At 40.9% G+C, this 120,836-nt stretch overlaps 2 protein-coding genes and 3 non-coding genes across 8 annotated transcripts; all 5 read left to right on the plus strand.

Moving 5' to 3' along the window:
- Positions 1-15,860: 15,860 nt before the first annotated feature.
- Positions 15,861-15,933, plus strand: trnar-ucu (transfer RNA arginine (anticodon UCU)). Its single transcript has one exon. It is a non-coding gene; the product is annotated as a tRNA-Arg (tRNA).
- Positions 15,934-16,726: 793 nt separating this feature from the next.
- trnar-ucu (transfer RNA arginine (anticodon UCU)) lies at positions 16,727-16,799 on the plus strand. The gene has a single exon. It is a non-coding gene; the product is annotated as a tRNA-Arg (tRNA).
- A 3,229-nt stretch (positions 16,800-20,028) lies between these two features.
- Positions 20,029-20,101, plus strand: trnar-ucu (transfer RNA arginine (anticodon UCU)). Its single transcript has one exon. It is a non-coding gene; the product is annotated as a tRNA-Arg (tRNA).
- A 13,207-nt stretch (positions 20,102-33,308) lies between these two features.
- LOC146642059 (SH3 domain-binding protein 4-A-like) lies at positions 33,309-83,720 on the plus strand. 4 transcript variants are annotated; one of them, XM_085398620.1, is made up of 6 exons: positions 33,309-33,364; positions 33,464-33,589; positions 42,906-43,073; positions 43,709-46,062; positions 79,730-79,918; positions 80,798-83,720. In XM_085398620.1, exons 3-6 carry the CDS (start codon positions 42,950-42,952, stop codon positions 81,020-81,022), a joined length of 2,892 nt encoding a protein of 963 aa, XP_085254746.1. In that variant the 5' UTR covers positions 33,309-33,364; positions 33,464-33,589; positions 42,906-42,949; the 3' UTR covers positions 81,023-83,720. The 4 variants fall into 4 exon arrangements, 3 of the variants coding, with proteins under 3 accessions (XP_085254746.1, XP_085254745.1, XP_085254747.1); XR_014909646.1 differs by adding an exon at positions 63,961-64,087 and having other exon boundaries at positions 33,322-33,589; positions 80,798-80,937; XM_085398619.1 differs by having other exon boundaries at positions 33,322-33,589.
- A 12,667-nt stretch (positions 83,721-96,387) lies between these two features.
- Positions 96,388-100,948, plus strand: LOC146642060 (ADP-ribosylation factor-like protein 4C). Its single transcript, XM_085398686.1, has 2 exons — positions 96,388-98,926; positions 99,844-100,948. The coding sequence occupies exon 1, from the start codon at positions 96,854-96,856 to the stop codon at positions 97,436-97,438; it is 585 nt and encodes a 194-aa protein (XP_085254812.1). The 5' UTR covers positions 96,388-96,853; the 3' UTR covers positions 97,439-98,926; positions 99,844-100,948.
- The last annotated feature ends 19,888 nt before the right edge of the window (positions 100,949-120,836 follow it).

A 120,836-nucleotide genomic window follows, 5' to 3' on the forward strand; every position in this document is an offset into this window, starting at 1 on the left:
GGATGATGTGGCACCTGGGTTCAACTGGTGGTGGATAGCAAACTGAATCTTCCAGTAAGCTTGTCCAATGGTTCCTCTTCTTTCTGTTCACACACCCTTTGCAGACAATTTTATCAGGTTCTTTCAACCTCACCAAGTCTCTCATCCACTTCTGTTTGTCTTTGTTTAATCTGATTTCCAGAAGAATTCAATTCAACCAATTATAGATAATCATTGTATATAATTTACATGCCCCTCGTATGTGGAGTTTCTCAGGCCTCATTCCTTGGTCCTCTTCAGTTTTCATTATACATGCCACTCTTGGTTCATCTACTAAAAACATCTGCCTCTTCTACCTGAGTGAATGATTCACTACCAACAATAATTGATTGGTTGTCTTCCAGTTTTCTTCCTCTCAGCACTGGCAAAAGTGAAATTCTGGCGTTCCACCCTGAAAACCTCTCTACTTAGGTCAGTCATTACATCAGCACCCTCCACAGCAAAATGAAATTATAACTGAGCAGCATTTGAAGTTTGAATCTCTCATCTCATCTCTCAAATTTGCTTGGCAGAATGCAGAAGCTAGGCTCCTAGTGCCAGTGCTGACACGTCATGCCTATTCATAATTCCCTTCACTGGCTTCTGGTGAAATTCATAATTCATTTAAAAACATTTAGTAACATATAAAGGACGACCTTTTCAGGCTCCAGACATTATAACAGGAAGCTCAGGGTCCTCTAAAGTGAGGTGATCACGCCTGCAATCCAAAGCAAAGGTTCCTATGAAAACTTAATTTTTACATGGCTCGTAATGCCAGACAAATATTAGTCTTTAGGACCAAAGTTCTTAAAGGCACTGTTATGATGTCTATTTCAACTGAGCTCTCCCTTAGAAACACAAGGGTTTACTTCACTTTCTCCAGAGGCTCCCTAATTCTGCCTAATTCTTCCTGTGGCCGTCCCCGGTCAACTTATTTAGTAATCCATCTATGCTTTTAGTGCAGTCCTATATGATGTAAACTTCCACTCATAAAAACCCCCCCTGTTATTTAACTAATACAGAAGCTGTGGAAGTCATGCCTATCAAAACATTGTTATTATGGAAATTTAATAATATTTTGCTCATGTGCGCAATTATAATCACATAATGCTGTGCTACTTTAAATGTCAGTTAATCATTTGAATCAGATGTGAAGAAGGACTCTGAAGCCAACACTCGATGAAGCCAACAGAACCACATCATCCGCGAAAATCAGAGATGAGATTCTGAGGCCACCTAAGTGAAAACCCTCCGCCACTTGGCTGCGCCTAGAAATCCTGTCCATAAAAATTCTGAACAGAATCGGTGACAAAGGGCAGCCCTGGCGGAGCCCATCACCCACCGGGAATGAGTCCGACTTATTGCCGGCCATGCGGACCAAGCTCTTGCAACGGTTGTATAGGGATCGAATGGCCCGTAGCAATGGGCCAGACACCCCAAATTCCCGCAGCACCTCCCACAGGACACCCCGAGGGACACGGTCGAATGCCTTCTCCAAGTCCACAAAACACATGTAGACTGGTTGGGCAAACTCCCATGCACCCGCAAGTATCCTTGAGAGGATAAAGAGCTGGTCCAGTGTTCCTCGACCAGGACAAAAACCACATTGTTCCTCCTGTATCTGAGGTTCGACTAACGGACAAACTCTCCTTTCCAGCAGTGTGATCCCCTTGTAGTTGGAACACACCCTCCGGTCCCCCTTCTTTGGTTCTTTGTTTTATATTTCTAGGGAAAAAAGCAATTTGGTATTTCTTACAGAGAAAAACTAAGAGCAATTAACTGGCTTTGTCTATCTGGATTACTTGATGAAAAATGGGTGTTTATAGGAAAATTTTGATTTCCAGAAATTTCATTCAGTGAAACTTGACATCTTTTTGGAAAAGTCACCAAAGTGAACTGAGGTGTTCACATGGTGTGATTACTTTCAAAGTCCATGCAGTGAATTGTACTGATATGAATTTGCATAATAGAAGTGTTTCCAATGGCAACCAGAACAGTGGGACAAACCTACTGAGGACACCTATAGCAGTACCAAAGAACTTTAGTTTCAGATAAATTAGTTCTATATACGGCTGTGGCTGTGGTAGACTGTGTCGACTACCGACTAAAAGGTTGGTGGCTCAATCCTTGACTCCTCCAGTCTGTAGGTCAAAGTATCCTTGGTCAAGGCACTGAATCCCAAGTTGCCCCCAGTGAATCAGTGTGTATGTGCAAATGTTAAAAAGTGCATAGGTATAAAAAAAAAAAAAAAAAACCAACCAAACAAAAACGTGCTGAATGAGTATGAGTGTGATTAAGTGGATGAAACTTGCTGCACTTTGAGTGGACAACTGAAGAGAAATGCAGTATGAGTACGCATCCATTCACCACTAAACGGTTTCATCTATTCAAACTAACTTCTGGCTTGACAAACCAACATGGTTGCCAAGATACTGCTGTTCAAGTTTTAAAATGCAGAGTCCAAGATCAGTGAGTATCACGGTGGCTACATCCATTTTTTATGTTGTCTTTGGTATTTACAGTACCGTGCAAAAATCTTGAGCCCCCTCATTTTTTTATATTTTGCTTCATGGAAACTAGAGTTTCTTTTCATTTTTAAAGTGTTCTAGAGCTGTAGTTCTCCAGGCTGATCTTTCAAAGATCTTCCTCACTCATTTTCAGCCCAGTACTTGCATCTGACCATTTTCAGAGGAATGTTTTTTGTTTGTAGTCACTGACATATGAATCATTCAAGCATAAAAAAGCTCCTCAAAGAATGAGCCAGACAACAACACATAACAGACAACTTAGCAAAGAACCAAATTTAAATTGTATCTTTAGGTACTTTGTTACTAGCAGCCTGCCACAAAAACACATTATTTGTTCCCATATCTTTACTTGAATCTATGAAAAATACCAAAGATAACACCATTTTAGAGACAAAATATTGTATTTTTGCACTAACAAGGTGATTCGGAAAGAACTTGTCAGATATTATAATGGTGTACAGCTAGCTTTGAGAAAACTGGACAAGTTTCTACCATGCTATATAATCTGGAAAGAATTTGACTGGCAGTAGCTTCATCTTTCAGATCTCAAACTGTTAAAAGCAAACTGGGTGAATTATTCTCATTGCCCATCTTTTGTTTTCTAATAAAGTACGGATGTACTGTTTTTTTATTACATGTATTTGCTTGTGTGAGATTATGAAAAGGATGTAAAAGGCTTTACAGATGGCATTATGGTAAAAGGCCTGTATTTGTATAGTGCTTTACTAGTCCCTATGGACCCCAAAGCGCTTTACACTGCATTCAGTCATCCACACATTCACACACTGGTGATGGCAGCTACATTGTAGCCACAGCTACCCTGGGTCGCATTGACAGAGGTGAGGCTGCCGGACACTGGCGCCACCGGGCCCTCTGACCACCACCAGCAGGCAACGGGTGAAGTGTCTTGCCCAAGGACACAACGACCAAGACTGTCAGAGCCGGGGCTCAAACCGGCAACCTTCCGATTACAAACTGGCAGCTCTTGGCAACTCAGCCATGATCGCCACAATTGATTATATTACACATAAGTGAAAAACACACATTTGAAGTTCATTAGAATCACCTCAGCTGACTGAAGGTCATTTTTTTCTTTGCTGTGAGACAATATGCAGGACTTGAACCCTTTTTGCCACCATGGTGACTTCAAACGCGCCAGCCTGCTGGGGTGCAGCTGCAGAGTGGCCATCTCATGTCGCATCTTCTCCTCTCTAATCCCATAATCCCCTCCCCCCCCAAACGCCGATCGGATTAGAGGCTCCTGGATCAGAGTGGTGTATCCAACACACACACACACACACACACACACACACACACACACACACACACACACACACACACACACACACACACACCTACCTGCTGGCCTACATATTTACTTCCTTCCCGTTTGGGATAATTGAGCAGTTGACAACAATAAACAGGCTTCCAAGCCGAACATGGCAGACTCTGGACTGAATAGAAGTGCAGTTGGGAGCAGCAGCACATCCATTGTAAGCTGTTTAGTCTCACAGTGATCCGTTAAATCGTATTTTTCTCAGAAAATCTGATGAAAGGAAGCACTGTCATCATCCCCAAGATCATATCTTCATTACTAAGTCCAAAAACGCTTTAAAAAAAAAGCCTGATAGTGGAACATAAAGTGTTCTGGTTTAAAAATGTAGAACATTTCAGAGAAATTGTGGTTACTTTTTATTGCAATTTGAATTTTTAATTAGATAAAATAGGTGTAGAAACACAACGGATGCCTTGTATTGCAAGTGTGGAGCGTCTAATATATTTCGAATGAGTGCTGTTCAATTTGTTTGTACAAAATATCTGACACTAAATCACATATAAGGAGGTATTTTGGAGTTTCTAACAGACTTTGGCATCGTTGTACTTTATCATATTTATTTATCACCTGTGCAAGAACATTAATCTCCTAAGAGCAGAAATCCACTGTACCAGATTTAGGTACTAGCTAATTTCTATCTGCAGTCCCTGAGCAATCAAACAGGCGTCAGATTATTTATTAGTCCATTACTTTGTACTAAATCACCGCTCTCTATATCTGTGCATTGTACCTGTAGAGTTTACGAACTAAGTTTGCTAACCAGGGTTGCTAGCATTAAGTGATAATTTGCACTCCACTTGAGTCGTATAACGTAGCTTCTTCTTTACACAGCAGTGGCCAAAATGCTAACAATGTACCTCCAACCGGGTAATAATAAACCAGTTGGTGACATCATGGTAAATAGACATTAATTTAAAGCTAAATCTCCCCTTAATTTTAATGCTTATATTGCCAGGTAAACCTCTATATATCAGAGTTATTTAGGGGGAGGATTGATATAATTGGTTTACTTCAACTAGAATAGTTTGCCAGAGCTCAAGGCTATAGATGAACAGATGGAGATGTCAGGCTGTTAAATTAAATTAAATGAAACGCTGGCTTTTTTTTCTTGAATACATTTATTAATTAAGCTACATTTTATGAAGTGTTGTTTCATTTTGCTTAGTAGGCTCCAGTCAGTTACTTAAGTCACGTAGTAACTTATTCTATGGCTCGAAGAACTCCAACTCCAAGCAGTCGAGTCATCCCACAACTCTTCAGAAAAAGGCACAAAATGATGCCAGGTTGTTTATTTAAATCTGTCCTGTTGATATTTTTTTCTTTCATCACTGGTCATTTGTTGTTTAGAAAATGATACATGGCTGGATTAACATACTTTGAGGACCGGGGGCAAAATGTTGCCACACAGGCCCCAGTCCCACCCCACTTAAAAGCACCGTGCACGTTCTACAATTTGTTTTGCATTTTTGGGAAACCTTTCCTTTTTACAAAGACAAATAAAAGCATATCATTTAAATAAACAAACTGATGAAGGATATGGGTTTAACTGATGTAAAAGAAAAGAATTTCTGTCGAACCCTGGCGGGGTCATCAGAGCCATTTTTAGCTCGTTAGTTAATTAACTGAATCAGGTCACACAGCTGGTGGAAGTCCTGCCGCAGTCTGGAGAAAAGCTTCGCCCTCCCCGGCCTGGTTTTCCCGTTTCAATTCCAGACAAGGTTTCTGACCCCAGACAACTGTGTCAAAAAAAACAACCTCATGAAACTCACGTGGTTATTTCTCTAATGAGTGTTTTCTACCTTCTCGACCTTTAGCTATTCTCTAAATTCTTAGGTTTTTATTCAAACTTCCCTGAAAACATCAATATAATGAAACAGATCCCTGTACTGGGACAAGGCTGTATCTGATATAGTTCTGCTTTTGGGAAGCTTCAGAGCGTGGCACATTACGCTGCTGTGACTAAAATGGATGCAGCATTGTTGTGCTTTGCTTCTTTTGCATGAAATTTGATATATTTGAAGTTATGAGTTTATAGAATAGATTCAAAAACACTGTTCTCACACAGTTTTGATTAGATGGAGGTAAAATCTCTTTTCTGCTGGGGTTTTTCAGATTTACTTGTACTGGGGGATACATCTTCTGTAACTAATTTTCAATGATCCACAGAGCCCAAGGTTGCGTCATAAGGGAAAAACTCTTTCCAGCATGTAAAAGCTGTACATATCCACTAGGGCTGCCACGATTTGTCGACTAGTCACAATTACTATCAAAATAGTCGACGACTGATTTAATAGTCGACGCGTCGTTTGAAGCTTTGTAAGATCACAAAAGATGCAGGAATGAGTAGTAGGATTTAAGAGTGTAATAACGGACTGAAACAGAAGATGGCAGCACTGCATGTACAAGGATGCCAGCTGCCGTTAAACCCCGAAGAAGAAGTTGTGTCCCAGAATTCATAGCGCGGCCCAGCTCAGTTTCCAACAATGGCGGCAGCTAGTTAGTTTTAATATTACTCTTATTACTCTTTCTGTGTCACAAAATAAACGTTTAACATATTTTCAGGCGAGAATGTAGCTGTGTAAACCTCAAATATTTGCTCAGTTTATCAGGACACCACATATTTTCAAAACTGCTCCGATGTTTTCAGAGACGTCTGTTACCCACTAGCTCGATAGCTAGCCGGGGGCAAGGCTCACTAGAGCCGTGAGAAAACCGGACTCCTGGCAAATCGTTTTCAAACCCACCGCTGTCTTTCGCTACTCAGGTTAAACATGATATATAAGTCACTTAGATAACTTAAAAATGTTATTGTTTGGCTTTTTTTTTGTATTTTATTTGTTCCTGAGTAAATCGGTTTGGCTGAGATTAAAGTTATAGTTCTTACACAGCTGAATAGTCAAGCAGACAACTGATTATCAGAAGTGTGAGATGCTCGAGAATATACTCCTGTGTCCTGTTATATTTTAGATAGCAAGGAGTTTATTAAACTTCACCGAAACAATCTGCAAATTTCATTAAAATTTAATAAACTATCATCTTGTCTTTATTTTTAGTTAGCACATACCTTACACACTTAAAGCTGTAAGCTAATGATAGTTATATAAGAGCAGATGCTGCTGGTGCAATAAGCTGTACGTTTTACTCCAATGGATGATGATCTGATTAGTCGACTAATCAAAATAATCGTTTGTGGCAGCCCTAATATCCACCAAGACTGCATGCAGTGTTTGGTAAAATTTCATCTTGAAACCTTAAACTAAATTTGACTGACACAGACAAAGACAAGTGACATGTCAGTCACAAGGTGGGGTTTCCCTAAAGCATAGCCTGCCTTATTTTCTGTTTCACTCTGACGGTGTCACAATTTTCTAAATTAATGTGGTATATTGTAATTAGAAAGACTAGTGATATCACAACCTCTGCAGAAAAGTGTTTACCGAGTTCAAAAATCAAGCAAGAGGGGTCATTTTCTCATGGATGTTTAGTAATCCAAAGAGGGCAATAGAAGAAACACATGTTTATGGCACTTAAGCTTTTCTTAAGCAGCTGTGGCTACAATGTAGCTTGCCATCACCAGTGTGTGAATGTGTGTTTGAATGGGTGCATGACTGAATGTAGTGTAAAGCGCTTTAGGGTCCATAGGGACTAAGTAAAGTGCTATACAAATACAAGCCATTTACCATTTTTATCATTTTATTGTAATGGGGTTATATCCATTTAAGTAGGTACCGTATTTCCCGGACTACAAAGCGCACCTGAATATTAGCCGCACAAGCTAAAATCAGGGGAAAATCCTGTTTTGTACATACATTAGCCGCACCTGACTAAAAGCCGCAGGTGTTTCAATGTTGACTTGTCATATGTAAGAGAATATGCACAAAGCGAATTGTCAGGAAAGAGATGGCTGTTTGGAGACACACCCCTTTTATTAATATTTTGAAAAACAAGTTATGGGTACATATTTGCATAACTTTTTAGGGTATATGTACAAGTAGCGGTAATTACAAGTATGAAACAGGTACTGTGCTTCATAAATGAGTAACAAATGTAGTACATAACAATAACCTACAGCACACCAGAAAAATAGATTCAGACTACCTTTTAGGCTCAGGTGCAGTGACATGGCTTCAACAAGAAGAAAAGTCAGTCATTCACCATCATCTTCCTCTTCTTCCTGCGCACTAAAACCAAAGTCCTCTTCTCCAGTGTCGGAAACGAACAGGCTCAGGATGGCTTCGTCATCCACTCTCCGCTTCTCTCCTTCGTTGTCACTTTCAAAACCAAAGATAATCCTCATTGTCATTGTCAGTGTCGGAGTCGAACACCCTCTGAAGGGCCGTGGCGGTGTCCTCCTCTTCATCATGCAGCAGTCCAGCCCTTCGAAATCCGTTGGTGATCGTGGATGTTTTCACACTTTTCCACGCTGTCAGATTCCACCGGTGGAGTTGGGCATAACTTGCTTTTCGCAAGTTTATCGCCGCTCATCATCCACGACTCTAGCTGAACGCGTAGCGCTACTTTGAAGTTTGTTTTTCGCGCTACTTCGTATGGCACTACGTTGCCTGGCGGACGGACATGTGACCAACATACCACTCTTGAACCCCGATCCTTTCGCCAGGCAACGTAGCGCCGTACAACAGCGGAACAAACAAAACAAATCGTCTTACGATATGACAAAAATCATGGACAATCCATAGAAAAGCCGCACCTGACTAAAAGCCGCAGGGTTCAAAGCTTGTGCAAAAAGTAGCGGCTTATAGCCCGACAATTACGGTATTTAGCCTGCAGAGACTAGATTTTTAAATCTTAATATAAAATGAGTAACAGTAGGATGGACATTAGGTAAGGCTGCACTTTTTGCAGCAATCTCGTATAGAAAACTATTCTGCGCATATATAAAACAGGTCTGCAGCTCCGAACCGTAGTAAAGGGACCTCTGGCTAATACGTCGGGTTCTGTGTCGGGCTCGTAGCCGAAAAATAGCTTTACTTTGTTGTCTGGGTCAACTTTGCTAGCGAGAGACAGCGAGAGAGGCGTTGAAAGACCGTTTCAACAGAACTTATTGTTTCAGAGGAAAACACGAACACGGTGTGCAGTCAAGTCTTAATAGCTTACTTACAGCTGGGCTCGTCAGGCACTCTCTGTGGCTGCAGTGGTTATTTTTATAATCTGCTCAGTGACAGCTCTTACTTTTCAACTCTACTTTTTCTCCCTCCCTCCATTCTCCCTGCAGCACAGACTACACTGCCCATGAGGCTACATTCTGTAGGGCTATGCCTGTAACACTCTGCCTATTGCCTTCATATTAGATAATTTTTTGAACAATAATTTTTTTAAATATTTCGTCACGTCATTATGCAGGCCGCAAGTAGGGGTGACATGGGCCACGAGATTGAGATACAGACATTTGAGCCTCTTAATGCGTGTTTTGTTTGGGTTTCCTCCAGCGTGGATACCCAAAATAGAGAGACCATAGCCTAAGATATGAAACAGGAAAGTACCGCAGTGTAATCCATTTATTTCAACAAAGTAACTGTATTCTGAATACCACCTTTTTAAACGGTAACTGTAACGGTACGGTGGCACGGTGGTTAGCACTGTTGCCGCACAGCAAGAAGGTCCTGAGTTCAATTCCAACACCAGGCCGGGGTCTTTCTGTGTGGAGTTTGCATGTTCTCCCCGTGTTTGCGTGGGTTCCCTCCGGTTACTCCGGCTTCCTCCCACTGTCCAAAGACATGCAGCTTGTGGGGATAGGTTAATTGGATAATCCAAATTGTCACTAGGTATGAATGTGAGTGCAAATGGTTGTCTGTCCCTGCGACAGACTGGCGACCTGTCCAGGGTGTACCCTGCCTCTCGCCCTATGACAGCTGGGATAGGCTCCAGTGCCCCCCGCAACCCTGAAAAGGATAAGCGGAAGCGAATGGATGGATGTAACGGAATACAGTTACTCATATTTTGTATTTTAAATACGTAGGTGTATACTGATTGGTTCCCTTTCTCTGCTCCACATTAGGTTTAGATGCTCAAGTTGTTCGGCGCTTAGAGCTTAATTCACTCTTTTGCCTTGAATCTATGTAGAGCCTATGATGTACCCTATGCAAGAGTCCAGCAATTATCTGCAATTTCTCCACAATAACACACATTTAGTGGGGTTTCACTCTTCAGTTGATCCACTTTCACCCACTCAGTGAAATCAATGGTGGCAGAAGGAGTAGTGGCAATGGGCTGCCTCAGTGTGATGGGTAGCTACATTTCTGAGGGGGTTCACATCAGGTTACGGCACAGGGTTTCAGATGGTTTTGCAGCTTTGATGTACCTAGAGTTAACTTTATTCAAAAGGATGTATCCACAATGTTGGAAATGAAATCTAGGGCATAAACATAAGCTGTGAATCTGGAGGTAGAGTTCGTCATCTACTAACCTTGCAGTAAGGTGGGCTGAAGAGTCATTGGGCAAGATACTGAACCCATAATTGCCAAAGATGCATCTTTTTGAGCGTGGGTGTGTGCAGGATAGTAAATATGCATGTGTGAGTGGAGGATGAGTGCATGTCAAAGTGAAAAAAGCACTATGAGTACTTGAGTAACAATCCATTTACTGTCACCAGGGGACAGTATCAAAATATGTGAAACAACCATGTGGGCTCTAACTGTGAAGAGAAGACAGGAGTCACAATAGAGAAGGAACTTATTTGTAGTGAAAATTGTCCACTGCTGTCCAGAACTCTGCTTATTGCCCTGCTTTGTAGGATCTAGTTTTTTGTTTGTTTGTTTTTTACCCTCTTTTTTGCTTACTTTACTTTACTTTACTTTACTTTACTTTACTTTTACTTACTTTTCATGGGCACGTTTGCTGTTTTCCCTTTGCTGGTCAAGCCACAGACAGTAGCAGTTTTTGATATGGGCGAGATGGGCGGTTGCCCAGGGCGGCATCGTGCGGGGGGCGGCATCACAGGCATTGGCAAAAAATAAAAATAAAAAATAAAAATTGTTCATACTCATGCATTTTGGGGATGGCCGATCGGTTTTCTATCGCCCATTTGCTGGGAGTAAGGGCGCCCTCCGTTTGCGAGGTGCGCCTGCTGCTTGCGGTGCAGGGAGGAGAGGGCGGGGCAGCGGGGGATTCACTGGCTGGCTGGAGCAGCATCTAATAACCAACTCGCAAATAAAACAAAATAAAAACAAACCAACAAACATGAAAACACCAGACATGATACAGACTTATAATTTGCACCAATGTTTTTTTCGAAATTCTATAAAGTGAGCGCGAGAGCCCTCGGTGCACCTGCTTGCTGCTGAAGTCAAAGTAAACTTTAGCGTCATCTCCGCTACATACAGTCCAGTATTTAGAGAGATGAGACGATGAGGCTCCAGTTACAGCAGTGCAAGTAAACAAACAATAAATATAAGAAGAGTAAGACAATAAATATACACTTTAGGACTCGGGGTAAAGGGATCAATAACAATTTAAAATTTACAATTTACAGTTTGATAATTTAAAGTCTTGTTGTAAATCCAAGCCCATTATGTATTCATAATTTGAATCCTGGGTTGGTTCGATCCCAGATTATGGAAATATGGGATTGCTACTGGTTGCAGAATCTTTTCTACAGTCAATAGTGAAAACTTCTGTTTACGTTTGTCACTTGGCTATGATAGTAAACAGTAGACACTGATGTAGCTTACTGAATCTTTTGGACTGTGTTCAGCACAATATTAATTAGTCAGTGTCAATTGTTGATTTGTCCTGTTCTCATTGTATGACGAATTATGATGGCTGTTTGGTAGCCGTTTGCATAGTATGCATACTCTCTCTCTCTTCATGTGTGTGTGTGTGTGTGTGTGTGTGTGTGTGTGATAGATATCAATCCCGGTCCATAAATCCTGCATTATAAACACATTGGTTTTCCCTTTTCAAATTTGGAGGTCAAACAGTCCAAAATTTTTCTGTTTAACAATTTCTATTTTTGTTTATCAGAGTATATCACTGGCAGGATGTAGTAAACCGGATCAAAAGCATAACCTTTCAATTCTGGGTTAAGTTTGGAAGAACTAAAAGAGAGAATTGGATGAACTTTAACTTTCAGTTTTGCTGAATTTTTAAGAAAGATGGATCATGTCAAGTGATGGTAGTCAGTCAACTGAATTTCTTTTAGTTTCTTGAAGATAGTTGATGAGAAGCTGATGGGAAGTCTCATGTATTTAAACTCTAGCCCAGGGCTCCCTGTCAAGTTTTGTAACCGGATGAGTGAAAAGTCTTCAAGAACCTGAAAAGTTTGGAGCTGAGGGGTAATTTGAACTGTGTTGGTAGATAAGCAAATAAGAAGCCACAGGGAACTTCCTTAAAAGACATAAAACACAAACAGCTTAATGAGATCGGAGTTTAATCAGTCTGAGGTGGAATCTCCGCTGTCATTCTAATGAATATAAACCTGCATTGTCTGTTTCCTTTTCGTGCCCTCTCAGTGCAGATATCTGCGGAGTGACAACGACCACATGCAGCTAATCTTCCCTCCTCCGCGCACACACAAAAACAGCTCCTGACAACCACAACAACATATGGTGAGCGCTAAGCTGCCGTCGGGTCACAACAGCAGAGCTCGAAACTCTGAGAGCGGCGCATACGTCGCTGCCCCGGGTTCTCTGCGGCCGTCAGAGGGGATTACCAAGGAGCTGCACTTCATCGAGCTGAGACTTCTAAGTCAATACAATGACTGACACAATGCAAAGAAGTAATCCTGTTTTTGGAAGGTTTGCGGGTGCTCTTACGTGGCTGGTTTGAAAAATAGGAGGCTTAAGAAACTGTATATTGCAACCTTTGAAGGAAAGACAGTTTAAGCAGTTTGAGGTCAAAGCCAAAACTTTGTCTGGAATAAGTTTGAAGTTCAATGAATCTCTTCATGTTTCCAGCAGCTGAGCACATTTTGACTGAATAGAGAGAAAGCAACAATTTCACCCTTTGGAGAAGCTGGAAACAGTGAATGCTGGCTGAGTGACCACAGGGACCTCCCCCAGCTTTATTTTCATGTCCATGCAACAACGGACAGAAATGACGCTGTCCTGATCCCCTGTAGTAAAAACTGTGTTGCCAGTGTAAATATAGCTATATACAGCTAAATAATATATTCATAGGTACAGAAACAATTTTGTGCTAAAAGAACAAGAAAAAAGAAGGAAAAGAAAAGAAAGAAAATGCACCGAGTGGTTTGGTCCACTGCCTGTTATCCCCTAACTTCTTTACAAATGATGTTTGTTAATAATGGCTTCTTGACAGCCATCCGTCCCACTGAGACCATTTCAGATGAGACTTCAGCGAACAGCAGACGGATCAACTTAAGGTCCAAATGCATCTCTCAGGTCGTGTGTCAGAGAGCTCGATCCCAGACTATGGAAATATGGGATTGCTACTGGTTGCAGAATCTCATCTCGATATTTGATGAAGTCTTTTGCCCAAAACTCAAGCCACTGTGCAGTTTCATTTTACTGTGTACCTTTAATCCGTGTGGTTATTTATATTTCTTGGACAGTAGTCGGGTGGAGCACACAGCATTTACTTGTATATGTACAATGGCAGTAAAGAGCTATTCTATTCTATTCTGTCTGCACTGAGATTGTCTCCAGTGATGGCAAGCATTGGTTTTCCAGTGAGGGAGATGTGGCAAACACCATCATACTGCCTCCACCAAAAGCTTTCCGCATCTTTACTGCACTTTGACCCTACGATCTAACTGCTGTAGGCAGAAGTTCCTCCACATGTTCAGGTTCCAGCATATGTGTTGCAGATGCCAGTGCCACTGGGCCTGACAATGAATAGCAGTCATAACATTCTTAAGGGCCCTCAAATGTAGAAACATTATAAACATGAAGTATGACCAACTACACCTGTGCAACATGCATGTTTGCTGACAGTCTTCATATAAGGGATACAGAAGTGTCCATTGCAATTAAGCACAAACATATGTTAGGAGATTTTTGTACTTTGCAAGCTACTGTTTGAGGATGCAGAAAAGTGCTTCTTTTCACACTTCTATATCTATGTTTTGTGGTGGTAAGTCGTGCCAACAAACATGTAATAGTAGAAGTAGAATAAAGAGTGTTAAGTGATCTAAAAAAGATGTATTTGTGATAGATTGTAGAGTGACTTTTAGTGTCTGTTAAGTCAGCATGTAGAAGAACAGCCGGCGTTTTAAAACTGTTAATGTTAAACACTTCTCATCATATCCAGGAGGAGATTTGTTCATCGTGTTTTTATCCGAAGATACTTTGACTCGAGTTTCGCTCAGAGTAGCTTACAGCAGATGCCGTGTGACTGACAGGCGGGTTAATCAAGTTGTTTTTAATCTTGCTGAAAATCTCCCCGGCCTTTTCCTATTATCATAATGAGCTCTCGTGTTTGTCTCAAGTCCTCACTGCGGCAGCTGTTAGAGCGTTCACATTGGCGCAGCGAGGGATGGAGTGCACTTCCTGTCGCTGAAAGGCCACAGGGTCAATCTGGGGAAAACAGTTGCTGCTGCAGGCTGCTAATCAAATTTTAATTTCAGCTTCAAATCAGTGAATCTGACAGCGTTTTTGGCTGGTTGCAGTGAGTTTGTATTTAAAGTCTTCAGGTTTGTTACATTGAGAAGATCTGCCGGTAACAGTGTACAGGTGAGAAAATATAACATGACTTAAACCTGCCACAACAATGACAAACACCATTTGTCAATCAGGTGCTGCAGTTTGAATGTTTTATCCAAGTGTTCGAGATTTCTGTTTAAATGAGGTGCAGAAAGCCGATGTGTGCCAATGTGAATTCACATAAATGGTCGCAAATAACCATTAAAGACATACTTTAACTCAAATGATCCTCTTTATCGTACATTTTTATCTGTTTTGATGTGAAACGAGTCCTCAGTTACCCACACTAGCATAAAAACTAATTAATCCACCTTGCTGAAAACCCGCAGATGGTGTGAGTGCACAGAAGGAATCGACCCTATAAACGTGCTTCTCTCAGCTCAGTGAAGCTAAGACATTCAAGAAGGGGCTTTTTTTAATAAGGCTGGAAAGTTATTAGCAATATGGCACAATTAATTTAGGTGTTTTGACTCAAAGTGGAACATTAAACTTTGCTCCAATGGAACAAGGAAATTAGAAATAAGGAAATTAGCTCCTGTATTGATTTCTTTGTGCTTTTTACTGAGGCTTAGACCCAGTGGTTCAAGTAACCTGAGGGCTACGACTGCAGAAAACGGGGTATGTGGACATGTACCTTACCCGGTTGATCTGATATCCTCGTGTTGGTGTTGTTCCCAGATCATCATACTAAATGTTGTTCCAGGATCAACATTGCAAGTGACCAATCAGAATGTTGTGACGTCATACTTTTGCGACTTCGGGAAAAACCGGCGTAAAACCAAAAACTGTACTAAAGCTGCGTGAAACCGCCTCTGTCCGCCGATCAACAGACCCTGACCCTGACCCTAACCCTAACCGTAACCCTTTAATAAACAGTAAGCAGAATTGATATTGTCCTTGCAACATTGGAATTTCATAAATGCACGAATGGCTTGGCGCGCAAAGGAATAACGTCACAACAATGTGATTGGTCACTTGCAATGTTGAACCTGGAACAACATTTTCATGATGGTCTGGGAACAACACCAACACGAGGATATCAGATCATCCTACCTTACCCAGTTACTTTGCTAGTGTCCATTTGGACCTTTCCCTTCAGGACTCCTTTAACTCTTGGCACAGAATCAACAGGTATTGTTCATGTTGACATGACAGCCTCACACACTTGTTGCAGATTTGTCTGCTGAACATCTATGATGTGAATCTCCTGTTCCACCAAATCCCAAATGTGCTGTGTTGGATTAAGTTCTAGTGATTGAGGAGGCCATTTGAGTACAGTGAACTCAGTGTCATGTTCAAGAAACCAATCATAATCACTGATTATTGACTGTTGACTGTAACCTGCGCTCTTTAAGTACAGCCCCAGTGGCCTAATGGTTAGGGCACTGGCCTTCTGAGTCAGGGATTGTGGGTTCGAGTCCCACCTGGGGTGTCCCAATGCATTACAGCCACTATCTGTTAGATCTTTTAGATAGCCACTTGTAATTGCAGGTTAAGAGTTTAAATTTCAGCTTGTCCAGCTAGCTTTAAAGCACTGCTCCAGTATGTGAGGAGTTCGCACAGGTCTAGAATCTGGTTGGTGACAAATGTGTTTTCAGGTGCTGGTTGTGAAAGTAGTTGTAGAAAGTTGCTTGCTGTGGATATTTGAAACTAGTTACAAAGAAACATATAGTGCTGCACCAAAAACATCCTTGCAAGTGATTCGGTCACTAGCAGAGTGGGTCACAGTTGACTGTAGTTTCTACAGAAAGCACCAAGTTTTTGCAAACTCTTACCGATCACTTGCTAAACAATTGTGAAGCTATGATGGAGGCAAACAAAACCAGAAATGGAAACCATTCACCTTCAGTTTAAAAGCTGCAGCTTTTCAAATGTGTTGGTTTCAATGGTAAGGCAAAACTTTTACTTTGAAGTGTAGAATGACATCAGTTTCAGTCAAACATTGCTATACCACCATTTGTCACTCTGTGATCCTATAATTTAATATTGGCATTTAGATGTCTTCAGACCAGGACTGAGCAGATTGGACAATGTTTTTTCGTGTCACATCAAAACACTGATGATGTGAATCTCCTGTTCCACCAAATCCCAAATGTGCTGTGTTGGATTAAGTTCTAGTGACTGAGGAGGCCATTTGAGTACAGTGAACTCAGTGTCATGTTCAAGAAACCAATCATAATCACTGATTATTGACTGTTGACTGTAACCTGCGCTGTTTAAGTGCAGCCCCAGTGGCCTAATGGTTAGGGCACTGGCCTTCTGAGTCAGGGATTGTGGGTTCGAGTCCCACCTGGGGTGATTTCAAATATGGTCAGAAACAGGCTTAGACCATGATCCAGTGGCCAATGGAGTCACTCTCTCCTAGAATAGCCAGCTTTCTGTTCTTGTTGGAATGGAAATTGTTCACATATACACTCACTGTACATGTCATTGCTAATACCTGCTTGGGTACCATTTAGGCTTCAAATCTCCCTTAATTTCACCAAATCCTAAAGGTACTCTATTGGATTTAGAGCTGGTGACTGCGGAGGCCGTTTGAGTACAGTGAACTCTGAGCTTTGTGACATGGTGTGTTACCAGAAGATGGTACACTGTGGTCATAAAGGGATGAACATGGTCAGCAAAAACACTCAGGTAGACTATGCTGTTTAAATGATGCTCAGTTGGTGTTAAGGCCCCAAAAGCGGGCAAAGAAAACACCTTCTACACCACTGCACTGCCAGCACCAGCCTGAGCTGTTACACATACTAGACAGAGCATGTGGAAATAGTACACATGACACACGCGATTTGTTTGGTGCCGTTTTGGTCTGCATAGCATATTAAGCTGGATAACTGAAGCCTGTATTTACAGGATTTGATTTAATTTATTTTTTTTGCTCATTTTTTCAAAGGAAATGCCCATGTGATTACCAAGCTTGATTATTTTTTTCAGACCCAAATAAACAGATCTGACCAATCAGATCAAAGCATTTGTACCTCAAAATGTGCACCAGCTTAAATATACAATGATATGGAAATAGTAAAATATTACTACATTACCTCAGACACACAGATAGATGCATCTCTGAAATGATTTCTCTGCCTCCTCAGATGTGATTCCAACTCTGCCAACACACGTCAAACTGCCCCACTGACATCCTGAAAATTGATCACGATAAAGCTTCAACACCGGGATCAAATCAAATTTTCCCTGCTCCTGGTTTCTACTGAGAATTGGATGAACCAGAATCTCAGTTTCTTTTCTTTTTGTTTAGAAACATCAGGATAAGCTAATCATCGCTTGATTTTGTCTTCATTTTGTTCATTGTGCGTCTTTGAGAGGGAATTTTCAACAAAAACACACCACGTGTGTGTGTTAGTCCCCATAGGGAAATAGTTCCTTTGCATTTAACCCATTCACCCAGTGGGCAGCCACCAATACAGCGCCCAGGGAGCAGTGTGTAGAGACAGTACCTTGCTCAGGGGCACCTCAGAGTAGCCGTTCAGTGGAGTCGAACCCCCAACCTTCGATCATGGGGCCACCACTCTACCTACTGAGCTATCCCTGCCCACCACGTTAGATGTGCACCTACAGTACACGGCAAGTTTGAATCCGTGCTGGCCTGAAATGGTAACACAGCCATAGGTGGGAGGGTCTCAAACCAATGTACTCCTACTGTTGGTGCCAAGCCAGGATAAAAGGGAAGGGTTGTGTCAGGAACCGCAGCCGGTGTAAAAATCTTTGCCATGATTGAATTGCTAAATTGCCAAGAATTTCCATACCAGATGCGGGATAGGGTGAGATGGAGTCAGACTCATAAAGGGGCCATCCAAAAGAAGAAGTAGAGGAAGAGTTGAATTAAACAGTTCAATGTAAGAGTTGGCACCTAATTTTAAAATGAGTGCAGATGATCACATTCAAACTACAGCAATGTTGATGAACGTGATCTCTTTGATGGGCCTTTGGATAAAATATCAGATAAACACAGTTGAGAAACGTTCTCTGTGAGGAGATCCTTCCTATTCGAACACACTGCTATCCCACTTTGTTCTACGCAATGGGATTCAAACCAGCAACCTTGACAGTGTGAGTGCCATCAGTTAATTAGCTATAACTCCTAGATTCAGACTCATAAATCATGTCATGCTGCTCACTCTGCCCGAGTATGTGGCGTTTGGCCCAGAGGTGAAACAGCCATTTAACCTTTATATTGAGCTTTAATTCTCACTTGGCCTTCCCGTCGTTTTCTGTGGTTCACCAGCTTAGCCAATTAAATGAGATTTACACCAGTCCAAACTCATGCTTTAACACACAAACACAAACTTCTGATGAAATTAAAGCCAAGTTCTGACAGTTATGCTCAAAGTCATCGACCTCGTAAAGCGCTACGTCTCGCTTCCTTGACGGCTTCATCAATCATGGCTGATAATTGTGATTGATGGGGGAGGAGCTCGGGCAAATGAAGGCCAGAAAACATTTAGCCAAGTGCAGCCGGGAGGAGTGAGATTAATGGTGATAAAAGTGACTGAGCGAGGGTGAAGGTGCACCGCGCGGCATTTTAACACCAGTAAATCATTGGTACATTAATGCAGAGATGTCGGTGTAAGTACTGTAAACAAACAAGCAGCCTGTCGGCCTCTGCTGCCCCTGCTTTCCATCTTTTTCTGGGCTGGATTCAAAGGGAAACCTGTTGGTTATTTTCAGAGCAATAAACATAACAAAGAATAATGTTGCTCAGGAACATGCACAGCTGGATGTTTAAGACTTTCTACTATTAAAAAATAAATAAGGATCCTTTAGAGCAAATGTCTCTTTTTCTAATTATGTTTTAGTTGCTCATGATTGCAAAAAGAAGTGATTCAAACAGGAGATGTTAACAAGAAGTTAGTAAATGAAATTATTTAATGTCCAAATTTGTGGCAACCTGTGTGCTCATTACTGGGAGGTTTAAAAGGATTAATTTGATAATATTGGTTAATTAGAGAAAAAAAACATGACATCATGATTATTTGTTTCTGTAGATCTTTTAGTTTTCTTCAGAGAAATAACAACAGTGAATAACTTTTAAATATTCCAGAATCATCCATTAGGATCCAGACTCATAAAAATGTAACTGTAACATAACTTTATATCAACACTCACAGATGTTTAATTAGGTGCACCTTGGTAGTATCAGGTTGGACCCCCTCTTTCCGTCAGATCTGCTTTAATTCTTCATGACACAGATTCAACTAGTGCTGGAAACATTCCTCAGAGATTTTGGTCGATGCTGATGTGACAACATCACACAAATGTTGCAGATTTGTCGGCTGCACATCCATCTGTTCCACCAAATCCTAGAGGTGCTCTATTGGATTGAGATCTGGTGACTGTGGAGGCCATTTGAGTACAGTGAACTCTTTGCCATGTTGAAGAAACCAGTTTGAGATGACATGGTGAGTTATCCTGCTGCAAGCAGCCATCAGATAATGCCATCAGATATTGGTACACTGTGGTCATAAAGGAATGGACATGGCCGGTGAAAACAGAGAACTGCTCAAACGCAGCCCCAGTGGCCTAATGGATAAGGCACTGGCCTTCTAAGCCAGGGATTGTGGGTTCGAGTCCCACCTGGGGTGTCCCAATGCATTACAGCCACTATCTTTTAGATAGCCACTTGTAATTGCAGGTTAAGAGTTTAAATTTCAGCTTGTCCAGCTAGCTTTAAAGCACTGCTCCAGTATGTGAGGAGTTCGCACAGGTCTAGAATCTGGTTGGTGACAAATGTGTTTTCAGGTGCTGGTTGTGAAAGTAGTTGTAGAAAGTTGCTTGCTGTGGATATTTGAAACTAGTTACAAAGAAACATATAGTGCTGCACCAAAAACATCCTTGCAAGTGATTCGGTCACTAGCAGAGTGGGTCACAGTTGACTGTAGTTTCTACAGAAAGCACCAAGTTTTTGCAAACTCTTACCGATCACTTGCTAAACAATTGTGAAGCTATGATGGAGGCAAACAAAACCAGAAATGGAAACCATTCGCCTTCAGTTTAAAAGCTGCAGCTTTTCAAATGTGTTGGTTTCAATGGTAAGGCAAAACTTTTACTTTGAAGTGTAGAATGACATCAGTTTCAGTCAAACATTGCTATACCACCATTTGTCACTCTGTGATCCTATAATTTAATATTGGCATTTAGATGTCTTCAGACCAGGACTGTTATCAAATAGAGGTTGGAGCAGATTGGACAATGTTTTTTCGTGTCACATCAAAACACTGAAGTTGGCTTTGGCACCACCATCGTGTTGTTCAATGAAAACTCAAACTTTCAGAATACTTTGGTCACCCAGACTAAATGAGATGTTTTGATGATGGCATGAATTACAATAGAACTTGAAGAGAAGAACTTAGCAAAAAACTGATTAAATCCAAAGTGCCAGTACCACTGACAAATATGTATTAAATTTTGGTATCACCAACATAAGTAAGCAGCTTTTTTTTTTTAAACTGACACCATCTAAACAATTTGTTCAAATTAATCCAGTTAATTAATAAAGTTTGCAGAAGTCGTAAGAGTTCATTTAACTCACAGTTTTAATGTGGTTCAGGAACTTTTGAGTGTTTATTAGCTCCTTCTTGGCTTCTTTTGTGATTAGTTTGTGCCCTTTCTGCAGTCACGTTGTTAAAGTCAGCTCTTCTACTGCATCAAACTCCCACTGCTGAGTCACCAACTGACAGCTTTCAAGTCGGACTGTCACTGGGATTTAAACCATGTTCGTACTAATCCGGGTAATCCATGAATCTTCTTCTCTCTGTTTTGACCCTCCGCCTCTTTCATAACAGCATCTCTTTCCACTTTTTAAGTTCATAAATCTGAAAAGGGATGGTTTGACAGGCAATTTAGCTCTTCTGGGGTAACAGGGAGATGCTTGTAGACACTCATTCATATCATTGAGAAAAACAATTGTACCATATTTTAGTGTTTTGTTTTTGTTCTTTTTACTGTAAATGATTTTAAATACTGTTTTCATTGTTCCGTGATATTGTTAGTGAGGAACATGTTGCAAAATTTCCTCAACTACAAATGAATTAATTTTAGTCTGGACCACTACAGTCAACATTCATTCCTATTAATGGGTTGCAAAGTGGCTTGCAGAGGCAGCAGCAATCATGGGGAGACTAAAGCAGCCTAAATAACCAGTCTTAAATTAGACCTGCACATTGGATGTGTAGAAGGGTGTCAGTGGAGCTTTCAGATAAGATGATCTGCCACGACTGTCTTGAGCTGGACTTCACAGCCTGACTGAACTAACATTGTAGTGTGAGAGCAGATGTTGATTACATGATGATCTCACGCACAGAAGCTCTGGCTCCGAGCACAGAAGCCACACCCACTTAGTGTTCCAACCTTTAGAGATGCAACCAATCAGAAGAAAGTTGGCTTCAGGGACGTGTGGGTTTGTAGGGGGAGGAGCTACAATGACTTTAAATAGACAGTAGATGACTGATGACTGAGGGTAAAGGCCCAGTATAAGATTTTTTTAAAAGGGTCATTTTAAACTGTGAACCATCCAAACCTGCTCTAGCATACGATTTGATCCCAAGTGACTTGAATACCTTTGTCACTCTTCCAAGGTAGAAGCATTATTTCATGTGAACATTAAATTTCATGACCTTTATCAACTTCTCGGACTTTGTCAGGGTAGCTCATGGTTTGGAAAACTTTCTCGGCATATGCTGAGCAGCGTTCAAATCAGGTGCCAACATGTATATCAACATCCACGGGGCCTCTTGTCCTTAATGCATCCGTGGCATTTTAACGTAGTCAGTGATATTTACAGAAACAAGTTCAAACATCTGCTGCGGACGCGTACAAACAGGATTTTAATGCCAGCTGTGATTTATACCTGCACAATATCAACAGAATTAAAATGTCACAGGTGCTGAAACCAACAGAGGTCACTGACGTACATTCCTGTCTCACGTTCAGCTGGAAACTATCAGGTACTGAAGCCTTCAAATCACATTTACTTTCTGTGCAGTTTGAACGGCTGAATTGATCTAAAATTAACTGACTCATAAGCTTGGCTGACTCAGATTAATTCCCACCTTACACTAATGGAGTAAAGAACTGTGTGGTTATGAACATAAATTATGGATTACAATTAGGAGCTCATCACTCCCCCATTAACTCTTTTATCTTTACTTCTTCCCAGCCTCTTAAACTCTCAAGTGATACAGTTGGAAAGCTTTGGTTGCCATGGGAAGCCTGTGGACAGAGAGGGTTGTGGGTAATTGGTGTTGAACTCAAGTGGACACCGCTGAGGTTTCGGAGATAATGAGTTTACAAAGGAGGCCCCACAGAGAGGAGATGTGAGCGGGTCCAGCTCTATAGTGCTGATTTACATTACCGAGGTGGACTCTCTGGCCGAGCTCTGATTGATCGCAGAGTGAAGCCCCACATGAGATTTAGCCCCCAGCTGTAAAGTGTTTGCTTTTGCACTGAGGTAAGCGCCTCAGACCGCAGAGGAGCACACAGTCGAAGACAAATATTACCTTTTAAAAAGAAATGCAATCTTTAAAGCTGCAGTCATTTTCCCTTTGACATTTTTCAGCCCAGAATCTTCACATAAAGACTCACAAATCAATTTGAAACTTCATTTGGCGGCTGCTGGTAAAGAGAGTTTTATGTCTGTATTAAGTTAAACATGTATTTCATCTTTGAAAGCTAAAAGCAGAAATATTTGCTGGGTTATTATTTTGATCTGAATAGATGGGTAACTGTTTTTAATACTTGGATTAAGTCCTTGATTGCCTGAAGTCGAGAACCCATGAACATCACCACACCTCTCTTTAGATCCTCATCCATTCCTTTACCACAGCTGCCTTCAGTTGCTATTAACCCTCTATATTTCTATTCATGAAGCCGTCTCTTGTAGACCTTGGCAATGATACTCTTTTCTCGTCCAGAGTGGCTTGGTTAGATGGGAAGTTCTCAATCATGGAGATAATTCTGTCATCATCAATTTTAGGTTTCTTCTCCGGACTTTCCTTCATTTTGCACCAACATGTGAGAGTTCCAGTGAAAAACTATGAAATGCATATTCAACACTTGGAATGAACTCCTGAATCAACCAAGATTAATTTAACAAATAAATCTAAAATGTTAGCAGTTATATAACGAGGTTCATTGACTATCCACTTGTTAAGTGATGACATATAAACCGTGCATCCGGTTCCAAATTACACTGTGTTCATTAAGGCTGTTGCCTTTTTAACATGTTTAATGCTTTGATTTGAACAAGCCCCTAAAAATAGTATATTTTACTACATATACACTATATATACAGTATATTAATGACTAACCTCATGTCGGGGATGGATTATCTCAGGTGTTCTCCTCACTGAAGTTATGTTTGTTTTCAGCATCTTGTTCCTGCCATGCAATTGCATGTGTCCCTGACCATTGGGAACCCTCATGTTAACTTTTATTGCAGGTGGGAAAAGTTAGTATTCATCCTCCAACTTTACTATGCTAATGTAAGTATATGTTTTTTTAATATACTTTAATATACTTTAATGTACTTATATACTTATAATATAGTTATATTTCATGTAACTCTAGAGTAAGCATATAACACAAGTAGTCAATATGAAAGTATTTTTCTATTAATGGAATCAGTTATATCCATGCAGTCCTTACTCTCTGTGACGAGATTCAGTCCCATGTGTCTTTAAGATTAGATTACAAAAATAAATGGATTTATTGGAACTTGTTAGGAACATGTAGCACTGGCAAAGGAAAAAGAAAGTAGGAAATACGTCTAGTGTAAGTGCATGTACTTATAAAGTTATGGCCTTTCTGAGCTAAAGTGATAGGACATGTAAAGGTTGATTTAGCATCCAAATAATCAGCAGCACCTAATGAATTGATTAAAATGAAAGACAGGAACAGTTTTTATCCTTGAAACATTGAAAAGGTTGTTTATAAAGCATAAATAGCACCTCACCAGTCTGAGCCACAGTCTGTGTAAACCTCATCACACACGGACTCTATTCAGACCTATTTAAACTTTAAAATATCAAAATAGACACATTTTCTTCGGTTTTACAGAAATCTGCTAGTGTTATTTTGTCGGTCAGCTGATATGAAGAAAGGTGTTTCTTGAGCCCAAACAACTTTAGCAAGCCTTTCTTACAGCCTCTTAACCTTTAAATGAAACAAACAGGAATTAATCTGAATCTTCACTCGACTGCAGGAACATTGATAAATCTGTCAAACAAATACTTAAACATAGCTCTCTCTTATAAATGGGCATTTACAAGGTTATTCTATCTATTTACAGGGGATGCTTCAAAATGAATGGTGAGCTTTAGCTTGAACTGAGCAAGCTGCAAATGATCTGACACATTCAATAACAGCCATCCCTCATTTTCATTTTCCGAGATGAATCTGCATCTCTTGAAGCTGCTGCCAAAGGAGTATGCATCCATTTATGTGGGAAAAACATCATTACCCTCTGTTGCTCATGTTGCATCTTGACTGAGTGTCCTTGAGCGAAAATCCAAATCCCTTCCTGCTCGCTCTCTTTGTAAGTTCCTCTGCATAACAGCACCACAAAATGTGAAACGTGGTTGATGCAGAGGATCTAGGGAGAGAAATGGTAATCATTTACTAACCAGGGATTTGTGGATTTAAAGATTCAAAGGCTTCCCTTTCAACGTGGCATCATTTCATCATGTTGACAGAGTGGGTTTTGTCTGTATTTAAAATTGCAGATGGAGCTTTCAGTTTGCAATTGGATCAAAAGCAGGAGCACTTAAAAAAACTGAAAAACAATAGATATTTGTGGGGGGAGGAGGGGTTTCCAAATCTGGGTAGTGTCCAAACCTCAAAGGGATTGTTGAAATGCTTTATGGTTTGCTTAAATGCAAATTTACTACCGAGGAATTATTAGTAAATCCTGAAAAATGCTGCCTAAGGACAGAAGAAGCTACATCCACATTTCAGGTGTGTATTTGTGTGTTTGCCTGAAGATACAGGCCTTTAATCCACGGCCTTTCCATAGCTTCAACGGAGGAAATGATGAATAAGTAATTTCCTGTGAACAGGTTGTGCAGCCTCAAGTGTGGAGTCATCGTAAACGGACAGCTGGAAGCAAGAGAAACAGAAATGGGTTGTGAAAAAGAAGAAAGGAAGGGAACGTAATAGAACGAAGACAGCCGGAAGATGAATTATCTTGATGTCTCTGCAAAAAGTTTTATACAGCTGTAAAGAATTCCAGTGCATTTACAAGGCATCTGTTTGCATAGATAATAGAGTTTACTTTGTCTTTATTGTACCATGTGTCTACTATCGCCTCCTCTCAGGAATAATTAAACAACTTCTACAAACTAAACAAGGAAGCTTAACTGACCTCCAGACCTTATTTTTTCAAATGGCAATAGTTAACTTTATCATGAAGGGAAATTAGTTGGGATTGAATATTTCATATAAAAACTGTGAATTTTGCAGACCAATCTATCAACCAAGATCTCCTCCAAGAGATGTTGAGTCTTTTCCATTCAGAGATCTGAGTATAATTGTAGGGAGCACAGAGATCTGCACAATATGAGGAAACCCAGCCAACACACAGTGGAGAGCTAAGAGAGGAAGTGAGGAACACAAAGACGTGACTCCGGCCACGAGCTAAAACGTAGCTAAAACGTAGCTAAAACGTAGCTAAAATGTAGCTAATGTGCAAGTTCAAAAAAGAAAACCAGTAATCAGTCATCTGCCTGTTTTTCTGTTCTCTTCCTCACTACCTTTTCCTCACGCTGTCAATCTCAATACTGTCATCATTACTCTAGTCCAACTATCTTCTTGCCTGCCTTCTTTAGACAAATCAGCCTCCACTTTGCATCGTTTAAATCTGTGGTCTCTCTCCCTTTCAGACTCTCCTTTGTGCAACCCACCTCCTCCCCATCTCCACCTCACAGACACCTCAGTCAGAGCTACATCTTTAGTGTCTAGATTCTGGGGGGGCTGTCCTAAATCCTATCTGGTTCCATTTAGCTAAAAAGGGTCATCAGAGTCTAATCACCAAATACCAAATACATTAATTTCTCTATCTTATTCTCAAGGAATAAGACTGGATATTTCAATGTCCATGATGGAAAGTCACAAATTCATTAGTTTTGTACCAAAATGACCTGCAGTGCAAAAGCACTAAGATTAAATTTTTTTATAACAACTGATAAACCCTGCTTATTAACTACCTAAATAACAAATAAACATCCACCGCAGACTGTTTTGTGGTTTTATGTTTATTATGTAGTTTATTCGCGCACCGGGAACTGTTGAGTCATATTAGTGAACCGACACAAAGTGAGTCCAGACACTCCATTTACATTTAACCAAACCACAAGACTTCGTTACAATAACCAAAGCAGTGCTTGCTGCCTAAAACAGAAGCAGGAGCTTGGTTCTGTGAGCCCTCCATCGACCCCGACCACCAAGTCCAATGCAGTTCATAGATGTTGAACTTAGCAATTATGTAATTGCGTAAAGGAAATGCAAAAAAAATATTTTAGCTGGATGTCCATTAAAGAGAGCTAAAGTCGTGGAACAACATCTTGCATGTACTCTTTTCCACGAGCTTCTGTAGCTTGATTTAATCACTAATTCAGTGATTGTTATTTGTCATGCTGTGGGAAAAGTAAGCCTGTGTCCAGGGGTTTTCCACAGTCCATTCATTTTCATGACCCTATATATGCTCATTCATTCATAAAATTAGCTAGGTATATTTCCCTATGATTCTAATGTTGTAGTATTTTTTCATCCATCAGAGTATGAATGAATTTGAATGTTAGATAGGAAGCATGTAGAAAAAAAAGTGCTGGCTTGAATGTATAAAGTGCTTTGAGTGCTCAGAGTAGGAAAGAACCAGCTATATAAGAACCAGTCCATTTTACATTTTAAAAATTTTCAGTAATTAAAAAAAAAAAACTATTTTTCTATATTTATACATACAGAATTACAACATCTCTGACTATTTGGGAACACAACTAATCTTAAGAGAAGCTCTGCTGCCTTTTCTTTTTCTACTTTAAGCTCCTGCTTACTACATTTTTTCCAGGCATTCCTGTTTTTGCATGTGGCATGTGAAAAAACCAAATTCCTGGTGTTCCTTCCCATAACCAACCTGGCTGACAAGCAAACGCTCAGTTATTCTGATGCAAAGTGAGCCATGCTGATAGTGAAGCTCCTCGATAAAGCCATGAATAGAAGCCTCCTTTTCACGTCCCACAGTTCCCATTCAACCCACATGAATAGACGCGTCCAATCCAGCCTCGGTCTCTAATAAGTGCTGAACTACAGGGCAGCAACGGCTGCTCTGAGCGTGTCGTGTCCAGAAAACATTTACCTCTTCATGCAACTCCCAGCGTTCAGGGCCAGATTTCTCAGGGGTCGTCTCCTGTGTGGGAAAAAAACCCTCAGTGTTTAATTTTTGCCTTTAATGTTCTTGAAATGTGCAAAACAAACTGCGCTTTTAAAATTCCATTAAATAATATCTTGCACTGCAATCAGCAACCTTTGCAGAAAAACATGAGGTGCTTTTACTGCCTCCCAAGACAGAAAATAATCTTCAAGAGAAATATTTACCCTGCTGCAATATATTTATACAAATTAAACGATAGACATCAGCAGACCTCATGGTTGCCTGTTGTTTTTTGTTTTGCTTTTTATTTTTGCTGAGGAGTTTTACCTTTATCTATATTTAACATCCCTGCTGGAAAAATTTGCTTCTAGTCATGACTACAATGATTGCAAAGGTAGATTATCCATCCATCCATCCATCCATCCATCCATCCATCTATTCTTATCCAGTTCAGGGTCACGGATCCTCTAGTGCAAGGGTGGGGAACTCCAGGCCTCAAGAGCTGGTGTCCTGCAGGATTTAGATCAGGAGTGGGCAACTCCAGGCCTCGAGGGCCGGTGTCCCTGCAGGTTTTAGATGTGTCCTTGAACCAACACAGCTGATTTAAATGGCTAAATTACCTCCTCAACGGCTGTGTCCCAATTCAGGGTCTGCAGCCTTAAAGGCCGCATTTTAAGGCCGATTACGTCACCGCGACGCGACGAAGGCTGTCCCAATTCGAAGGCTGCTCGAAATGCGGCCCTCAAATGCGTCCTTAATTCCCCTGAATTTTAAGAACGTGGCGGTGTAGACTTCATGGCCCAACATATCCCAGAATGCATAGCGCGGCGGTGGGTGTGGATAATTTTGCCGAAAAAAAACGGCAGATGAGGGGCGCCCGAAGAGTAAACTTTAAATACTGAATATTATGTCACTTATTTATGTGCAAATGTTTAATAACGAAGAACATTAAAACATTACTGTTGGCCACATGTCGGCAAAGTTATGTGACATTAGTGACGTTTGTACTAACTTGGTTTTAAAGCCTTTACTTTAAAATATACGCCGTTCAATAGCTGAGCTTAATCTTACAGAGAATGATCAAAGCTCATGTAGAAAGAAACCAACAAATGAACAAAAGATTTTCTCCTTCATTTCTGTCAAACAAAGCTGTACGACACGTTTCCAGCTGTTAGTATCATGGTTGCTAGGCAACCTTTGCAGCGCAACGGAGGCTAGACCGTCCCATTTCACAAGCCTCGCACTTCCAGCCTTAGCGGTCTTTAAGTACGCGGCCCTTGAGGATCGTTGAGGCTGCGTACTTTAAGGCTGAAGACCCTGAATTGGGATACAGCCAACATGTCTTGAGGTTCTCCAGAGGCCTGGTAATGAACTAATCATTTGATTCAGGTGTGTTGACCCATGGTTATATGTAAAACCTGCAGGAAACTGGCCCTTGAGACCTGGAGTTCCCCAGAGCATCTCCCAGTTTTCACAGGGTGAGAAGCGACATATACCTTGGGCAGGTCAAAAGTCTATCACAGGGCTAAAACAGAGAGACAGAAAATCATTAAGATCTACAACCAATTTAAAATCACCATTTGACCTAACGTGAATGGTTTGGATGATAGCAGGAAGCCGCAGTACCCGGAGAGAACCCAGATAGACACAGGGAGAACACAGAATTCCACACAGAAAGGTCCCAGTCTGTATTCAAACCCAGATTACAGCGTTTTATTGGTAGAGGCTTCTACTTAAGTGAAGCAAATTACTATCATTTATTTTTTAAAGTTTTTCTACTGTAATTTTTCCCCAGGAAAATACTGTAAAAATCTCATGATGTTGTTTTTATTTTTACAGTATTTTTACAGTAATAGTGCAATTTTCCTCTATATAACCAGTAATTTGTGTAGTTTCTTTTGTGAAGAAAAATACTTCATCATATCTAAGAGATGACTGCCAATTGCACGAAACACTTCTAGTTAGCTGAAATCCTACAATGCATTGGTAAATTTGACATTTACACTATAGTACATTTGATCTAATTAGCTGATGTGGGCTCCCAGAATAAATTGCTGTTAAAAGAACTTGCAAAGAATATACAACCAACACCATGTGATTTTTACAGCGATGAGTTACAGCACATGCATGTTGGTAAAACGGCCATAGGTCTGAATAGTTGCTGTCTCTCTCTCTCTTTGTCTTAGCCCTGCAACAGAGACTGTCTGCAGGGTGTACCCTCTCCCCTCTTGCTCGAACAAGCTCCATTACCACCACATGGCCTGTTCTCATGCTGTCCTACCATGGAAGCATAGCATGAGTTGGGGTCTCTTTTTTTCCTCTTGTACTTTCCCCATTGTAGTGTACATTTCAATGTTTTTTCTCTGATTCTACCAATCTCCGACCTGTATCCCCATGTAATGTTTGTGCTATATGTGTAAGGGGGGGGGGGGGTCCCGTTTCACTGCAGGGCAACCTGCATGTGACGAATAAAGCTTTGATTGGTATTGGTATTGATTGGATGGATGGTCCTTGGTGCTTCCTTGATGACATGCAATTCAATGAAACACCAAAAGCTATGATTGGCCAAGGAGTTTGTCCAAGTCACTGCAAAAATCTTAGGAATCCAATCCAACATCTCTTACTGTACAAAAACTCTGTGTAGTTCAACTTCTATGTATGTTAGGACCCAAAAGAAACAAGCAACCAAAATAAGATCAATGTCGATCTGATTTATTCCATGTAAATAGCTAAAGTGTGTTTGCTTTGAAATAGATAGATCTGTGCCGCCATTTAAAGTGTTTCCCAAGGTGATGCACATGGAGAAAGTTTGCCTGGTCAATGTCAAAACTAGTACATAAAAAGAAACAAAACAGAAACATAACTCTAAATTCAAGGTCATCTTTCAATGCAAATTTCTCACTTTCTAAATCTTTTGGAGCATACATTTAAATAAAAAAGAAAACACACACACAAACAAAGATAAATGTGAATAATTCATTGTTCAAAAAACAGTTCAGATTCAGTTTCCTGTAGTGCATCATGTGTTTTGTCATGTGGAAAAAAATGAAAACTTCAGCCTGTATGATTTAACTGCAGTTATTCACAGTCTGAGACACTGAAAATGTTTTTTAGAAATGCTTTTTGAAATGTGAGGGTCCAAGGTGACTTCAGCCCGCTTTATGGATATCAGCATTGCATTGATCTCCAGTCACTTCATAGCTCGCCTTACAGATATCCATCGCACCCCCGTCGGCCCCTGACAGAGCAGAGTGAGAAAGCATGCGATGTTTGGTCAGATAAATCACAGCGCTTTCATGTTTCTGAAGCTGCTGCAGCATTCATCATGCACAGAGCGATGCTTTCTAAAGTCCTGCCGGTTGTTTCTTTTTCTTTTTTGGGGGGATGTGACCAAACTGTGAAATAAGACGTGAATGCGAGAACTGAATAAGATAAAGAACTCGTGAATAAAACGCAATGATTCATCCTATCTTCGTGTTCACATGTGAAATGGATTCACACAATTAGCATGGCGTGCAAAGGTACAAATATGACGCTTTGAGGTTTGAGTGATAAACTGAAGGCAGTGGATACAAATCTGATGGGGTTTTTTTCTGAGATTAATTGGGGCATTGCATTTTAATTTCCTCCCTTTCTCCTTCTCCAGCTGTTGATCTAATTAGCGGGCTTGTTGGAGACTTTGGGTTCTGCCTTTAAAAGCTCCCTCAGGCATGACTGCAGGGGGAGCAGAGAGGCAACAGGATACCTCACTGCAGCATGTGGGCGTTTATCTCTTCCACTCATCTCCTCTGTTCATAAAGAGCTCTGAGAGTCCAGTTTGCTCAGCTTTTTGATCAAAGTCAGATCTTTTTGTGTTTTTTTCCTCAGTCCACTTTATATTCAGACTGGTAAAGGTGTTTGATTTGATCTTTTGTGTGTGATGGTGGACTTAGTCTTAAAAGTAGTCAGTCAGTGGGCTTTGGAATAGTTTAATTTATGACTGGTATTTTGCTTGCTGGCTGACTAGCTGACAGTATCTCAATTACTGAGGTTTGGGATACAGAATAAATGCTATATCACTATATAGCATTTATTCTGAACTAACTAAAGCACAGTTAATTTTTTTCTGACTTTTCTGAATGTTGATCGCAATGTCACCCAGACCCCAGCAGCCACAGAGGGATTTTAGCTCGCTTACAATATTCAGTCACCAAACCATCTATGAATCGCGGCTCATTAGCAGAGGACCATCCTGCTCTATGAGTCATTAACCCATCAGCTTTATTTATAGACAGCCTCAGTCAGTGCTGATCATTACTGACTCCTGGGACAGTTTTATTGTGTTTATTGACATTTTATTCTCTATTTATGGAAATAACAACAGGTTCATTTTGTTTACTGAAAATTGAAACATGTGTTGGAACTAAATAGATGAAACTTGGCTTCCTTTTATGTCACATGTATCATGGACATGGTAAGGGTTAGTCAAGTGGCATGCCACATTTATTTATATATTTATATTTAATAATTCTGATTCATTTCATGATTATATTTATTATACTTTTTTTTTAAATTTTTTAAAATTTTATTCATTTTATTACTAATTTTCTTTTTTGCATTTTCTTTGGAATTTCTGTTTAATAAGATAAACTTTTTATTTATTATTTTTTAAAACATATTATGTTTTATTTTCTTTGTGCTTTATCATTTCTCTTCATCAGTTCTGTTTATCTTCTATTTTTTACAATTTAGAATTCATTTTACTACATTTAAGCTTTTTGAGGGTTTTATTATCACAAATTTGCCTCTTTTTCTTTTGATTCATTTTATCTAATAATTTATGTGTTTTGTTCCTTTTTACCTCTTAATTTTTTACTTTTGCCTAATTTTGATTAATTTCATTTTATGTTTAGTATACACTCTGCACATTCTAACTTGAAAGTTAAATGTAACTTTTTATTTAATAATATTTACTTTTTTAATTTCTAAATGTAATATTTATTTGTAGTTTATAGTTTATAATTTATAATTATTTATAAATATTAGCTTTTATTTAAGATTTTTCCATTATATTTAAGTTTTTACTTTGTATTTTATTATTTTACTTTTTTTATTTTTAACTATTATTGATACTTTGATTACTTTATTCTATTTCTTCTACTATTGTTTGACAGTTGTTATTTTCATAATCTATTTTTTAATTCAATTTCTTAATTTTTGTTTCAAACTTTTACCTTGTATTTTTTATTCCATTTTTAATTTCATTTTAGTTGTGAACTTTACATTTCTGTTTGAATATGTGACAAATCAGACGAAAACAATTTTCATTAGACTGCTTCAGTAAAGTAATAGATTACTTTAGTGTAGCCATCCAATGTGCGCATGTATGTGCATGTGTTATGGCCCCGCCCCTCGTCCTGACGTCACCACTCCTCTCCAGCGTCTGTCCCCAGTCCTCCGGCAGAGCGGAGCAGAGACGGACGGTTCAAGGGAGTTGAGATCGCCTGTAATCGTTAAAAACTTCTCGGACTAGAAACAAGCTCTTACTTTTTCTTCTCACTAATTTACCGTTTATAAAAACAAAAAATTGTTGTTTTTTTTTAAGGCAAATGTCGCTGGAAAAAAGGGGGAAAAGCAGAAGAAGAACCGTCGCGCGGCTCTCCATCAGCTCCACTCTTCACCTTCACTCGGACCGTTCTCTGAGCGCACGGGAATTCCAGCCAGCCGGGAGGTCAGTTCACATTACAACCAATTTTAGAATTACAGCCTCTGACTCTGTTTCAAAGTACTTAACCGCTCAGTTTAGTGGCTACCTCAGCAGAACTGTGCATGGAGACAAATTCGGCTTTACTCACATGATGATACACGTTATATTAATTTATTCAGTTGCGTTGCTTCACACTGACTTTTTATCCCCCATAATGACTTTCTATAGTGTTTTACTAATATTTAATAGCATTTTCTCTGATAAGTTGTTTTAATGGTGTATAGTGTATATTGTTATTTTATTTCCTCCAACATTTTCATGTTTTCCTTCGTGACCTTTTTGTCTTATTATTTTATATACTGTCTTTAAAGCGGTGGTTCAAAAGGAGAAGTTCAGCAGCAGCACAGTAAAAAGTGACTGGAAATGGCAATTTGGCGATTAGAGCTTATTGTCACGCGTGCACACGCTGTTATGCGCGTGCACGGCCCTCTCCAGCACCTCTTTAGCCCTGCAAGTAAGGTCATCTGATAAGCTCAAAATCCTCTCCCTCTCAGCTTCAAGGTTTAACAGGAGTGTTTTCCATGTTAAACACTTCTGCAAGAGACCTTTTGTCCTGTTTTCACCTATTCCTCTTCATCTGCTTGTCCTCCTCCTCTCTTTTTGCCTCAGCATCCTCCTGACACATCTTCCTCCTTTTGCACTTTTTCCCTGACTCTTCTCTTGCTGCATTCTCCCTTTTCCCCCTTTCTTTTCCCTCTGGTATTCTCCCCCTCCTGTTCCTTCCCAGCCCTGCTGCATCCTTTTTCCCTGCTCTCTTCTCCCACTTGATTTTGACTGCCTACTCTTGATCCATCTCTTTACTCCCTCAAGTCCTCTTTCTCTTCTCCTCCCTATCCTCTTTTGTCCTTTTATTCACCTCTGTCTTATAAACCTTCACTCCCCCTTTGTATCCTCCTCCTCTGTCCTTTCCCTTTCCTTCATTATTTCCTGTCTTTTCCTCCCTCTCATTTTCCTCCTCTTCCCAGCCTCCTCCACTGAATCTCAGTTAACACACCTTGCCACATGAACCAATCACAATTAAACTGACATCACGTTCATGCTTCCCACACCATAAAACATGGCATACTTAGTTTTTATAGTCTGCAAATTGGTCATCATGACCTCGTGGAACGGGTTGCTGCCTTGAAGTTAGATAATCGCGTTTTTACACCTGAAGCTCTTCGGGTTGGTGAGGAAAAAAGTCCAAAAGCAACCAATTATATTCTCATTATCTCCTTCCTTTTAAAAATGGAGCTCTGTCACATTAGCACATCCTCTATTATCACTTTAAAATGAGCTAAACTCCTTCATGGAATTATAAATGCTGCTAATGTCACCATTAGCTCCTTTTGCATTTTCCCTGAATAATCACTTTTCCCCATCACTCAACTCTTAATGCTTTGTAAAGCACCGCTTGGCTGTTTTCCTGCTGGAAATCGAGACATCGGAAGTGAGTTATAGCAATCAAAACACAAATTTAAGCGATTTGCCGCCCCGAAGCTGACCGGTTGACGTGTGCAAAGTGCCACTTCTTCTTAAACAGCCGTTTGCTGAAGAACCTCCTTCAGCGCGGAGGAGGAAGTGACACTAAAACTGAGCACTTAGCGAGCCTCGTTTACCTGGAAATTCATCCCGAGGGGGCGAGAGAGTGGCGATTGTAATATTTTATGGATGAATTTCTCCGGTGATGAACGGCGGCATTTGAGGGCAGAGCATTTCTGCAGACTAATGTACTTGACCACATGCCAAGAGGAAGGCTTTTTTATTTATTACTTTATTTCTGCGGGGCAGAAATGAGCAGGTTGGCAGAACGTGGTGCTTCTCTGTGTGCAGACTTAAAGAAAAGACGTTTTAAATGTTTTCTACAAAACAGAAGAAGTCCTAGTATTATGGTTGCCCATAATACTCCTTTATTTGCCTCGTCATCATATTATTTGGAGATTTTTCAATAAAGAGTTGAGCCTTTAATTTGATCATTGATGTTGTGCTGGCTCATTTTAAGCTAAGAGAAGATTAATTTAGGTAAATAAAAGATCCCTTTAATGTATTTAGCACACCGTGATATAACAATCAACTGTAGCCTTCGGTCTCATTGGTAGTTCAATCACTCGCCTTGAAGTTCAGAAAAGCTTACATTGGGATCCGCCCACTTTGCTTAAGGTTGCTGAAGATCATTGACTTCTTTTCCTGTGTGGATGCCCCCTGATCCATCTAGGGTTAGGGGTAGATTTAGCATTGTCATGTTTGGGAAAAAATTGATTATTTAAAATGTGGTTAAATTACAAGATAATCCTACTCTTAAACAGGTGGTTAGAAGTGACTCAGGTAGATGGACAGGTAGGTAAGAAGACTGTTTGGCAGACAGGCTGATAGACCGATAGGTGGGTAGATAGTCAGATGGATAGGCAGGTAGGTATGCAGAAAGAGTGATAAACAGGTAACTAGGCAGTTAGGTAGACAGATGAACATACAGATAGGTTTGCATATAGGTAGGTAGGTTGGTCGACAGATTGATAGATGGGTAGGTAGGTAGAAAAATCACACACATACCATAAAAAGTAAACAGATTAAATACGCAATTAGTTGCATATATATATATATATATATATATATATATATATATATATATATATATATATACAGGATCGAGGGATTACTGTAAATGGACTGACAGGGACATTTCCACTTACACTGGTGGATCAACAACTCAGCATCCAGAGTATCTTAATTATTCCCAGTAATAGAATCAGAATCAGTAAAAACAGAAAATAAATGGATGCCTTGCAAGTGTGATTCACTTCCACATTGGCTTCACTTTATACAGTCTTTACGATCAGCATTTTTTGGGGGCAGTTTAATTCCCTGTCCTTTCAGGCTCCTAGAAACATCTACGGTGGCCCACAGAGACCAATCATTAAACTCCTGTCCAATCAAACCAACTGAAAGAGAAGGTGAAACCACTAATTAGTGGTGACCGTTATCCTCATTCATTTTTAATTTCATTTGGCAGCATGCAAACTTCCAAGGACATCTTTGCCCCGGAGTTCTTGCTTCATTTCGACCACATCGCAGGTGTAAACACACGTCCCCTGGTGCATGCTGGGGGCAAAGCTGCATCGCCTCGGGCAGGCCTGGTCGCCACTTGACTCAACTCGACCTAATGTGTTTGCGTCTCGAGGTTGGCACTGAATTAAACCCGAGAGCCTGTTCTCAGTTTCCTGCAGAACAGATGAAAGAGCTGACATTTAGTGGAGCTTAAAGTCGAATCAGACTGGCTTTTTGATGGCTCCAGCTTCACTCTTTTGCCGAAAGAGGTGTTTATTTTTCACATTAATGGAATGTGGAGGTTTTATCTCATGTTTACTGTTTGAAGATTTAGCTAACAAGCCTATAAAGGTGTTTTTATTTCATCTTACTAAACTGATCTCCGAGAATTACAGCACAAGAGGAAGTGAGGAGCTTTCTTTGGGGTGCTTGATCTTGATTTAGGAGACTTTTAGTCCTGCATTGATCTGACATTGCTGCCTACAATAGATATTGTAGGTTAAGTTTAAGGCTTTGTTTTCCTGCCAGCAGATGTGTGCTGCCCATCAGAAACACCGATGATGGAAAAATGATAAAGTCTCCATGAGCATATGGCTGCTGGAAATAGTCATTACAGTTACATTCATCCACAGGGATTTGGACCGGCCCACTCTCGGCTAATTAAACTTTCGACTCCCCGATGTGCTCGCCGCTCCTGCGCTCCATCAGCCTGACCGAAATGTGTGGATAACTCGTAAACATTTTGACAACTCGCATGTGAATGCAATGCAAAGGCTGGCCAAGAAGCGCGCCGGCAGCTCACTGCAAAGCCTCTAAAAGATGCTGTTTTGGCATTTTCACTGCCTCTGAATTGGAAATTTATCTGCAAACATGAAGTAGAACACAAGTGGGAGAGATCATTTTGCTCTCTGTAGTTGGAGTTATTATTTCTGTATCTCCTCGGTTCTCAGAGGCGATCAAACAAGCTTGTTTCTCTCTTGTCCTTTTAATGACTTGTGTCATTTTCCTCATCAGATCCTAGATGGGGGTTTTTCTTCCCTGACAAAAGTTTGAGCTTCTAGCACTCCATTTTTCTCAGAGCTGAACCTCCTGCAGTGAACTCCCCCTCCCTCACCTGTATCTGTCAGAGCCATCCTCACCTCCCGCAGCATTTAGCACTGATCGTCGTGGCATTATATCAAAGAGAGGACACGGTATTTTTGTCTGCTGGCTTGTTATTGATAGCAGCCGAGCCGGCTCGCTGAGTGCTCATTTTTGAACAGGAAGGAGGGGTTTTATTGATGAGCCGCACGCTCAGGAAAATTAAATGTCACCTCAAAGGAGTTTGACCGGCTTTCAGCGGGAGCTTCCAGGTGAACATTTGCAGCATTAAGCAATTCCCCCACTTTCTCTTCCCTGCACACTCCACATCTGAGAGTCCACCTCCGCTGCAGTTTTGTTTAATCTCCAGAGAGGCAGATGTGAAAATATCAGCAGGTTTGCAACGGAGCAGCTGAAAAACTCAAGGATAATAAACACACGCATGAACCAAAAGACTAGAGGAAGTTTTGGGGTTTTTTTTTTCAGCTTTAATGGAGATAAAATGATTGTTCATTAAGGTAGAGTACTTAGTGTTTGAGCCACTGTAGTAGAGCTGAGCACAAAAAGAATAACCAGAGAACATTTCAACCTTGACAGTGGCGAGGATGCAAGAAGCCCTGCTGCTCAATATGCTACTGCCCAGATAGATAGGAGACAATATGCACCCCCCTCCCTCCATCACCACCTTCAGAAACCATGGTGGGTATTGGCAGCCTCAAAGAATACAATAGGACGATCAGACTATTGAAATCACCCAACCCTACACTGCAATATCTTTTGTTCGCTCGTTCCTCTCCTTACATTCATCCTTCTTACTGGCACTAATCACTGACTTGGTTTCATCAGTTTATACTGTACTCTAGTATTCAATTGGGTTTTTGTCCCTTATTCCCAGTGAAATGCTGGCGTGTCTTAGTCCACCCCAAGAGTTTAGCTTTGTTTTCTCTCCTGAGAATCAGGCTAGAGATGCTTTTTTATCCTCTGAGATTACTAGGCAGTCTTCTTCTTGTTATAGTTTTGCTTTTCTGTCTTAGTGCAGAGTTTTTAAAACTTTTTTGTGCCTAAGGCCCATTTTCACAATTTCAAGACTTGCTTGTATTCATATCTGCACAAAATATCCTCAGATCACATCAGGTTTCAGGGAGAATACTGGAGCCTCTTTTTCACTGGAACCTATTCAGTTCGGCTCAACTCGACTTGGTTTCAGTCGTTTTCCATTACAATTGTGTGTGATGTTTGATGATTGAGAGTCTGGCAGATCCTATGTGAAAAAGGTAGGTTATTCAAAACATTAGGAGCCGCACCTGTAAAACCTCTGTCATCTCTGCTTTTGAGCCTGGATCTTCTGTTGTCTTATGAAGGCATCTTTGACTGCCCTTTTGCCAGATCTGGATCCAGCAAGATGCCTTGTCGCCAGTCTACTAGCATTTACCTTGCCTCCATCACCTTATCCAACACTTTCACACTGTTCGCAAATGGCATATCTGCCTCTGGAGTGGGATCTAGCGCTCTTTAAAATACATTTTTCCACACGGGGATTTTTACTTTGCAAGTGCCTTTTCAGCTTGTTTGGCGACTTCCTCCATGGTCTGAGAGCTGCTGATGTCACGAGACAGAAGTTGCATCGCCCTCTGCTACCAGTTTTTCTCCTTGCTTTAGGTGGTGGGACTTGTGCACTGGTGGTTAGTCGTGGTTTACTCCACAGAAGTGTTCATTACTCCTCACTGTCAATCAGCGGCATTGATGTGTCACACTTTAATAAGTCCTACCATGCTGTAACTGCAAACAGTCTGGGTTTAGCTGGACTTCCCCTAGAAAGGATTTTTAAAATACTAGAAACTGGTTGCTTCCTTGCCTTTTTTTGCAGTGTTATATCAAAATTGGTTGAGGCAGGACACTCAGACACAGCTGCATTTGGCTCAAAGCACACCATTTGGGAGATCCTTATCATAGGGTGTAGTTGGTAATGGCTGGTTCCCCCCTTGTGCTTTAGAGCGCCTCACAGTCCCTGATTTAGAAACTAGTCATAATCTGAGGCTGAAAACACCCCTCTTTGCTTAGAATAATATTCTGAATTCTGACTCATTCTCTTAATTCTGATGCTTCCTGCTATCAAATTACTGCTTAGTCAGCAGTGTTCGGCGAAAAACTGACACACAGCCATGTTTCTGACAGGTGAACAATGGCTGTAGGTTGATTTAGTCGAACAAGCCCCTGATGAGTCCATCAAATCCACCTCAGCTTCATCTGAATACTTCCTCAGTGGAAGGTTATACAATAACGGCATGTAACAATAATCGTCAATGCCAGACATTGTTCAAAGAGAGCTGAGATTTTCACATAGTTGAAAATACAATAATTTCAAAAGGAGTAGGGACCTTAGACAAAGTACTCAGTGTGCACAGATACACTGAAGTTGTGAATATCACAATTTTACACTGAGGATTAACCTCCAACCCAGATGAAGCTCAGTTTTTGATGCTTTGCTTTTGGTTTTCTTTCAGTTTGCAAGCTTTGATGCTGCGTGATGAGAGGGAAGACAGTTTTTAGAAGAAGTTTTATGTTTTAAACCAACAATTTTGTCCTCCAAAACTAGTATTGAGCCCTCTCAGGAACCTCTTCCAATAGTCTTTTTGGTTGAGCAGCTGCTCAGAGGAAGCAAAAAGCTGGTGTACTCTCAATAATGCATGTCAGTAGCTACTAATAATACTGCAGCTAATTTGCTGTGTTGTCTTTAGTTGTGCGTGAAAGCTGCAAAGCATTACTTTATGAAAATGAGCTGCATGGAAATCCACCTGCACACATTACAGCTCTAATAATGACAATCAGTGAAAGGCATTTTCATGGCGCCTCCTGCAGTCTGTGTTGCTTTAATCAGATTAAAATGGCATCATTAGTGTGCAAATGCAAATGTCCCCACTGTCGCCGCTCGCCACATCCTGCCGGAATAATAAAGTCTCGTGGGACGTTTTTGCTGCAAAACAATTTCTTGCCGCCCCTCTAATCAGATTATAGTCCTCTGTTGCCTGTGTGTTTTTCAAATTTAATCACAGCTCATTTCTGACAAGGAAGTTGGTAACTTGCTTGATGTGGTCTGAGATATAAAATAAGCACTGTGTGCAAACAGCCTCTGAGATTGGCCCGCAATTTTTTGCATTTCTGTATGTGTATGTTCAAAAATGCTACATGTCCTGAAGTATGTGAACAGAACTGTCCAAATATTTGATAATTAAATCAGTCTTTGTAGTTTTTCTGCATTTTTGTGGTTTTGTCTCAGAACAGGATTGAATGCAGGTATATTTTAGATATTCTCAATACTAAATGATGCCACCAGTACATAACAGACGCTTCAGTTTACAATTTTGTTTTGTTATCATCCATCCATTCTGTACCGCTTATGCATTTAAAGGTCGCGGGGGGTCGCATCGATTTAATCAGAGGTTTTGTAATATTGGATTGCAATGTGAATATGGACCTGAAGCTGCATTAGTTTGGTGTAGAAAAACTCAACCACTACCTTTAGCCCACTCACACAACATAAGCTGTAGTTTCTGGCTAGTGTGATGACTACAGTTTCTTGGACGCTGAGTACTAGCTAGTTGTGAAACTCTTCCATCCATATTCTACCACTTATTGATGTCCAGGTCACGTGGGTAGCTGTCTAAGCAAAGAGGCCCAGCCTTTCCTCTCCCTGGCCTCCTTTAGTTCTTCTGAAGGGGAATTGAGGCAATCCCAAGCTGGTCAAGGGCTCACCTCAACTCAGGAAGCACTCAGGATTCATTTAGTCAGATACTCAAACCGACTCCAATACACTTTTTAGTGTATTGGAGTAAGGACTCTACTCTGAGCCCTCTCAAACGGTTGAGCTCCTCACCGTATCTCTGAGGGAAAGCTTGAAGGAAGCTAATATTGCCACTTATATCTGTGAAGTATCATTGAGCTCATTCTTTTGATTGTGGCTGTATGACCGGTCAGCAAGACTCCTGATATACAGTAACAGATCGATTTAATTTTTTTCCGTAAATCCTACGTCTAAAGGACTCCAGATGAAATTATACACATGCACACTTGGTATTAGTATTCTCTATAGTCATTTCAATTGTATAAATGTGCATTACACCATTTCAGTTTTTTAGATTACTTGTTCTTTTTGTGCGTGTGTTATTTTTAAGAGACTCCTTATTTCTTTAAATGTATTTAACTCTCTGTTAAATGAATATGTTACAACACTACAACGCTTCATGAAGCACTTCAGTCAGTCCACACTAAGTTTCCTCTTTTACCAGCTCACTGAGCTCATCCATGTTATTGTCCAAACACCTCCCATTCCGCATGATGATCGCTGGAACAGCTCCAACTCTGAAACCTTGTTGTTTCCTTCTTAGCTTTTGAGGATTGTGTCTCATTTCATTTAATAAAGATGGGCAGGGGAAACATATCTCCAAGCTAGTCAGTGAGCCTGTTGAGTTAGTTGCTAAGGGGACAATAAGTTTGCAGTGTCTTTTCAAAATGTTGCGCCATCTGTTTGTGTCTTGTAAAGGGTCTAGATTTAAATCTGGGTTGGAAAAGGTTTTTACATCCATGGTTTTGAGCAATCAGCTATCACATAAAGGATATCTAAATACTCTTTGTCTTTGGATTTGTGTGTTCTTTTTGTAGTTTGACTCGCTTTTTAGAAATATCTACTGTTTCATGCTGCAAAGTTTTGAGGATTTGGAAGCGATAGAGGTGGTATAGCATGCAAAGAGTTTTCTACACTCTGTTATTCCTGCGAAGAAATAAAAGTGAGGTTCCCTTGTTCTTTACAATATGTTCCTGACCTTCCTCACTGCCACTGTGACTCAGAACTTAAATCTGTTTTGGATTTATTTCTTTATTGCTTTTCAATTGTTCTCATGAATCACATCTCTTTTTCTCCCCGACTTCAACACACTTGCTCTTTGCATTGATTCAGAAAAACACTCCCTGTTCATGCTGGGGCTCATTTCTTTGCCAGCCTTATTTTCTGCTCCTGCAGCTTTGACCTTTGACTATGCTACTGATGTAGAAAATTAGCATTGCTTCTGGAAGTTGCACCAGATTTACTTGAATGCCTAAGTGAGTGTTCTTGAATGTTTATAATTGGCTGGGTGCTCCCATCCAGTCCCTAAATCCTTTATGTTTGTTTCCCATTCAGTTGAAAAGCTGCCGATGAGCCAACATTTTTTTTAAGTACCGGCCATGGCTGCCCATCGAATCATCAGAGTGACTAACAACAACCACATCCTGCCTCGATGTAAGTCTGAGGGGACGCTCATCGACCTCAGTGAAGGGGTGTCCGGGGCCAGTCTCAGCGATGTCAAAGGTCAGTGTCCAACTGCAGCCACGCCACTTTTGTGCAGTTGCAACGCGTTTGTTGCCCTTTGAGGTCCAAACCCATGATTCGTTTAAAAAAACGTTTCATTAAATTTCACTTGAAATCTGGAATTTAAATAATTTGTTTTAATTTTTATGCTTTTCATCTTTTTGCAGTTAAATTATTCAGCTAAAAATAGGTTTATTCATTTCCGAGTTCTTTCACTTCACTGGTTTCATCTCATTACAGCTTTGTTTACATGCTCCATATACGCTAATGAGGTGATCTAAATATAGTAAATTATGCAGTAAATTATGCGCTTCATCTGATCATACACACCTGAGAAAATATAGTTGGATTCAGATTATTAGAGACAAGCTTTTGGTTGTTCTGTGGGTACTGTGGCTATCTTATGATCTGTTTTTACTGAACCACTGACCCATTTGGATACAAGTCTCTCAGGGAGATCCAAAGTACGACTACCTAATTAGCTCAACTGGTTCATTATATCTGTCTCTGATTATGAGACAAGCACTGTTAACTACAGCACAGTGATTAAGTGCACTTACCTAAAGTAGGGCCAAACCAGTTACAAAACTCTTTGCAATCAGGACAACTACAGTGTAATCTCTTTTCCTTTTCAGTGCCTTCTCCGAGTGCCTTAAGGCTGGACACTTCAGCCTCCTATGGAGCTGCACAGGAAGTTGTTGCCATAAAGGATTATTGCCCGAGCAGCTTTACCACTCTCAAATTCTCCAAAGGTGATCGTCTGTATGTGCTGGACACATCAGGGGGAGAATGGTGGTATGCCCACAACAACACAGAAATGGGATACATCCCAGCCGCATATGTCCAGCCGGTCAGCTTCAGGAACTCTTCGCTGAGCGACAGTGGGATGATTGACAGTGCTGGGGAGGGGTATGAGGATGGACTAAAGGAATCTGGAGGTCTCGGAGAGTGGACAGCAGTGAGCCTAAGGCCCTCTCCAATTTACAACAACAGCCACTTTTCTGCAAACCCCTTTATCTGTCCCTTAGATCAAAACTGCAAAGAGGCAGATGTGAGACACTCCGCAGATCTCAATTTCTTTGATGCTCTGGCATCACCATCGACATGCTCCACCTTTAGTACTAGTACAATCGTGAACAATGGGTTTCACAGCTATAATTTTAACGGTACTAACCCTATCAGCCCCATCCAAGAGATTACACCTAACCTCCACAGGGATAATCCATTTTTCAGGAGTAAGCGTTCCCACAGTCTGTCTGAACTGTCCGTGCTACAAGCACAATCAAATGCAACCTTACCTTCTTCTGGATTCTTCACGGGCCTTAAGGCTCCGTCACCGGAGCAGTTTCAGAGCAGGGAGGACTTCAGGACTGCATGGCTAAACCACAGAAAACTAGCCAGGTCTTGCCATGACCTTGACTCTCTTGGTCAGAGTCCAGGATGGGGGCAGACACAGCCGGTGGAGACCAACATAGTGTGCAGGTTGGACTGTAATGGAGGGGTTGTTCAGCTTCCAGACACCCACATAAGCGTGCACATTCCAGAGGGACACGTTAGCCATGGAGACCACCAGCAGATCTCCTTGAAAGCCTTACTAGACCCTCCTCTGGAACTAAATAATGATCACTGCTCTACCATAAGCCCTGTGGTGGAACTCAAGCTCAGCAACATGGAGACCAAGTCTTTCATCACGCTGGAGATGAAGGTATCAGTAACTGTGAAGAGAGAGAGCTGTCACACTGCTGAAGTGGTTTGTGTTCGTAGTGATTTTAAAGAAGGGCCTTATACACCAATCCCTAATGCTTACATATACAAGGATACAGTGCAGGTACAGCTGGATAGTCTCGAGCCCTGCATATACGTGGCTGTTGTGGTTCAGTCACAGTACCTCAGCCACAATACAACTGTTTGGGACCACGTGCAGAAGAAGGTAACTTTGGGTGTATATGGACCCAAGCACATTCACCCATCCTTCAAGACAGTTGTGGCCATGTTTGGGCATGACTGTGCTCCTAAAACCTTGCTGGTAAATGAAGTCGGCCGGCAGTCTAGCTCAACTCCGCCAGTGGCCCTCCAGCTGTGGGGGAAGCACCAGTTTGTTTTGGGATACCCTCAGGACCTCAAGGTTGGTTTGTACTCCAACATGTCCAACTACCAGGTAAAGGCAAGCGAGGGCGCTGGCATGATTCGTGGATTTCAGGTAAAACTGGGGAAAGTGAGCAGACTCCTGTACATGATCACATCGCACAACCCCAGCAGTATCTCAGACTTTACTCTCAGGGTCCAAGTCAAAGATGCCCTCGATTGTATCCTGACTCAGTTCTGCGTCCAAACCCCACAGCCACCGCCAAAGACAGGCGCAAGGATTACAGGCCAGAGGAGGTTCTTGAAAAAAAAAGAGGTGGATAAGATTGTCCTCTCACCTTTAGCTGTCACCTCAAAATACCCCAAATTTCAGGAGCGGTGCATTACAAACCTGAAATTTGGGAAACTGATAAAAACAGTTATCAGACAGCACAAAAGTACCTATTTGTTGGAGTACAAGAAGGGGGATGTTATTGCCTTGCTCAGTGAGGAGAAAATCAAACTACGAGGGCAGCTGCGGACCAAAGAATGGTACATTGGATACTATCAGGGGAAGGTGGGGCTTGTCCACGCCAAAAACGTTTTGGTTCTGGGTAAGGTCAAGCCCATTTATTGGTGTGGACCGGACTTAACGACCACAATGCTGCTGGAGCAGATCCTGAAGCCTTGCAAATTTCTTACTTATATTTATGCGACTGTGAGGACGGTTTTAATGGAGAACGTTGGTAGCTGGAGGGCATTTGTGGATGCACTTGGATATGGGAATTTGCCATTGAATTATTTTTGTCGGACTGAGTTGGACAATGAACCAGAGAAGGTGGCATCAGTTCTGGAGAAACTCAAAGAGGAATGTACCAATATGGAGAATAAGGAGAGGAAGTCCTTCCAAAGGGAACTCATGATGGTAAGACAGAGTCATGGAAGTTTTGGTATTAATGTTACAGTATAACGATATAATGGATGATATTCTTGTTTGTCTATTGATAGATGGCTTAGACCAATCTTGGTGAAGCTAAATAGCTTAAAGGATTTTGTGACAGTTGGTGGAATATAACTTTATTTCTTTGTTTTCTGTAAACTGATTGAAACCTGAAATTTCCATAACTTACGTTGTTTTTGTAGTCCTTTATGTGTTGCATTTTTCAAGAACACAGACCGGTCATTTCCCACTCATAAACCTAGCTTGATTGATCTGCCTCACATAAGTATATCTGATTTTTATTGGCTTCATAATATAGACATTTGCATAATAAGCAAAAGATCCCTGATTTAATGCCAGGAGAAGACAAAGATTGTGGCTATCAGGGTGCTATTAAGGGTATCCAGTTTTTTAAAAATCTGCTAACCTGATAACCAGCTAACGAAAGCCCTTCCTGTCTCATGAATTACTACTTTTGTGGCAGTCCTCATTAGGGCTGCTGAATTATGGCAAAAATGCTAATCACGATTATTTTCACTGAAATTGAGATCTCGATTATTTGACGATATTTATTTAACAATAACAATGTATTGAATAATGACTTTAAAGATTGTCAAAAAATAATATAAAATAGTGTGCAAATACCGATAACAGTGCAAATGTTTGCAATATAAATGAAATGAAAAATGTAAACATTAATGTTTAGTGAACTTTGCAGTGTTGCTCTGTGGTGCAGCTACGACACTGTAGCTTACACACTATGTCTAATTGATCCACGTCTGACTCCCCCAACCCATAATGTTTCCACACCACTGAAGGTTTTTTTACCTCTCTTTTCAACAACGGCAGTCACTCTCCTCTCCAAATAACTTCTGCTTAGCTTTCCGAGCTTCCCTCGGGTCCTCTTAATCAACGGTTCCCAACCCCCGGGCCTCGGACCAGTACCGGTCCGTGAGTTGTTTGGTACCGGGCCGCGAGAGTTAAGGCTCAGGTGTGAAATGTATAGTTTTCAGGGTTTTTATCGGTTTTCAGCGTTATTTTGTTATCGTTTTGATCGTTAACTCGGTTTTCCTGGGTCTTTTCACGTGTGTTATGAATAAATTTCATTTTTTTCGGTACCGGTACTAGTTTTATTTTGTTGCATTTATCCGCGACACCTTAAAGGCCGGTGCATGAAAATATTGTCGGGCATAAACTGGTCCGTGGCGCAAAAAAGGTTGGGGACCGCTGCTCTTAATTGTTGTGACACGTGTTCGAAATGCAAAGAGGTGCGCTCGATTTGCCACACGGAGCAGCGTGAGAGTAAAGCACGAGGGAGGGGCTAATAATCGGCTCAGTCATTTTTAATGATCGTTGAAAGCCCAGATCGTAATCGAGATTAAAATTCGATTAATTGAGCAGCCCTAGTCCTCATCCTGCTGCTTCTCCAGTGAGTCTGTCATCCAGTTTCACATCCAGTTTCACTATCTTGCTAGTGTTGGTCCTTGTTGGTCTGGAGATCTTGAGGAACCTCCAGCAGATGGAGGACTGGTTCATAGTCAGCTACTTCAAGTTTACTGAGGCTGCAGAGCAAAAACAGGATGTCCAACTGCAACAACAGTGCTAATGAATTTGGAGTTTTGGACACTTGAATACCTGCCTAGGTATTCTGTTTGGCCAAAAAAAAAAAAGACTTGCAGGGAATGTTTGAAAATGCTCTTTTCTCAGGCACTGCCTTTGAGTGCAAGACATTTAAACTTGAGTGCCTCCCATTTTCACCAACGTACCATGGCCTCATTCTCCAGGACTGTGCACTCAACAGTTGTGAAACTCCATCCTTTTTGTCTACAAAAGGTGAGCTTAAAAAACAAAAATCTTACACTGTCTATTAGAGAATGAGGTCTTGTCCACAATGGGAAAGTCATTTAGCTACAAACGTATTCAGAAATAGTAATAATGCTGATGACAAGTTTTGGAGCTCAAGGTGACATCTTGAAAAAAAAGCAGCAAATTCTCACATTTAAGTTGGAGGAAAAATGGACACTTCGCTGCATAATCCCTTTGGAATAATGCAAGTTCACAATCGATACATTTTCCGTTATCAGAGCTATAACATAAAGGCGTGAAATGAGTGCCATTCCTCTAATCCTCCAACAGTTATAGACTATTGAAGAATATATTCAAGCTCAGCAATTCATGCACTTCATTAACATATCAATAAGTATGGGCTTTTATTCTGAAATGTGGCATATTACAAAGTGTGAGAGGGCTGTCAGTTGATTGCTGCATCATTAGGTTTGCTCCCCGTCCCTCTTCCCCGCTGTTTTTCTTTCCCTTTCTTTCTCCCCTTTCTTTCCCCAGTCAAGTCTGTCCCGTATTTAACAAGTGAAAATAAAATAAAATAAACAATAAAAGGTGAATCAAATAGACCATTACGGCAAGGCTGGGGTGGTCCATTTGGTAAAGTAAATCCGTAAGCCAAACGGGACAGGCAAAAAAAAAAAAAAAGGTTTGCTCTGTGGTGGCAAAAAGAATCATGTCTCTCAGCCAATCAGAAGAAGTCGCCATTTGATTTATTGCTTCTTTGCTGGAACAGCCATCAACATTATGTCTATGCACTACTGTAGTAGCCCACAGTGTGACACAGTCCTGGTGTGAACTGGAAGGATTTGAGAGTGCGTGCTCACGCACATGAATGGTAAACAACTCATCTTAGAGCCTGAGGTGGGCTCACAGTGGAAACGGCCATCACATGAAAAATGAAGGCGAAAATAAGGAAGAAAATCCTGTAAAGGGAAAGCACTGAAATGAACCTTAACATCTGCAGTTTGGGGTAGGAACGGCTCTGTGAGGCACATGCAGGGCGGCCTTGATGTGTTTTTCTTCTCCAACATTGCTGGCACCCTGGGGGAAGCAAAAGTAGTCCTGAGACATTTCCATCACCAAACGGCATTATTCTGAAAGTACTTCTGCGACTGCTGCTTATCTGAGCAGAGTTGATGAAGCGTGCACGCGCTGTTGCTACAGCTCGGTGCGACTGCAGGTCACGGCCGCCGGAGCAGGTTGAGGTGGAACGCCTTCCTAAATGGGATTTAGAAGTGTAGCTGTTGCTCATTTTCTCCTGATGCATTCTCCCTCACTGTTTTGTTTTGGGGTTTTTTTCCAGGGTAACTTGATTGTAGCTGTATGGCTGTAAGTCATATCATCAGCCCCATAATCAGCCATCCTGCAGAGGAGGAGCGCTCTTTTATGTTTCATAAAAGGCTTTTATTCTGGTGAATACCTTCAGCCCCTGTTTAGAGCTGGGCGATATAAGATTTTTTCATATCACGATATGTTTTTTTTTTCATTTCAGGCGATAACGATATCTATCACGATATAAGCCAAATAACTATATTTGTAAGATTTAAATGTGCCGTTGCTCACAAGTAAAATGTGAAATAATCAGCAGCTTGTTTTTATTTAAATATTTATTTCCCATAATAAGTTCAACAGGGTAGATGTACTTAAGGAACATGAGACTTTTTCAGATAAATAAAGGCAAATATTGCAAACTACACAAAAGGCAGCCGCTAAAGCGTTTAAGTTTCAAAATAGAACAAACAAATGGTAAATGGCCTGTATTTATATAGCGCTTTACTAGTCCCTAAGGACCCCAAAGCGCTTTACATATCCAGTCACCCACCCATTCACGCACACATTCACACACTGGTGATGGCAAGCTACATTGTAGCCACAGCCACCCTGGGGCACACTGACAGAGGTGAGGCTGCCGGACACTGGCGCCACCGGGCCCTCTGACCACCACCAGTAGGCAACGGGTGAAGTGTCTTGCCCAAGGACACAACGACCGAGACTGTCCAAGCCGGGGCTCAAACCGGCAACCTTCCGATTACAAGGCGAACTCCCAACTCTTGAGCCACGATCGCCCCACAGACTAAATTGTCAATTCCACTTAGAAACAAAATATTAATTCTAAAAATAAATCTTAGTTTGTTTTACAGAAGAACAGACAAAATTTACTAACTTTTGTCAATATCAAATAAACTGAGAACTAAAAGGAAATTCTCAATCTCTCCTTGTTGTATAGCTTAGCTTTTCAAACAGTTTTAACAGTTACTTTAGTCTGACAAAAGCCGAATGACGAATTAGCGCTTCCAGTCAGAGACTGAGGCTACGTCCACACGTACACGGGTATTTTTGAAAACGGAGATTTTCCGTTTTCGTTTTAAAAAATAATCCCGTCCACACATAAAGGCAGAAATGAAGGAAAACGCTGCTATGAACATGCCAAAGCAGCAGGTGGCGCTAGATTCCTAACCGTGAAGAAATGTTGGCCAATCAGAAGTCTAGAAGCCTCGGTGGGAAAAAGTAAACAAAGCTGGGGCATAGAAGCAGAACCGAGTCGTATGTGTGGACGGACAGTAACTGTGTGTATATGTAAGCATTTAAACACTGCAGAGAGTAGAATTAACAGTAACAGTATTGTAGAAATTCATTTCACTGAAACAATAACGTGGCGCACAGTGTGACGTCAAAAAATGTGCACACCTTTGACGCTGCCCGTATTTCTCGTCCACACGTAAATGCAAAAACGGAGTTTTTAAAAATCTCCGTTTTCAGTGACCAATAACGCCGTTTACGTGTGGACGAAAGGTGCAAACGCATAGAAAAATCTGAGTTTTCAAAAATACCCGGGTACGTGTGGACGTAGCGCATGCACCAGTTTATTGTATTTCCAGACTTGCTTTCGGCACAATTTACAGTGCACGCTACTCTGTTTTTTGTCAGACTTGAAATAGCCGAAATACCTTCACACTACGGAACTTCTATGGCTCTTCCGTTCGACAATCTCTCCGGCATTGGAACCATCATCTGTTTTCTCTTCGGTCACACTCGGTTGATTTTTCTCACACTCATTTCCTCCATTACCCGGGTGGTACGGTGGCTGGCTGCTTCCCAAACAAATACACATGTGCGGCTTGGCACTTGTGCTGTACGTAACAAGTCACGTGACGTGAAGCTGCAGCTGTGATTGGTTCGGCTCTGCGCTACGTAATTTGGATTGGCTGTTGTTTTTTTTTTTGGTTTGGTTTTTTTTAAGAGGACAAGAGCGGCGAGGTCTATCGCGATAGTTTAATTTTTCTATCAAGAAAAGGTTATATCGCGATACATATCGTTATCGTTCTATCGCCCAGCTCTACCCCTGTTGAAGCTTTCCAGTTTGCTGTGTGGACAAAGTGTGTCTTGGCTTTCTTATCTCTGAGCCAGACTTCATCCTTGACTCCACTAAACCTTTTTTTTTTTTTTTTTTTTTTTAAATCTTCGCAGAAAAATGAAACAAATACACGCACGTCTGTCACTGAAGTCCAGCAATTTCCTTTCATCACCAAGGACAGTTAGAAATGTGTCCCGCTGACCTCAATAGAAAGATTTGTCCACATGGTTTACAGAGTTAGACTGATGTATTATAAGGGTTGTTTTGTTTTTTCTGTGTGATCTAGCTGAATGCTGCTGCAGAAAAACAGCCTTTGACCTGTTTTGACCAACAACAACCTAAAAATGTCTGATTGCTAAGCTCTTTGAACTGAATTACACTTAAAGTCTCTTTGAAAACTGAAATCTCATAAAACTAGCCTGTGTCTCAGGCCTAAAAGCTCACTTTAAAAACATATTTAAAGATTTAAATAATACACTACCGTGCAAAAGTATTGAGCCAGCCTTGAGCTATTGTCTTGAGCAATAGTTTCTGGCTTTCTGAAGGTGTTTCAAGGTTTTTTGGGGACATTGGTTACTTTTTCACTAATTTCCAGTCCAGTCGTTGTACTTGCACATTGTTTGTTTAAGCCACTTAACAATTAAAAAAAAAATATGACAGGGGTGACATAGTGTTGTGTTTACACATAAAAGACAACTTGGCAAAGAACCTTTTTTAAAATTGTATCTTTAGGCACTTTGTCAATAGCAGCCTGTCACAAAAGCACAATTTTCACGTTTCCCAAGTAGCTGTTACTAAACAAGGCAAACAGGGGGGAGCTGAGGTATCCCAAATTACACAAGAACTGGAGTGAAAATCTGTGGCAACAGGTCTGATGGAGTGATGAATAAACATTTGATGTTTTTGGTACAGATCATCTTCAATATGTACAGAGGAGGTGAGGATCTAAAAACAGTGATCCCAAACACACTGCCAATGCAGTAAAATCATACCTGGATAGAAAAACACACAGTGGAGCACTATCAGTCATGGATCGGCCTCCCTGAGCCCGGACCTCAACATTATTGAAGCAGTGTTGGGTCATCTTGAACAGAACAAAAGGCAGAAACATCCAAAGAAGAGCTCTGAATGCCCGTCAAGAAGCCTGCAGAACTATTCCTGAAGACGACTTAAAGACGTGACAAGAAAGCTGCCTAAGAGAGTTTATGATGGTGCAAAGAAATTTAAAGAACATTTATACCTTTTAAGTACTCATTCATACTCTAGGTCAGTCTGATATTTAAATTTTGACTGTAACTTTTTGTGTTCCTCACTAGAAGAGGTTAAAGTCTTTAAGTTTCAATTTTCCTCTCTGTAAATTTTACTGCCTCTTTTTGCCCTCCACAGTGGATTTAAGGCATGGGCTTCTTTATAGTTTGATAATTCACAGGGAGCTGGTTGATGTTAATATGAGGTTAAGTATTGCTGAAAACAGCTGGCGGCAGTTGCAGCAGCTGGTGATGAACTGTGAAAACCAGGATAAATTAGGTTTATGTGGCAGAGAAACAGAAAACCCATCTCACAGATCCAAAATGATAGTAAATATTCCTCGTTTACATGCTTCAAATAATTTGTGTTTATGTATCAAAGAGTTTTTTTCTTCTCCTCTCACTTAAACCAAAACATGTTGTTGACTAACTCTGCATTTGGATGATGGTAGCGTTGAAAAACACGAGTCTGATCTCAGTCCAAGCATAGAAACTGCAGATCGTCTTAGTGCCGGTGTTGGTATGCTTGACACCCTCATCTTTCATCAAATAAATAACCAAAGAGATACTTTATCTGAGTGAATACAACTTTGAAAGTTTAAAAATTTACAGATGATAAAAGGTGATGAAGTCAAAATATATGTTATTGCAGTACTCATCATATCACAAAATGCTAAAAACTACAGTAATATCGTATCGTGGGTGAAATATTGCGATAGTATTGTATTGTGGTGTGCCTGGTGATTTCTGCTTCTATTGCCATCAGTGATTCCAGTGAGGAAAACATTAGGTGGGCTACACAATATGGAAGATAACCTGGAAGTTTGAATCTTTCTTGGCAGGCAGGTTTTTATATATATATCAATGAATGGACAGATTTCCAATATCCAAAATGTCTTTTCTTGTTTTGGACTTCAGGTAATCATAGCTTCTGTGGGTTTGGATAAGGTTTGGCTGCACAACAAGATGGCTCAATGAGTAGATATTTCAGTATTTAACCAGCTGCCTGAAGTGGTGCTTAATTTTTTATGTGCATTATACCGCTAGTCATTATCTTTTATCTTCCAGAACAAAGGCGTTTGACTTTGGTACTAAATTTACATCTTTTATGGTTTTGCCTCATAGCATTGGTTTTTTTTATTGGACAAATGAGACTGAGTATTATGATGCTGTCACCATTTGTTTGCCTAATTTGTCTGTTCAGTTGATGAGGTTTTATGGTGTATTTGTCATCATACCCTGAACACAGCTCATGGACTCCTTAAAACTATCTCTGGGCTTTATGTCCAGACTCATCTGGACCTTATTGCCTCCTGTTGTGAAAAATTCCTGCTGCAAGGTTTTCCCCAGAGAGCGGTGAATTGTGTTAATCAAGCTGCAGGAACAAAAGACCTGAGGCTTGAATTACCAGATCTTCTCCTCAAAGGAAAAAATTGCTCGTCTTATGTAATTGTTACTCAACAAAACACTGAATGAGAACCAGCGGCTTCAAAATCCTCGATTAACAAACAAGGCATTCATTGTTTTCTCTGGCTTTTACTTTAGCTGGACGAGATCTGCAGGAAAGAATGCCAGATCCACAGTAATCGGTGTGTCCGAATCAGGATACAACCAGCAACACAGGGATTATATGACTAAATATGTTGTGGGTTTCCTATAATCAAATTTAGGTCATACTAAAGGTCACTTGTGTATGTTAATGACTTCCTTGGACAGATGTGTGAGGAAAGCAGGATGAACAAAGACGGGTTAAAGATTGATGATCGATGATGGGTACAAACTCTGGAAGTAAGTATCTACATCTTGATGGGATGTCATTGGTTCATTGTGCTGCCCTGTGGTTTCTGTTATAAGAGAGGAGGATGGAAATTATCCTTTGAGGGAACAGTGTGAGAGCTGATAAAGTGAAGAAGAATTTTAGACATGAGTTGGTAAGAACAGGTTCCTTAAGTGGAACAAGTAAATTTAAAGTTCCAAATGATCTGATTTTTGATAATAGCATTTGAAATAACCCTTCTGAAATGTCACATTAACATGATTCCTCTTTATAACTGAAAAAGAAAAACACTCCACGTAGCTGGTACGAGGGGTAGTGGAGGCTCAAAAAAACACCTGACAGTTTGGAAAAAAGTACATCTTTTTACTCTGTGGTTGGTTAGGCATCAAAAGCATTGCGGTTAGGGTTATATTTCAGCGTAAAAAAGAAGATTCTCCTCGACATCAAATGTTTATTAAAAGTTCTAACTCGTGTAAAGGTGACAATACTGGTGCACGTTTTACATACCCTAAAGCTTGCTTGACTTTGAAATGTAACTATAGGCTGCAACAGCTTGCACAAACAAGTGGGACTGCTTTCTGCTTCACTGATTGATGCCTCTCGTGTCTGTCAGTAGATAAGTGGTGAGGCTTTTAGCTTAACCTTTAAAGAGCCAGCCTGGCAAATTATAGCACACAGGTATTCCAAGTCCTTTTATAAAATTAAACATAAGCAGCAGCCAGGTGCTGCTAATCAAATGCACTTGATTAAGTGTGAGCACCTCTATGAAAGCAGAAGGTTTGGCAGTTTGCTGGTCTGAAGCATCCAGGAATGGACGTCCCAGCAGACCGTCAGACTGTGCAGTGCCCAGAGAAAGTGCAAAAATACAAGAGCTACATCTTAGACTCTACAGACCTCAGTTAGCATGTTAAATGTTAAAGTTCACGACAGCTTGTTTAGGAAAAAGACTGAACAAGTATGACTTGTTTGGAAGGAGAAAGGTTCATCTTGGTAAAAAGAACATGGGAGCACAGCTTAGGTTTGCAAAGTACAGACAGAAAACAAAGTGGAGATGTTTGGCTACAGTACACAAACCCAACTCAGCTTATCAGCACAAACACCTCATACCAGCTGTCAGCACGGTGGTGGAGGGGTCATGATTTGCGTCAGACTATGAAGTCCTCTGTATACCAAAGTATTCTAGGATCATATGCGAGGCCATGTGTCTGAATGCCCAGACCAAAATGGGTCACGCAACAGGATAATGATCCAAAGCACAGCACCAAATATACAACAAAATGAATGAAAAAGAAAATAATCAGAGTGCCTCAGTGCCCCAGGCAAAGTCCAGACCTCAACCAGATTGAAAGGCTGTTGCGGCACATACAGCACCTCTCATCCTGTGACAGCTTGTATAGGCTTCAGTCTAAATGCAAACCTAACCAGGAAGTGAAAGACAAACTAAAAAATCTATTTGTCTGAAAACAAAGTGCCAAACAAAACTACTGAATCATGGAGTCCAAATCACAGACTCCAGGCTGTTGCTAATTTGAATTAATGCCATTAAACACAGTGTTCATTTTGTAAATTATATTCCCTTTTAAGGTGAATACCTAGTGACTGACTATTAGGCATGTAGCTTTTCTTCAGTTTGTGACTCATCATGCCTGGTTTCAAAAATCAAAATGCAGAAATTCAAGATGAGACTTTGCTAAGCAATGTTTAATGTCACACTGGCTGGAATTATCTTTTAAATTAAGTCACAAGATTGTTCAAAGAAAGAGCGTGTGCTTAGCTCCCATAATTCTCCTCTCACTCCTAATTAAGGTGCCATAATTGTTCCACCAACATTTTCTTTTAATCCATTTTTTTGGATCTATTACTACTTATTTCTCTTCCTGGCTCCCTCACTCTCTTTATTTTCTTTGTGAGCCCACACAGCAGCAGAGTTGAAAAGATTTCTCAGGATTTTTTTTCCCTTTTCGCTCTTATTTCTGTTGCTTTTTCTCCACAGCAGCAGTCATTACAGGAGGTCTGAGATGCAGCAGGAGGTCGAAACAAGAAAGAAAGAGTGAGGGGGGCAAAATATAAAAGGAGGAACAGAAAAAAGTAGTAGTTTATGAACTATCCCCCAAACTCCCTTTGCGTTAAATTGCTCAGACCGCTGCGCAGTTTATCATTTTAGCCATGTGCACTGGAACAACTTTTCATTTCTCTATGGCATTGTGTGAACGTAGAAGGTTCAGTGATGAAGTTCAAGCCGAGGTTTCCTCTTCAGGGGAATAAAAAAATGGCCAAAGTGGCAGTTTCTCCCCCCCCCCCCCCCTTTTTTTTTTTTCTCCAACTGCTGTGTCCAGGGTATGTTGCCAAATAAACGCATCATAATGCACTTCTCAGTCACAGGGGCACATTTGCACCAAGGCAAGACATAAGCAGTTTCAGGCGTGCTGGCACAGCTGGATTTTTTTTCCTGTATGACAATCACAGTAAAAATCTTTTGATGATGTGCACAAACTGCAGTAAGAGCCTCCTGCTACTGCTCTGCAAATATCCCGCTGTCTGCAGCTTTCTCTTGAGTTCCTGCTCTGCAATACTTAAAGCTGATCTGCTTATGTACCGTAATTGTCGGGCTATAAGCCGCTACTTTTTGCACAAGCTTTGAACCCTGCGGCTTTTAGTCAGGTGCGGCTTTTCTATGGATTGTCCATGATTTTTGTCATATCGTAAGACGATTTGTTTTGTTTGTTCCGCTGTTGTACGGCACTACGTTGCCTGGCGGAAGGGCATGTGATCAGACACACAGTATCTGGGTTCAAGAGTGGTATGTTGGTCACGTGTCCATCCGCCAGGCAACATAGTGCCGTACAAGTAGCGCGAAAAACAAACTTCAAATTAACGCTACGCGTTCAGCGGGAGTCGTGGATGACGAGCGGCGATAAACTTGCGAAAAGCAAGTTATGCTCAACTCCACCGGTGGAACCTGACAGCGTGGAAAAGTGTGAAAACATCCACGATCACCAACGGATTTTGAAGGGCTGCACTGCTGCATGATGGAGAGGAGGACACCGCCACGGCCCTTCTGAGGGTGTTTGACTCTGACACTGACAACGAGGATTTCTTTGGTTTTGTAAGTGACAACGAAGGAGAGAAGCTGAGAGTGGATGACGAAGCCATCCTGAGCCTGTTCGTATCCGACACTGGAGAAGAGGACTTTGGTGGTTTTAGTGCGCAGGAAGATGGTGGTGAATGACTGACTTTTCTTCTTGTTAAAGCCGTGTCACTGCACCTGAGCCTAAAAGGTAGTCTGAATCTATTTTTCTGGTGTGCTGTAGGTTATTGTTATGTACTACATTTGTTACTCATTTATGAAGCACAGTGCATGTTTCGTACTTGTAATTACCGCTACTTGTACATATACCTAAAAAGTTATGCAAATATGTACCCATAACTTGTTTTTCAAAATATTAATAAAAGGGGTGTGTCTCCAAACAGCCATCTCTTTCCTGACAATTCCCTTTGTGCACATTCTCTTACATATGATAAGTCAACATTGAAACACCTGCGGCTTTTGGTCAGGTGCGGCTAATGTATGTACAAAACAGGATTTTCCCCTGATTTTAGCTTGTGCGGCTAATATTCAGGTGCGCTTTGTAGTCCGGGAAATACGGTAATCGCTTAAAATATATCCAAATCTTTTTATTATCTTAGACAGTTTTCATTGAACAATAGCTGCACAAACAAAGCCCTGCTAATCTTGCCGTCTTTAGTCTCCAGCATGACCGCACATGTGTTCAAGTAATCAGTTTAATGCAAGACAGGGAGAAAATTACACCAGAGAAGCAACAAGCTGCAAACTAAAAGGGGGGAATATGGCAAAAAAACACTAGAACTTTTTGTCTTTAAGAAAGTCAGAGATTTCTGCTCTAATTTCCCAGCTCCCTAAAAAGGGAGAATATTCCTGCAGAATAAGCACTCTTGGTTCAGGATTTACAGCAGCCCTCTCCTCCACTGGCCGACAGGTGTTCCCATGTGAAATGCGAGCACAGGCATTGATCAGGATGGAGCTGGAGGGCTTGGGAGCACCTGACACCAACCCGGCAGATCTTTTTAACGCCCTGTATCGAGTTGCAAAGGCAAAGGACGATATGAGAAAGCCGCCCCTTATTCTTGTCAGCAGGGCAGAGTAGCTCAAAGGCCAGGAGGCCGTCTTTTAATAATAGATCCGTGCATGGAGGCGGGGAGAATCACTCCAGAAGGGGACGTAATCAATCCTCCGAACTGAAACCAAGGCCATTAAACTAAAGAGCAATGGCACCACAGCTCAGAAAAATTAGGCTTCTTCATACATGCACATTCTCTTCCTTCCCCTGTGACAGCCAGTAAAAATCAGCATGTTAATTAAGCGATGAATATTTGAACAGACTGATTAACCAGAACAGGCTGCAGCAGGTTTGTTGGACCTCAAAAGAGAAATGTGTTTGAGAAACATTAGATCCTCTGCAGCTAAGAACCTCACCTCCACACAAACAAAGAGTGTTTTTTTCCAAATAAATCCTGGCCAGTTTGTGCTAAGGACCCTGCAAAGAGAAAAGATCCAAGTTCTTGATGAGTCTAATAAAGTAACTTTAATTCCTGTTGGGGAATCAGCTAGAGGCTTCTTCTTCAACCTCTTAACACCCACAGGGTTTCTTGAGAACTACGCAGAGGTAGCCAAGCTTTAGGACTCAGTGGCACAATCCCAGGGATTGGTCATTCATCCCCTGGCAAGTTGCCAGGTGATAGCAATTGCTGGTATTTCATTTGTTTTAATTTGCCATTTTATCTCTCACACAAGGTGTGCTTTGTCAGTGTTAGATCTTACGATATAATGGTCTCTTTTTTTCTTTTTGAGCCCACATTAATAGGTTGAAGGGTTGGTACTGTATGTAGTAGACCAAGTGAACTTTGTAAGTTAGGATACCTCAGTTCATGTCTCGGTTAGGAGCTTCTTGTTTTACTTTCAGGTTTGGCACCAAGAGCTGTTCACCTAACTTTAAGAAAAGATTGTGATTTGGGTTAATTTGAAACCTCTTAATCACATCAGCCCTGTATATAAAAAATTACTCATTGATTTAAAGTATGATGCCCAGGGGGCCTCATCTGTAATGTTGATAAGAGTTAGGCCAGCCACTTTGACATACTGGGATTATATGACCAAAGTGATAAATTAAAATATATAAAATATTGAGAAATGTCATGAAACAAGTTTATCAGTTCAGTTTTAATTTTTGTGTTTTAAACAGAAACTAATTTCTCAGTTCACATTTAAAAATTAAACCTAACCTTCTATTCAGGGTAAAGCTCACTATTGATCATAAAGTAATCTTTGTGTTGGCAAAAGCTGCTTTTGCTCTTTTAATATGAGGACATTTAATGGTTTTGGCTGAATGTTTATTAAATTTAATGTCATTTTATGATAAAAATGACAAAATTGGGCAAAAAACAACATTTGTCTGTTTGCTCATCTGTCTGAGATACTGTTGTCCTTCAGCTTTTTCTGTTTGTATTTCTGTTCTCATCTGCCTGCCTTGTATTCATTTTCTCTGTCTGGCTCTCTTTGCTACCTGTCAGTATTATCATCCGCCCTGCTCGTGCTCACCCCCTCTTTCCCTGCCGCTCTCCTGTCAAAGCTTTTGGAAGTGGAGCTCATTTATCTGACAGCCGCTCGGTCAGCTGTCAGCTCCGTCTGTCCGTCTGCTCCGGGGTCTTCCTGCAGCCCGCTACTATCTCCTACAGTTTCAGTGCTTCAGTCACTCGTGGAGCAGAACGTTTTCTATTTTTGGTTCATAAACACGTTGTTAGTTAATAAGCTGGAAAAACCAAGCTCGACATTGGAATTGGATGAAGGAATGATGCATCAGTTATTTTGTAGCTTTGTAGACTTTGCTGCTGTTTTGCTATCAGTAGTGGAGTTCCTCAAGGATCCCGTCGTGGTCCTCTAATTTTTATGTTATCAGTACCATGAAATGGTACAATTCCTCAGATGTAATTTTACCAAAATGTTTAAACTTAATATTGGTATTGTGCATATTTTAGTTTGTAAACGTCATACAAGGTAGGCTCTTTAAATACTGTATGACTTCCTTCCTGCTTTTATGATTTTAGTTGTTTTTATTAACTGACATAGCTGTATCAGTCAAAGTAGTACATTAAAACTGATGTTTTTCTTTATTATAGGCATTTTTATTAGCGATAAAATAAAAATACAAAGCAGCATTATTTAGTAGAATTAAGTCCAGAAAACAAAAAATGTCCCCAAAGACAAAATAGAGAAGGTAGTGAAATGTAAATGACTCCAGCTGGTGCTGAAACAACAGCTGACAGTGTCCTTGAGCAAGACACTGACCCCTCACCTCCATCTGGTGCACACTGAGCATGTGGTACATATCTGAGAGTTGGATGACTATTATCTCTTTCCAGAAACCAAAAAAATCCAGGACTGCCTAATTCCTTTTAAGATGCCTGTTGCACTCACTGGTTTCCCAGTTTTCTTATGATCTCATGAACCACCAGGTCCTTCCTGCTTTAATCCTTTCTGGCTTAAAATAACACACCTCTCCTACATTTGTAGGAGCTCCAGCCTTGCATTCAAACACATCATGCCATTTCTAGACAGCACCTGACATGTTTGGATAGCCTGGCCTGACCGGCACTATATTTAGGCTGAGACCTGCGTGAAGCCTGAGTCAGCAGATGGAGGACGTCACAGTGAAAGGCCAAAGTACTCATCAGGCAGGTGTTAGAGAGAAAATAAATTAACATCTCAGTTTGGTTTGAAAAGACTGACCTGAACATTGTAGGTGATTCAGGTTAATTAATCTTATGGCAGGCCTGTAATCTGCATTAGGAAAGACGGAGGAGGTAAAGAAGTTTAACCTCCTAGGACCTGGCGTCCACATATGTGGACATCACATTTTGGGATGTCTAGACGAAAATACTTAATTTTTCTCTACAAAGGCCACTTACGAGGACATTATACTGCCACCGTTCTATCAAAATTTAAAAACAATGTCCTCATACGTGGATCTCCTTTGACTCCGAAACAAAAATTAGGTAAAAAGAAAAAATTTGGTAATTCTTTGTTTTTACATTCCTCAGGTCCCAATCAACCCAAATAGCAAAGAAAAATTTAAAATGCATGCCATGAAAGAGTTCAGGTCTTAGGAGGTTAAACTAGGTTATTGTAATTACTGGAAGTTACATGGTTCTGGAATTATAAGGTTAAAGGATTAAGTATTTTGGTTTTGCACAAGCTGTAAAATAAATCAGATGGATTATTATAGTAAACAAAAACAAGGCTTTTTCTGGGTTCACCAAATTAAATCAAGGACTTTGGTATTTGTTATATTTAACTGCTTTCTTAAAGGTTAAACCAGCAGGGAGAATTAGACCTGCAGTTATTTCTAAAGGGCATGAATTTTATTAACCTTTATGCTCACATTTTTGCAGCTGTTTACAACAATAATTTCCAACAAGAACAATAATAGTGGCTCAATAGTGGCTCAAGAGTTGGGAGTTCGCCTTGTAATTAGAAGGTTACCGGTTCGAGCCCCGGCTTGGACAGTCTCGGTGGTTGTGTCCTTGGGCAAGACACTTCACCCGTTGCCTACTGGTGGTGGTCAGAGGGCCCGGTGGCGCCAGTGTCCGGCAGCCTCACCTCTGTCAGTGCGCCCCAGGGTGGCTGTGGTTACAATGTAGCTTGCCATCACCAGTGTGTGAATGGGTGGATGACATGTTGTGTATAGCGCTTTGGGGTCCTTAGGGACTAGAAAAGCGCTATACAAATACAGGCAACCTCTGTAGAGTCCAAGTATGACATCATGTTACAAGTAGTGACACTGACCCTACACTGCTATAGGCTCAGTGTCGCTGCTATAAAGTGTTCCTTTTATTTATTTAATTTTTGAGCAGTGCATTTATATGGAAACTTTATTGTCCATCAAAGCTAAACCACATCTAAGTGTAATATTTCAAATATCTTTCTCTCAGCAACAATTTATTGATGTGTTCACTGGGAAGCTGAGATGTGTAATAAGCTGTTGGTATATATCTTATGCACAAGGACTCGTTTGTTGGAAGTGATCATAACCCCAAACTGTCATTTATCAATACGGATGGTTATTCAGTTATATTTTAACCTAAACAATCATCTTTTTCTAAACACAATGAAGCACCTTTTAGTTCCAAAATTTAACCAAGTAGTTGTTGCTGCAGTCAATTAGTTTTAGTAGCTGTTGCCTAAACCTGTCATAGAGTGTAGATAATGGACCCAAATGGAGACTCTTGAGACTAACAAAGCAAAAAAATCTTTATTTTGGTATAGAGGAAATCCAAAAAAGCTAAATAAAACAAAGCCCACCAACATAAATAGAAGTTATACTGTGGATAAAAACAGGAAGAGTTAAAGACATCACAATAAAAGACAAGGCGAAAACTGAGGCCAGACATACAGCCAAGTTGATAAGGGAAATTAGGAGCAGGTGGGTAAACAAGCAAGCATAACTCAAGTGACACAAGGTACAGGAAGTAAAACTAAACACAAAGCATAAGCGACAAAAGACTATCAAAATAAAACAGGAAGTAACAAAACAGCCCAGGTCCACAAACAGAAATTTGACAATAAGATGCAGGGAACACAGGGAAGAGATGATAACTATAACCTATAACTGTCAACAGGAAAAACACTTCCCAAGTAGTTTATCGTACCTAAACTTCACTGGGGTGTTTTTAGAGCCCAACCCTGACCCTGACCCTGACCAAGAGCTTGTTACCACCTAAACCTAACTGAGGCTTTTCAGTGGCTAAACCCAATCGATTCATTGTTGGTCCTTAATGTTAAACAGTGGGTGAAAGCAAACATAAAAGCGAAAACTAAACTAAACAGTGAGTGAAAAGGTTAAACAAAGTGCAAAACACAGAGGTCCAAATGGAAAATGAACCATGGCTGAAGAAGCTCATTTTGGCTGCTGGTATTCCCAGTCTCATTCTTTCGGTCATTACCCAGAGCTCATGACCATCGGGGTGAGATGGAGTGTGCCACAACCAGTAGAGCTGACTCTTGTTGCACCATGAAATAGTAGGAAGTGCACAAATAAAAACTGTTTATATATCTATAGTAAAAAACATCTCGTCTTTCATGTTAGCTCCGTATCATTAAATGTCAGAAATTGCAGAAAGCTATAAGACCTGTAAAATGAAGCCTCTGGGCTGTCTTCTAGCATTTGATATCAATTATTAATCAATTACTCGTAAGAAATGAATAATGAATTAGTTCAGTGGTTTTCAATGGAAACCACTTTCCAGTAGCAGCACAGTGAGAGGTTTTACTTTACCCTGATTACATGTCGGAGGTTTGGTTTCATCTGAGCTGAAGTGAAGCTCCTGCAGTTCCTCATCTCATCATTTCCCCTGTTTTTCACTCCCTGACCCTCTGAAATACCCGATTTATGAAACAGAACTGACAGTTTTTATCCGCAGTTAGAAATGCACAAATTAAATGCTATATGCACGCTCATATATTGAATTAAAAACCAATAGCAACACATTTGATTTTTTGGGTTGGGGTGTGTGTGTGCGTGGGGGGGGGGGGGGGGGGGGGGGGGGGCTAGTTGTCTAGAGACTACAACCCTTCTCTTTTGGCTAAGGTATTAAGATGCTTAGACTTCCAGGACCCAAGCCCCCGAGGCCCGGCCCGGGCCCCAGCCCAGAGACGGAGCGCCCCCAGAACCTCACGCCCATCCCGGACCCACCCAGGGGCAGCCAGGTTGCCAGGTCAGTAACCCACGTCCGTCAGCACAGACCCTCCCCTAGCCCCGCTGCACGCAGCCGCGAGGAAACAGTCACCTGAGAGCCAACAAAGCCCCCAACCGGACGTGACCGCTACCCCGGGTTGAGCCCCCCAAGGAAGATGCCTGGTCCTGGTTGGTGTGTTGCCGGGGTTGTGGGCGGGTGGGTGCATGGGGGCCCGGCCCTGGAGCAGGGTGCCGCCGGTGCGTCGAGCCGCCTGGGGGGCTCTTCAACTGGTGGGGGGGATGGTCACATCTTGCAGGAGCTTTCTTCTCTTCAGGAACTCTCTGCAGGAGGGGGAGATACAGGAGAGGTGGAGGAAGATCTCAGCCTGGGCGTTTACCGTCTTATGTAGTCTGGAAGATGTGTGGATGGTGGGGTGGGTGCAGTTTTCTCTGTGGTGGGGTTGGGTGGACTGTCCAGGGCTCTGTGGAGCCGGAGGGCGCTACTGCACTGGGCCCCGGTCTGATGGGCCTGGGCCCCCCTTCCCTGGCGGGTCGCGAAGGATGGGAGTGCCTACTGGGGTCAGCGGGGGAGCTGGCCCCAGGTAGGGGTTACCTGCCCCTCCCTTCCTTCCCTCCCCATCTCCAGCTGCCTCCCTCTTCCCGCTCCTCCACAACCACCCACACATGCAGGGCCTTGGAGTGGGGGTATGTCACCAGGGTACAGAGGAGGCTACCCCCCCCCGTCCCCTTCTGGCTGCCTCTGCCTCAATTTTATCCCACAACTTAGACATTCACATTATTCACACTCTCATTACACATACATATAGGATCTTGGGGGTGGGCACAATCACGGAGTCCAAATTACCATCAGGGTGTATACCTCACCCCTGACGTCATTGCCCACCTCTCAATTTTAAATACACTTAGTCATTGAGGGCTAGCAGGAGGGACTATGCGCTTACCTGCTGCTCCTTGGCAGGTAGCTCCATGCCCTCCTGGGTTTTAATTGCACCTTAGAACACATATGCATCAACACTACAATGAGCGGGTGGAGGGAGGTTTGGAGTCTTCTCCCACCCCCATTCTCTGCGGCCTGCTGGAGCGGGAGGGCTAGTAGGAGGAGTTGGCCGTCCAACTGCGGTCTGGGGTGTGGGGCCTCCCTGCTGCTGCGGAGTCGGGGCGGTCTGCCTCTCCCCACCGCAGGGAAAAGGGTAACACCACCTGGGTCTGGGTGCAATTCCCCCCTCCAGGGGCAAGGGTACCTAGACCCGGTTTGTAGAGTACGCTTGGGGAGTGTGATTGTGTGTACAGCGTCTCTTTATGTCTGTCTCCACGTTGGTTGAGTGTGGAGTGAGTGCATATGAGAGCATGAGGGTGGGAATGGATGTTTGTGTCTGTGTGTGCCTGTATGTCTGTGTCTATATGTCAGGTTGGGTATCAGACGCCACCTCTCTGGGGACACCTCAGGCCCTCCAAGGTTTGGAGGCCTATCTCCACCCACCACCACTTCCCCTGCCGGTGGCGGACTCCCTCAGGTGTCGGTGTGTTGGTGGTTCTTTGTGTCTGGGGGTGGGCGTCCGGGTACACACCGGCTCACTCCTTGGCGGCCGCTTGTTGGGGCCTGGGGCCTGGGGCTCGCTCGGGCCCCTTTGGAGGTGGGGTGCCCCCGGCCTCTCGGCCTGGGGCTCGGTCACTCAGGCACAGCTGGGGGCCGGCGGAGCTCACGGGCGCGTCACTGCAACTCCCCCTGACTTCTGCTCCGCGGCTGCTGGGCAAGCCCTCATCTGGGACTCTCCTCAGCTCTTACTGGAACAGTGGCGCGGCTGCCCCTCTGTTGGTCTTCCATGGTCTCTTGTGTTCTGGGGGCCTCTGGATGTCTGGAGTTTTGATCTCCTCCATACCCGCTTCACACCCTGGAGGACGGGGCTGTGGCCCCCCCACACTCCCTAGCAGATCATTACATGGAGAAACCTTTGGAATGCAAGCATCCACACAGGTATGCACACATGGGTATTCACAGACGCGGACTAAAGCTTTCTTGGCTGCTGCCTCAAAGCACACTGTGCGCTGTCTATCTTGTGTGCTGCACAATATCGTTTATTATTTAGTAAATATTGATATCTATGACTAGCTAGTTTATTGTGATGGTGCTTTGTTTTCTCTATTATTATGTTGCTCTTTGTTGTTTGCTGTCTCCTCTGTTTGTTTTTTTTGTTTGTTTGTTTTTTTTTTTCTCCATACAGGTGACCCAGGAGTTCTTTTTTTTTTTTCTCTCTCTTCCCCCCCCTTCTCACCGTCTCTTCTCCCCTTTGGTTTTCTTTCTTTCTCTCCCCCTCTTTCTCTCATTCATTCCCCCTGTCCTATTTATTTAAAAAAAAAAAAAAAAATGACAAAGGATGAACTGAAGCTCTGCCATCACGTAATGTCGCATACTGCTGTTTCTGATGTCATTTAGAAAAAAAAGAAAAAAAAAAAAAAGATGCTTAGACTTCAAAGGCTTTGATCTGATATCAGTACACAGATATACAAAGGATGGTCATTTCTTGGGGTAAAAACAGGCAGCTGATGTGTTGTATTTCATTTAAAATGTTATTTAAATGGCTGACTTGTACATCTAATTAGTTTTGGTGGTGTAAGTAACAGTGTTTGTACTCCACAGCTAAAAGTTGTTTTCATTTCTGATCAATCATTTAATTTCTATAATATAAATATCCAGCAGACGTGAAAAATCAATGTCACACTGTTTCCTCCAATGAAAGAAGTATTTTATAATTGCAGTTGAAAAGCAAGAGCACGTTTGATTGGTAATCTAGGTGGCTATTCAGTGTCAGTGATCAAATACCCACCAAGCTGCAACCTCAGCTCTTCTAGTGGCCACTTGAGGCTGGTATTTTTATAAGTCATCCATTTGGATACAGGAGTTAGCCAAAACCAGTGGATATTTTATATACAGTCCCTGAGGAGAACATTATTAGTATTACCAGACGTCCTATTAAATTTCCAGATACTGTATTTGTTACATTATTTGCATGCATGTAAATTTGGATTCACTGTGTTGTGTGGTGAACTTACTTGCCTGGACTGTAACATTCATCCTCTCTCTCCCCCTTTGCTGTCATAAAACTCCAGTTTAACTTTTCTTCCTTTATTTTGATAGAACTGCTCCCCAGTTGTTAGACCTGGTGGTGCAGTAGTTAGCACTGACACCTCACAGCAAGAAGGTCCTGGGTTCAAATCCCTTGGTATTCTGTGACTGTAGTTTGCATATGTCTGTGAAGGATCGTAGTCTAGGGAGCTTGGAAAGAAAAGCATCTGGACTTTTTTTTTTAAGTTGCTTGAAAACATCTTCAAGCAACTTAAAGAAGTCCAGCTGCTTTTCTTTCCAAGCTCCTTAGACTGTAGTTTGCATCCTTACTCTGTGCTTCCATGCGATTTCTCTAGAAACTCTAGCTTCTTCCAAAAGACATGCAGTGTGGTTACTTGGTGATTCTGCATTGGCACATCTTCATGTGTCAGCCAATATTGCAGCACCAAAACACAGCAGAGTGAAGCTGACCCCCCACCCACTTGAAACGTAAAGGCAAATAGGCGGAGCGGTTAGTGCTACGTTTGTGCAGATTTGTGCAGGTAAAATTAGCGTTTGTGCTGCTACGGTTTCCGAGATATTAAACTTTATTTTATAGGTCATTCAAAGGTCACCATCCCCCCAGACTGCTCCAAAACGGGCCAAAATGGTCTACTTTTTTAGTGCTACGTTTGTGCTGGTTTGTGCTGCAAAGATTTTCGTTTGTGCTGCTATCATTTTAAAGATATTAATAACAATTTCTAGAGGTCATCAGAGGTCAACCAGCCCCCCCACATTAATTAAATCAAACAAAATGGGTGTCAATCAACTGTGCTACGTTTGTGCTGGTTTGTGCTGCTAAAATTTTCGTTTGTGCTGCTTCTGTTTTAAAGATATTAATGAAAATGTAAAGGTCAAAAGGTCAACCAGCCCCCCCACATTACCCAAATCCAACAAAAGTGGTATCAAACGTTTGTGCTACGTTTGTGCTGGTTTGTGCTGCAGAAATTTTTGTTTGTGCCGTTATTATTTTAAAGATATTAACAAAAATTTCTAGAGGTCAACCAGCCCCCCCATATTAATGGAATCAAACAAAATGGATGTCAAACGTTTGTGCTGCAAAAATGTTTGTTTGTGCTGCTAACATTTTAAAATGTTTAATAAAATAACGTCTTGATGCGTGCTTAATCATCCAGGTAAGTAAATCCCAAAAGGTTGATTCTGTTCATCTGGACATTTTCAGTTGGAGAAACGTTTCGTCACTCATCCAAGTGACTTCTTCAGTCTCAGCTGACTGTAGGTTTCCCCAACCATATAAACAGTACATTTGCATAGTGAAGGAAACTAGCGCCACTGAATGAACAATGTGCTGGGGGGTTAATTCCATGATTGTTAGTATGCAAATTCTTATGACCATTGATCAATGACAACTAATCAAAGCCTATTGATCAATGGCCATGAGTACCATTCACAGAAAGTGGGGAATGGCTACAATCACAGCATTGTAGGATGGCGAAAGATGTACCCTTGGGCCCCCCTTCTCGATCCAGAGATGGTCAGCATCCTGACAGCCCGATGGACGAAGCTGTCTCTCAGTCTGCTGGTTCTGGCCCGGAGGCTCTTCAGTATCCTTCCTGATGGCAGCAAACTGAAGACGCTGTTGAAGGGATGAGTGGAGTCACCTGTAATGGAGACGACCTTCCAGATGAGGCAGGTGCAGTAGATCTCCTGGGGAGGGAGGCAAGAGAGGTCCCCACAATGCTCTCGGCTGCTCTCACTACCCGTTGTCATTTTTTCCTGCAGAACCCAATGCAGGAGTCATACCACACAGTGATGCAGCTGGTGAGGATACTCTCAACTGTGCCTCTGTAAAAGGTGCTCATAATGGGGGTTGAATCTCTTGTGCTTCTCAGTTTGCAGAGGAAGTAGAGTCACTGTTGGTCTTCTCCACATTCAGGGACAGGTTGTTGTTGCTGTACCACTCTGGCAGATGGTTAACTTCACCCCTGTAGTAGAGCTCGTCGTGGGTCAGCAGAGTGAAGAGAAGGGAGCTCAACACACATCCTTGGGGAGCCCCCGTATTCCGTGTTCTTGGGCTGGAGGTGTTGCTGTTGACCCGTACTGTCTGCTGTCTTCCTGTCAAGAAATCTAGCAGCCCGTTATACAGCAAGGTGCTGATCCCCAGCAGATCCAGTTTGTGAATGAGTTGCTGGGGAATGATGGTGTTGAATGCTGAACTGAAGTCTATGAACAGCACTCTGACATATGAGTCTCTAGTGTTCAGATGTGTGAGGGCTGAGTGAGGGGCAGTTGAAATTCCATCATCGGTTGAGCGTTTTGACCGGTATGCGAACTGAAATGGATCCAGGTTGGGGGAAAGCAATAATTTGATTTGATGCATGACTAACCGTTCAAAGCACTTAACTTAATAATGATGGAGGTGAGTTTGACAGGACGGTAGTCCTTAAAGCAGGAGATAGATGACTTCTTGGGTTCAGTAATGATGGTGGAGGGATCTCCACACACTGTCTGGGGATTGTGTCACCACGGTCTGTAGAGTGGGCTTGTAGTCTGTGATGGTTTGTATTCCTTGCCACTGCCTCCAAGTATCTCTGCTGTCGCTGAAGCTTTGCTGTAGCTGATGCCACGTGACAGGTTTGCCCTTGCTGTTCTTAGACTCACCTAATTCCCGGCTCTGAAGGCTTGCATTTTTCAACTTTAGGAGCATTTAAACCTGACCTGTGAGCCATGGTTTCTGATTGGCCCAGACAGTGATAGTCCTGGTCTCTGTGACATCATCGATGCATTTTGGGATGTAGGCAGTGACAGTTTCTGTATATTCCTGAAAGTCTGTGGTGTTGTCGTGTGTGGCGGCCTGTGGTGGAAAAGCAGTGCCTCTGAGGACCCTTCTGGCCACACCTGTACCTGCTTACGAACTGGTTTGGTGACTTTGACCAGGGGCCTGTGGGAACCCATGGCACACCTAGATTTCTGCCTGTACTGACCCTTATGCAAAATAGGTGGAATTAAGACAGTTCCAAAAGCAAACACAACTGATAAAATAATAACGGCACAAACAAAAATTTCTGCAGCACAAACCAGCACAAACGTAGCACAAACGTTTGATACCACTTTTGTTGGATTTGGGTAATGTGGGGGGGCTGGTTGACCTTTTGACCTTTACATTTTCATTAATATCTTTAAAACAGAAGCAGCACAAACGAAAATTTTAGCAGCACAAACCAGCACAAACATAGCACAGTTGATTGACACCCATTTTGTTTGATTTAATTAATGTGGGGGGGCTGGTTGACCTCTGATGACCTCTAGAAATTGTTATTAATATCTTTAAAATGATAGCAGCACAAACGAAAATCTTTGCAGCACAAACCAGCACAAACGTAGCACTAAAAAAGTAGACCATTTTGGCCCGTTTTGGAGCAGTCTGGGGGGATGGTGACCTTTGAATGACCTATAAAATAAAGTTTAATATCTCGGAAACCGTAGCAGCACAAACGCTAATTTTACCTGCACAAATCTGCACAAACGTAGCACTAACCGCTCCGCCTATTTGCCTTTACGTTTCAAGTGGGTGGGGGGTCAGCTTCACTCTGCTCCAAAACACATGTGATGGTCCGGTGTGAGAACCACACGGCCAACCACAGGTTTACACAGTTCTCCAAATGATCCGATTTTTACAAAAACCTTTGAAAACCAGGTACGCAATGTGTTGTATGTGTTGTTTTTAATGTGACCGTCAGTAAATGGGAAAGAAACTGCACAACCTCTCACTCCTGTCATGTTGTTTTGGTAGTTTATTGTGTATCACATAAAGTCAATGCTTTAGTGTTACAGCAGAGTGAGTGCAAGTCAGATAATGTGGCAGCAGGCTGTTGCTTATCTTGAATCTGAATGCGAGCGACAGGGAGAGAATGAGAGAAAGAAATTTGATCTTTTTGATTCAGATTAGAGTGTTTTGGTGGCTGGAGACTGTGTGTGTGTGTGTGTGTGTGTGTGTGTGTGTGTGTGTGTGTGTGTGTGTGTGTGTGTGTGTGTGTGTGTAAAGCTTTGAAGCTGCAGCTGACTGACAGGCAGGCAGTAGAGAAAGCTTTATCAAATTTTGTGATGCTCTTGTGTTCGAGGTTTTCTCCTAACAAACTGAAATAATTATTTTTTTTTGGCTGGATAGTTCTCAATTACAAAGCTCTTTTCTTTGAAACGGCTTGCATAACAGCACAAAACTTGAAATCACTTTACAATATGAGGCACAGATATGATAACAGATGTCGTAGAAAAGGTATCAAAATGGTTTTATTCAAGATAGTGGGTCAAGAATCTTTTTAAAATGTACAAATGATGTTCAAAATCTGATATTGTTTACATTTAAAGTAAAGATTGAGCATAAATTAAAAACAGATTTGTTTGAATAATAAAGTTTTATTTGGGTTACATGCTTTTATTATCAAAGGTACTTTTGTATTTACTATTTGTAGCATGTAATAATATTAGATGTATATTATTAAATATACATTAATAACAAGGTAGCAATGTTTTAAGTAAGTAAAATGTATTTACTTATTTGGCATTTTTCACAGATTAAACACAGGAAATAAAAGTATAGCATATCATTGTAATGTAATACAACAATAAAATACAACATAAAGCAAGAAGTTAACAGAAAAAAGTTTTAAAAGTGCATGCTTCTGTTTAACTTTAATATTTCCTTTTAGCTAATCCCATTTGATTAATGAGCCCCATATTTTACAGTTCATTTCCTAAAAACATTTCCCAGTGAAGTTCCTGTTAAATAAATGGTTATTACTTAGGTAATAGTTAAAAAGTTATCATAGATAGTAACCTGGGTGGCACATATTTTAACGTTAGCTGTTTAGCTACTAGCAATTACCACATTAGCCATCTTATTATTATTCGGGTTGTGGCATAGGCACTATAGCAGATGTTCGTAGCTACGCTGGTTTCTGAAGTCTTGTTTTGAACCCTCGAGTTGGGCGTTTTTTGTCAGGATGGCGAGCTGCTTTCCTATAGACTTCTTGAGGACTGTAAGTGTTTTTGCAGCCACAGCTGTTGCCATCTGGTGGCCTTCATTTTTATGACTTGTCCATGTTTTATGTCATCTGTGGATACCAGCTGCCACCTAGAGCTAATAATAGACTTATAACATTAATTTTGTGGAGTTAGGCAGCAACCATTATCACTCCTGGCTTTTTTAAAGAAGATAATAATTATTTGTGTGTATAAAGTGTTTCTCTTAAAGTCCCAGATTGAACCTGAGAAAATACCAGAAATGTCATGGTGCGGGGTCGTTGACCCAGCGTTTTGTGTTTTATAATTATTTTCCTCTGTTCTAGTTATTCTGATTTTGGTATTCTGTGTCCTCCCCCCTTGTGTCCGGTTCGTGTTCTAGATTTCCTGTTTTATTCTGAAGGTCTCTGTCTGTTGTCACTGTGTTCAGCTTGTGTCCTCCAGTCATCATGTGTATTAGGATCAGCTGTTCTTCCCTTCTGTGTGTGATTACCCGATTACCTTGTGTGTGTATATTTAGTGGGTGTCGTTCTGTGTTCGTTGCCGGCTCGTCTGCGTTCGTCTGCATTTCTCTGTGTTCCATGGTGTTTCGTTCCTGTCTCTGCGTCGCTCTGCCCCGCACCCCTTTTGTATGCTCTCAGGTTTGTTATTTAGTTCTCCCAGTTTAGGTTTCTTCAGTTATTTTGCTTGCTTGCCACTATCCCACCTTGTAAATAAACGTCACACTCTTCATCAGTCAGCTGCCTGCATTTTGGGTCCTTTTCATTCCACAACACGACTGCTGCCCCAGCCGTGACAAGAAACTAGTCTACCAAACACATTGGTTGCCTACCTTACCAATTCTTATTTCATTAGCAATGACATGTGGTGCCAAGTCACCAGAATCACAGCACTGCCTCAGGCAGCCTAAAAATATTTTCTTTTTTGGGCTTTTTAGCGCTATCTAAGATTATATATATATATATATATATATATATATATATATATATATATATATATATATATATATATATATATATATATATATAGCTATAGCGTACAGCCTCAGCACCCTGAGGCTGTACGCTAAGCGGAAGGAAGGGGGCCGGGGACTGGTGAGTGTCAGCACCACAGTCCAGGATGAGACAACGAACATCCAAGAATACATTGGGAAGATGGCCCCAACTGACCGAGTGCTCAGTGAATACCTCAGGCAGCAGAAACCCAAGAAAGAGGAGGGAGACGAGGAACCATCATGGAAGGACAGGCCCCTGCACGGTATGTACCACCGGCAGATAGAGGAGGTGGCTGATATCCAGAAATCCTACCAGTGGCTGGACAAAGCTGGACTGAAAGACAGCACAGAGGCACTAATCATGGCAGCACAAGAACAAGCTCTGAGCACAAGATCCATAGAGGCTGGGGTCTATCACACCAGGCAAGACCCCAGGTGCAGGCTGTGTAAAGATGCCCCAGAGACAATCCAGCACATAACAGCAGGGTGCAAGATGCTAGCAGGCAAGGCATACATGGAACGCCATAACCAAGTGGCCGGCATAGTGTACAGGAACATCTGTGCCGAGTATAATCTGGAAGTCCCGAGGTCAAAATGGGAGATGCCCCCAAGGGTGGTGGAGAATGACCGAGCTAAGATCCTGTGGGACTTCCAGATACAGACGGACAAAATGGTGGTGGCTAACCAACCGGACATAGTGGTGGTAGACAAACAGAAGAAGACGGCCGTAGTGATCGATGTAGCGGTTCCGAATGACAGCAATATCAGGAAGAAGGAACACGAGAAGCTGGAGAAATACCAAGGGCTCAGAGAAGAGCTCGAGAGGATGTGGAGGGTGAAGGTAACGGTGGTCCCCGTGGTAATCGGAGCACTAGGTGCGGTGACTCCCAAGCTAGGCGAGTGGCTCCAGCAGATCCCGGGAACAACATCGGAGATCTCTGTCCAGAAGAGCGCAGTCCTGGGAACAGCTAAGATACTGCGCAGGACCCTCAAGCTCCCAGGCCTCTGGTAGAGGACCCGAGCTTGAAGGATAAACCGCCCGCAGGGGCGTGCTGGGTGTTATATATATATATATATATATATAATATATATATATATATATATATATATATATATATATATATACACACACACACACACTAGGGGTGCAACAATACATGTATCTGTATTGAACCGTTCGATACAGTGCTTTTGGTTCGGTACACATATGTATTGAACGATAGAGCAGGGCGATATGACCAAAAATATTTATCACGATATACATTTGAAAATTTGCGATAACGATATAACTGACGATATAATTGACGCTAGACAAAATACTTTACAACTCCACAACTTTATTAGTGCAAAAAACCCCATCAATGTATTTTCACTTAAACAAGCAGCTGTTTTTTATGTGCATTAAAGTTGTATAAAAACGTAACAGTGCAAATTCCTTGCTGACAGTCTAACCAAAAGGCATTTCCAGTGGAAAATGGCCGACATATCCTCAGCATAACCATGTATAATATCCACAAAACTTAAAGAGCTTATACACACACAATACGGTAATATTATGTTGAAGCGCAGTACGTATCACTCCACGAGGCGCCTGCCTACGATAACCGTAGTGCTCTGACAAGCCATCAAGCGGTGCGGCTTTGTAGCTTAGCAAAGTCGTACTCAAACATTTTTGACAGATTTTTGAGCAGGGTACCACATAAAATCGGTTCGAGGTCAGTAAGCACAACCAGAATTCATACATAAGGCGCACCAGGATATGAGGGGCACTGTCGATTTTCAGAAAAATCTGTGTATCTGACCGACCAAAGCTAAACCAGTTCCACACCACTGAAGTTGCAGCATTTTTACAAACCAATTCTGGTTCATCCGTTACATTCAACGAACCGCTTTCGCTCTTCTCATCCTGTGTCGTAAACATCCTGTATGTAAACAAAGGCACTGCGCATGCGCGTTTTACCCATATTCTATCGCGATATTTCATTTTCCTATCGTTGCCCAAAATTACACCGGTATTACCGTGAACGGTATGATATAGCCCAGCCCTATTGAACGATACAAAATTTTTAATTTATTTGATCAACTTTTCTCCTGACGATGCTGTCTGTGTTGAGAACTCAGTGGATCTGCGCTCGACAATGCAGCCAAGGCGGAGTAATCGAAGTATGAGTGCCGCCCATATGCATTCACTCAAGTTAGCATGGCAACTGCCTCAACGCTACCCAAAATTGAACCTCATCCACCGTACTTCAGATCTGGTGTTTGGAACTATTTTTGTTTTCATGTGAAGTATGACCCTACTTAAGCGCGTCATGGACAAAAGTACAACAGTATGTCGGATGTGCCACGCAATGCTCAGTTATATCGGTCGGAGCCATTTCTCTGTAATAAACTCTCTTTTCCACAGATTAGTGATTTCTCCATCAGATACATTTCTTTTTTAAATTATTTGATTGTTTCAGCAACATTTAATTTAAAAACTGTACTTTTGAGTTAAAAGAAATATTTGTAATTTTAATAGCTTAAAAAAGGCATGAACATTTTTTTGTATCGAAAAATATCAAACCGTGACACCAAAGTATCGAAACGAACTGAACCGTGAATTTTGTGTATCGTTGCACCACCTGGCGCTATGTCATCATTAGTAATAATGTTGTCCTAAATGATATTGTTACATTCTTAAAAATATTTTGAAATTTTAATAATCTTTAATGATTTTCTTTCCCTTGTTGTTGAAAATAATTTTGAGTATTTTCTGCACTGAGTTTGAAATTCTAGTATTGTGACAACCCCCCGGTGGTGCTTCCGTTTAAATAATAACTGCACGTTCCCATGAATGCTTGTATGGCAGCTTTCAAGGAGTAGTTCACATTAAATTCTTTTTGAACTAAAATGTATCTTTATGCACGGAAATATCTTCATGTGAAAATCCTAAAGATGTGTGCATTACATTCCTGCTGTTACTCATTAAAGTCATAGCGGAAAACACAAAACCGTAAATACCTCCACACATTTCCACTAGGTTGTTCTTTTTCTGGGGCTCCCAGCAAAGGAGAAAAAATAAAACTTCCTACAAAGAACCTGAAAGGTATCACCACGGGACAGTGCCTCACTTTGATGCCCGGAGCTTTGTCTTGAAATAAACACACATGCACACACTGCTGGGTTTTTTTTGGGTGTGTGTCATTAAAACAGAAATAGTCTTTTTGGCTATTGTGCCTCTTTTCAGGAAACAAAAAGAAAATCTCCCCTGGAGCAAATTTTCCAGTCAGCTGCGTTCATTAAAACTCAATACATTTTAACCCTCATTTAACTGGGTTAGCTGAGTTAGAATGTATTTACAGCAGCAGGAGCCCTCAGGGACAGGATTACTAAGAGGATGGTAACAGATTATATTTATACAGAAAGCCCTGTAACTATTTTCAGCTTTTGTTTTTACTCTTCAGCTCACAAATCTTAAAAAACAACAACAAAAAAAACCTTATTTGTTCTACATATTCCTGACTTCTGTTATCTTTCCCTCTTTTCCCATGACACAATGGATTCACCGCTTTAGTCCTCTACAATCTAATTTGTTTGAGGTCTTGAAGACTGAAAAATACTTTTAAATGGAGAACAAAGAATGCAGTCTAACGCAACAGCCCTGCAATAAATCACACCTCCTGAAGGTTAAATCTTATACTGAACAAAAATATAAACGCAACACTTTTGTTTTTGCTCCCATTCCCCATGGGATGGACGTAGAGACCTAAAATTCATTCCAGATACACAATATAACCATCCCTCCCAAACAGTGGTCACAAATCAGTCCAAATGTGTGGTAGTGGGCACATCTGCCATATTGAGATAATCCATCCCACCTCACAGGTGTGCCACATCAGGATGCTGATCTGACATCATGAGTAGTGCACAGGTGTACCTCAGACTGCCCACAACAAAAGGCCACCCTGGAATGTGCAGTTTTTTGCGCTATTGGGGGTCTGGGGACCCAGAACCGGTCAGTATCTGGTGTGACCACCATTTGCCTCATGCAGTGCTACACATCGTCGCATGGAGTCTATCAGATTGTCAATTGTGGCCTGTGGAATGTTGGTCCACTCCACTTCAATGGCTGTGCGAGGTTGTTGGATATTCGTGGGAACTGGTACACGCTGTCGTAAACGCCGGTCAAGCACATCCCGAACATGCTCAATGGGTGACATGTCCGGTGAGTATGCTGGCCATGCAAGAACTGGGACATTCTCAGCTGCCATCTGCCCTGAACAATGTGAACCATGATTCATCCGTGAAGCGCACACCTCTCCAACGTGCCAGACGCCATCGAATGTGAGCATTTGCCCACACAAGTCTGTTACGGCGACGAGCTGGAGTCAGGTCAAGACCCCGATGAGGACGACGGGCATGCAGTTGAGCGTCCCTGAGACGGTTTCTGACAGTTTGTGCAGAAATTGTTTGGTTGTGCAAACCAATTGTTCCAGCAGCTGTCTGGGTGGCTGGTCTCAGACGATCTTGGAGGTGAACCTGCTGGATGTGGAGGTCCTGGGCTGGTGTGGTTACACGAGGTCTGCGGTTGTGAGGCCGGTTGGATGTGCTGCCATATTCTCTGAAACGCCTGTGGAGACGGCTTATGGTTGAGAAATTAACATTCAATGCACGGGCGACAGATCTGGTTGACATTCCTGCTGTCAGCATGCCAATTGCACGCTCCCTCATTGCTGTGGCATCTGTGGCATTTTGCTGTGAGACAAAACTGCACATTCCAGGGTGGCCTTTTGTTGTGGGCAGTCTGAGGTACACCTGTGCACTACTCATGATGTCAGATCAGCATCCTGATGTGGCACACCTGTGAGGTGGGATGGATTATCTCAATATAGCAGATGTGCCCACTACCACACATTTGGACTGATTTGTGACCACTGTTTGGGAGGGATGGTTATATTGTGTATCTGGAATGAATTTTAGGTCTCTACGTCCATCCCATGGGGAATGGGAGCAAAAACAAAAGTGTTGCGTTTATATTTTTGTTCAGTGTAGTTAGTATTACAGAAACACCTCTCTATAAATTGCATTACCTTTCAGCAGCCTCCAAAAGGATCAGAGTTACATCAATACCTCTCTAAAACATTGTGGAAAACAAGTCTGAGTGTAGATATGTATTGTTCCAAAGGGAAAAAAAGGAGATTCTGTGTTGGAAAGGGAAAAGGAAATGGATAGGATGTCTGCAAAACTATGACGATAATAAAGATCATTATAGACCTTGACAGTTTCTAAAACAAGTCAACTGAAGACACATTGGCTTTGGGTAGGTTTTCCACATAGATTGTGTAAAAAAGATGGATCTGAAGCCAATGTGGAAGTGCCTTGAACCTCAAAGTTTGATGTCCACTGCAGAAAACACTGTCCTGATGATCTGATTATGGTCTTAATTGCTTGTTTCAAGTCTTATTTAATACAGTGTTTTAATACTCGTTTTGGAAAGTCATTTTCCAGAGGGACGTGCAGCTTACAAGCCATAAGCATACATGCATATCTCCCTCTCCTCGCCCCCAACCGGTCACACTAGATGGCTGCCCCTTCCCAAGACTGGGTCTTCCGGAGGTTTCTTCCTCTTAAAAGAGTTTTTCCTTCCCAATGTCGCCAAAGTGCTTGCTCATAGGGGGTCGTCTGATTGTTGGGGTTTTATTGTAGGGTGTTTACCTTACAATATTAATCTCCTTGAGGTAACTGTTGCTGTGATTTGGCACTATATAAATAAAACTGAATTGAGTTGAATTTCTCTCAGTTTTTCAGCCATAACTTGTGACATTCTGGTTTCAGAAATGGTGCCACTGAAAACTTTCCTAATCAGTGGGCCACGACATGGTACCTATGGCTTGCTTTTATGCATGATCTATGGCTTTTCACAGGTTTTTTAAAGGTCTTATCCAAATTTTTAGACCTATTCTATCACTTATCTAGAGTTGGGTCTTTATAGCAGCACACTACACAAATAGTCCAGATGTCCTTTTACCGGTTTGTTCTCCATCTGCTCCTCGAGATTATCTCAGGATAGATTAGATAATCTCTACAGAATATCTCTTGCCGATTGGATGTGTCCAGAACACCTCCAGTGGAATAAACCCGACATGTGTCCTCTAACCTTGAAATTTTAAAACATGTTTATGCTCGAACTACAAGTGGAACTATGTAGTGTGGTTGTGTTTATCCAGTAATGACTGATCTTGAAAATGGTTACCCTGCCAACAGGGTCCTTGAATATGGAAAACACTATGAAATGTCGCTTGATTTGACAGATGTTGCTGTTTCACAGGACAGAGCCAAGTCTCAAATTTCTTTCAATCGGTGAAACAATACTGAAGTGGTTAAGTGATTTGTGCTGTGAATGTATTATTACCAGAACACTTTCACGATTTACATAAATATGGATATAAATTCTCATTCCTATTCTTTCTCCATATAAATTTTGCATACATAGTGATTTTAAATTGATGCATTCCTTCCAATCTCATCCAAGTCAACATGCAGATATTTCTTTCTTTGCTCCTTGCTCATGCTGACTGACCATTTCTTTAACCCATCAGGCATTGCTGAAGATGGACTGCCAGGGTCTGGTTGCCAGGTTGGTCCTGGATTTTGTCTTGTTGACTACAGCAGTAGAGGTGGCATCCCGGTGGAGGGAGCTTGCTGAGAAGCTGGCCCGAGTCTCCAAACAGCAAATGGAGGCTTATGAGGCTCCACATCGAGACAAGAATGGTCTATTGGATAACGAGGTGAGAGGCCTTTAGTCAGTGTTACTATTTACCGGACAACTGGACACTGTCAATGCTGTGGATCACGTCATGAAGTCAATAAGTTAACACATGTACTACAACCAGTTTTTTTGTGTTTTGGGCAAAGCATTAAAAGCTTGCTGAATTAGAATTTAGGAGTTTTGGCTTGACGTATACCTGGATGTACCAACAACAATACATGAATTACTTTAACACCAAAGATAACTTTTAAGTTTGTTTCTTATTTCTTTGATTTATCAAATGTATTATTAGCTTTTATTCACAATTTACATGCTGTATGAGTTAAACTGTGTCTAAAAATTTGCATGTCATGTTTGTACACTTGAATTTTAAGTTATATGACTTATATACAAGATGTTTTAAGGTTTATGGTACAGTAATTATCACTATGCATCTCATGGCCTCTAGCTCCTGACCATATTTATTCTACACTCACATCACTTAAATATATATATATAAACTATTTTATATTAAATGTCTTTATATCAAACTGCCCTGTGATCCACAAACAGTATATTTGTCCAAGTTACTGTGCTTGGGTAGAAACTCTTCAAGAAAACACAATACTACTCAAAACATTTCAGAATTTCAGGAGAATTAGGTCAAAATGCTAACAAGTAGCTCACGGCAGCCTTCGAAATACTATACTAGGTGTGGTTTATGGAAAGGAGTAACATAGATCATCTTTAACCTGTCAGCTCTTTAGTACAAAGACCTGCTAAAGTTCAGTCTAAATGGGTTTGAGATTTCCGTCCCTACATGAACCTCTTTTGTGTAAGTCTTTGGCAAACTCTTGCCTTTTGTTCTTAAAAAGACATTTTCTTTCACTTCCCATGATCCCCACCCTGAACCCTTTAGTCTATGTGGAAACCAGCCTATGACTTCCTGCTGACGTGGGCTGCCCATGTTGGGGATAGCTACCGAGATGTGATCCAGGAGCTCCACCTTGGCCTGGACAAGATGAGGAACCCCATCACCAAGAGGTGGAAGCACCTAACGGGCACACTTATACTTGTCAACTGCCTCGATACCCTTCGCAGTGCGGCCTTCTGTCCTACAGGATATGGAGATTTTGCTGTGTGAAATGTGTGACAGAAGATTTGATGGCTGGTATAGTAACTAAAGCTCAATTCTGGGATTTGTGTCCAGAGTTTTGTTGACTCGTGAACGGAAGTTGTCGAAAGAATGGTACTCACAACATGTCTGGAGTGGATATTTTCTTTGAAAGAAAAAGAAAACGTGTAGTTTTAGGGCAGTGTGAAGAATCTAGACCATCAGGTCTACTGTGCACATCCTGCTGTCTTGTCTGGACTCTCGTATCCACATCATAGCAGCACTGATTGGTTTTTGATTAGTTACACACCAGAAGTAGCAACGCCACTTTCTGGCTCAAAATACATTGTGAAAATAGATAATCTGGCTCTTTGTGTTTTTTAAGCATCATGTTGTCCCTTTCTATCCCTTTCTTGTGGTCTCTACCTCTTATGTTGTTTCCGCTTTTCTTTCCTATATTCTTCTTAATCTCTTTTCTACCTCACACTTTGTCCTTTCAACTACGTTTTGATGGCTTTCAGAATTACATGCTGCTTTTTTCTGTGTTCCTCTCAGCTTCCCCTTATGCTTCAGTAAATGGCATTTTCAGGCTTCTGTCCTAATGTTTTTCTGTCACTGTGTATTTCCTTGCTTGACCCTCAGGACAGCATCACTCCTCATCGCTGCAGTACAGTGACATTTCCACCTCCTTATATGTTGTTATTTTGTTCATTTGACTGTATCTCACAAGCATTTTTAATTATAAAAAAAGTTCTTTAATCAAAATAAATGAGAAAAACTTTCATATATTAAAACAGTACAAGAATTGCCAGTGATTAGCTTGCCAAAAACTATTAGCTTGCTGACAGGGACTGTCTATGTAGTAAAGCTGCAGTACATCTGTTAATGCAAGTAATTTTTATACTTACATAAACATTTGTTTTTCTTAGTTTGGATTTATTCTTGGTGGACTCCACTTACATAACAAACTAAAGATTTAGTTGCTCAATATCCCTAGATGAAATTGATCCCAAAGAGCATACTGTACAAAAAACTCCTTGAAATTGCTTTGGTCACTACAGCAGTCACCTGTAGTTTGCATGGTAGACACCTACCTGTCTGCAAACACTTCCCAAAGTAAAAGATTTACTGAGCAAGCCAACATATTACAAAGGTCTCTATTTCTAGTTTGTATGATACTTTTCACAGTTTTGCTGGCACTTGTCGAGTAAAGACAATCCAATATCTTCCATCCAAACTAGACAAAGACACAACAGTAGTTGTGTACAACAGCTAGTAACCAAAGCAATGACAAGGAGATTTTTTGGTGAAGCACTGTTTACATCTTTGTAGCTAATTTCACCTAATGATTGCCGGCAACCTCCAGCAATCATTCGCCAATACAGTTAGCTAACAATGTTAGCATGCTGCATGTTGACAAAGGGATCCATTATTAATTTTGAATTCCAAAACCAAATTGCAATGTTTCAGTGTTAAAATCCAGTCAATTGGGAAACAGTATCTGTTTGTTTACTCTCACATCACCAGCTATTTTTTGGTCAGCTATTTTTTGGTCCAAATGCTTAAGCAGCATTGAGAGTTAAAGACATCCAATTACTTTCAGCTCCAGTACTCAGTGGGACTGTTTTCCCATGTGTGGTAGTTAGGTTTTCATTACTAGGCATCCATGAAGAAGATGCAAAGTTTACTGGAACTGGAAGATATAAGAGAAAGTTAGCTAGCTGGCTAGTTGCTATCTGGAGACGTTATATCATGTTCTGACTGAAGTATTTCTTTTAAAAAACTGAACTGCTATGGCTATTGACCTTAACAATAAAAGAAAACTAAATACCAGAAATGTTTGGAGGGTTAGTAAAGTTTGGCTAGTTGACAGAATTATATGTTACTTACAGAGCCAACGTTAAGCTAATTTACCACAGGGACGATGCAAGATGAAACTTACACTGTTCTCTAACTTAAACACTACTAACACTACTACAAGTACACTAACTGAAAAAGAAAAAGGCTTAGGGGCCAAGAATGACAGCTGAATTTTGTTTTGGAGCTCTAGTCATTTCAGCAGATAGCATTAGTTTGCTTGCTAGCTAGCATAGATTAGCAAATTCAGTTTTCAACATGTAACATGGCTGCAAATACAAATAGTTTCATTAATTGAGACTTGAAAATAAAGTGAAATGCATTTTCCTTTATTTGTTAACCTTACTGAAATCCAGAATACTTATATGTATTTTCAAAATGTATGCTTTTTTTTTCAGATGGCTGAAAATGTTTCAGTGCATTCTCACGTCCTAACCCCATACTCTTTATTAGTTACACAAAAATGTCAAATGTGTTTGTTTTCATTAAAAGAACTAGACAAACTAAACCATCAGAAATATCTTTTTAAAGCTTTTATTTAGTTTTTGTTAGTTTTTTTTTGTCTTTTCAGATGTTCTTGATTCTGTGACTTTCAGCACGAATAATCAATCCACTTTGATGCTTTTTGGCGGGGTTTTGTGCTTTTGTTGTTTATCTCCATTATGTTTTTGTGACCGCTGCAATGTTTAGAATATGAACGTTTTCCGAGCAGAAAATTTGCAAGTTTATATATTTGTACCAAACACCGACTGAGTATTGACACATTTGTAAGTGATGCTTTATCACATGTGAGAATTTGCAGATCTGTTCAGTGTTTCTGTTCAGTATCAATAAAACCAAAAAACATATGAAAGTCTTATACGCTTACAGTTATTCTACTTACACTTATATTCATGTGTGCACAAATGATTTCTGCAAGACTGAAAACAGCATTTAGACATAACTAAAGTTCGCTCTTTAGGCTTGAGGTTTGGACTTTTACTGGGCTATTGCAGCACCTTGATTGTTTATCATTCATTTTGTTGCAGATTTGCTGCTGTGCTTGGGATTGCATGACCCAGTTTGGGCCAAGCTTTAGCTGTCAGACAGATTACCTCAGACTTAGACTCTAGAATACTTTGGTTTACAAAGGAGTTCCTGGTGGACTCAATGACTGCAAAACCAGGAACTCCTCTGTAACTGCAAACTCATCACCCCTCCACCACTGTCCTGACAGTTGGTATGAATATGTTTATGCTGATATCCTGTGGTCCTTTGGATTATGGACAAACATTTCCACTTTGGTTTTTTATATTTCCAAAGGACATTGTTTCAGAAGTCAAAACAAGTTCAAAAGAAGCCACATGTGAACAGTCTTTTTCTAATTGTACTGTCAACTTTTTTTTGCTAATTGAGTGTATGCAGTGTTCAGTAGATACTTCTCAATCACGAAGATTGTGGCTTTGTGTTAACACACCTGAAACTTCCAAAATATCTGCTTTTATAGATGTGGCCACTGTTATGGATCTCAATCACATCAACAAGCTCTATAAACTGCACGTCAAGTGCATTTTTTCTTATTCCAGAGTTAAGATAATTTGTTTGTCGCATAACTAGAAGATTTTGAATGTTATGGCAGCAAAGAGATGTGTAGCAACCTAGCAATATAAAAAAGACATACCTAAATAGAAAAAGATCATAATAACCAGTAAAAAAATATTTAAAACAAGGAAAAACCTAAAAAACATTAAAGATAGACAGAAAGACTGTTTAATAATGGCTAACACTGCTTACAAGGGCGACCGTGGCTCAGGGGGTTGGGAATCGCATCTGTAACCGGAAGGTCGCCGGTTCGATCCCTGGGCTCTCTGTCCTGGTCGTTGTGTCCTTGGGCAAGACACTTTACCCTACTTGCCTACTGGTGTTGGCCAGAGGGGCCGATGGTGCGATATGGCAGCCTCGCTTCTGTCAGTCTGCCCCAGGGCAGCTGTGGCTACAACTGTAGCTGCCTCCACCAGTGTATGAATGTGAGAGTGAATGAATAGTGGCATTGTAAAGCGCTTTGGGTGCCTTGAAAAGCGCTATATAAATCCAATCCATTATTATTACATGAGGTGGTAGTTATTTCACAGTATAAGACATATTATTTCACAAGTGCAGTTATGTCAGTGTTTTATTGTTTGATTTACTGAGAGCAGTTTTGACCAGAACAAGAATGAAGGACCTAGATCTCTACTTCAGACACAGCAGTGAAGGATCTGCCCAGTGATATCACTGTGCCGTCAATAGGGTAGGAAGTGGTGTCGATCAGAGTTGATTGCCTTTATTTGTTATTTTGTTACTTTATGAGTGTTGAGTGTTATTCTGTGCTGTACCTTTCAGTAGGCGTGTAGTCCTCTAACTTCTCTAGTTCTTTTAGCTCCTGTCTCTGTAAGGCTTCCCTACCTAACAGCCCACTTTCCTCTGATTCATCACTTTCTGGAAGCCAGCTGAGGGGCAGCACCTAGTGCTTGTGAGTTGTCTCGACATTGTGGGATTTCTGTGGCTGTAGCAGGTGACGGTGAGAAGAAGAATCTTTGGAAACTGAATATTCACGGCAGTCTGAAGCCTGAGCTTATGGCTCACGCTGATTGACACATAAGGCTGAAAAATAGAAAAAGACAGTATAATACTCTATTTTTATCTCTTAAATACACATACATACATACACATACAGAGAAGACATGATTTCAAAACATGGGCAGATTTAGGGCTGTCAGACCTCGTGCTTTTCTCTCTTTCCATGACATTAAACACACGCAAGACCCAACATTTATTTTCTTTTCCAACTTTTTTCCCAAAATACTTCAATATACCTTTAATGTGAGATTCTGTAGCGATGCACCAAAGAATTCATGAATTTCTGCACCCGGCCCCAATTGGGATTCTCTCTGCGCATGAGCTCTCATTGCAATGCAAAGTTTATTGTGTTGAGTGTTGCGTGACGCTGTCATCATGAAGCCCACAAAGACAATGCAGCAGATTACAGCGTGTAAACACACACACACACACACACAGAAAAACACATTCAGATATCACACATGGATGCACACGCTGGATGCATGCATGCTCAAGCACTGCACGTGAATGCATACGTCTTTCTGAGCACGCTCTTTTAACCCACCCAAGCATAATCCGCCTTAGACACACACACAGACACACACAGTTTAATGTACTTAATTAAAGCAGATAATTATTCTCCCTCAGAGGACCGGCCACCTTGACAGTCTCGTCCTTTGCCTCTCACTGACTCACCCTTCACATTCCTACCCGTCTCCTGGATACAAGTCGAAACTCACAACAAGGCCATGAATATGTGTGTGTACATGTGTGCGCTTTTTGTCCTGTTTTATCTAAGAATAAAAAATAAAAAGTTTAATTAGTTTTTCATGGTGGATCAAAATCTGAAAGTACCACAGGAGAGAAGAATAGACTGTAAAATGCTCTTGCTGTGTGTTTTAGGGAAAACACACAGCAATGCATTTTTGCCTGCAAGGAAATCCGCTTTTATTGCAATGCTGCTGCCATCTGATTGGCTCACAGGTTGTCTGCTAGTTGTTACAACATCTGGCTCTTATGTGCTGGAGTAGTAGAAAGTAACCTAGGATTCATTTGGCATTATAGGGACTATTTTGTGTTATTTGTTTTATTTGAAACCAACCAAATCTTTTTAATTAAAATTTGAGCTTTTTACTCACTCAGCAGTTTTCCTTAATCTGCATTGGTTTAATTAACCACGCAATGAGCCTAAATCTTGATGTTTACTTTTTTCTGAAGATAGATGGTGTTAAAAACACTATATAAGCAACCCTCTTGGGCCTGATGTTATGCCAGAGGAGTTTTGAAGCTGTGCAGTTACTGAGTCAGCAGAGCATTGGTGACTTTAATACACCTCAGCTCTCAGCAGTCTGTAACTTTATGTGACTGAGTTGCTGTGGTTCGTAAAGACTTCCACTTTGCAGTAAAACCACTCTGATGGTACTTTTCTAGCAGGCAAAAAATTTAACAAACTGACTTGCTGTAATAGTGTCGTCCCATTATAGTACAACCATTGAACTTCAGTGAGGTTTTTAAAGCGACCCATCCTTTTACAAGTGTTTGTGAAGGCCGACTGCATGGGTAGCGGCTTGATTTTATACACCTGTAGCCATGAGACTAAAGACGCCTGAATTCAATGATTAAGAGGTGTGGGCCAGTACCTTTGTCCATTTGTGCATTGTATCTCAATCTGATATGGAAATCATCATACAATAATGTGCATAAGGCTTCTTGAAGGACATTCAAAGCTCGTCTTTGGATGTTTCTGCCTTCTGTTCTCTGTCAGCATGATCCCACACTGCTTCAATAATGTTGATGCCCTGTTGAGGATTGGGGAGGCCAATCCATGACTGATACTGCTCCACTGTGTGTTTTTCTATACAGGTATGATTTTGCTGCATTGGCAGTGTGTTTGGGATCATTGTTGATGAAAGATGAAGTTATTGCCAACCAGATGCTTTCCAGATATTTCATGGTGGATCAAAATCTGATAGTACTTTTCTGTGTTGAACAATGTCCGGTCCAATACCACTGGCTGAAATGCAGCACCAAACCATTGCAGAGGTCCAGATGGATCTCTTAGGTCCTGTGTCAGGTCTTTGCGGGATTTGTTCCTGTTTCTTTAGGTCATAACTTTTAGATAATGCCCTGCACTTGTCCAGTTTCCTTAGTTTTTTTTTAAGGACAAACTACACACCATGCTGAGATATGGTGAGTTTTTAGCTAATATCTCTTTGGGAATCCCCTTATTAGTGTAAATATATTATTTTATGTCTGTCAAACTGTGCTATATTTGGTATTTTTCACAGATTCAACTAAAGAAATTGGAGCAAATTATTTATTTTTGCAACAGGCTGCTAATACCAAAGTGGCTAAAGACACAATTTAAAAACTGTTCTTTGCTAAGTTGTCTGTTGCTACCTTGAAAAAGAAGCTTAATACCCACCTGGGTAAGTTAGCTTTTAGTTAGCTTTAAACTTCATTTAAACTGTTTTAATTGTTGTCTTTTTGCCTTTTAATTTATTTTATATTTACATATATTTTGTGACTTTTGTACTGGAAAATTACTTTGTAAATACACTTTCCTTCCTGTGTTTTTGGTTTCCACTAAACTTCTAAAGGAAATATCAACTTCTTTAGGTTTCCTATACTTACTAGCTAGTCCCTCACGATATCAATTTGCTGCTGAGCAAATGTATGTGGTGGCATTTTGCAAGATTTTGTCTCTCAGTTGCAGGCAGCTGTGGACAAAAATGACATAAAGCAGTACAACTGTTGCTGGGCAACCAAAGAAATGTATTAAAATGATATATAAATGTCTGTAAGGATCAGAGATGCTGCAGATGTAGCTAATAATTCTATTTAGAGTACATGAATAATTGATACAGTGGTATTAGAAAAGTTAAGACTCTTATCCTGTTGTGTGTGTGTGCACACACCCAGACACACAGACTCTCACACACACACACACACATATATATATATATATATATATATATATATATATATATATATGTGTGTGTGTGTGTGTGTGTGTGTGTGTGTGCTAAATGTATATACTGTATATACATTAATGGTTGAACTGGAAGGCTGCATACAAGGCACAGTACAAGATAAGTAATGCTCTAGTGACTAACCTTATTTATGCAGCACACTGTTCATGCCCTGAATCCATGTGCTCGTACCATGTACAGTCTGAACTGCTTATTAAAAAGTGCAAATTTAACCTGAATCTGTGCGATAATGTTTCTACATCGCCTTTGTGCAAAGACACGTTTGGAGGGAGATAAGCTTAAATGTAAAAACTTAATCTTCTTCAAGGAAATGAATGCAGATCAGAGTGTTTCTATCACCTGAAACATATCCTAAACAATAATCTGCCATCATCCTGAGAGGTTTAGAAGCCGGTGTTATTGCCCTGGTCTGGAAAAACAGAGGAACAGAGATGTGCGCAGTAAGCAAGAGATCTTCTCTTCCCTTTGTTAATTCCAGACAAATTGGCCTGCTTGGAGCAGCTTTTGAAAATGCAGAACAGGTGGCGAGATGAAAAGCTCAGGGACGAGCCGCCGCTCTGTTTCATCTGCCGTTCCTTTTCGGAGGTTTCTGGAGGATGTGGGGAAACAGGCCAGGCTGGTTTCACCTCGTGGGCCTGACGAACATAAAGAGCCCTTGAAAGATAAAGAGAAACGCAAAGCAAAACTCCCTTCATCTGCTCTTTCTCACGTCTTGGGCCTTTGGCTGCACGCTGGATGCAGGGGAGCTGCAGATGTAGAAGCCTCGGCGGTGATCATCAGAGTTTCAGTGTCTCTGATGTGCTGCTAGCTGTAAGAACTTATCAAGCTAAAGATAAACAGAGCTGTGCCCCTTCTTTTCTTTCAGGCTGAAGCAAAGAGTAAAAAGGGGCCTTCCTCTTTATCAAAGTAGCAGATGAAAATCTTGATTGCATGTACATTTTGGCACCTGGGTGCTGAAAACTAGAGCAGCTCGACTCCTTTCTATAAACACAAACTCACAGGACTTCACTTTTAAGGAAGTGCACACATGTTTGTAAGGTGGACCCTCTACACCTGAGAGACAGAATAATAAGGAACTATAATTTATAATTTACAAGGTTAAGTGTAATTATTGTAGATAAGAAAAATCTGCTACAAAGAATACGTCTGAAAAATCCATCTACTAGCTGCTTATCTCCATATACATGTCAATTTTACATGTCATGGTCTTTTTTGGGGGGAGTGGTTTTGCCGTAGCTACCTGCTTTAAAGCCTGTAACCTACCACCTTATCCACTTCATACAGCAAAAACAGGTACCTTTTTTCCTCTGAGTGAAGAGGAGATGAAAGCAGCAGTGGTCAGCAGCAACAGCTCCATGTTATTTTATGTGAAGGAAAATAAGGCTTGGTAGGAAAGAGGAAAGATGTCTTTTTACTGACTATAACAGCTCCCTTTTGTCCTTTAAAATTACCAGATTTTACTCCTGGTGAGGATATTATCTACCAGCTCATTTGTCGAATATGTAAACAAAACTATAAGAGGGTATCTGTAAAAGCAAACGTTTTGGCAGTGTGCTGCTCTGGAGCATTTAGGTGTCTGTTAACACAATATCACAATCTTCCCCGGAGTGGACATCACAGAAAACTCACCCTCAGAAAAACTGCAGACTCTACAGGCCTGAGTTAGCATGTTACATGTTAAAGTTCATGACATCACAATTAAATGTGGACTGAACAAGTTTGGCTTGTTTGAAAGGGTGGCAGGAGAAAGCCGCTTCTATTTAAAAAGAACACGGCAGCTCAGTTTGTAATGCTGCATCTGAACAAAACACAAGACATCAGGAATGATGTCCTTTGGACAGACGAGACCAAAGTGGAGATGTTTGGTCATCATGGAAAACCAAACTCAACATATCAGCACAAACACCTCGTACCAGCTGTCAGCACAGTGGTGGAGAGCTCATGATTTGGGCACCTTGAGGTCACTGAGTCAACCATGAACTCCTCTGTATACCAAAGTATTCTAGAGTCAAATGTGAGGACATCTGTCTGACTTGTAAAGCTTGGCCTGGGCATGAAACAGAACAATGACCCAGTCAAAGTCCAGACCTGAACCTGACTATTGCTGTGGTAGGACCTTAAGAGAGCTGTGAATAAATGAATGCCCGCTAACCTCGATGAACTCAAGTAACCCATTCTTTCACATATGTTCCTAGAAGCGATCTGCATGCCTTAAGTGCTTCATTTCATACACCTGTGGCCATGGAAGTGATTGCAACACCTGAATTCAATCCTTCAGGTGTGTGACTGAATACTTTGGGCAGTATAGTGTAGAGATGGCACGATACCACTTTTTTATGTCCGATACCGATACCGATATCATAAATTTGGATATCTGCCGATACCGATATGAATCCGATATAGTGTTTTTTAATCAACAAAACTGTTTTTTTTAAATATCTTGCTGCATTTTGTATAAGTTCATACTCAAGTTTAAAACAACAACTACACTAAAGCTATTCTGTTATACCTGTATGCAAAAAAAAATATTTCATAGTTCAGCAATACTGATCAATCTAATAAACTTAAACCTACACCATCCTCCCTATTCTGGTATTTTAAAGAGTACTTAGCATAAATATTAAGCAACCTAACTAATAGGGTTCCAACTCCCAGCAACAACAAAAATAAATAAATAAAAAATAGGGAACCACCCCTCACGCTCCACCTCATGATGCTTAATCGACGTAACCAACCTTAATTTGATGCAGTGTGAAAAAAAAAATGCACAGAAATCAATTATTTTTCAAGAAATATTAAATAGATTCAACATCTTTCTTCAACAAAATTGCAGACTGCACAGATGGTACCTTCCCAAAGGAAAAAGTACTATAGCTTACTAGGCTATATATATTAGACTTAATAGTTACTATATAAAGTAATGGACTTCTATTTATTTTGCATCAAATTAAAACTTTGGGTGTCAGATAATTATTTATTAAAAGCTCGACATTTTAAACGAGAATAAGAAAGAAAAGTATGTCTTTGTGCCCCCTTTTCCCTGTTAATGCCCTATCGGCCCCCCTGGCTAAACTTTGCTAGATCTGCCCCTGCACAGTTACCAGCGTCAGCTACGTAGAAAAAGATCCTCGAGTAGAAAGTAATAATAAATAAATTCTAACAACAGCTGATCAAGCTTAAACGTGCTGCTGTTGTTCAGCCGCTGGTTTCCTCTTTCTGGTGCAAAGTGGGCCAAAAGCAAACTAGAGACACGGACTCGCGACAGAAAAGCTGATCAGCTGATCGTTAAGCAGTTTCATGATTGAAGTAGCAGCAAGAAGAGGCAGTCGCTCCATATATCGTTTGTTAAGCTTAACGCAGGAATGCTTTACAAACATTCAGAGATGGACTTACACACTTGCTTTACTTCTCTCGGGATAACTTTGTCGGAGATGAAATGCCGGGTTGCTAGCGAAGCTCCAAATGCTATCCAGACCACCGACAGGTCCCGCATGCCACAGCCGCTCTATCACGTGATGCATACTGCTCCGACGTGCTAACGTTCTGAGGCGAGTTACGGCGTGTTGCAAGTTTTGTGAGGTGCTTTCGTGATATTTAATGGATCGGATTACATTTTTTATTTTTCTCCGATATCCGATCCAGTAATTTAGGTCAGTATCGGACCGATACCGATACGTAATATCGGATCGGTCCATCTCTAGTATAGTGTAAGTGGTTTACATCATTTGAGTTGGCAGTCCTACAGTGTGGTCAGGGCCACGTTCACACTGCTGGGTCATGGGTAACCTAAAAGCCTCCCAGTGCAGCCTAAAGAGATCAGGTTTGATGTGCCCACAATGCATCCTAGTTTTATCATGTTTACATATTTTACCTTGGTAGTACTTTAATTTGGTGGTACTTTTTTAAGGAAATCTTTTTTGCAAGGACTCAAAATCCTCTGAGATGTAGATCACTTCAGCCTATGTATCTAATTAATTTTACATCATCTGAGTTATAGATGTGTTTTTTCTCTTTTTCTTCTGAAAGTTGGCAGTTGATAGTTAAACAGCTTGTTTGAGGCTCTCTCAGCATCTGTCTGCAGCTCGTCATCTGTTACCTGTGGAACATGGAGGAGACGGTGGAATAAATGAGAAGTAAATCAGAGAGGGAGACTTTTGTTTTATGGATGAGAAGGCGGCGTGGGCGGTGGGCGAGAGACATCCAGCCTAGTTAGAGAGAGGAAGAGAGAGAGGAGCGCAATTAGAGTGAGTTGTGGTCTTATAAAGTTAAGCTGTGTGCATGTGTGTGTGCGCACGCGGGCGTGTCCACACCCTGTTTATAATTCGTTTTATTGATCTTGAATGCAGTAATAAAAGGGAAATCAATAAAGGAGGAGGACAGCGAGGACAATTAGTCGGGTCTTGATGACTCAGGTTGTGTTGTCGTTTAGGGACTGGCTTTCTTTCCCCTCTGCTAACACTGCTGCTGCACACACACACTTGCTTTCACTTCTTCTGGCTAATTAGATGAATTATTTGTGCCCGGGGGGGGGGGGTGGAATTTAATGAAGGCTCACAATGAGAGCTGTTATCAGATCATATCCGATCAGCAGCAGGTACGACAGGTGCTGTAAAGATGCAATGTGAGCGATTGTTGTTGCAGTCAAACTGAAGAATGAGTGTCAGTCATGACAAAGCAAACGTATAGTCATTTATATCTGGAGGGATGCTGTGCTATGCTGTGCTCTCGTATAGATAGATAGATAGATAGATAGATAGATAGATAGATAGATAGATAGATAGATAGATAGATAGATAGATAGATAGATAGATGATCCCGATGTAGTTCTCCCTCATCCTGGATGTAGGTTTGGACTCATCATAATCCATGTTTGTACTGTTCTGACGGCCACTCCTTGTGCTTCTTGGACTCCCTCTGTAGTTGTTCCTTGGCTGCAGTTGGCTACCATGAAGGCCTGATTCACACCGTCTCCTCCTAACAGCAGCAGAAAATGGGCACATGGACCGATGGATGGATCTTGAGAGCTATCTGCTGCTTGAACTCTGGGCTTCGATGTGGACTCTAATCTTAGATGCTGTTAGTCGGGGATTGATGATGGTGATTTTCTGAAGCTGGTAACTCTGATGAACTCCAGTTCTTGATGCTCTTTTCCGGAGGCGGCCCTCTGAGGGAGCCACTTTCATCAGAGCGTTCGATGGCTTTTCCAGCTGCACTCGAGGAAGCTTTTAATTTACCCAAACAAATTAACCTTTACATCTTAAAGTAACAATGGACTGTTAATGCTTCTTATTTAGTCGAGTTGAGTCCATCACATATAGGGCTGTCACAATACTGACCATGATACGTAAAAACTTTAGACTATGAAAATTAAGATCAACAAGTTTGGGGACTCTTTTTGAGCTTTGAAAAGATGCGTCACTAGCACGATGTCAGTCTGAGTGAGTGTTTGTTAGAAGCTTTGAATGGAGGATAAGATTTTTTTATGTGAATTAACTTTGCTAAGTTTACATCTTTTTCCTGAAAAAAAGCAGCTTAGATTTGGACTGATCGTGAAGAAAAAGAACAGCAGTTTGATTTTTGTGTGTGTGTGTGTGTGTTTGCAAACTTTTCCTCTGACTACAGAAAACTGCTGGTACTCCAAGGAGAAACTCTGCCGCCATCTAGTGGTACACATGTTAAATGATCACATGCCTTATACTTTTAACACCAGCAACACATGTATGTAACAAAGTTTATGGGAACAATGGGTTTATTCTATAGCATAAAAAAGCCAAAATGTAATGATCTCCATATGAAATGAAGACAGGAGAATATTAAAGGAGCATTAATTCTGGATTATTGTTGCTTAAAAGGCACATTATTATTTTCTGTTATCCTGAGATGACTTTTAATGTTCATTTAGTTTTACAGATGAATTAAAGACAGCATAGATCAGTTAGATCATTAGTGTAAACCAATCAGGTGTCAGTTCTGTTACAGATCCCAGACCTGCTCCAAACCAGAATCTGAGTCAGAGTCTGCATTCCCTCCAACATGAACAATGTAAAAATAATTTTACCTGCAAACCACAAAAATTTCAGAATCGTGTTAAGCAATCTGACAAGGCATGTTTATGTTGTTTGATGAGGTGCGTCTTGTATTTTCTTATGGAATACCAAAGCTGCCAAAATTGAAAAATGTAAACAATTAAATAAACAAGGAACTAAACAAATAAATCACTCAGAATTAATAAATGAAACAATCAATACAGACGCAGATAAAAGAAAGAAAGAAAACAGAGACATATAGAATAACTCTTGTTTACAGTTATTTTATTTTTATTTTTTTATTTTAATGCATTTAATAGCATTGATTCTTTGTTTTTTATTATTATTAATATTATTTTGGCAGTTTTCAACCTCTATATTTTTAAGACGCCAGAACATGCAGTGCAGTGTTCACGTTTGGATTTCCAATATTTAAATCTGAGAAAAAACCTTATCAACGTCCCAATATTCTTTGCAATGATTGATGATTTTATTTTGCGTAGTAACGTGTATAAAGAAAATTACATCTAAATGATGAAATTACATTAATTTTGCTTTTAGTTGTTTTTTTTTTTTTATTAAACCATAGTTTATGATTTAGTTAACAGCTGATATACATAAACAAAAAGAGAGAGGAAACTGTTTTGGAACATTTTTGGTGAATTTTTCCTTCCATAACTATAACTCTATATTGAACACTACACATCTGTATGTCACTCAGCATTTCAACAAAAAATAATCAATGAAACTTTGGATTTATTTATTGGAAAATTTGTGCATAGAGTAAAAAAAATTATAATAATAATTCTGCAGAACAATCTTCATCATCACTGTTAAATTATTTATTTATTTAAATGTTTTACTGTAACTGCTGCATAAGTTAAAGGTGGATCTCGTTTTAAGTACTCTATATTCCGTTACTTACATTTGTAGTGGCTGTCCTGTGAGGACCACGTATCTCTGAATTTTTAAAGAAAACAGGCCTGCTTTTTGATTTTTTTAAAAAAAAGCAAAACAGCTGGCTGAACATATTACATTCAGTCATTGTCACAGATGCTAATCTGAAATTGCTGCTGAGCCGGCATCTGGTCAGCGTCACTGTTTTATTAGATGGTTAGCACTGACATCACCTCTCCATCATCGACGCAGCTTTCCTTGCTAATGTACTAAAGAAGTTGGTCATCTACATCTGGCAGGAGACTAAAGGTGATCATACCAAATATTGACTTTCAAACATGTTAGAATTGCCTAGTATGCTGTGTTTCCATGTATATTTGCACATTTTTCAATAAGTTGCTCCACCTATTTTCCGTTTTCCTAGAAACATATAAAGAAATGAGTTGAACACCTGTTTGGAACCACCGCTGAAATGCACAGTGAAGATGAATCCTGCTCCATGTGAGTGTTGCTTTTGGTTGAAACTAATTACTGACTGCTTGGAATAACTTTTAGCTGCTTCTCTGTGAGTCCGTCTGTTGGGGCCAGCTGGTGCTTCATTCTACATGTTTCCAAATTTAAGGGCCATGTTTCATGACTTCAAGCTGTGCTGGGTAATATTTGGTCGATATTGACTCACTCTCCATCCTTTCCATCTAATCCCAGGCTTTATTTGCCTTCTTCTTTCTTTTGTTTTATGGCGCCAGAGGCAGTCACTTAAATTACTGACTGCAGGCTGGGGGAAACCATTTTTGATATGTATTTATATTTATATATACTATCTTACAATTAGTGTATCTTTATATCTGCACTCATAAAGTCACAGCTGCTTGTAGTTGCGCATTTTTACCAGCAGGTGTCAGAGTCTCACAGCTGAGGACGCCTCCCTGCGCAGAGGAAAGGCGACTGAACACCTTTCATATTAAGATCCTTTATCCACCCCGCTGGCAGGTTTGCTCTCACGAATGTGAAAGGCTTTTATTTTTTAAAGCCCTTTCGCGTAACCGGAAGCCAGATTTTATTGTGTTTTTCCCGTCTGACTTGACGCGTCTCTCCATGGCAGCGTTCAGTGGCTGATCCACGCGTCACGCTTCATCGCTTCGTGCTTGTGTTGTGTGCCACTACATGAAGGCAGCTGCTCGGAGACAAGCGGCCAGATGCGGAGACGAGTGTGGTGCGCGAGAGTGCATGCAGCCGCTGTACGTGCTGTGATTTGACAATTTGTGGAGGGCAGATGCAGTTGGAGTGAGTCCAGGGATGCTGCGGCGTTTCTTGCTGCCGGAGTGCCGCCGCGCAACGAGGGGCTGTGCCCCCAACTTCTGCTGAGAGAGGAGAAGCCGTTTTAATTTTTACGCGTTTTAATAACCCACGATGGATCACTCCCGGGACCTTTAAGCGTCCCCTGCGGTGATCTCGCTCGCTGCTGTGGGGCTGTGGGAGTGCACGCTGTCTCTCCTCCCCAGCCTGCAGACATGGGGAATAGTTTCTCCAATCTGGCTGCCTTCCAGTCCCTGCACATAGTCATGCTCGGCTTGGACTCTGCGGGCAAAACCACCGTTCTCTACCGGCTCAAATTCAACGAGTTCGTCAACACGGTGCCCACCATCGGCTTCAACACGGAGAGGATTCGGCTGGGAGGCGCGGGGGCCTCAAGGGGCATCAGCTGTCACTTTTGGGACGTCGGGGGCCAGGAGAAGCTGCGGCCCCTGTGGAAGCCTTACAGCCGCTGCACGGACGGCATCGTGTACGTGGTAGACTCTGTGGACACCGAGAGGCTGGAGGAGGCTCGCACCGAGCTGCACAAGATCACCCGGTTCGCCGAGAACCAGGGGACCCCGCTGCTGGTCATCGCCAACAAGCAGGACCTGCCCCGGGCTCTGGACGTCGGGGAGATCGAGAGGCAGCTCGCTCTGGCGGAGCTGAGCCCCTCAACACCGTACCACGTCCAGCCGGCCTGCGCCATCATCGGAGAGGGACTGGACGAGGGCATGGACAAGCTGTACGAGATGATCGTGAAGAGGAGGAAGTCACTGAAGCAGAAGAAAAAGAAGCAGTGATGCCAGGCTTTGGCTGGATGATGGCTAATAAACTATGACGTATCCCATCTATAGAAACAGAATGGATTAAACAAAAAAAAGAAAGAAGAAAAAACACCACAGAAATACTGCAAGTCTCCATATAGGAGGAAAATATACTCATAGAGATGCAAAATGAGCTGAAAATGCATATCATATAAACTCATTAGCATCCATACTTTCCTGTAGGAATGCGTATTTGCAGATGAAATCTATATAGTATATTCATGAATAGCATAAATTCTAAAAAAAAAAAAAGTCATATTAAAGTCAGATTCATGGGAAGAATATTGATTGTTTACCTTGGTAGATGACTGTTTTAATGTTCTTCACAGGCAGTTGTGTCTGTGCACACTGTGGCTCTCGCTGCACTCTCCCTGATGGAGGAGTATTAATAGGACTGTTTCATTGGGGATGTGTGTATTGTAGCGGAGATGTTTTATAAAGTGTATTGATCCACTGGCAGAGCTCCCTGTTGCTGTGCTGTGCACAGATGTGAGAAGGCAGCTGTAAATGTGATTAGGGATGCACTCATGCACAGATCAGTGTTTAGAGCTGCGAGGTGGTGTTACACCAAAGATGATTCCCAAGAGATGACACAGAAACTCTGCTTTGGTGGGGTTTTTTGTTGTTGTTGTTTTTTACAGCCTTCCCTGCCAAACTGAGATATATATATATACCTGGTATGACTGGCTTAGGAGTAAAAAAATTAAATAAACTATGTTATATAGAATGCATTTGAGCTAGGGCTGCTCAATTATGGCAAAAATGATAATCACGATTATTTTCACTGAAATTGAGATCTCGATTATTTGACGATATTTATTTAACAATAACAATGTATTGAATAATGACTTTAAAGATTGTCAAAAAAATAATATAAAATAGTGTGCAAATACTGATAACAGTGCAAATGTTTGCAATATAAAAAATAAATGAAAAATGTAAACATCTATGTTCAGTGAACTTTGCAGTGTTGCTCTGTGGTGCAGCTACGACACCGTAGCAAAGTTTACACAATATGTCTAATTGATCCACGTAATGTTTCCACACCACTGAAGTTTTTTTTACCTCTCTTTTCAACCAACGGCAGTCACTCTCCTCTCCAAATAACTTCTGCTTAGCTTTCCGAGCTTCCCTCGGGTCCTCTTAATCAACGGTCCCCAACCCCCGGGCCTCGGACCGGTACCGGTCCGTGAGTCGTTTGGTACCGGGCCGCGAGAGTTGAGGCTCAGGTGTGAAATGTATAGTTTTCAGGGTTTTTATCGGTTTTCAGCGTTATTTTGTTATCGTTTTGAATAAATTTCTTTTTTTTCGGTACCGGTACTAGTTTTATTTTGTTGTATTTATCCACGACACCTTAAAGGCCGGTCCATGAAAATATTGTCGGGCATAAACTGGTCCGTGGCGCAAAAAAGGTTGGGGACCACTGCTCTTAATTGTTGTGACACGTGTTCGAAATGCAGAGAGGTGCGCTCGATTTGCCACACGGAGCAGCGTGAGAGTAAAGCACGAGGGAGGGGCTAATAATCAGCTCAGTCATTTTTAATGATCGTTGAAAGCCCAGATCGTGATTCGATTAATTGAGCAGCCCTAATTTGAGCTATCTGAAATCAGTTCTTCCTCATCCCTCATCTTGCTCATTTTCTGTGTCTTCCTCAGTGGAACCACCTTTGATTATCCCTCCTCTGGAAGTCAAATTGAAGGCCTTCTGCTCTGTGACAAGCTGATTTGATCTGTTTTGGAGAATTTTACAAATGCTGCATCTTTTTTTCCCCCCTATTTTTAACAGTTCAACTTTTTTCAGCTATATATGCAACTGTTTTATGTATTTAATGCAATATTGCCGCAAGAATAATACGGCTTGATGGTACAAGAGTTGCACATGGACACTGTGGGTCCATTTAAGCCATTACATGTAATGTTGGCTATAGTTCAAGATTAATTTTACCTAATAAAAACTGGACATTGCAGATTAATATAACTCTTGTTAGTGTTGGCTGATAAATACAGCAAACACTGATTATATTATTTGTGCATCCATCTACTCTTACTTTTCACACAAAATTCTCTCTTAAATTCTCAAACTTAAATTTAGTTATAGCTAATAATGCTGAATGGAAGGGAAATCACACAACCAATTAATCAAACTACCATCAGAAATCTTACACCAAAACATGACATAGTCATCAGCATATAGAGTCATTTTTAGCTCCTTTAGTTGCTCTAAAGCAAACCAGCTGCCCCTCAGAGTGCTTGAGAAGTGTTATGAGTGCATCCCAGACTGATTCAACCTCCTGGCAGTGAAAGGACACGTGTTCAGAACCTGTTTTCATCTCCAAGGTGCCAAAAATCTACATCTTGTCAAAGCTGCTGGTATTTTGGAGATGCCACAATTTGGCATTGATATCACAGGAATGGATATTTTTAGTCAGCTGTTTGGAAAAAACAGCAAATACAATTTTTGTTCCTCAAGCGCAGAATGTTTTAAAAGTCCCAATGTTGTTGTTTTAAATAACAGCGATACTAATAACAGCCATACAAAGTCAAAATTTTAACTCAAATATAATAACTCAAAACTAAAACTTAAATAACTCAAAACTGTGGAAATAACTTGACATTTTGAGGTAACTCAGCTCTGCTGATCTGGAATTGTTTTCCCCCGTAGTCAAACAGTCCTAATTGAGATGTGATATTTCATCCCAAATCAATATTATTTTTAGTCACCAAATGCCATGTAAAATAAAAAAAACAAAAAAAAAAACAGGAAATGATAAAAAGCCAAACTAACCAAAAAACCACAAAGTTTGATAAACCTCTGTTGAACAGCACTGTTGGCTTTTGCAGAGGACAACCTGTGTGATGCTAGCAGCTTTGTCAAAATTCCCTGGGGTGACAATGGGTGGACAGTCGAGAAGCCGAGTGTCTTCCTGTCACAGTGAAGAAGTGAAACAAACCAACAGGCTGGAACCTGTTCAGCTGCTCATAAAATATTTTACAGAGTGAGAAATAACCATAAAGCTTAACATCAACATAATGTTTCACATACCTGAAAGCCAACTTGCTGAGGAGCCCATAAAAAGTCACTGACATTAGCATTTGGTCTTAAATGACAAGACTGTTGAATGTCTTGTACAGACTGTTCTCTGATGCCACATTCACGATGAAAGACAAGAAGAGATGAAGCAGCATTATTGTGCTGCAGCTTGATGTCTACAAAGTAAACAAACTGTCGAACCTTAGTCACACTGTAGAGGTGACTGTGTTGTCATACCTGTAGCTCAAGTGGGAAGACATGAATGTTAACTTTTTTTCTTTCTTTCTTTCTTTTTCTTTACAGTCAGGATTTCTGATGTGAACGTGGCATCTTTCTGCTAAGTCGAGCTGTGTCCAACATTGCATGACAGCCACTACTTCAGACAATGTAAATGATACAGTACTATAGCGTTACAGCCACGATACAGCAAGACCAAACTATGTATTACAAGCCAAAACAGGAAAAAAGGAAAAAGTATTTTTGGGATTAAACTCTTTGTAATTCAACTTGTGTGTTGTTTGACTTGTGTTTGGTTTCCAAAGTTTTAATCAGGGTGGGAAAATCCCAGCAGCTCCCAGCTAAAAAATATAATTTAAAGGCTGTATATCTGCAGTAAAACTTCATGGCCTTTGCACGTTTCACTGCTGTTGTGCTTCCTGATTTAAACTCAGATTTAGGTAGTTGCTCTCTTTTTGAGCAGCCTGATATTGTTTCGAGGTTTTTACCTTTTTACTACTAACAATGCTAATGGTGTGTAAATTTAAAAATATAAATAAACTATAAAGTCAACAAAAACAACACTCATTGGCCACTTCAGTAGGTAAACTTGCATGTATTTAGCAACTGCTGATCTACTGTGATTTCCCCACACAATTGCCTAAAGAATTTACACAGAATGGTCCAAAACAGAGAGAAAAAGTCCAGTGAACAGTAGTTCTCTGGGTGTAAATGTGCTGTTGATTTCAGAGGTCAGAGGAGAATGGCCAGGGTGCTTTGAGCTGTTAGGAGGGCAACAGTAACTAAAATAAACACTTGTTACAATCAAGGTTTGCAGGAGAGCATCTCAACAGCAGTAAAAGTGCACACTGCCACTGCTGTCAGCTAAGAACAGAAAACTGATGCTACAATTCACCAAAACTGGACAAGATTGTAAAAACATTGTTTGGTCTGATGAGTCTCGATTTCTGCTGCAGCATTCAGATGGCAGGCTCAGAATTTGGTGTAAACAACATGAAAACATGATGGTGTAATGGACTGAGAGATATTTTCTTTGACATAATTTGGCCTCCTCAGTATCAGTATATTTAAAAATTCTTTCCTGTCATTAGACAGTCATAAGAATGCAGTGACGTGGACAGTTCCAGGTGTCCCAGGAGCTTCAGTGCTAGTTTATCCAGGATCAAAGGCAGAACTGAAGTCAACACCAACAATTCAACAGCTTTAAACACCACAGCCTGAGTATTGTTGCTGACCACAACCATCCCTTTATGACCACAGTGTGCCATCTTCTGTGGCTGCGTCCAGCAGGATAACACACCGTGTCACAAAGCTCAGATCATCTCACTCTGGTTTCTTGAGCTTGACAGTGAGTTCTTTGCACTCAAATGGCATCCACAGTCACCAGATCAGCAAGTGTGATGCTGTCATGCCAATATGGACCAAACTCTTAAAGGAATCTATGCCATGAAGAATTAAACAGTTCTGGGGACAAAAGCAGGTCCAACTCAGTATTGGCAAGGTGTACCTAATGAAATAGTTGGTGAATATATGCTGTTCTGCTACACAGTAGCAACAGTATATATAATCTGTTTTATTGTAGTACATGCTGCTATGGCATGCAACTCAACAAAAATGAATTGGTCTATCGATTAAAGTGCCATATTGTTAATTGAAAAGACTGAGGCCATGTGCTTAGAGGTTGTTGCACCAATTAATTTACACTATATGAATATTGTTAATAGCTGAAGGTTTGCCAAGTCAGCTGGATTACCCCACTCTATAATTAAGGCCAATAAACTCTCTCATACACTGAGAAATAAATTGTTACCTTAAGCTGCCATGTTTAAAAAACAAAATATTGTGTACTGTATGGGTTTTGCTTCCTCCATTTAACTTGTGGCATTTTATGTTTAGGGATTATGAATAGGAAGCTCTGAAAGCAGGCTGAAATGCCATGTCCAAGGATAGAGCACAATCAAAGTGCTTGTTTTCCTTCTTTTTGTTGATTCACTTTCTGTCTAGTGCCAAATATACCTTCCTCCAGTCATCGTGTTTACAGCCAAATGGCTTCCCGTCTTATTATTATGGTTTGTGTCACTCATGTAACTCAGTGTAATTGCAACACACACACTGTGCTCCTGAAATGAGACGGTTGTTATCTCTCGACTTTGGTTAAACTGTCTGGAGGAAGAAGAATGTATTCAGTGGTTTATCTGAGTATCAGACATGCTGTATCTGAGCTAAGAGGAGAACTGGGAGGCAAAAGGTCACTGTTTCAAGTCGCAGGCAGGCATGGGAATCCAGTGCCCGTATACGCAAACAGATATTTTAAGCTTTGATTGGATCTCTGAGGATTTAAAAACAAGCCTATAACAACACATGTGAGTAATGGATGATGATGCATTTTATTCTCATGGAGCTCGTGGAGCTTCTCTTAATGAAGAAGTTAACAGAAGTTCTCTTACTGCTAAAAGAACTACACAAATAGGACAACTAGTTTGCACATTTAGTCCTCCTTGCTAAAAACAGTTAAAAAAAAAACTGTAGTTCTTAATATTTCTGTTTAAATGATTGTCCTCAAGTGTCCATAGTAATTATAACAGGAGAAAAGGTGAAAAGGACAGTTAAGAGCTCCAAAATCAGCACAGGGAGGAGGTTGGGGTTGATGTGTGGGTCAGCATCGGACATTGCTTTTTACTGTGCAGTGTCCCTCTGTTTCTCAGTCGGATCAACTAACAACTAACTTTCAAACTTTATGATAAAATACAGCGCTGCGCGAAAGGCTTAATCCAGTCCTCATTTATTCATGTTTTACTAGTGCAAACACAGCATGCAGTATATAAGGAAAAAAAGAGTTTGTAAAATTCTAATGAGCCTTAAAGTCAGTGTTTGGAATGGCCATATTTATTCCCCTCTACTCATTCATTGCTTTTTCTACTTCACAAATCTCCCTCTTCTATGCTCAGTCAAATAGGATTCTGTCATGTCTCCGTTCAAACTGTTGACAGAGCAAAGAGGTTCCAGCCCGGTTTGTATTTATCTGTCTTGTTTTCCTGCTTCCTTTTCTGCATGTTTCTGTTGGTGGGCCATCAAGGGGATTTCATGTTTTAACTGTGCATGCTGATAATCCTCCACACTTCCACCCTCGCCGTCCAAAATGGATGGCCGTGACATTTTTGCTTTGCATGCGAAAGCTTTGAACGCCAACGTTAACATGCTTAAAAATGGTGCTGAATGTGCACGGGTGGGATTATTTTATGTATTTAAAGTATTGCCAATGTTGTGTTGTCAGATTTTTGTTGACAGTTCAAACCGTTTGTCTAAACATGCGCTTGAATTACAGCATGTAGTTGAGTTACTGCAAATCACCAAGGATTAGAGTTCTTAAAACAACAACAACAACAACAAACAATTATATGGGAAAAAGCTATACAAATACAGGGCTGTAAAGGCCATATCAAGCACTCCCAATTAAATTATAAATTTTTTAAATTTTCAGTTTAAAATTGAAGCAGCTTTGCAGAAACAATTTATATAGCTGCCTGTTTATATCAATATTAAATGTTTACATAGAAAGCATTGGTTTGTAAATTCTATTAAATCCTTGACTTGAGCATTATAGCCATGGTTGGCCACTGGTTGTTGGGGAAAAATGTGTATTCGTCTCGGAACAGAGGACGCCATCATCTACCTGCTCAATCGTGTCTACACCCATCTGGACCAGCCGGCGAGCACTGTGAGGGTCATGTTTTTTGACTTTTCCAGTGCTTTCAACACCATCAGGCCGACCCTCCTGGGTGATAAGTTAGCAGCGATGCAGGTGGATGCTTCTCTGGTGTCCTGGATTGTTGATTACCTGACAGGAAGACCACAATATGTACGTCTCCCACAGTGTGTGTCTGACAAGGTGATTAGCAACACAGGGGCACCACAGGGGACTGTCCTCTCCCCCTTCCTCTTCACCCTCTACACCACAGACTTCAGCCACTGCACAGAGACCTGCCATCTTCAGAAGTTTTCTGATGACTCTGCGGTGGTTGGATGCATCAGCAGGGATGATGAGACAGAGTACCGGGCTGTGGTCGACTCCTTTGTCACATGGTGTGAGCAGAATCATCTGCAGCTCAACGTGGCAAAGACCAAGGAACTGATCGTGGACTTCAGGAAGACCAGGAAACACTTGACCCCTGTTTCAATCCAGGGGGTCAGTGTTGACATTGTGGAGGACTATAAATACCTTGGAGTACACATTGACAATAAACTGGACTGGGCTAAAAACACCACAGCACTTTACAGGAAGGGCCAGAGTCGTCTCTATTTTTTGAGGCGACTGAGGTCCTTCAACATCTGCCAGAAAATGCTGAGGATTTTCTATGAGTCTGTGGTGGCCAGTGCGATCCTCTATGCTGTTGCATGCTGGGGGAGCAGGCTGAGGGTCGCAGATGCCAACAGACTTAATAAACTGATCCGTAAGGCCAGCAATGTTGTGGGGATGGAGCTGGACTCCCTCAAGGTGGTGTCGGAGAGGCGGATGCTGTCCAAGATAAAGACAATGTTGGATAACACCTCCCACCCACTCCATGACATGTTGGTCAGTCACAGGAGCTCGTTCAGTGAGAGACTGAGATTACCGAAAAGCACCACTGAACGACACAGGAAATCATTCCTGCCTGTGGCCATCTCCCTGTACAACGCATCCACTTAACACACTGTTTGCTGCTACAACTACACATGTTTCTTTTCCAAATATTTATTTATAAGTGACTTATGTATGTATGTATGTATATATATGTATATATTGTACTATTCTTAGTTAGCGTATTGTCTGTCTTGTCTTAATGTTGGTTTAAAATGGAGCACTGTAACAAAAAATAATTTCCCCCAGGGATCAATAAAGTATTCTGATTCTGATTCTGATTCACCAATCGGTTGGCGAGTGGTTGCTGGAGTTTTCTGACTGTTCCCAAAAAAGTGCATTACAAAAACCTACTTGCAATTGCTTTGATATCTAAGGGATTACCTCAGTTGAACACATTTTGCATGAAAGACACTTACGTGTCTGTAAAGACTTGCCAACTAACTGCTGAGCGGCAATGAAACTCAAGAGAGTGCAACACAAACCAGAAACGGAAAACTTTGACTTTTAAAGTTAAACTTACGCCTTACTAACAAACATATTTATACAAGTACAACCTTTACTTTGAAGGTGAACGGTGTTCCTTTTAAGCTTGTATCGAATATTTTAGTTTCACTGCAGCTTGGTGACCAGTCGGTGAGCATTTGCAAATAGACTGATACAAACAATGGGCCACTGCAGAAACATGCTAGCAACCAAACAATCACAAGAAAGTTATCACTTTTTGCAACCAATTGCACCCAGCAAATTTCACCAACCTCCAACTACCACTTACAAGTGGTCGGAGAATATGTAACAGCTGGGGCCCGTTCTTCGTACGTCGCTTACTACATCCAAGATCAAATGACACATCCAAGATCAAATCATCGCGCTAACCGTGAGCTCGCTAATCCGGTTCCCCGAACACACCTGCTGTTGACGATTACTACAGCTGGACGCAGTAATGTGAGATCACTGGGTGTAGTAAAAGGGGCTACGCATCGATAGTAGAAACATTGATCGGCAACCCTCTGATTGGTCGGCGAAAATGTCGAAGGAGTGCGCTCGGCTCGGTATTTTTCGGCAGCAGAGCAAGAACTCCTGAGTGAGGGATTTCAGGAGTTTCAGAGTTTAATCAGAACGCAAGGGAACACTGCAAAGGCTGCAAAAGCAAGGAGAGAGGGCTGGCAGAAAGTTGCTGACAAATTAAACTCGTAAGTAATTTAATAATAATAATAATAATATATTGGATTTATATAGCGCTTTTCAAGGCACCCAAAGCGCTTTACAATGCCACTATTCATTCACTCTCACATTCACACACTGGTGGAGGCAGCTACGGTTGTAGCCACAGCTGCCCTGGGGCAGACTGACAGAAGCGAGGCTGCCATATCGCGCCATCGGCCCCTCTGGCCAACACCAGTAGGCGGTAGGGTAGATTTATTATATTACACTATATTATCCAATATTATATTACATTACATTATATTATAATATGTTATATTTTATCCTCTTTCACATTAGAGCCACGACAGGACCCACTAGAACATGGGAACAGGTAAAAGTGAAATATAAGAATATCCTACAGAATGGTAATATTTATCACTTATATTGCTTTTAGTCTCTTGGAAAGAGACCCTGGAATAATCTGTTTGTTTATAACAGCAACCAAGAAAAGGGCAGAGGAAAAAAAGACAGGTGGTGGTCCTGCACCCCCTCGTCAACAAGTTGGTTAAGTGAATAATACCCTCACGGGAAAATCGATATCTCTCTATGAGCACACTGTCGCGCTGAGCTAAAGGATCCTGTCTATCCCGCAATATACGCTGAATTCTGAGGACTCTCCTTATCAATCTTGCACCTTCTGCAATGGGTGGCTCGCGTATACGGACAGGACATGGCTGCGACAGGCTTCCCAAATCCACCTTCGCTTTTATAGCCGTGGTCTCTCATCTTGATTACACGAAGTAATTTACAATTGCTACTCTGAAATATGAATTAAATCTGTAATAATCACATACATGTAATAGAATGTTAATAGTACATTTCCCTTTTTTAGGAAATGACCTGTGTGAAATCAATAAATGGATCAGGTGCTGCATTGTCTTTAGTTACATTGATGTTATTTATTTATGGTGAAACAGTGGTGGAATATCGCTGTTGCTTTCGTATAAATGAAGCGGACATACCTGCGTGGCCGCGATCTAATCCTGTTTACATAAAGTAAACCTGCTCCCGAGCAGGTTTACGCTTACGGCTCTGTTGCTATGACAGCAAGTCCCGGATGAGCTTCGGGGAACCGACTGATCCAAGATCACGCGAAATCGTCAACAATCTAATCCGGCTAACCTACTTAGCGAGGTACGAAGAACGGGCCCCAGGACTCTGTGGATATGAATATGGATGCAGTAATGAATGAGACTGCAAGGTGGTGCAAGTGTGTACTTCTCTGGCTCTATTTTGTAAAAAGTTGGTGCAGGCTGTTATCTACACCTTACTGTCATGTGTGAAAAGTTAATATAGTGCAATGAAGAACTGGTACCATAAAGTCTTTGTTAAGTTCTGCCAAATAAATGTGCTATGTGTCTCTCTAAGCTAATCTGGTAATCACTAGTGCTAATAGCTAACATTGCTAGCTTCTCCACCCTCACCAGCTCATGTTACAAATGCATATTTCTACCTCATGTATGGTGTTTACCAGGGGTTCACTGATTGGTCTGTATGTTTGTGTGACTAAGGCCACAACAAGTTAATAAGTAAATAATATACAAATAAAATACTAGGATTTTTTTCAGCAAATATGCAGCACAAACCTCTTGGACGGTATCACACAGCAAACCAGTTACAGTCAACCGTTCAGTGATTCAGATTCTGAAGCCTAGCAGAGACAGCTCTGTCAATCAAAGCACCTTAATAATGCATAACTTTATAAGAAGTTCACCTCCTCTTCGTGTATTATGAGAAATATGAAGTAGTTAACTGTAGAGACTTGAAGCAGGCTGTAAACATGTTTATTTCTGTTGTACAGCTGGACATGTTAACATGGAAGTCTATGGGGACTGATTCGATTTAGGAGCCAGACTCTAGTGGGCACATGAGTGACTGCAGCTTTTTGGCTTCATTTTTCAACTGTGTTGGTTTCACACTGAATCAGCCACAGCTGGTATTTTCAATTACAACCTTTGACTGCTACTGAAATGTCTCCTGCTGTAAAATGAAACACCCATAGTTTGTCTCCAAGGGCTTAGAGCCAATTTGTGTTTTCTGCATAAACACTGCAGGTCATCAAACAATTTCAAAACTTCAAAAATAGGATTAAAAGAATTCTTTAATTAATCAGTGTGGGGAAGTTTTCTCAATATGTCTTTAAATCTTCCTTCACTGGTGTCCAATCTGCCACAGACAGAATCAGTTGTTGTGTGATTTATTGTTGAATGTTGTTAGGGTTAGCTGCTGTTGAGACAACACAGGCTTAGAGGTTTTACTTGTTCTGATGATCAAGTAGAAAGCTGTTGAAACACTAAAGCTGACTTTAGTCTGGCCTTTTAGTCCTCTTTCTCCTCTGAGCTGCAGGTCTGCGACTTCAGGCCTTGATCTTTTTCGGTCTTTTGAGTCCATTGGTTGTAAAAATCTTCTTGCTCAGCCAAAGATGTCAAATCTGTCTTCATCAGTTTTTCTGATCAAATCTCAGGCATAAACCAGATCTATCCTTTTAACATAAATATCCATAGATGGTATAGAATACATGAACTGCACATATATGTATCAGCGGACAGAAGGAAACATTATCTGCTTTGTGGCAAAGTATCAGAGGACATATGGAGCATTCTTTGATAAAGTTTCCACTTTACCTTAGGTGACTGAAATTGTAGCACTATATTCATTTGTTACTCAGCATTAATGGTGCGTGCCATTTGAAGTGGAAAATACGAAGTCCTGATTTCCAAAACTATGACCAGATTCTATCGATGAACATACTGCAGCTGTCTTTTTTTTAACCAAAAAAATAAATAAATTTACATTCAGCAATATTTACAGCAACTACCACTGGAATGCACTTAACTAACTCCCAGTTCAGTAGTAACTGCCAAGGCAAAAGGAAAGCTAGTAATGATATCCGATATCTAGTATCTGTGTTAGTGCATTGCAGTGTTACGATTCAGGGATGCAGCTTGCATTGGGTCATCAATTAGTGCTCTTCCCACCGTTTCAAATATAGTCATTTCTGGCTCCAAAAATCTACTTAACGGCATCCAAATTGCTAAAGCTGAGGCTTCTAAATGTGGCTTTGCCCAATTTTATATACAATACATTTGTGCTGTTCCTAATTTGGTCTCTTAGCCTTTAGTTTTATCTCCCATCTGAATACACCTGCAGCCATAGGACTGAAGACACCTAAATTCAAGGATTAGAAAGTGTGGGCCAATACTTTTGTCCATTAAGTGTGCGCTGTATCTCAGTCTGATATGAAAATCATACAGCACACACTGTGCATAAGGCTTCTTGAAGGACATTTAAAGCTCTTCTTGGATGTTTCTGCCTTTTGTTCTGTTCTCTGTCCACATGATCCCACACTGCTTCAATAATGTTGAGGTCCGGGCTCTGGGGAGGCCAATCCATGACTGATAGTGCTCCACTGTGTGTTTTTCTATCTGGGTATGATTTTATTACATATTGTTCAAGACCACTTTAAAAACATACGAAAATCTGTTGCTCCTTGGAAACAAAATATAAAGAGATGAGAGGTACCTTAGGACTTTTGTGCAAAAATCTTAAGCTTAGTTTATTAAAGCCCATGTTCTGCTTGCTTCACTTTGCTCGCTTAAATGTGGTCTTAAAAATATTTTCGGGCATGTTTTCTTTCTTTCAATGTAGTTTGCCATCACCAGTGTGTGAATGTGTGTGTGAATGGGTGGATGACTGGATGTGTAAAGTGCTTTGGGGTCCTTAGGGACTAGAAAAGCACTATACAAATACAGGCCATTTACCATTTACCATTCTTTTAACTTTTGCACAGATGCTAGCTGAGCTAAGCTATGAAGAACAACTACTTTTTTTCTGTAATTTACAATCTCATCATCCTGAAACATCCTTTTGAATGGTCTTTTTTTTCATGTTGAATCAAAAACCATTTCACAGTTTCTACATCTGAAGTGGAGAAAAATGCATCATTTATTAGCAAACATTAGTTGAAAAAAAATATGTGAATTGTATATAAATACAAATAAAATCTTGACCCTGACTACAAAAAAAACAAACATTATTATTATTATTATGATGATGATGATGATGATGATGATGATGATGATCATCATCATCATCATCATCAAAGTGCCACAAATCTAGGCTCTAACTTAGGGCTCCATAAAAACCTTAAAGAAACCCAGTCATCATGTTCTGCACCTCAACATTGTCCCAAATTACGGAAGAATGCAGGAGGAATTTCCACCATTCATCACATCTGGTTCTCTCTCGGCACATCATAATTTCTATCCTTCTGTTCAAAATGGATCAATAGCACACTGGAGATGAGCTCTTGCTATTAAAATGCAAATTCCGCCTATGCGCTGCTGTTGCAGCCGGTTCTCAATCATCCCTCATTCACCGTGTTTGGGTTTTTGTGAAGCCATGAGCCGGTTCAAGAGGAGGCTAATCCGGCAGCGTTTCCACCTGCACAGCACCAAGCCGGGTGAAACAAGAGTCACTGCTTACGTCACGACTGAGCCTTTATTTGCAACAAGGCTCATTATCATTTTAATTACAGGCTTGGAGTCTGAGAAAGAGAGAGAGTAAGAGAGCCATCAGCAAGTCATTTAATATCAAATTAAGCAGTGAAATGCAGACGACATATGAAATCTGCTTTCGGATTGGGCAAGAGCAAATCAGAAATTAAATATTTTAATATACCATAGAGTAAGACAGTTAAAATATGGAAGTAGTCTCATTGTGTTTGTATCTGTTTTACTCTAAATGGGATCATAACTTATAAAATAAACCTAAGTGAGAAGTAGGGTAATTCGATATTAATACCATCAAAAACAGTCGCCCCTTGCTGGCCAATAGAAAGAATGCAGATTTGATGCAATTCTGAGGCTGCGTCCATTTTTTTATACGCACAGAGTCTACAATCATTTTATTAGCTATATGTGTTCAGCAGCTCATTAATGCAAATATCTAATCAGCAAATCACGTGACAGCAGCCCAGTGCCTCTAAACTGAGCATCAGAATGGGATACTAATCTATTGAGCTTTTCCCCTCATAACCCTCTCTAGTGTTGACAGAGAATGTACCAAATAAAGAAAATATCCAGTGAGACGTAGCTCAGAAGAGAATGGCCAACCTGAGGAGAGAAACAGTAACTCAAATAACCACTCGTTACAACTGCAGAAGAGCATCTCAGCAGCAGCAGAAGACCACACCAGGTGCCACTCTTGTCAGTTTAGAATAAGAAATTGAGGCTACAGTTAAGCAAAACTAGACAATAGAAGACTGGAAAAATAAAGTTGCCTTGTCTGAGTCTTGATTTTCAGTATCTGAGGACTTGATTTCAGAATTTGGTGTAAACAACATGAAAGTTTTGTAATGAGTATTGTCTTGGCTCACTTTGGGCTCTTTAGTACCAACTGAACAATGTCATTCTGTTCGTTGTTTATTTAATATGTTCTCTGAGATTGTACAGATATGGAAAGCGCACAAAGAACTATAAAAAAAAAATAGATTTTGCAAAATAGCTTTTCTACTGGTAAATGTTCCCTTTAGAATAGTCACAGACCACTTTGATTACCTTGGGATATGTGTCACAAAGCAATTTAATTGTTTGTTTAAGAAGAATCTCCTCTCCCTGCTGGAACAGTGCAAGCATATGCTGTCCAGATGGTCCCCATTATCCTTATCTTTAATAGGTAGGATTAACTCAGTGAAAATGATGCTACTTCCAAAATTCCTATATGTTTTTCAATCCCTCCCTATCCTGATTCCAAAATCCTTTTTTAAATCTCTAGATTCTCTAATCACTTCATTTATTTGGAATGGTAAACATCCAAAATTGAAGAAATCTATTCTTCAAAGGCCCAAGCCGGTTGGAGGTTTAGTCCTCCCTAATTTCCAGTACTATTATTGGGCCGCCAATATCAGGTGTTTGCTGTACTGGAGACACTACCATCTAAAAACGTCAACACCAGTTTGGGTTGCCATGGAGTCATATTCAAGTGGGAAAATTTCTCCACCTGCGACTTTAGGTTCATCATCCTGCTGAGGATTTTCTATGAGTCTGTGGTGGCCAGTGCGATCCTCTATGCTGTTGCATGCTGGGGGAGCAGGCTGAGGGTCGCAGATGCCAACAGACTTAATAAACTGATCCGTAAGGCCAGCAATGTTGTGGGGATGGAGCTGGACTCCCTCAAGGTGGTGTCGGAGAGGCGGATGCTGTCCAAGATAAAGACAATGTTGGATAACACCTCCCACCCACTCCATGACATGTTGGTCAGTCACAGGAGCTCGTTCAGTGAGAGACTGAGATTACCGAAAAGCACCACTGAACGACACAGGAAATCATTCCTGCCTGTGGCCATCTCCCTGTACAACGCATCCACTTAACACACTGTTTGCTGCTACAACTACACATGTTTCTTTTCCAAATATTTATTTATAAGTGACTTATGTATGTATGTATGTATATATATGTATATATTGTACTATTCTTAGTTAGCATATTGTCTGTCTTGTCTTAATGTTGGTTTAAAATGGAGCACTGTAACAAAAAATAATTTCCCCCAGGGATCAATAAAGTATTCTGATTCTGATTCTGATTCTGATCACTCCCTTTGGCATTGCCTCTACCCAGTAACAATAGAGTTGTCCAGCAGTCTCTTAGAATCTGGTCTCAGTTTAGGACGACTCTGGGTCTCCGGGCTTTCTCACTTCAAAGCCCAGTTGCAGCAAACCACATATTTGTTCCCTCAATGACAGATAATGCTTTTCATATCTGGCATAGAAAGGGCCTAAAAACTTTTGCAGACTTATATGTAGATGGACAATTTGCAAGTTTCTCTCAAATATCCACCAAATTTGGCATTGCTGCAGCTCAGTTTTTTCGTTTCTTACAGGCCAGACACTACGTGCAGACTATGACAGCACAATTCTCCCAAATACCTCCACACAATCCAGTAGACGATTTCTTAATGGTCAACCCAACCTCAAGGGCATAATATCAGCCTTGTATAATTTAATTTACAATTTACAATGCTCTTCAGTAGCTGCTATCAAATCTAAATGGGAACAGGACCTTACCCTTCATATTACAGATGAACTGTGGGACTCTATCCTTGGCCAGGTTCACAATATATCAATGTGTGCTCGAAATACACTTATCCAATTTAAGCTAGTTCATCAGGGGCATTGGTCTGGGGATAGGCTGGCACACATATACCCAGGGGTGGGCGCAGCCTGTAGAAGGTGTGGGTGTGCTCCTGGTACATTGTTTCATATGTACTGGTCCTGTCCTTTGTTGATCACCTTTTGGAAATCTGTTTTCCATACATTGTCTGATGTCCTGCAGCATCAAACTGAACCAGAGCCACTCTATGCTATGTTTCGTGTGGTCCAGAATCTGAATCTGTCCAACTCCAGACTTAGAGCATTAAACTTTTCATTACTGCTGGCCAGGCGAGCTATTTTGCTGAAGTGTGAAGTGGAAAGACTCTTCTCCCCCCTCACATGCACAATGGCTAAAAGCTACAATGTCCTTTCTGTGTGGAGTTTGCATGTTCTCCCTGAGTTTGCGTGGGTTCTCCCCAGGTATTCCAGCTTCCTCACACCGTCCAAAGACATGCACTTTATGGGGATAGGTTAATTGAAAAATCTAAATTGCCCATAGTTGTGAATGTGAGTGCAAATGGTTGTCTGTCCCTGTGTTAGCCTGTCCAGAGAGTACCCCGCCTCTCGCCCTATGACAGCTGGGACAGGCTCCAGCACCCCCTGCGACCCTGAAAAGGATAAGTGGATGGATGGATGGTTTAGTTGGGCAGCAGGCTGCCAATTATTTGTTGTTTAATGGTCAGGATGGGAACAAGAATTTGAAAATTTTGAAAAAATTTGAAGCACTTTGTATTATTGTATACATTGCATTGAAACCTTTGTCTAATAAAAAGACTTTTGAAAGAAAACATAGCTTTTTTACCATAATACACACTGCTTGTGTGCAACTCCTTGTCTACAAGGAGAGTGAAGGGAACAAAGTGAGACCCACAGAGGCAGAGGAGCATAATATACGTCTTGAGTAATTGCTTACAGCAGAAAGGGAAAGTTGCATATTAAAAATAATTTAAGATTGATGATCCCGCCAACAATAATTTCTTGTACATGGACTTCTAACTGTCATCATGCAAACACGTGCAAAGCGATCGTGTGAAGCCTGATTTCTGGTGCGAAAAAAAAGCAGCAGCTCCTTCAGAAACCTCAGAAATCTGCTCAGATATGTGTAGGTGGCATCCAAGCTCTGATTCTCTCTTTGCTGCTGTCAAAGCAAATTATTTCACATGTAGCACACCAACACACACATGCTGGAGGATTCACAATAAGGCTATTTAAATGCAAATCTGACAGCTTGCATTGTCCTTTCAGGTCATGTTTCAAGAAGAAATCATAAGTTTTCATTCAGTGAATAAAAATTTGCAGGTCAGTGTAAAAGCAGCAGGTTGTTTTCTGTGTCAGACCCTACACCCGATCTCAATCTTTTATTCATGCTCATGCTGCTATTAATATAACTATATATCAAAAAATTAGGGCATACGAGGCTACGACAGAAAGACAAAAAGCAACCCTGAAACAGAATTTAAATGCTGACTGTATCTAAGGTTAAGACCGAAAATGGAGGGGTGAAGGTCTGGGGGAAAAATGTGAAATGGCGTCAGATTTATAACTTTACTGGCAGCTGTTTGGTGGAGCGTGTCATTAACGTGTTAAATTACACATCTTACCTCACCTCTGTAATCCAAAGGGTGGGACACTCTAAAATGGGAATCTCCCAGAGGTTACTGGGAGAATATGTGAAGGTAAGACACTGAAAGCATGCACGGGATGCCAGGCAGCATTGGTCTTGGAATTGGTTTTGTAGTTATTTTGAGTAAAAGCAGTCTGTATGTATGTATTCCAAGAGGGGAAAGATTTTCAGTTCGTAGACCCTGTGAGCAGTGGCGGTCCTAGCCTGTTTGGCGCCCTGGGCGAACACTCCCTGCTGAGGCTGAGGCCCATCATGTCCTCTAATGACGAACCATCTGGACGGCCTTAACATTTAAATGTGCGGCTAACTGGTGTAACTGAAATGCTAACATTAGCTTTGGCTGAATACCATCAGTTAACTTGACAACTGAGTATTTTGTGTTCATTATAAATTGTAGTTTTTACAATTCTTCTAGTATACGTATAAACCCAAAGAAAACCCATTGCAAGATGGCGCCGATGTGTATGGCTTGCCGTCTGTTCCTCCTGTTTCCTCTCTGTTTTATATTTGTAGCATTTTGGTCAACATTGTTGGATGTAAAGTGAGTTATAAATAAAGATGCTATGCTATGCTATTATGCAGCTAGCTTAATGCTAACTTACCATTTATGGTGCATGCAGTTAATTAGCTGAGCAGTGCTATAAGCTAAAACATAGCTGAAGATTATGCTTTAGTAATCACTTGTTTCACATTATAAACTAGTTCTTAAAAGCTTAATAAGGACTTTCTGTACAAAGAATACTCAAATTTTAGATTTGAGTATGTTTTTGCATGTTTGGCAGCATACTTTTAGGTCATGAAGCTAAACGGTGCATCATCTTTTGTTATCATGATATTTTGACTCCAGATGGAGCTGAAAGGATTTTGGAAACTTTGAATGTTCTTATGTAACTTTCATTTTAATCCAAGTCAGTGAGTCTGAACTTCAGTTGTAGTAAATGGGTCATACATTGAAGTGATTTTGGTCGTAAATAATGACAAAATGGACCCTGTAACCAAAAGTTATTTGTGTTTTTTCTAATGTTTCATGGTACAAAAAGGAGCATATGTACCTCAGGCATAAAAGTAGACTCCTAAAGTGCGCTAACAGAGCAGAGCTGCAGAGTCCCCTTCTCTCTGTTTATTCAACCTCACAGACTGACAGAAATATGACTTTACAACACTGCTAACATGCCATTAGAATACCTGGAACATTACATAAATATCACAGAATACTTTATTTCAGTATTCCAGGTTTTATATCATTTCCTGTGAGTGTTAGCACTAGGTCAGATCATCAACTTTTTCCAATTACTCCAAGCATTTTTCTTCCTCACATGCCCTCAAGCTCTGACTTCTTAATTGCCAAGTAAGTAAATAAAAGTGGTAGTTTCCTCAGTTGGAACATGTAAGCTGTACTTATGTAGGGCAATGATCTCACAGCAGGCATCAAGTGTGGCTAAAACATTGGCAGCACTCTTTAACTGTACTCCCCACTTTCCTGTTTGATAGCGTTTCCACTGAAATATCATAGAGTCTATAATGACACCTCAGAGCCGATGAGCACAGCCAAATTTGAGTTTACCAGCTAAACTGTAACTGCAAGTTTATACTTTAGGTTTTGACCCAGCAGCAGTAGCTTCCTGAGACATGTGATATGAGGTCAGCGAGGCTAAAAGCCAGATTTCCTCAGCTGGAGATGAACCGAGTGATAGAGAGCTGAGGAAGTGGAATCAGATCTGCAATAGGAAGTAAAGGAGGATGGGAGAAAACGTTTCTACTGGGGATTTGTTTATTTTCAGCTGATGAGAGAAGATAGTCAACTGACAGTAACCCTAAATAGCTTTATGTGATGGGAATGGGAAACAAAATCCCCAAAAGTTCTGAATGGCAGGTCTAGGTTTGTTTTTTACATCAGAGAGTACTCACAGATAAACACTTTATTTAAAATGATGTAGGGTTTGTTTGAGAATTGAAGGTACACATTAGGCAGGAGGTCCTCACCCACATAAGTTTGAACTTCACACAATTCATTTTCTAAATTATGGTGATCTTTATGTACCGGTGTGGACCTTTGATGGATCAGTTTATGACAGAAAAGTCTTTATTTTAAAGGAACCACAAAAGATTCAGTTGTGGTGTGAACCTAATAATTGCATTTTGGGTGTAAAATGGAGATTTCATTAGAGAGAAAAGTCAGCGCAGGTTGTCTCAGTAATGTTTTAATGTTTTTTGCTATTTTCCTAGTGCCACTAACAGAGACAAATGCCTTCTAAACTCTGAAAATAAATCACTAACCAGCTTCACGGTGGTTTGGTTGTGCTGCTCCTGGAGCCAAATGTTAATTTCCTTCCCTTTAATTATTTGGATCATAAACGCCTGACCAATTAGCCTGTCTCTTTTTGTTTCAGCACAACTTCTTGCACCAGAAGCACTTTCTTGCAATGCTGCCTTTGTACGAGCAGTATACAATTGGAAGAACAAAAAAAAAAAACCCTGCCCACTTGTATGAGCTGTTTCCATTAACTTTCAAAACTTATCTTCTTAAAAACTTTTCATACCTGAATGAAAGAGCCTTTTTAATAAAAGTGGCATGAGCCTTAAAATGTGAGAACTGTAGGGGTTATCTTTGAGCCATTTAATGTTTTTTGGCTCAAATTCCCGTAAAAGCTAAAAAAAAAAAAAAAAGAGCTTTGGTCTAGACGAGTACATTCACTGGACAGCCAACAAAACAAAATGAAGAAGATAATGCTGCTCCAAATCCTGACTTTCACATGCAGGCCTGTCCAGTTAGTTTGAGAAATCAATTATTTAGAGTTTGTATCTATGTTATATGTCGTCTACTTCATTAGTTGCACCTTGCTTAGTACTGGGTTGGACTCCCTTTTGCCTTCAGAGCCGTCTTAATTCCTAATGGCACAGATTCAACAAGGTCCTGGAAACATTCTTCAGAGATTTTGGTCCATGTTGACATGACAGTTTTACAGTCGCTGCAAATTTGTCAGCAGCACATCCATGATGTGAATCTCTGGTTCCTCCACGTCCCAAAAGTGCTTTGTTGGATTGAGATCTGGTGACTGTGGAGGCCGTTTGAGTACAGTGAACTCATTGTCATGTTCAAGAAACTAGTTTGAGATGATTTTGAGTTTTGTGACACGGTGTGTTATACTGCTGGAAGCAAGATGCTACACTTTGGTCATAAAGGGATTAACATGGTCAACAACAATACTCAGGCAGGCTGTGGTGCTTAAACAATGCTCAGTTTGGCTCAAAGTGCGCCATGCATTCATGTTGTCTACACCAAATTGTTACCCTTCCATCTGAATGATGTAGTAAAAATGAGACCAGACAATACTTTTCCAACATTCTGGTTACTCTGTGTTAATCGCAGCCTCAGTTTGTTGTTTAAATGGAGTGGTACTTATGCTTTTCTACTCTAGTTGAGCACTGAAAGTATTTTCTTACTACAAGTCTCATTCACACATTAATACAAGCATCTTTGTCTGTGTTTAAGCACTTTTAACTTTAATTTAACCGATTAACGCAGCTCTGGATTCAGTATCTGAGAACTAGAGTCTGTGTTAGCAGATGAACTGCTCCATCTCCTGAGCCACCCGGTGTGGTCTTCTGCTGCTATAGCCCACCTATAGCCCTTCAGAGATGCCCTTCTGCATTCCTTGGTTGGTGTATCAAGTGAAAACTAAAGGATTTTATTGAACAGAGATTCATTTTTTGTCATTCTTTAATGACAACAGGACTGTAACCATTTCTCCTTAATAAAAATATTATTTATCTACCAACTGGCTTTAATCTACTACGCCTATTACAATGACTTATTCATCACTTTAAGTTCTTAATTACCATTGTTTTAACTCTGTATTTAGGTTTTTAAAAAATGTATTTTATTGGCTAATTATTTTGTATTAACTATTTAATTCATTTAACACAATTTTTTTTAACTCAACATTTTTAAGCCATTTGTCTTCTTTCTGTTGGATTTATTTGTCTTTGATCGGTTGAATATCTGTAGAAAACACTTTCCACAGTGAGTACACCACTGCAGTTAAGAGCATGGAAACTGAATTTCAGCTCTGTGAGGGCGTGCCTGTTTGTGTTGTGGTGCCCCAACGCCTTTGGCTCGGCTGCTCCGTCTGAAGCTGTAAATCTTACAACTACACATGCTGTGATTTGTGTAAATAAACCAAATCCCACCGACAGACTCAGGAGGAATGTGTTCAAGTCCAACTGTGGAAACAGTTTGCAAGACTGAGGAAAATATGCACATTAACCCACCAGGTCTGGAGGTCACAAAGCAGAAATTGGCCTCGGCTCACACCGATCAGGGGCTCAGTGGAAAAGCCGGGCTGTAAAGTAACACATGTTTGGTTTGTCTTCTGAAGGCCTACCTGTTGTCATGAGTCAGGAAACTTGAGTCAGTGAGAAAAAGGTAGAGCTGTGTATGCTAAACCTGGAGTGAAAGCTGAGTAAATAAGCTAAGAGCGATCAAACAGGGGCAGGGATAGCTTTCTCACGCTCAGACTGAGGTGAGGCGCTCCTTTATGAGCACAGAAATTTATTTTTGCACTGTACCTTAGAGTTAGCTTAACACCATTAATGGAGACGTTTGGAGTGGAAATGTGGGACAATATCACATCTACAAAAAAATATTCTTAGGAAATAAAAGGAAATAATTAAATTTTCAGATAGTGAAATTTTCAAATATGTGATTACAGGCATGATAGTTGTATCACTGGCTTTGTTTCTGTCTCACTATGGGTACTTATACAGGAACTGTTTTATAGCTTTCTAGTAAGGGTCGTCCTTTGTAGCTTTCTTAGAGTGTACTTTGCCTGACAGCAAGCAAGCAGGGTGGTAAAAACACAATATAAAGACTTGTGACATCCTACAGCAGACTGATGCTGGTAGTGTTAGTATAACATCTCATCACGTTGTTAGGCCTCTTGCCCCTCCTGGAGCGGAGGCTATCGGCAGCTGCCCCTCAGCACTCTCAGTCCTGAGTTGCCTTTATCGCCCATCCTATCCCTGTTATGCTGATGTGTGTCCCAAGGGCTCGAGGTCAGGGACTGTTTTGTGTTGCTGGATGTCGGCTTTCTCAGGGTGTCCTGAGCCATCCCCACCTCCTACTTGAGATCTTTTCTTCCTGGACTGTTGCTCTGTCTGCTGCCAAAGTTGATTTTAATTCAACTTTTCTAGCCAGTTATCTGGGAAGTGTTAGAGCTGAAACTGTTGTACGAAAGTCTGGACTTTACCCGAGGAAGCATTTGTATACAGACTGACGTTTGGGTTGAACAAATACAGCTTGGTGCACCAGACTTGGGGTCTTGCTGTTTCTGGTTCATGAAAAGAAATGAGAGGGGAATAAAACAAAAACTAAGTTTTGAAAGAAGCCCATAAGCCCACCTGAAACCCAAATCATCATTTCAGAGGCACTTTTAAGACATAAATGAAGCAGTGTGGCACAGAAAAGAAACATGTCTGTACAATCATTACTCACCTTCTTCTTTCCGC

This window comes from Rhamphochromis longiceps, linkage group LG23 (assembly GCF_057381845.1).
Source record: "Rhamphochromis longiceps isolate RC_006_pf linkage group LG23, R_longiceps_female_GT1.1, whole genome shotgun sequence".
Taxonomy (NCBI): Eukaryota; Metazoa; Chordata; class Actinopteri; order Cichliformes; family Cichlidae; genus Rhamphochromis; species Rhamphochromis longiceps.

Bases quoted from the DNA above. Each gene is read 5' to 3' on its own strand.
- LOC146642059 (XM_085398620.1), top strand. From the start codon at position 42,950: ATGGCTGCCCATCGAATCATCAGAGTGACTAACAACAACCACATCCTG. The intron at 43,074-43,708 runs GTCAGTGTCCAA...TTTCCTTTTCAG, and splicing joins CAGTCTCAGCGATGTCAAAG to TGCCTTCTCCGAGTGCCTTA. The intron at 79,919-80,797 runs GTGAGAGGCCTT...TGAACCCTTTAG, and splicing joins ATGGTCTATTGGATAACGAG to TCTATGTGGAAACCAGCCTA.
- LOC146642060 (XM_085398686.1), top strand. From the start codon at position 96,854: ATGGGGAATAGTTTCTCCAATCTGGCTGCCTTCCAGTCCCTGCACATA.